Genomic DNA, 144,179 nt, shown 5'->3' with positions numbered 1-144,179 from the left:
AACGTAACACTAGGTGAAAATAATGCATGAAAATGAACGATTAAGAGTTTGTGACAGGAAGTGTCAGTGATTTCAAGGTGTGATAAGGAGGGAGTCATAAGGTATGCTAGGCAATGCTAAGGCATTCTAGAGGCCAGGGAAACATGCCAAGATGTGCTAGGTGCTAAGGTGTGCCAATGCATTCGAGGGAGAGTTATGGAGTGTCAGGGAAAAATAAGGAAGCACTAGTTTTAAATTCATGGAAATGAATGAATAAGAGTGTGTGACAGGGATTGTAAGTGAATTCTAGGTGTGCTAAGGAGGGAGTGACAAGGTATGCTAGGTAGTTCCAAGGAATGCTAGAGTGCCAGGGTGACATGCCAACATGTGCCAAGTCCTAGGGTGTGCCAATGTGTGTCAAGGAGTGCCACAAGAACATAAGGGAGAACTAGTTCAAAATGCATGGAAATTAATGGATAAGAGTGTGTGATAGGGAGTGTCAGCAATTTCAAATTGTGTTAAGGAGGGAGTGACAAGGTTATATGCTAGGAAGTGCCAAGGCATGCTAGAGTGTCAGGGCATGTTAGGGAGTGGTAGGGTTCTATTAGGGAATGAAAAATCATGCCAAGGAATGTAGGGGATGACAATGTGTTCCATGTAGTGCCAATGGATTGTTATATGTGCCAGATGTTATGGAATGTGAAGATGTAAACTATGTTGCTTAGTTGTTTTATGGGCACGGTTGGATGTGAGCCTTGACTTGGTAACTGGTTAAGTGGGATGAGTTAAGATTGGACATGAGAAGCCTAAGATTAGTTATAGGCCATTAGGGGAACAAGGCATAGTCTAGTTGTAGTAAGTGTAACTTGGTAAAGTTTTTGTAGTCGAGGCAAGACTTGGTTGGGTTTCTAAGTCTGAAAGAAAATAAGGGTAGTTATGAGGGCATGATAATTAAGGAGTGCTATGGATTTGCAAGGAATGAAAAGGAATGTTGACATATTCTAGATAGTTTCAATACATGTCAAGGAGTGTTTAGCAGTGTCAGGGAATCACAAGGAAGAACTAGGTCAAAGTGCATGGAAATGAATGAATAAGAGATTATGCCAGGGAGTGTCAATGAATTCTAGGTGTCCCATGGATGAAGTGTGTTAGGAGAATTTCATATTAGGAATTGTAGGAGGAAAGCCTACGATTGTGATAATAGGATGGAAAAATTAGTTTGAGACAAAGGGAGACTTTGGTCTAGGCACAATACTATTTTTTCAATGACTTGGTTGGGTTCCCAAGTCACAAAAAAAGTAAGGCTATCTATGAGGGCATGAAAACTAGGGAGTGCCAAGGTATGCATGGAATTTCAGGAAGTGCTAACACATGTTAGAGAATTCCAAGGAATTTTAGGCATGTCAAGACATGCCAAGTGCTAAGGCATGCCAAGGTGTGCTATGTTCTAGGATGTGGCGCCAACACATGCTAAGGATTTCCAAGGAAACACAACGGAGGACTCATTCAATTACATGTAAATGAAGGAATGTGCGTGTGTGATGGGGATTGTTAACAAGTTATAGGTGTGCTAAGGAGGGAGTGACAATGTATGATAAGCAGTGCCAATAGACGATAGAGTGCTAGGAAATCCTGCTAACATGTGACAAGTGCCATGGTGTGCCAATGTGTTCCATGGAGTGTTAGGGAGTGCTAGGGAAACACAAGGAAGCACTAGGTCATAATGCATGGAAATGAAGGAATAAGAGTGTGTGTCAGGGAGTGTCAGTGAGTTCCAAGTGTGTTAAGGAAGAGTTACAAGGCATGTTTGGCAATGCTAAGGAATGCTAGAGTTCTAGAATGACATGCAACCAAGATGCACCAACGCGTGCCAGGAAGTGTTAGCTAGGAGTGCCAAGGAAACAAAATGGAGAACTATGTCAAAATGAATGGAAATGAATAAATAAGAGTTTTTAATTAGAATTTTCAGTGAGGTCTAGGTGTGCTAAGAACAAAGTGACAAGGTATGCTAGGAAGTGTTAAGGCATGCTAGAGTAGGGCAACATGCCAAGATGTCATAAGTGCTAGGGTGTAACAACAGGTGTCAAGGAGTGATAAGGAGAGCTAGGGAAACACAAGGGAGAACTAGGTAAAAATGCATGGAAATGAATGAATAAGAGTTTTTGACCAAGAGTGTCAACGATCTCTAGGTGTGCTAAGGAGAGAGTGACAAGGTATACTATGTAGTGCCAAGGAATGCTAGAGTGTTAGGGAGGTAGGCCAAGATGTGTCAAGTGCTAGGGTGAGCTAGGGATTGTTAAGGGGTGTCAAGGAAACATAAGGAAGAACCAGGTCAAAAGGCATGGAAATGAACAAATAAGAGTGTGTGAGAGGGAGTTTCAATGAGTTCTAGGTGTGTTGAGGAAGGAGTGACAAGGTTATATGCTAGGTAATGCCAAGCTATGCTAAACTACCAAGGCATGTCAGGAAGTGTCATGGTGTGCTAGGGAGTGTCAAAGAATGCTAAGGAATGTAGGGGATGTTAATGCATGCCACATAGTGCCAAGGCATTCTAAGACATGCCAGGTGTTATGGCATGCCAAGATGTAAATTGTGTTTCTTAATTGTTTTAGACTATGGTTGGATGTGATGAGCCTCGTCTTGGTAACTTTTTAAGTGGGATGAGTTGAAATTGTACATGAGTACCCTAAGATGAGTTACAGGTAGTTCTTAGGTGAACAAGACATATATTTAATTTCTATGACACATGAGAATCTGGGATTGGCCTTAGAATCTTTGATGTGAACACACTCAAGTGCCACAACAAATCTACTATGTAGAATGAAATTTGCCATGAAAGAAAAAGCAATGGATTGAATGCACAGAGTTTAGGGTGTGCCACATCTTCATATGTTAATGCTTATTATTGTGATATAAAATAGCCATTTATATGTCTGGTGTAAGACTCCTCTGGAGATTTCTATCCAAAAACAACATATCTATGGTAAAAGGTGTATTGTCAGAGGTTGCTCCATCAAAAATAGAAACCAAAAGGGGTATCAATACCTTAAAATATTATGAATAGATTTGTCCAGCGAGTTGTCCACATAAATCAAGCCACAATAAATCTCCTGTACAGACAAGAAGACAGACAATTGAACATTTGTTTATATCTAAATTCCCATAAATACAACATTTAAGTAATCTACAGGAAACTAATCCAACCATCCTTTGACATGGCATCCATTGTATGAGATAAATCCTTGACAATCGAAATTCAATAAACTAACAGATGATTATTCACAAACCAGGTGTTTATGATTTCAAGTACCCAACAAATTTACCAACCCCACCAAAACAGAGCATATATTTCAATGATATCAAACCCTAGGTCTTAGTATCAGAGATTTAGGGTTTCCTCATATACATGGTTATCGCATCGCAAGTATGAATTTTGATTTGTTTTTCCAACTAGCCAAAAAACAAAGAAAAGAGGTCAAAGATAAAAGGGCAAGGGAAATATGAAAATCTTTGTATGGTGCATTGATGAAGACATCAAATCATCGGGAGATTTGAAAGGTTCAATCTTTATTACATTTTTTTTGTATCAACTGAAAGAAAAATTTAATAATTTATGTAAAAGTGTGCAAGGACCATATGATCAATCCTCTTACCTCCATTGAGAAGAGTTGCTGAGGTGCATTTCTATGGAATATTTGCAGAGAGCTTGCAATATTGTCGCTCGTATCCTTCAAATACTTCACTCATTCTCCCCACCTATTCATACAGAAAATCCAAAACAAATCATGGATCAATTAGGAAGACCAATCGAACGAATCTGCTGATCTCCCTGGGAATACTCGAGAAATCTCCTTGGAATGTAATATTTTGATGTTCTCTGCTCTGGTGGCCTTCTTTTGTGAAAAAATGTGGGAAAGAAGATGATCAATTGTAATCTTAAAATCTTCTTTTACTTTTTTTTACACTTATTTGTTCTCAAACTCTCCCATGTGCTCTACTCTGTTGGCCTTCTTTTGTGAAAAATGGTGGGAAAGAAGATGATTAATTGTAATCTTAAACTCTTATTTTACTTTTTTTACACTTATTTGTTCTCAAACTCTCCCATCCTGCCTCCAAACATATAGAAACCCAAGTAAAATAACAATCTTATTTTGAACTTTTATTTATATATAGTGGGTGGTATGGTGTCCAACTACATTGAAATAGAATAGAGAATCATTCTTCTTGCCTGGTCGCAATGTCATCCACTAGCTGAGTGTTTAACTTTTCCTTTTGGGATGCTACACATTTATTCAATTATATGGCATTTTTTATATTTAGTAATAGTGCCATTAATTATTTGACTTAAATCTCATTCTCATCCTTAAGCACTTAAATAAATGTAAGATTAATGATAATCTGATAAATGTGGAATCCATTAAAGATAGGTCATAATTTATTTTCTTTATATATCCAATAGCATTATTAATTTATATTATTAATTATAAATTTTATTTAGAGTGGATATATTTATCATATTATTTAAACAATAATATTTTGTGATTTATGGTGTTTTTAAATCATTTTTTTAAAGACGTTTTTCTAGTTCAAAGACATGTAATAAGTTAATCTGAGTGGCTGAGTGTTGTAGATTACAAGTAGGAGGTTGTGGTATTAAGTCCCATGGATGTCATCCTCATTTAGATATTATTTTAAGAATGAGGAAAATTATCTGGGGAATTTTCTATACATTTATATAGAAAAAAAAGATATTATTATAAAGAGAACACTCTATTGATATGAAATTTATATTTTCTTTATTATACTCTTAAAGGATATTATAAAATAATGCATCCAATGTTTTTTGAGAAAAGATGGATCTTTTCTACTTTCACACTTTTCTCTGACAACAAGTAAAGTTTGTGTACTCTCTTTCTTTTTCCTAAGGGTTTTCACTGTCTTGGCTGTCAGACAGTGGGTCCTGTCAACAACTAATTCTATCCTGCCACAGTTTTGAATGGAAATTGATATTGTTGATTATGAGATCAATCATGTCTAGAGGATGCATTCAAATCCCGGGATGAATTTAAAGGTTACACTTCATTGTCTTGATAGATCATATCCAACCAAATCAAGATGTGTTTCCAAAATGGATGGTGTTCCAAGGTAGATATTTAATTTGAGCATGAGTTGTCCAAGGTTGTTTTCCTTTCGAGCAAAGATAGTAGTGCAAAAGAGCTAAGATATCATTCTAGCTTTGAGGTAGTAGTTATCCCTAAGTCTCAACCAAACTCCCTTTCATTTAATCCTTTTAAGCCTCTTTTGGTCCCCCATGGTTCGACAACTTTGCTTGAGTCAAATTTCTATGTTAGAGTGAAACAAGATAAGTTTTCAATGGTCATTAGTAAGGATATCAAGTTTGAGGACATCCCAAACTTGTTAGAAACTACTTTGGTAGGAAGATTTTATGGTAAGACAATGAAAAAGGCATCTTTCATGGCATGGGTTTTGGACAATTGGATGACATCCATGGGTTATATGTCAATTTTCCATGGATTTGTTCACATTTGGATATTATTTCAATTTTGTTTGAGGGGGGACTATAATAAGATTAAGGAGGCAGAATGGGATTGGGGGCCATCGGGCCTAGTCCTGGAAACATGGCTGGTGGATTGTGATCTCGCTCGCAAACATCTCTCGGTGCAACAACTTTGGGCTATATTGTCGAGCCCTCCCCTTGTCTTCTAGACAGAGGAGGCCCTTCACATTATTGGCAAGAATTTTGGTAGATTTATTTCTCTGGACCCTAATTGGTATGTTTCAATTAATATGCATTGGGCCTCGATTCTAGTCAAAGTAGATATCAAAGATATTTTATTCAAGGCCATTGAATTGGTTTACGAGGAAAAAGTCTAGACCCATAACATTGATTATTGGAAAATATCATTTCATTATTTCAATTGTTACAAAATTGGACATGTTCAAACCTAGTGGTTAGAGTTGAAGGCACTTTTCTCCGACAACAAGTAAGGTTTGTGTATTCTCTTTCTTTTTCCCAAGGGTTTTCACTACCTTGGTTGTCGAGAGTGGGTCATGTCAACAATTAATTACGTCCCTCCACAGTTTCTAATGGAAGTTGATATTGTTAATTATGAGCCCAATCATGTCCACATGAGGCATTCAAATCCTAGTATGAATTTACAGGTGATACTTCACTGTCTTAACAAATCATCTCCAACCAAATCATGAGGTGTTTCCAAGATGGATGGTGTTCCAAGGTAGATATTTAATTTGAGCATGAGTTGTCCAAGGTTGTTTTCGTTTTGAGCAAAAATAGTAGTTCAAAAGAGCTAAGCTCTTATTCTATCTTTGAGGTAGTAGCTATCCCTAAGTCTCAGCCAAATTCCCTTTCATTTAAGTTGTTTCAACCTCTTTTGGGACCCCATGGTTCCAGAGCTTTGTCTAAGCCAAAGATCTATGTTAGAGTGAAACAAGATAAGTTTTCAATGGTCATTGGTAAGGATATCAGGTAATGAATAAGCATAAACATTCAAATTTTCCCAGCACTTTCAAGCCTAAGGTTATACTAATGGAAGAATGTTTATCGAAAGGAGGATTATCTTCAGAACCACAAATCTCAAATGCAACAGGTTGAAAATCTCACCTTCTTAACGCACAACAAAAATCACGACAAAATATTAAAAGGGGAAAAGGAAAAGGAAAATGAAAGAGCTTTCAAAGAGGTTGGGATAAAATAGGACTTGCAGGAGGCAAGCCTACGATTGTAATAAGGGGTTGGGAAAAAGTAGTTTCAGATAAAGGGAGACTTTGGGCTATGCACAACACTATTTTTTCAATGACTTGGTTGGGTTCCCAAATCGCAAAAAAAGTAAGGCTATCTATAAGGGCATGATAACTAGGGAGTGCCAAGGTGTGCTAGGGAATGACAAGAAGTGCTAACACATGTGAGACAGTTCCAAGACATGTTAGGCATGCCAATACATGCCAAGATGTGCTAGGTTCTAGGGTGTGGCACCAACGCATGTTAGGGAGTGCTAGGGAAACAAAAGGTAACACTAGTTTCAATTGCATGGAATGAATGAATAAGAGTGGGTGATAGGGAGTATCAGAAAGTTCCAAGTGTGCTAAGGAGGATCAACCCCACCAAATTTAAGCACACTAACCCAAGAATAAACCAAGGATCCAGTGACCCAAATTGCAACCAGATACAAAACTGATTTCAAAATACTCAACCTAGATGATTTCTAAGGAAATACATGTGTCAGATACTGAATTAAGAAAAACCCATTCCAAAAAAAAGAAACAACCTGGTTTAATTCTAAGGAAAATATGAACTGGAGCTACAGATTTGTATTTCTATTGACCCTTGGCATAAACCTTCGCCTAGTACTTGGTCTTACATGTATTTAAGGGATGCAATATGGTAGTGTTGATGAGCCCTGCTATGGATCCTAAAGTTGTGTTTATCAAAGAATCAAAATCAACCCCCATTACATATAAATTCAACTGAAAAATATCTCTAATCTGCTATCTATCTATCTATCTATCTATATCTATATATATATATATATATATATATATATATATATATATATGTTTACTGTGGGGGTACAAAATCAGGTATTCAGAACCCAAAGTGAAAATACATAAAATTGATGATTGATGCTGGAAGTCCAATAATAAGTTGGGTTTCTCGCAACTGAGATTCCAAATCAAAACAAAGAATCTCCCTGAGGGATTAGCACAAAGAAAAATCAGTGTGTTTAACTAATCAAATATATGGGAGTTTGATGCAAGTGATGATGCCTACTCTTGACTTACCAAGCTATCAGTTATGAAAAAGTTCAGGTTGCAACCATTGTTGATGATTTTGACTGTGTGGTACATGGTAGCATTGGATGTTTGGTGTCTCAATTAACCAAGCTGCGAAAAGTTCGATTGGATCCTTGTGCTGGTCTGGATTGAAGTTAGAGTTTTTTTATGAAGCTAATTTTAAAATTGGGCGGGACTGTTTTATGTAACTACATGTAATTGTTCACAACACTATTGAATGAGGTACTGTGCACTAATTGAGTGGACTTTGAATTGGAATTCAACATTTTTATTAGATTTATTTTAGATTTGGATTAATCAAGTATTCAAGAATTTAGATAGATTAAATTTCTTTTTATTTTTAATAAGGAAAAAATTATTGATTTTCATTAATAAAAAGTAGATATATACTTTGGTATTTCATTGTTAATGCTTTTGCATGCCATATATTAGATTTTAAAATAAAATGGTTAAATTTCTAAGTATCTTATTACTCTAAATTATAGTTCTTTTATTTTTGAAAATTATCTACTATATCAATTTTCACAAAAAAAAACTTAAAGTTTTTTATGATGACAAATATAACCTATATGATTCAAACATGACAAAAACATATCATGATCTATGAAAATTTTCATGGACGGATGAAAAATTGCGCAATCCTATCTGGTAGCCTGTTGGGCTCCAGGATTGCGCAATCCTATTTGGTAGCTTGCTGGGCTCCAGGATTGCGCAATCCTTCCAGTCAACACTCCCAACAGGAATTTCACAATTTTCCTAGCAGGGCTGCTCAACCCAGAATTTGCACAAATCTGGGCAGCAGTCAGCTGCTCTGCCCAGAAATTGTGCAAACCTCTTGGGCAGTCAGCCCATATCCTAGCCAAAAATGCACATATTTCCCAAGCAGTTGAACAACTGCATGCATGAGTAGTCTAGTTGACCAGTTCCACCCAGGACCAAGGAAACTTGACTTGCATGCATGACTAACATTGCTCTTCCCAGAATAGAAAGAGGCAACATGCAAAAGGCATCACATGATTCAGGGAGCTATGTTTAGCAGCCAGGGGTTACATGCAAAGTTGTTTTAGAAACTTCCCTCCAAGTGTCACTTTTTCTTAGATTTGTGACATGCACATCATGAAACCAAACTTATTTATTCGACACATCAAAGCTCATTTATTCACATCTATCTTGGAGCTATGACAACCCACATCACATCCAAGACTCTTCGACACATCTGGCTCATCTATTCATGGGTAAGTTGCCTCAACTTGTCTTTTTCAACATTTATGTCGCTTTTTGTGTATTCGCTTGTGTGAGTGTTGTTTGCTTGATTTCTTTGAACGCTTACTATAATCTACATGTATACTAGCTTGTCCTAGATCTATTTCAGTTTTTGTTGCTATCTCACTGTTGTTGCATGCATGAAACTATTTTGCACGAACGTTCACTAAACCAGAGGATCGCCTCACCCACATGCATGTTGATCTATTTGTTGAATCTTTCATTCATGTTTTTCATGCATTGTTAATCACTTTTTCTATCACTTATTGTCGCCATGCATTCACTGCCTTATTTTCTGTCATTTGACCATCGGTGAATCGAGCCAACCTTGGCCTGGACTCTGCCTTCACTGAGGCTACATTGCCCAATCTAGGGAAGGAAGGCTTTTCCTTCCTCTCTAGAAATGTGCATTTCTGGCCAACACTGGCCACCAGGACTATTTTGCGCATTTCTGGAGGACAGTGACTACTAGCCCAGGAAATTGCGCAATGCAGTCCATGGGCCTGCAGCCCTTCCCAAGTGGAATTGCGCATTGCAAAATCCCAGCAGCGAGCATCAAGTCTGAATTGAACATTTTGCAGATCCAACAGCTAGTCCTGCTTCCCAATAGCCTAGACTACCTTTTGTGTAGTTCTTGCACCCAGTCACCCGGCCTCCTAGAATAAATTGTGCAATATTTCTCATCAGTTTCCCAGGTATGTGATGTGTCATTCCTCATAATTTTCTTTGTTTTCGTTGAAATATTTCTTCCCATGCATGTTGCTTGTTTCCATATCTTTCAGGTGTTCATATGTCTCAATGGCTTCCAAGAGAATAGGATCACAAGACATTGATGGAATTGTAGCTAGAGAAGTAGTTGAGCAAGTGTCCTCTAGTCTGCTAATCTATGAAGATACAAATCTATTTCTAGACAAGGACATCAAACTGAAGTGCGAGAGGTCAATTGAACATTCGCGGGAAATTTTGGGGAAGACCTCGAAGACCGTTAGGTGTACGTGAACATTCACAAGTACGTCATGTACTGGATTGTATGCAGATACCTCGCGTTCCCATGTGTGACATGATACACTAGATCATCTCTCCCACTAATCCTGAGACAATGACCTTGAGCAGTGTCAATGGGACGAAGCTTACAACCTTCTGGGCACAAGATTACGATGAGATGTATAAGATGGCAGAGCCCGTGACTATCATGAATCCTCCATTCAGCTTGCCCAACAACAGAGCTAACTCTAGAGACAATACGAAGGATTCGGTAAAGGAGCCAACTCAATTCAGGACGACACCCAGTAATATATACAAGACGAAGATACTAAGGAAGGCGTACCAATAATTGTTCATATTCGCATGTCCACTGTGTGGCCAAGCAAGCACTGAAACCTTTCCACAGAGTTGGGTGATCGCAGTAGACCAACTGACAAGAGAAGGAAAACCATGTAATTGGTTCGGCATACTACCTCATCAGCTGAAGGAGCAAGTCACGAAAGCTCAACAGTCACTTGAAGGTATGCATGCAGAGATTTACATGTCTACCTACATCCTAGTTGCAGTTTGTGCCCGACATGAGTTCTCGGGCTTGGAGTGGGCATGGTCACCGACGGAGACTATTGTGAACACATATTTCAAGTTTTTGTCTGAATGCAGCTTCAGAGGAATAATCACATGGTTGTATGACCATTTTGTCACCCCATTGTACAAGATGATATTTGAACAGGATCCACCCTACATGTCAAAGGAAGAAATTGAGGCATTGTTAGGTATTGCATATTGGTATGCCTCACCATCTGACACTTTCATCCGAATGTTCAATGTGGAGAAGCCTTGGATGTACTTGTCATGTAGGAAGTAGCATATCACATCTCAGCAGGATTGACAACTATATTGTAGCAGAAGAAGAAGGTACCTTGGCCCACTCTTCCTTTGCAGATTGGGTTATATGAGATCAGGAGTTTCAAGCAATCAGATGTCGAAGAAAAACATATGAAGAAGTACCCATTCAACCTCTAAAGGTTCAATCCATATGACCCACATTTCATTGTGAAGGATCACTACATGCGATTTTAGTTGAACTGGATCCATGGGGCATTTCACTGGGCCGTGGAGGACTCTTGGAGGTATTGCTACAATTCCTCCAGACCCAATGAACAGGTCGGATTCACTGTGGAGTGGTTAGCAAAGCAACATGAAGCAGCATCACAGAGAGCACCAATAGTAGCAACAGTAGTAGCAGCAGTAGCAGAGGCAGTAAAGCCAAGAATTCGTGTGTGCGACAAAGGGAAGAGGAATATTGTCGATCACATGGAGGAGGAGCAAAGCTGCAAGTTTTGAGCAGATCCACTTGTAGAAAAAGCTACAAGTTTCAAGTAGATCCACTTATAGAACAAGCAACTATGGCTATTCAGGGAAAGAGGAAGCAACGCGACAAGCGAATCACTCGAAGGCAGAGGGATGAGAAGAGAATGGAAGAAGCAGAGGAGGAGTTGCATGAGTTAAGGGAGCAACTTCGAAAATTACAAGAGATGTGCAAATAGGAGAGAGAAGCATAGTAGCAGCAGATACAACAGGGGGCGCAACATCTACAGACAGAAGAAGAAGCTCTTGTACAAGTACTTGATTCATTTCAACAGCTCGCATCAGGTGAACAGGGTGAACCATCGCAGGAGCGAGACTTCGTTCATGAGATAGAACAAACACTTCAACAGTTGGATGTAGACATGGAGCAGCAGGAGTTAGAACAGGACACCAACCTCATGCCTCACCACAAAGAGCTCGACTCACCCACTTCAATGCATCCAAATGATGAGCAAGTCTTGAATGACCAAGGATGCACTGAGATCCTTCGTGGTCAACTGGAAGGAGAGATGCACAACATCACTTTTGATGAATCTCATCACAGAGTTGTGCAGTCTCAGAGAGTACCAACTCCAGAGGATCAAACATCTCCTGCGAAAGTTGAGGAGCAAGTGAACATGACTAATGTGCATAAGCATCCAGTTGCCTTGGCCGATGCAACTAGAGTGTATGCTGAAGCCACTAGCTCAAGTGTTCACTTTCTAATAGCTAAGAATGAGCACATGGCAAAGGAACTACAAGTGGCCAAGCAAGGAGGAGACTTGGTGACAATGTCCGCCTGAGATGAACTGAAGAAGGCAATATTAGATGAAGTATTATCCCTTGACACAGTTATGCGAGCATTGTACTCCAAGTTTGGCACCGTGCATAAGGCAGTCATCCATCTCAATAGATGGCAACAACGATGTGCTAGAAGAGAACGCTTGACAAACGTGCATGATGTTGTTAATAACACGAAAACATGGATAATGAAGTACAAGGGAGCCCCACTTCACTTGCCAAAGATGATTGTTAAAATTGGAAAATAGGGCCAAACTCCATGTGGGTCAGCTTATTTATGACAACTAATATTTTTATTGGATCCCTCTTGTTGAGAGGTGTAGGATTGATCTAAATATCATCCGATTCCAATAAGTATTTATGGAGATATGAATTTATTTTTATTATGGAATTATTATCAAGTCGACCAGTAGTTTGAGTAGCCTCAGAAGCCCAATAGACGTGTTTATTCATCATCTACATTTCAGTATAAATAGAAGAGGACTTGAAGTCATTTTTCATAGGTATTCTTGAGGTGATCTCCTCTCCATGTCTTGGGTTTTTGGAGGAGGAGAGAACAAAAGAATACACTGGCCCAACGGGAACCCTAGTTGAAAAATGATGCCCTAATCCAATGCAAGTCAAGAAGACATCTATTCGCTGGAAAATTATGAATCTCTATATGTTGTTCAAGGAAACCAGGTACGTTATTCATCTCTATACGCTATTAAGGAAATCTGATATATATATATATATATATATATATATATATATATATATATATATGCTGGTAATGATACACACAGATGCCCAGAAATATATGTATGCACAGGAGTGGAAGCCTAATACGCTGGATGAAGACATCCACACAGTTTATATGCTATCATGAAGATAATATACACATAGGTATGTGTTGAAATTTGGTACCGGAGGACAGGTGGTTCCTTTAGGCTTTGATCTTTGGCCTAGGGAAAAGTGTCCAAAAGAATTTAATTTTTCTCCTAAAGTGACTTTATAATTTTATAAAGTTAAATCTAATTTAAAAGTGACTTTAAGTGATAAAGTTATTAAGTCTAATTTTAAAGTGAATTTTATAAAGTCAATGAAAAATTAGAAAGGAAAAGTGACTTTGGAAATAAATGACTAAGTGGGTCTTTATTAAAGTGGGGTGAATTAAAAAATAGAAAGTGAGATTTAAATGAGCATTTAATCTCAACCATTGATCTAAATCTATTTCAGCCATTGGATTTAGAGATCACCCAAAAGTCACTTGGATCACCCAAAAGTCACTTGGAGTTATATTAAAGAAGGAAAAGGAGGAAAAGGTCATTCATTCTTTCATGAGAAGATTTGGAGAAGGAGAGCAAGAGAGCAAGAGAGATTTCTGAGCAGGAAGGAGAAGGAGACAGCAGCTTGGCACACATTCCAAGGCAGCAGTTGAGCAGATTTGTACAGCTGATTCAGCACATAGTGAAAGGTAGATTTTTGCACAAACATCGAGGAGCAGTTTGCTGATTTTTCTGCACACAAAACGGAGGTCGTACAGCATTTATTGCTGTCCTGTTTGCTGTAATTTCCAGATTGCTGTGAGGCACGGGAAAGGAGATAAGTTGTAAATTTGCTTGCTAATTTTTTGCTGAATAATTCTCACTGTAAAAAGGCAATTTTCAGAAATAAAGAAGAGCTCTCAAACTGGTTTTCCCCAAGAGTTGTAGGGGGTTTTTCCAGGGTCAAGTTGACCAAAAATGTCAGTGTTTTAATGTGTTTTAATGACTGTTTTTAATTGCTGATTTTTAATTCTGCAATTTCCAGCATTCTGAAAAATTTCCAGAATTTGTGTTTTCAGCAATATTTATTTTTTTTAGTCTGTTAAATGTATGGTTATGGGAATGGGCATTTAACTACATGGGAGAAATAAGGAGAAACTAAAAACCGGGGTGGGAAAACAAAATTTTTTACATGGTATCAGAGCTTGAGTGCTGAAGGGCAGTTTGGGACAGCAAAAGGAAAAATTACAGTTGCTGATTTTTCACTCAGAAAATTCCAGCAAGTTGATTTTTTCATAAACAGCAGTTTTATCTTTACTACAGCAGTGCTATTTTTCAGTTTTAGGACAGCAGGATGTCATTGGGATTGAGGGTGGAGGATAGGCTGGATGGGTATATAAATTACAGCGTTTGGAAGGAGAGAATGCAGAGTATCTTTGAGGAGGCAGAAGTCTGGGATATCATGGTGCATACCGCACAGAACCCTGTTGTTGTGCCCACTGATGTTACTCAGTTGGCTGAGTATAAAAAGAAGAACAATAAGGGTAAGAGGCTGATTCTAGACGGAATCAAAGACCATTGCATTCCTCATGTGAGAGGAAAGAGCAATGCCCATGAGATGTGGACAACATTGTCCAATCTTCACCAGAGTACCAATGAGAACCGGAAGATGGTCCTGAAGGAGAAGCTGAAGAACATTAAGATGGGTAATGATAGTGCAGTTGGATATCTCACAAAGATTACCAATGTGAGAGATGAGTTGGCAGCGATTGGAGAGGCCATTCCATCCACTGAGTTGGTGCGTATTGCAGTGAATGGCCTCCCCCGTTCATGGTTGAACTTTGCTGATGGGGTTTGTGCACGTGAGACCCTTCCCACATGGGAGAGGTTTTGGGATGATTGTATTCAGACAGAGATCAGGAAAGGACAGCTTGGGGCAGCCAAGCCAGTTGAGCAGGATGAGGACGTAGCACTGGTGGCAGGAGGCAAGAAAGGCAAAGGGAAGAAGCAGGCTTCCACAAGCAGTGGTGGGGGCAAAGGCAAAGGTAAAGGTAAACAGGGTAACTCACAGAAGGACTATTCCAAGGTGAAGTGTTGGAATTGTCAAAAGATGGGACACTATGCAGTTGTGTGTCCGGAGAAGAAGAAGAAGAAGGGGAAGAACCAGGACGTGGCAGCTTCAGCAGAGATTGAGGACTTTGCTGGTCGTTTTGACCGAGAGTTTGCGTTCACTACGTGTGAGTCCTCTAGTATAGGATCACCTGCCACACAGGTTAAGAGGGAGCATGCTTTTCCCTCGATTAGCGGAGCATTTACAGGTATCTGGTATGTGGACAGTGGGGCTTCACGTCACATGACAGGAGTCCGGGAGTACTTCTCAGAGCTTTCAGAGAGTGGCACTGATATTGAGGTAGTACTCGGTGATGACAGAGTTGTTAGAGCAGTCGGGGTGGGGACAGTGACATTTCAGAGGGAGTCCAAACCTCCCTTGAAGGTGTCAGAGGTTCTTTATGTGCCAGGGATGAGGAAGAACCTCATATCCGTCTCAGCTTTGGAGGACAGATGATATGAGGTACTGTTCAGGGGAGGACAGGTGTTGATGTATCCCAGGGACGCTCCAGCTGATTCAGCTAGAGTGATAGGTGTACGCCATGCAAAGGTGTACAAGTTTGCATTCCAGCCCCTTTTGGCATTGAGCAGTAGTACCGACAGCAGAGCTAGCAGTTCTGAGCTGCGTGAGATTTGGTACCGCAGGATGGGACACATGTATCATGGAGCCTTGAGGACATTGCGGGAAATCACTACAGGTGTGCCAGATTTCAGTACTGATCACTTTGATACTTGTAGAGGTTGTGTGATGGGCAAGTTTGCCAAATCCCCTTTTCCCAGCAGTGACAGCAGAGCGACGGGGATACTTGATTTGATTCATTCCGATGTGAGCGGTCGGATGTCTCATGTTTCCTTGAGTGGATATGAGTACTATGTGTTATTCATTGATGATCACTCCAGGAGGACCTGGATTTATTTCTTGAAGACCAAGAGTGAGGTCTTCAAGTGGTTTCAGGAGTTCAGAGCTCTTGTGGAGACTCAGACAGGTCGAAAGATCAAGTCCCTGAGGTCGGACAATGGAGGAGAGTACACCCTTGGAGAGTTTGTTGACTATTGTGCGGAGGTAGGCATTAGGAGGGAGTTCATTGTTCCTTACAACCCCCAGCAGAACGGGGTTGTGGAGAGGAAGAACAGATCCATCATAGAGGCTGCCAAAGCTATGTTACATGATCAGGGGTTGCCATTGTTCTTGTGGGAAGAGGCCTGCAACACAGCTGTTTACTTGCAGAACAGGAGTCCGCATCGTGCCTTGGGGCACATGACTCCTGAGGAGGCTTTCTCTGGGAAGAAACCTGATCTTGGTCATCTTCATATCTTTGGATGCATTACATACTCCTATATACCCAAGGAGGAGAGGACCAAACTAGAGCCCACCGCAGAGAAGGGTATCTTTGTGGGCTACAGTGAGACCTCAAAGGCCTTTCGGATTTACATTCCTGCACAGAGGAGAGTTGTTGTCAGACGGGATGTGAAGTTCGAGGAGGACAGGGCCTTTAGGAGGTCACGGGAGTTAGAGTATCTGGATCAGCCAGACCCTCAGCAGCAGTTGAGTCAGTCGCAAGGATCCAGTGGGCAGGGATCAGGAGGATCCGGAGGTACATCTATGAGGATGTCAGGACCATCAGTGAGCAGTGGCTCGCCGAGCCAGAGGGGTGGTGCTCCGGGCAGCATGCAGAGCAGTTCACAGAGCAGTTCACTAGGGAGTCCACTGATGGACAGTTCACACGGTACCTCAGCTTCTACAGGTTCAGGTGTAGGCAGGAGGACAGCAGACAGACAGTCAGGAGTTCAGGCTACTGATGATGATGAGGAGGAGGAGTTTCATTCTCCGGTGGGAGAAGTGCGCTCAGGGAAGAGGAAGCCCAAGTGGCTTCAGGACACCTTGAGAGATGCCACATCTGTTGCTGAGCCGAAGAGGCCGGTCAGAGAGAGTAGACCACCTAAGAGGTTCTGTAGCTATATGGCGATGGTTACCAGCATCCTTGACTCTGAGCCTTCTAGCTATGAGGAGGCAGCTAGCCAGCAGGTCTGGAGAGAGGCCATGCAGGAGGAGTATTCTTCTATCATGAAGAATGATGTTTGGGAGGTGGTGCCGAGGCCTGAGGGCAAATCCGTGGTTACTTCCAGATGGCTTTACAAGGTAAAGCATGCTGCAGATGGCAGCATTGAGAAATTCAAAGCGAGGTTTGTGGCTAGAGGGTTCTCCCAGGTAGAGGGAGTTGATTATGAGGAGACCTTCGCTCCCGTGGCTCGATATACTTCGATCCGCTCCATTATATCGATAGCAGCAGAGATGGGTTGGAAGATCCACCAGATGGATGTGAAGACCGCATTTCTCAATGGCTTCATACAGGAGGAGGTGTACATTGAGCAGCCACAGGGCTTTGAGGTGCATGGGAAGGAGTCCCATGTGTGCAGATTGAAGAAGGCCCTTTATGGCCTGAAGCAAGCTCCCAGAGCTTGGTACTCCAGGATAGATGCATACTTGCAGGGGATGGGTTTCACAAAGAGTGAGGCAGATCCGAACCTTTACTTTATTGTGATTGGTGAGGAGCCTCTCATTCTGGTGCTGTATGTGGATGACTTGATCATTACAGGTGCAGAGAGACTCATAGAGCACTGCAAGAGAGATCTTGCGGCGGAGTTTGAGATGAAGGACATCGGCTTGATGCATTACTTTTTGGGTTTGAAGGTGTGGCAGGAGGAGGGGCATTTCTTCCTGGGGCAGGGGAAGTATATTGTGGACATCCTTAGCAGATTCCACATGGAGGATTGTAGACCCATGTCGACACCGATGATCACCAACTGGAAGAAGCTTCATGCTTCGGATTCTGAGTTGGTGGATCCCACATTGTACAGGCAGCTGATTGGTTCCTTGATGTATTTGGTCAACACTAGACCAGATATCTGTTTTGCAGTCAACACGATGAGTCAGTTTATGTGTGAGCCTAGGAAGGTTCACTGGGTGGCTGCAAAACACATTTTGCGGTACTTGCAGGGGACAGTGGATTATGGTCTGGACTACAGGCAGGGAGATGGAGTGAGATTGGCAGGATACACTGATTCTGATTGGGCAGGTTGTGCTTCTGATAGGAAGAGCACTTCAGGGTGTTGTTTTGGGTTGGGTTCAGCAGTAGTGTCATGGTTCAGCCGGAAGCAGCAGTCAGTAGCACTGAGTTCAGCGGAAGCAGAGTATATGGCAGCCAGTCTAGCTAGTTGTGAGGCCATCTGGCTTCACAAGATGTTGTTTGGCTTATTTGGTCAGCCGTTGAGACCTTCAGTGATTTACTGTGATAATCAGAGTTGCATTAAACTCACGGAGAATCCAGTATTTCATGACAGGTCAAAGCATATCGGGATCAGATATCATTTCATCAGAGACTATGTTTAGAAGGGAGCTGTGAAGCTTGAGTATATTTCCACTGATGAACAGGTTGCAGATATTCTTACCAAAGCCTTACCACAGGGCAAGCATGTCTACTTCAGAGACAAGATGGGTGTGGTGAGGAACACCTTCCTCGGTAAGAGGGAGTGTTGAAATTTGGTACCGGAGGACAGGTGGTTCCCTTAGGCTTTGATCTTTGGCCTAGGGAAAAGTGTCCAAAAGAATTTAATTTTTCTCCTAAAGTGACTTTATAATTTTATAAAGTTAAATCTAATTTAAAAGTGACTTTAAGTGATAAAGTTATTAAGTCTAATTTTAAAGTGACTTTTATAAAGTCAATGAAAAATTAGAAAGGAAAAGTGACTTTGGAAATAAATGACTAAGTGGGTCTTTATTAAAGTGGGGTGAATTAAAAAATAGAAAGTGAGATTTAAATGAGCATTTAATCTCAACCATTGATCTAAATCTATTTCAGCCATTGGATTTAGAGATCACCCAAAAGTCACTTGGATCACCCAAAAGTCACTTGGAGTTATATTAAAGGAGGAAAAGGAGGAAAAGGTCATTCATTCTTTCATGAGCAGATTGGGAGAAGGAGAGCAAGAGAGCAAGAGAGATTTCTGAGCAGGAAGGAGAAGGAGACAGCAGCTTGGCACACATTCCAAGGCAGCAGTTGAGCAGATTTGTACAGCTGATTCAACACATAGTGAAAGGCAGATTTTTGCACAAACATCGAGGAGCAGTTTGCTGATTTTTCTGCACACAAAACGGAGGTCGTACAACATTTATTGCTGTCCTGTTTGCTGTAATTTCCAGATTGCTGTGAGGCACGGGAAAGGAGATAAGTTGTAAATTTGCTTGCTGATTTTTTGCTGAATAATTCTCACTGTAAAAAGGCAATTTTCAGAAATAAAGAAGAGCTCTCAAACTGGTTTTCCCCAAGAGTTGTAGGGGGTTTTTCCAGGGTCAAGTTGACCAAAAAAATATAATGTGTTTTAATGGCTGTTTTTAATTGCTGATTTTTAATTCTGCAATTTCCAGCATTCTGAAAAATTTCCAGAATTTGTGTTTTCAGCAATATTTATTTTTTTCAGTCTGTTAAATGTATGGTTATGGGAATGGGCATTTAACTACATGGGAGAAATAAGGAGAAACTGAAAACCGGGGTGGGAAAACAGAAATTTTTACAGTATGGAAACCCTATATGCTGAGCAGGCAATGAAGAAATCCACGATGGATCCATTGTCATAATACGTAGATCATTCAACGTGATGCTTGGAACAACCACAGTCATAAAGTCATAACACGCAGACTGGAACAGCCGCAGTCATAAAGTCATAACATGCAAATCATTCAACGTGATGCCTTAATTTGGATCTGTTGTCATATGGAATCATTACACGCAGTTCATGGACAATCAACATGATGCCTAGAACAGCCGCAGTCATAAAGTCATAACACGCAGTTAATAATGGTTCCATACGTAGTCATGAAGGTACCCTTACACGCAATTCATATACACGTTGTTCAATGTTGTTCATGTTATACACGTTTTTCATATGACACATACATACATTGTTCATGTTATATATTTACATGTTGTTCATATGTCATATATATACGTTGTTCATGTTATGCACAGAGATATTCATACGCAGTCATAACTGCAGTCAAGGTATGGAGCCATTATAAATTCTTGTAGCCACAGTCATGCACTCACAATGACAAGGATCATAAGCAATGATGGTTACAATCTCAATATAATGAGAATGATAAGGATGATCAGTCTCAGATCATGATGGGCATGGGCAAAAAAATGATGATAAGAGCAGATGAGAGCATCTCAATCATAAGGCTGCATGATGATGGAAGATGCAGCATAAAAGGTAGCAAGATGATGAATAATATCATGGACATGGGAAACATGATGATAATCATGATTAGTGCAACATGGTGCAGTATGTAGTGGTGTATCAAGAGAACCAGATGCAGCATAGTGATAGGTGAAGGAGTCACCATGGAGAATCATTTGAACCACAATGTCTTCAACTGATCTAATTGTTATACGAAATGATCTATGCTAGATCTAGATAAGTCAAAGTGTTGGCTTTTGTTGTAAATGTACTATCTCTCTCTCTCTCTCTTTCTCTGTTGAAATTTGAAGAACATAAAAGAAGAATTGATCAAGGGTTTCCCCACATTGTGGGCTTTGTCCTTGGCTAGCACCACATCTTGTGTCCTCTTGTCTTGGATTGTCTTATGCGATTTATATTTATGTTATATTTGCATTTTATCTTAATGTTGATGTGATTGCTAACTGTGAAAATTTAGATAAATTGCTCTAGCATAGAACATACCTAAAATTTAACAATGATGAGGGCCAATGTGGTCGAGTTACAAGCACGTTTCTGGAGTCAGATCCGTAACTATGAGGATCTCCCATAACTCATCACTAGCATACAGGCTTCCCATGCACGAGTATTGAAGACCATGGATGTTGTGGTGTGCACACATGTGATCCCATCACTTAGGACTCTCACCCAGGAAAATACCAAGAAGCAGGGCTGACTAGAGCTTGGCTTGTACTTCGATGAGTTGATGCACATCACCAAGCCTAGACTTTCCTATTAGTGCAAACATCATGCGCAAGTACGTTGCTGGTTTGGCCACATTGAAGACAATGATGTGCATGATTTCAGATGAGTTGGACAGAGGAGCCCAAGCAGTGTACCTAGATGCTATGGAGGCAAGGTTCAGGTTTTAGACAGATGCCACAGCGGAACACACCGAAACTATCAAGGACTACAGATCTTGGGATCAATATGTTACTATTGATCAACATGAGGATGTCGAGCAGTTGGACTTCTATAGTTGTCTAAGTCAGAGTGATGTCTAGTTTGGCTTGCTCAAGCTATTTTTATTCACATGGGTACATGTGCATTGTAATGTTAACTCATGTCAAGTGTAAGTCAAGTGTCAATAGTGGATGTAACAATCATAGAGTAGGTGAAGAGTCATGAGGGTAGTTGAATGCTCATAAAGGGGAATGTCAAGGGTCACCCCGCCCTTTGCTATAAATAGTCCCTCATAACTCATTGTATAGGCTTTTGGTTAGCCAAGTTTCTGATAAGACTATCTTGGAAAGAGCTTGGACAATAATGTAATGCACCTTGGCTTCTCCATTGCACGGAGCTAGTTCATCTCTTTGGAGGAGCAGATAGATGTGGCTATAACATTCCAGCGTTGGGGCTAGTAGGTTTACATGGATGTATTGTATGGTTGGAGCTTACACTTCTTTATATAATAAGAGCCACCACGTTTTCATGCATATGTTGTTATTGTACTTGGACTGTCCCGGTTGCTGTAGTGATGTATGTTGGTTAACTTACGTAGTTGTGTATGAACTACTTTGTATGCAATTATATGAATCTTGTTGCAGATGTGATGTTGGTTTAACCGTCACTTTGGATTGTCGGCTGACCTACTTTCTAGCTTGTAATGCATCTTTGCTTGTGTGTTCCCTTCCTAGCTGAGTACTATTATAGGTTGCCAAGGGGCACACTCATCCCAACTCACCTGTGTTAGAACCTCTCATGCACCTTCCTTGACTCAATACAACGGTCACACACTTGCTACTGACAGAGTTATCTTACTTGCCTCTATGTGAAATTGTGGTCAAGGCTTTGCTTTACGACCCAATGTTAGAACTCCTACACCAAACGATCTGAAGTCTAATTGGGACTTCTTACCAGGGAGATCCTCTTGACATGTTGGCATGTCCAGCACCGTCAACAAATTCCTTTGTCAAAAACTGAGTAGAAAATCCTCCTTGGCACACAGTTGCATCCCTTCTTTGATAATAGATCTGCCACTTGATTCTACTCTCTATAGACATTATTAGAGGCCAGCCTTTGAAAGGTATTCATCAAATATCTTATGCATTGCATCCAAAAATTAAGGGAAGGTGGTCCAAATTTTGTCCTCAATTGTACCCAATCTAAGATCATCTTGGAATCTCCAAACACAGGTAAATCTTCAATTGCAAGCCAATTAGCACATAGAATAGCCCCCAAGAGTATGATTAGCTCAACTCTATTATTTGACCCTGTGCCACTATACCAACTGAAATGGAAGGTGTTTTCTGGCTTCAAAACCAAATGTGTCCCACTTCCACAAACCCTGTTGGTGGATGCTACATAGAAATAAAAAAAAAAAAAAAAAAAATGAAAAAAAAAAAAAAAAAAAATAAAGTATGACCATATCTCCATGAGTTGAAAATGTCTTCTAGGTTGTTCCTCCTTCATTAGCCATATCTCCATAAAACATGCAAATATATTTAAATAGGCGTCTCTAGTATATGGTTTTGTTTGTTCAAAATCTTCTCATTCCTACTTCTCCATATGCCCCACAAAATATAGAAAGGCGAGGAACGATATGTATTGAAACCTTCAAACCATTGAGTGAGACGTCTCTAAATGAAACCATGTTCTAGATTACATGTATTTTAAGTGTTTGAAGAACCCCACTCCATACTGAGATCGCAAAAGGACATGTTAAATATAGATGTTCCATGTCTTCTAAATCTTCTTTGCATAAAGAACATCTTCCAAGATCCTGAAAGCCCCTTTTATGGATATCATCCCAAGCTAAAATATTATTGTGGACCACCAGCCACATAAAACATTTTAATTTGAGAGGTATATCTTGTCTCCATGTGTTATGAAACCAAAAAGCATTATCATTCAAGCCACGTCCATGAGAAATATGTTTATAAAGTTCTTTAACCGAGATCTTCTCATTATACATAACACCTTCCCATTTTAGTTTTTTTTTCTTCTCAGTGAGTTTTAAACCTATTAGACTTAAATGTGTTGTGAAACGTGCCCATTCCATAAATAGATCCTCTAGAAATCCAAGTTCAAATGCATAAATCCAATAACTTGTAACAGAAGAAGATCCTCAATCACAAGAGATTTAGTTCATAAAGTAAAGCCTTTTCTTATGTAAATTCTCAAGGATGTGAATAGAAAGAGTATGTATTCCCTCCACTACTTCGATATCATCTAGTCCTATTGTTATCCTATTCCCCCTTCCAACCTCCCATCTCAAATTTCGTAGTAGCCAATATTTGTTTCTCATCATGCTTCTCCATATAGAAGATGCCACCTTCTTCTTTGGAGCCGCCTCTTTAATCCATTCCATAAGCTGTCTATTTTTTAAATATTTCTCTTTAATAACCTATTACAAAATTCCTTTGCCCTAGAAATTTTTCCATAATTTCTTGACAAATAAAGCCTTACTAAAAAATTATGTGTCCTTTATACCCCACCCTCAATCATTCTCATGTCTCGCAAGCACCTCTAAATTGACCAAAACTATCTTATTTGTAGATTTAGGCCTAGCCCAAAGGCACCTAGCTATAATAGCATCAATTATTTTGGTATAGAGATACCACGAGGGGGAGATACTGAGGTTTGAGCCCTCTAATTTCAATGAAATCCCCTCCTCCCCATTTGTCATGAATTCTTTGAAGATTTCAATTTTTTATGGTTTTTTCAAAGAGTGCAGGAAGTAGGTTACCATGAGCATATCACATGTATATTTTCCCTCACCTTGAAGGAAAACGAGATCATCATTGCAGGGACTGATTTCATGTTTTTAGTGGATTCCATCTCTCAAGCTACAGGCAACCAAACCATCGTGCAAACTGGTTCAAAGGCATGAACCTAGACCTAGAATAGTACAAACCCTACTTGAAATCACGATACAAAGGAGCTCACTCACATGTTTTACCATTCAGATACTTTTTGGAGAGATATGCACCATTGATGAAGGATTTCATGAAGTTCTTCACATGTGAGGGAAGATTTTCTAGGCTATATCAACACCACATAAGATTGCTCATGAACTTTACAGATCCCAAGTCTCTAAATTTGTCTAGCTACTTGTATACGAGCCTAACCAAAATGTCTAAAAGGGGGCAATTGAAAGGAAAGGTGCATTTTCCTAGCTTCTTTCACCATAGCCTGATAAAGGTTATAGTACTACATCAGTTGAAAGAGAAGAACATGACATGGGACAACTTCATTGAGGCAGCCTTGAAAATGCATATAACCACTTCACCAAGCCAGCGCCAAACCATGTCAGTACAACCCATGGAGGTGGGGTCATCAAACAAACATGATGAGCCTATCTATCTAGCCTAAAATCCTTTACATTCCAGTCATCTCTTCACTGTGATTTCATAGAGAGAACCCTCTCTGGTTTGGTAGGGCTAGCTACCAAACTAAAATCTTGGTCTATGGCTACCTTCATTGATCTCCTCATTAGCCTGGGACATTGTGGAGGATAATAGAGGGCATGAAAACTAGGGAGTGCCGAGGTGTTCTAGTGAATGTAAGGTTCCAAAGTCATGGAAACATTTAATGCTAGTTGTGAGGTCATGACTACCAAGGTGTGTTAGGGAATGCTAACATGTGCCAGATAGTACGAAGACATGTCAAACAAGCTAAGATGTGCCAAGTCCTAAGGAATGCCAAGATGTAAACGGGTGTGACAATGCATGCCAGGGGCTATCAAGGAAATAGAAGGGGGGAATAAGTTAAACTACAAAGAAATGAGCACATAATAGGGTCAATAAGTCATCAGTTTACCTTTTCCATGAGGGGCATGCTAGGCACACCAACACTAAGTTCCAATAGGTGCCAAGTGCCAAGTGCCAATGCATTCTAAGTGCCAAATCTTCCTCCATTTCTTCCCATATAGTTTCAAATAACTGATCTCAAATAAATTTAATATTAAACCATGCCAAAGCATACCAAGTCATCTCAATGCATGCCAAACATGTTTATAAGACTTTCCAAGTGCCAATGTGCTTTAGGGAGTGTGATGCATGCTATGAAGTGGCACAACATATCGAAGAGTGTTAAGGCATGCTAGAGAGTTCCAATGCATGATGAGGAGTGCTATGGAGTACTAGGAAACAACAAGGGAGCACTAGGTCAAAATGCATGGAAGTGAATGAATATGAGGGTGTGTCGGGGAGTGTCAATGAGTGCTATCTGTCATGCCAAGGAGGAAGTGACAAGGTATGATAAGCATGGGTAAGGCATGCCAGGGAATATCAGGGAATGTCAAGAAGTGCTAGAATGTGCTAGGTATTTCTTGGGTGTGCTAACATGTGCCAAATAGTGTCGAGGCATGCTAGGTGCTAAGACATGCTAAGATGTGCAGGGAGCCAGGGTATGCCAATACACATCAAGGAGTTTCAAGGCAACAAAAGGAATAACCAAGCTAAAATGTAAGGAAATTAACACATAATAGGGTTAATAAGTTAGGACTTTAACTTTTTCAAAAGGGGCATGCTAATAATATGTTCTGATACATGCCAAGTGCTAATGTTTGTCAATGCAATATTATGCCAAGGTGTTCCAGGGAATGCTAGGGACTACAGGGCATGCCAACACATGATAGGGGAGTGCTATGCTATCCTAGGGCATTCCAACATGTGCTTGGGCATCCTACTCATGGAAATATGTTCTAGGTACAAATATGTTCCAAGTATAAAGATGTTCCAAGACATGCGAGGTGCCAAGGAATGTTAGTTTATTGTTCCAAAGCATGTTAAGGTGTGCCATGAGTGTTGAGGAGTGCTAGGTATCTCTCATTGATAGAATTGACAGAGCTTGATTATGTATTAAATAATATAGTTCCTACACACACTAGTGGAACTTTATTTAAAGGAAATTTGCTTGATAATAAACCTAATAGAGATGAAGCATATGTTGACTCATAGGAAAAATATATTCCTATGTCTTGAGGGAAATGATACACACTAATTACTTCTTAACAAATTGACTGACTATTATAACCACTATGACATTGGACACAAAATGAAAATGACTCCACAAAATGGTCTTAAATCGTTATATTTTGACAAAAAATATAGTAACAGGTACATAGCATCATCAAAAACTCATTGGAATGATCAATGATGATGAACATTTTTTGACTGTCACCAAAAGTAACCAAAAAGAGAAGTGGTGAGGGTCAATAAAATATCATCACTGGAAGTGTCACAAAATAGAGAATTAGTGATGGGCCTTTAACAACCCTCACCAAAATTGTCTCCAAAGAGAGAATTAGTGACGACCCTTTAACGAGCCTCACCAAAAGTGTCATTGAAAATGTCTTTGGTGACAAACCTTAAAGTACCATCACTATATACACTTACAATAACGATTTTTTAAAGGCCGTCACCATATGCGACATTGGTGATGGACCTTACATGTTCATCACAGGGATGAAGTGTCATCAAAAAATCATTGGAATGATCAATGATGACGAACATTTATTGACCGTCACCAATATATTAATTGAAACATAAATAAGATCATGATATCCAAATAGTCACAAGCTAGCATGTTTACATCGAAACTCATAAACAATTATCATTCACTCATATGCAAAGTCAATCTAGATTAGTACAACACCATATCACAAATAGGTCGACTCATACCTAAATGTCGTAATCCTAACCATCTGCATAGGCTAATCCAATTTAGCATGATACATATAATATCAAGATATTAATGTAATAACCCTAATAATCAAGTTACTAGCATATAAAAACAACAGGTCAAGCTATCATGCTCATCAACAACATATAACATAATCAGCAGGTTATCTAATATAAAATAGCAATGCATACAACTACAGGTTACTTTCATTCTTGACTATCTGACACATGTGCATATAACTACACTAACCAACTAACATCCATCATGAATGTAACCATAACATAAAATGACATGTACATAAACCTAATGTATATAACCCTAATACATATAAAAATTATTAACTTACATACCTTCATATCAACATACAATAATTGTATGATGATCTACTCTTACCCCAAAGCCTAATGTTGCAACCTTATTATGATGATCTACATCTCCTGCTCTATCTCAGTCAAAACATTAGCATCATAATGTGCCAATATCACCCTAATGACCTAGATTTCATACCATGACTTCACAAGGCATGTTTGACCTACTATTCATGCATAATTATAACCAAGACCATGCCTAACAACTGCATATAGACGTATCACACATGAGTACAAAAACCATATTCACATCATTCTAGATAGAGCCCAGTCATCAATGCATGACCATATCAACCACACAAACCATGACCTCATGCATGACAACAACCATTACTCCATGGTACACATTTCCACATGCAACCATCAACATGCATAAGAAATTCCTAATAAATTACACATACGCATGAACACATGTAGTCGAGCATAAGCGATCAATTATTGTAACCAACCTACAAGACTGATACATGTAATCAAACATAAAAGAATGTAACCTAACATACAAGGATGTAATCAAGTTGCATATAATTGCATAACCATTCATATACTCATGACGATGCATTCCACAAAATCACATCAAGTTCCTCATGACAACCTTACTACAACCATGATCAACATCATGCAATGCAACATGCACGTGGAATGCAAGTGTAAGAGACACACATGCAAGTGACATGAATGCACGAACAACACTCACTACCCATCCAGTCATAGGGTTGACCATGCTATGATACCACTTTTTAACGCCCTCCTCCCACATCTACCCAAGCAATCATCCAGCCAGGGTAAACATGCAACGAGAGGCCACTAAGATATGATTCGACCTCCTAAGTCACATTAAGGAAGTGTAACGGATGGAAACACACCATATGGACATTCAACATCAGCTTCAGGACCCTCAGGAACTAATCCAACATTTCATACATCTTTCCCTTGGGTCCTACTGAAGTTTTGACCAACTTAAGACTCAGTCACTCTCATGCTATAGGCATGACAACATCCATAAATCTAGAGTCACTCTCACAAGCTCACCTACTAGCATCCAAAGACCCAATTTACCAGTGTTATGCCAGTGTCCCCAGGATTTGAGCAACCTTTTCAGGCCCAGAATTCAAGTCACTACCCAGAATGGAATGATAACTTAGGAGCATGTTGTAGTGGCTACAACATCCTCCAAAATTTTGGCTCGCATGAAAATTTCGAAGCCTAACTTGGATCCTATGATCGATCATCCTTGGTCAATTATTGATAAGCTGAAGATTTCAATGTCCCTTCCTTGATCCTAAGAGTTGTCTGCATTCTCATATTTATGCATCATGTGGCATCATGGAGCATAAGGGTTGTTGTTTTTCATGCAAAGGGAATGTTTTTTTGCTTCAAGGGAAAGAATATGCGCATGAGTGGTGATCATCACATAGACATGTTTCACACTCACTTCATGCACTCTCATCACGAAGGTTGTTGCATCAAGAAAAGTATGTCTTACGAATTTTGGATGGTCTATGTTGTGTCACTAAGTGTCTTTGTGTGATCACAATCAAGTACTATCAATGTTTACATATGTTTAATTGATCTCACACTTAGCCATTTTCCCAAGTAACCTAGCCTCATCTAGCTTCCTGGAATTGTGTGCTTTTCTTATACAACCATGAAGCAACCTCCCTTGCCTATTGAAACCCCACAGTGTGCAGAGACATAAACCTCCTTTTCCTGCTGAAACCCCGCAGCCCACAGAGACCCTAGCCAACACTGTTCTCCAAAAATTTGTAGAACAGTTAGGCAGCCAACACTACTCTTAAAAAATGCGCAGAGTAGTCAAGCTGCATTGCACTCTTAAATTACATATAGGTCTCCTCCTAGGACACCTGTCCTACAACAATGCCCTAAGCCCCCAAACTATGTAGTGTTTTCCAAGTTTTCCTATTAGTATTACAAGAAAAAACGACGCAAATGGCCTACCAGGGCTTCATTCGGGCAGAAGTCACTCTCCACTAAAATTTCACAGATCTACCTCTTAGTGACTACAGGAAAAGGTGACATGATGAGATCACTCCCAAGGAGTTGAGGAGAAGGACAGAGGGACAAAGTAATGGAAAATATTGGGACCGCATGCAAACTCCGCCGGATGCATGATCATATTGAGGGCAAGTATGGTAAGTAAAGAACACCTTTTGAAGTATACCTCTTAGTTGAGTTTGCCATATCATCCTGTCTTCGGTAACATGCATGTGCACAAACACGAAAAGTCATTTTATATGTTTCTTCTACATGTCTTGCTTCTATTTCACTTGTTCGACCAACTATCATCTTCAGCATGTTGATTGTTACGTCATGCTTGCGACCTCGTTCTTGTGATGTTTAAGGTTGTGTTTGAGTTTGTTTCACTAGGTAAACATCTATCACACATACACACAATGTTATAAGTATTGTCGCGCAAGTTTCGTTGCGATCATCTGAATGTCTATCCAAAGTGTCGCACTTGTCGCTTTCACCATTTGACAGTCCCGCAGTCAGAAACATCAAGCACGTTGTCTTGTTGGTTCGAGGTGTCTTGTCATCGATTCATGTCGAGTATGTGTTCACAAGGTCATCTATGCAAAAGTTCACTTGCTCACACACTTAGTCATTTTGTTGAAACTCTGTTGAGTAGACAACCCCCCAATAGCTGGACCTCCACTAAGCTGCATTGTGTTGTCTCAGCCCTCAGTGATCATGTAATCCTACCCAGAATTGCGCAGAGCTTGAGGTTGTCTCCCAGGCAGTCTACACTACAAAATCCTCGAATCGACCTGATTGACTATCACCCAAAACAGTGTAGAATTTTCTCAGCAATTCATCCCAAACTGTGTTTCTCGCCAGCAGATCCATCAAGCCTCCAGCTGGTCAAATGGATATTTTGATAAGGCAGTGACCTCGAGCCCCACTCCTCCAAAACATTACACAAAATCTGTCAAGCATGCCCGCTTCTGCTAACTGATGAAATTACATAGACATGCCGACAAACACCCACTACATGTCACTGCACTACCCTAAAAAATTGTGCAGTTTTCTCAACCATTCACAATGTCAGTTGGCCTGCTTCTCCTCTTGAAAACTACGTAGTTTTCATGATCATTCTCCTAGCTTTCCAGCATCCCACTGAGCCTAGAAACTACACAGGGATGTCCAGCAGGCTAGCCTCCCAGCTCTACGTAGTTTTTTCCAGCAGCACGCTGCCAGCTCCCCAGAGAAATTGCATAGTTTTTGCAAACACCCTCTCATAGCCCACTGCTAGTGATTTGAAAATTACCCTATGAGTGACCTTAGTTGAAGATTTATTAAACAAAAAGGTATTACAAACCCATGTGCTGGTGTGTGTGTGTTCTATGTTCTTGAAGCAACGGATTGATCAGATTGTCAATACACAGAAAATAAATAGAAAGACAGCAGAGAAATACAGTAAGAAACACAAAGACACAAACATTTTTTAATAAGGAGTTGACCCTATTCTCCAGGGCTACATGTTTGGTCTAGCTTCAGTGGTGGCCTTGTTTTATTGTGTCTTTCAGTAGAGAAATTACAATGCAGGGACTCAATATGAGTTCTCTTGAAGTAGATTTTGCTTGGCAGGGTGGTTCTTGGATTCCCCAAGCCACTTGGAGTACACAGACTCTTGTTCTTCCTACCAGCTCCGTGACCCTCGGTCTACAATGGAAAGAGCCAACTGTGATGCTCAATCCGGACAGATTCCTCTATGGGAATGCTTGATTCTTCAAGCTCTCTGGTGCTTGATGCTGCCTGCGGTCAGCTCGGTGCTCTGTCTCCTCTGCTTGGCTTTACTGCTCTCTGTGCTCAGTCCTCCTCTTAGGGTTCACTATTCACTATCTCTCTTGGTCATTTGGACTCTTCGCTCTCTCTTTCTTGATTCCATTTGGCTGTCTCTATTCATGGCTTTAGCCATTCGACCTCCATGCCTATTCGGTTCCTCTCCTTCCTACGTCGATTCTCCTTCCGCCTGTGTGCTGAGAGTTCCCTATTCGGCGTCAGCATGAACGCTCGAGAAGTAGCCACGCGTCTCCATCAGAATGGTGCCAGCCTGTTCGTCGATTCATTTCTTTCTCCACCGTGGCAGTCAGCGGATTCCAAATCCCCTTAAATCACGGTTTGATTCCCTGTCGATTCCGCTTCTGTCTATTGGGCGCAATCTCAGCCTTCTGATCTGGGCTCCTCCATATCCAACGTCATACTCATGCAAACTGCGGTTGACTTGCTTGACCGATAACACGCGATCACGGTGGTTTTTCTCTCACCTCTGCTGCCACGCGTTGATCGCTCAGTGTGATCGCTCCGTTTTCTCCAAAACCTCTTATCGTTCAAGGGCACCCCGATCAAACCGCTGGTTTCCAGGTTGTGGGTCCCACCTTCATACGATGGCGCTTTTTGTTTCTCCTCCCACGGTCCTCTAACTCCCAACATGACCGAGTGTTTAAGGCTCTACCATTTCAGCCCTGTTCGCCCAGCGACACGTGATTAGCACTAGAATTGAAAATCAGCTCCTTTTCCCATTTCGGGGCTCCCAGGGGCTACATCGACCTCCTGCGTAGTCTCCATGGGCCTCGATCAACATGATTTGACCGAGGTCCTCGTCGTTTCATGCCAGCTACCATGGCCACTGGTTCAGGGTGTTTTCGATTACTATTTTGGATTTCATTCGAGGTTTGTTCGACTTGATTTAGTCACAGTTCTTTGACAGTCATTTATGGATCCGATTCGGATCACGACCCCCCTACTGAAAAGCTTTTGGACCACCAAAAGATGGTTTTCTTCAAGCATCGACTAAGTGAGGAAACTGTTGTCTCACTTGTCCAATCTCAATCCACTTTGCACTACTCGGCTTCGAACCTTTAAGCCCAATCATGAGGTATTCCACCTATCCACTATGCATCATCCTTACCTTCCTGTCCAGCACTGTATCTTCCTACAACTCATTAAGATATTCAGGTAGCAGGTCATCAACAGAAGGCAATTGACTCTGCTCTTCAGGGTCCTCAATCATTGAAGGTTCAAACAACCTCAAGCAATCTGTGTCACGACTAAGTAGATGTGCATGTAAGCTGGCAGTTTAAGGTGAAAAGCATTCTCACCAATCTTCTCAAGTATCTTGAAGGGTCCATACCTGATAGGTTTTAGCTTCTTTCCTTCACCTTGCATCCTGTCCTTGCTAATATACAACCAGACTTGGTCTCCAACTTGAAAACTATGCTCCATCTGATGGTTATCATGCCTAGCCTTGTACTTGGCCTGGCTCTTTTCCAGCTATCCCTGTACTGCCTGGTGGATCTCCTAGATCTATTCAATGAACCTAGTTGCTCTATCCACATCATTGTGTCCATCAACCATGGTATCTTTACCAAAGACAAAATCCAAGGGAGACCTTGGTATGAAACCAAAGAAAGTCTCAAAAGGAGATCTCTAGGTAGAAGAGTGTTTGGCTCTATTGTAAGCATGCTGCACATAACACAAGTGTTAATCCCAAAGCTTAGGGTGTTTGTTGCAATATCCTCTCAGTAACTGGATCACTATCCTGTTAACTACTTTTGTCTGGCCATCTGTTTGTGGATGAAAAGCTGGGCTTTTCTTTAATTTGGTGTCCATTAGTTCCCACAGACTGGACCAAAACTCCCCACAAATCGGGTGTCTCAATCAGATATAATAGAAGTGGGTAATCCAAAAGGAACCCATACATGTTCAAATAATAATTTTGCAGTTTGTTCAGCTGTAATCTGTTTACTACAGGGTATCAAAATACACATTTTGCTGAACCTATCCACAACAACATATAGATAATCATAACCTTTCCTAGATTTAGGCAGTCCTCCCACGAAATCCATGGAAATGCTTTCCCAAGGGTGAGAAAGAACTGGCAAGGGAGTGTATAAGAGTAGTTTTCTGTTGCTGGGCTTGCTTTTAACACACATAGCACACCCCTTTTCATATCTAGAAACTGTCTCACTCATTCTTGGCCAATAGTAAAACCTTTGCAGCTATGCAACTGTTTTACTTACCCCAAAGTGACCTGATATCAGAGAAGTGTGTGCTTCCCTAATTATCTTTGCTCTCTCAGTTTGTGGAATGCAGAGTTTCCCACAATGATATAAGAGTCGGTCCTTCACATGATAGTCCAATTCTTCTACTCTTTTGCCTTGACCCAAATTTGCATATACATCTTTAAAGTCCATGTCTTGAGCATACTGTTCTATGTAGCTTTCATGAAGCACAGATTTATGCTTAAGTATGGTAGATGCATTTATAATGGGTCTAGATAACATGTCTGCAACCTTGTTATGTATGCCCTTTTTATATTGATGACTCAATGAAACTGTTGTAGAAAACCCATCCATCTATAACGTCTTGATTGTTGCAACTTAGTTTGGAAGTGTAGATATTGAAGTGGTTGATGATCAGTATGTATTATTGTTTCTTTTCCCATTAAGTAATGTTTCCACTTTTTCACACTCTGAACTAATGCATACAATTCCTTATCATATGTAGGATAGTTGACTACTGCAGGATTAAAATTCTCAGAATGATAACATATGGGTTTACCGTGCTGTGTCAACACTGTTCCCATGGCATAGTCACTGGCATCAGTTTGGATCTCAAATGGTCTTTGTAGATCTGGCAGTGCTAGTACAGGTGTTGTACTAATTTTTTCTTTCAAGGTGTCGAAGGCTTTCTGCTTTTTGCCTCCCCACTGAAACACCTTGTTCAATCCTGTCAAAGCATGTAAGGGAGCTGCAATTGAGGAGAAATTTGAAATGAACTTCCTCCAATACTGTGTTGCTCCTAAGAAGCTTCTCACTTCTGTAGCAGACTTGGGGTTTAGGCCAGTTTATAATGACTGCCACTTTAGAGGGATCTATTTTCAATTCACCTCCCCCTACTATATGACCCGAATAATTTATAGAGCTTTTGCCAAATTCACATTTGGAGAGTTTAACATACAGTTTTTCTCTTTTCAAAACATCTAATGTCTGCTTAACATGCTTTAAATTTTTTTCCCACGTTTTACTAAAAATCAGAATGTCATCCAGATACACAATTACAAAATCATCAAGAAAAGGTCTGAGTACATCATTCACTAATGTCATGAAAGTAGCAAGGGAATTGGTCAAGACAAAAGGAATAACCAACCATTCATACAATCCATACTTTGTTTTGAAAGCAGTCTTCCATGCATCTTGCTCTGCAACTCTAACCTGATGGTATCCACTGTGCAAATCCAGCTTGGTGAAATAAACAACTTCCTTCAATTGATCTAAAAGATCATCTATGCGAGGAAGGGGATAATGATTTTTGATTGTTATCTTATTCAGTGCTCAGTAATCAATGCACATTCTCCACGAGCTATCTTTCTTTCTCACCAAAACGATCGGTGACCCACATGGTGATGTGCTAGGCCTAAGGAACCCTTTCTCGAGCAACTCCTGCACCTGCTTCTTGATTTCAGCATTCTCTAAAGCAGATAACCTGTACATCCCAATGTTAGGCAAAGGAACAACTTGTTGCAAAATAATATCAAGTACTATTCCCTTTTTGGGTGGCAGACCTCGAGGTTCTTGAAACAAGACATCATACTCTAAAACAATCTTTTCTATATCAGCTTGCTGATCAGAATTACAGCCCTCAAATACATTGGTTTTATTAGTTTTCTTTTCTTTTACAACCATTAGTGAAAATTATTTGCATGAATTTATCATTCTTTTCACTTGTCTTGAGTTTATGAGAGTATAATTATTCTTGATCTTATGAGCTCTTACAAAGTATTCGATTCCATATTTAACAAGTAGATACTTGTTCTCAGATATATAGAAAATAGCCTTTCTATCATACAAGTAAGGACTTCTTAAAACAATTCCACATATATCCAAAGGAATTACATCTAACTCAACCTCATCTACAAATGCTGACCCAAAAGAAAACTTGAGTTTGCATTGTCTAGTCACTTGTAGTTGTGCTTTATCATTCAACCATCCTAATGGGTATGGCTTCTTATGAGGTGTAGTTGCTAATCCCAATTTCTTTACAATTGCTTCAAAAATCAGATTTACTTGTGAGCCACTATCAAACAAAGTATCAATCTTTTGATTCTTGGAAACAACTCGAATATGGAAAAGCTCATGCCTTTTTCTCTCATGTTCTTCATCAATGACAGATTGAGCAGAATTACTAGTAGATGCTTCAGAATTCTTACCTTTTATACCTGTGGCTACAATGATTGTTTCATCTCTCGAGTCTGACCCCAAATCTTTCTGAATAGCTGCAGTAGTCTTCTTCTTATTTCCCTCAGACTTCTTAGGTCTCAGCTCTGGATGCAGAATCCAACAGTGCTCAGCATCATGCCCCTCCTTTTTACAGTGAGTGCATGAGGCTTTGCCTTTTTGTGCAGTGTTAGCCTTCCTTGCTTTCCACTTCTGCTTTCTTTTCTCCTTGCTCTTGTTTACAGTGGGTTGGGATGGTCCCCCAACTTCTAGATTTCCATTCTTTCCTCTAGCTTCTAGATGAGTAGCTTGTATAGATACCTCATCTATACTAGTGGGACTAAACATGAGGATGGTATGCCTCATGTAGCTGTGTAGACCACCAATGTACTTCAAAAAAATTTCTGGTGAGTCTAATGAAATACCCAACATCAACGCTCTCTTTCGGAACCCTTGAGTATACCCTTGTACACTTTGCCCTTTCAATTGCTGAAGAGTTTTCCAACTCATCATGGCTTGTTGCATGTATGCCAATGGATAGAACTGCTTTTTGATTGCAGTAACAAATTCAGTCCAGACAAAGATGGTCTTACCATGCTTCCTCATATCAGCTTGGGTTCTGCCTTCCCACCAAACCAAGGAAGTGCCCCCTAGGCGAAGGCTTGCCAGTTGAATCTTGCTATTGTCTGAGTCTATATTTTGTACTCTGCAATACACATCAATTTGTCTAATCCAATTGTCCAACTTTTCAGCATTTATCTCTCCATCATATATAGGCAGATCAAATTTAACATCTAACTTAATCAAAGATGCCTTCTTATTATGCACAGGGCTACTAGGAGGTGTAGGGAAGTTTTCTTCTTTCCCCTTTCTTTTGGAGTGGTTGTTTGGTCAATTTAGAGTGTCCTAAATTGCTATATTAATTGTCAATCTGGGAGTCGTAAACTGTTGAAGTGCGGTGCACTATATGTGCAAGATAACCTATTTCTTACTTTTTGTCGTTTTTTATTTTTATTTTGTTTTTGGGGGTTTTTATCTTAGTTTATATCCTACTGTGAAATGAAAATTCTAAATGGATATGAATATTCAAGGTAATTATGTCCTTTAAAATGATTTCCAAAACTTTAAACTTCAGAAGATCTTAGAACATGCAATGATGAAATTATTTCCTAAAAGAAAATGAAAATGTGCCACTATTCTAATTAAACAAACAGTGAACTATTGATCATGAAACCATTATCCATGCTGCTGTCTAAATACAAAAGAGATGAATTAAGCTACTATACTCAAGGAAATCCAAAAAGTGCAAGTAAAGTAAAGCTAAAATCAAATTACATCAATTCATATTCTGACCCCTCACCATTAGTCTCGCTATGGCCTTCGGAGGTAATCATAAACAACTTGAGCAATCTGATATCTAATTTGCAGAAAATAAAACTAATATCAAATTACACACTCATACTTCAATCCCTCACCATTAGTCTCGCTATGGCTTTCAAAGGTAACTGATAATGACATGAGCAATTTAATATCTAATTTGCAGAAAAATAAACTAATATCAAATTACATGCTCATACTTCAATCCCTCACCATTAGTCTCGCTATGGCTTTCGGAGGTAACTGATAATGACATGAGCAATTTAATATCTAATCTGTAGAAAAATAAACTAATATCAAATTACACACTCATACTTCAATCCCTCACCATTAGTCTCGCTATGGCTTTCGGAGGTAACTGATAATGACATGAGCAATTTAATATCTAATCTAACTAATAAAGCCAATAAACAATCTTGAAATAAACAAAACAGTGCTGGAATTAAAAGCTAAGAAAAATAAATCAACAGAAAGACAAGACTGATTCCATGTCATTAGTCATTGTGGAAACTATATGCAAATGCCCAGGCTGCCTACTGTAATCTGGAACAAATACATTGATTAGCATTAACAACAGTATAAAGCATGTAAAATTACAGACAGAAATAAAATGTTAATACCATAAGAAATGCAATATATACACGTGAATAACTATGGCATAATGAAAGTAAAGAAACACAGTGTGAAACTATACAACAATAAACAAAACCTCGGCATGTGTAGGGGCTCTCTGCACAACCTCGGGCAACAGCTATCAACCACAAATTGTGCTTATAAAAAGAGTCTTATCATATATTCAAAGCACAGTCATAACAACAAAACAGTGTCACGACAACTTTCTTAACAGTAAAATTACATTACAAAGACTAACTATTATGCGTATGGAAACACATTATTTATAACATAAGACTACATAACTAATTTCCTAAAAACTGCGCTGATAGAGGACATGTGAATGACAATGTCCATGGATCTAGCATCATGGCTGCCGTGATGATTAAATCTATTGAGGGTGGTTGTTGGATTTGCCTTATGGAGCAGTCCATAGGTGTTGATATGTCCCCAGAGATCTAGGAACAACCACGCAAGTCTTCACGTGTTAAAAAACGAAGTCCTGTTGCTGTAGGACTCTTATATTTGACCACCACTTGACCACCTTTGACCACGGCCTTCTTTAATGAATTCGATTGAGCCAATAGGGCTCGATCCATGTCCACATCATTTCCAACTTGCCCATGTGGCTTGATTTGCATGAAGACACCTGCAATATAGACTTTAACAAAAAGGCTGCGGAAAGTTGAACTGGCTGCAGAAAGTGACAAGATTCCGCAGCTCATGAGCAAAAATCTAGTTCAAACAGTAGACACAAAACATAGTTAGAAAACCACTTTATGTGCTCTTTTAAACTCAATATGCAATGATGTTGATAGCGTATGAGGTCTAGGTGGATGGAAAATGTTTAAGAAAATGTGTAGGAAAAGTGTGGTTTTGGGGCTCAACATACCCCCACTGTGAAGGTGTTGCATGTCTCCATGCAACCAAAATTTTGATCATCCTCCCTTTAGTCCATGTGCTCTGACACCTCTTCCAGCACATCCAGTCCTCTTCTTCTCTTCCTTGGTACTACTACCATCCTGGGCTTCCTCATCAAGCATCTGAATTTGAGGTTGACAAGTGTTGTATTCAACCTCTTGCATTTCTTCTTCAATTTCCTGTTCTTTTTCTACCACAGTCCCAGATTTAACATAGTGTTGTCATGAATGATCTTGTCCAATCTGCTTTGCTCCTTTAATGCTTCATTTTCATTTTTAATATGTCTGTTTAAAACCTCCAATTCAAAGACTTCTTGTTTCAACGATTGGACTAGAGCTTCTTGTGCTCTCTGAGGCTGAGTGGATGACATGCTTGGACCTGCAGCTGTCTTCTCTAAGGATTCTATATAATCATACATATCCTACTGATTCGGATCTACCTCGGGTGTAGTCTTTCTTGGGCTGGCCCCAAAATCCTGTTGAGAGGGACTGATTTCAAAATTTTGCTGAGAGGGACTCATGTCAACATCTGGCTATGAAATGGAAGTATGGTGTAGACTACGGTCAGGAGAGGTTGCTGGAGGCTTTTCTGGGGTTCCCCCCCCCCTAATCAATAAAGTGGGGCCCTTTGGTTTTTATTGTCTTTAATTTCCCTTTAAGCCTAGAACTTCTTCTTACATGTTGTGGACTAGTATCTTCCTCCATACTCTGCTTTCCTTTTCATTTCTTCTTGGCTACAGCCACTTGTTCTCAAAGATAATCTAATCTTTCATACAGTGTTTGGTGGTCTTCTTTTTGAGAGGGCTTTGAAGTTTGATATACAACTTCTATGTCTTGTTTCCTTTTTGATTTTCCTTGGTTTCTATCCTTAGTTCTTTCCAACCTCTCTTCTTGATTAACTTCTTTGGTTTTGCTAATAGGAGGGTCTTGAATTCTTACACTTGTCTCCTTCCTCCTACTCCTTCTTGCTGTACTGATCTCAGGTACCTCGGGTGGCTCTTGAAAGTAGTTTCTCACCAAAAACCGTTCCCAGGTGTCCCTTTTTTTCTTCAACTGGTCTTCAATTAGAATTCTCACAAGCCCATGATGATACAAATGGGGTTCTATGTCTTCTATATTATTTTGGATTGTTGTGCACATCTTTTTCAGGCTCAACAATAAAAAGTAGGGCAGATTGAAGGTTTGTTTCCTAAAAAGTTCATCAACAACCGGGTATGATACATATACATTGACCCGAAACGGCCTTCACAGGTAATGAACTTTTGAATAATTAACAATAAACTAGCCCACTCCTCTTTTAAAGCATGGACAGGAATTCCTCGTTTGAATATAGTTACATCCATACCTGGATTGCGTAGGATGACTCTCCAAGCCTTCTCATCAAAGCTCTTGTTCTTGAACTAGCGTTCACCCTCCTGCGGAAGTTCTGTAGCGGCTGCTATGGATGCTTCGGTGTTTGTAAACTTGAGGTCCCAATTTCCACCTCTTGGCCGTTAAAAGACCTCGCAAAGGTCTTTGTAATCTCCTTATTATAGCCTTTGAATTTTTGTATAAATCGTAGCCATCTTTCCTTCTTCAGTATGTCTTTCACTTGCGGGTATCCTTCCAAAAACTTGGGCCCTTCCGATTTTGCCCTCAACAACAGACCCATTCTTCCTTTTGTTCTTAAAACTCGTCTGCGTGAGGAGGGTTTAGCGGAAGTGAGACAGCTAGGTTATAGGAGTGAACAGGGTTTATGGAGATAACCAGTGATTGTGAATGGAAAACAGAGGACAGGCGGCGGAAGTGAATTCGTGAAATGGGTTGAAGGCTTATGTGAGTAAGGTGGAAATACAGCCGTGATGTCAATAGAATAGTAGAGAGAGTAAAGTACATCTGGCAGAATTTTAAATTGGGTGGCTGCAGAGTAGACGCAAACACGTTTATGAAACGGCTGCAGATTTTGTGCGGCTGAGACGAGTCGTAGTCAAATCGACCACGTCCTTATGATTACAAGTGGAGTGTTAAAATGCAGCCAACACAAATTAAAGCCGAAGGCTAATCATAAGACCATTTGGAAAATAAATACATGGTTCGTGGAGGAATGTCGTGGAATGGTTATGGAGGCTATCATGCCAATCATTGCATATAGTGGAGCTTATGGTTTAATAACTATGCAAAAATGTGCTTTGATTGCTATTTGAAATAAATTTCTACCCATACCTTGGAATTTTTTTGCCATTTTTTGTTCATTAACCCTTGATCAGCTACTCCTTATTGATGCCTTTAAGTGCCCCCATGTATTCATAATATGTCCTCGGCCATACCTGCATTTGATTTCATGATTATAGAACTAACATCTGACTGTTAGTTTTGAAAAACAGAGTGATAGTTGTGAGAATTGCTCCTGGCTGCGAAAACTGGTTTCAACTGCGGAAACTGACACAACAATCATTTGACTGAATGAAGATGGATAAATGATGACTAAATGAATGGTCATAAAAACTTTTATTGGTGGAATGAAATGAAGTGAATGAAATAGAGTGGAATGAAATGAAGTGGAGTGGAATGAAAATGAAATGGAGTGAAATGAAAATGAAGTGGAGTGGAATGAAAATGGGAAAGATTTTTTTTTTTTTGGAAAATATAGGGCATTAGAGGATTCTGATTTTCGCCCTGTATTTTCTGTATAAGACTGCCAATCTGTGATTGGTTTTCAGGCTTATACAAAATTTATTATTATTAATTTATTATTATTATTATTATTATTATTTTTTCAGAAATAGAAAGGAACAAAGGCTAGGCTGGTGGAGAAGAAGAATTCTTCTTCACCAGCCTTATTGTAGAACTATCTTGAAACATTTTGAAAAATTCCTCTTTTGAGAGTGGCTTATGATAGACCTTTAATTTGTGGCCATTCACAATAAGAGGAGTTTGAAATTCATCAATGGTTTTGATTCTTACTACTCCATTGCTAAAGACTTTGTCAATCTCATATGGCCCAAGCCAATGAGTCTGAAATTTACCTTTGAAGTCTTTAAACTTGGAATAAAATAGCAATGCCCAGTCTCCTTATTGAAACTTTTTCTCTTTGATGTATTTATCATGCCACTTAGCTCTTTGATACTGAACTAGATCAGTTCTTAGGATTTCTTCTTGTATGATCTCATTTAGCTCATTCAACTGCTCCATTCTATGCTTTTGGGCTTCTGATAGATCCATCCCCAACTGAACTGCCATCTTGAAAGTTTTGACTTGAAACTCAATGGGGAGCATGACTTATTTCCCATAAACAAGTTAATAGGGAGAATGTCTTGTTGTATTCCTCCATGTAGTTCTGTAGGCCCATAAGGCTTCAGGAAGCCTTTCTGCCCAATCTCTTCTGTGTAGATGAACAGTTTTGGTGATGATGCCTTCAATAACTTTGTTTGTAGACTCCACTTGGCCATTTGCTTGTGGATGGTAAGGAGTAGATTTTCTGTGCTTGATTTTGTATTCTTCCATCAGCTTCTCCACCAGGTTGGATGTGAATTGAATTCCCTGATCTATCACAATTTCTCTTGGAACACCAAAGTGAGTAAAAATATCCTCATAAAGAAAATTAACAACTGAATTTTCAGTAGCAGAAAATAATGCTTTGGCTTCTACCCATTTAGTGACATAATCAGTACATAACAATATATACTTCTTTTGTTTAGATGGTGGATTAATAGGTCCAATGAAATCTAAAGCCCATTTTTCAAAGGGTTCGATGAGTACCTGTGGTTGCAATGGCATTTCATTTGAAAGGGTCAGTTTCCCTGCTCTTTGGTAGCTGTCACACCTTTTGACATATTGTTTTGCATATTTGAAGAGGGAAGGCCAATGATAACCTAAAGAGAGGATTTTATAGGCTGTCATTTTGTCAGCAAAGTGTCCGCTGCATGGTTCATCATGACATGCCTTGAGGATGTCAGGCATTTCATCTTCCCGAACACATCTTCTGATCACAAGATTTGGCCATGTTTTAAACAATTCGCTAGAAATCCATGAATATTTTGAACTCTCCTGAATAATCTTTCTTCTTTCACTAGGAAATAGATGTGGAGGTAGTTTCCTTGTAACCAAATAGTTAGCAATATCTGCATACCAATGGGTCTTAGTAGTTACTGCAAATAAATATTCATCTGGAAACTTATCCTCTACATGAGAATCTTCTTTAGTATTCTGGATCCTAAACAAGAAATCAGCTACTGTATTTTGTTTCCCTAGTCTATCTAACACAGTAATATTGAATTCTTGTAAAAGTAAGAGCCACCTTGTAACTCTGCCATTAGTAACAGGCTTATTCATTAGATATCTAATTGCAGAATGATCTGTATGAATAAAAGTTTCATAGCCTGTTATATAATGTCTAAACTTATTGATTGCATGAACAACAGCTAAGAACTCTTTTTCAGTTACAGTATAGTTCAACTCAGTGGGAGTAAAATTTTTACTGGTATAGTAAATGGCATAAGGAACTAGATCCTTTTGTCCCAACATAGCTCCTAGAGCTGTATCTAAAGCATCTGTAGAAATACGGAAAGGAAGTTTCCAATTTGGTCCTCTCAAGATAGGCGCTTCAGATATTCTTGTCTCCAAAGTTTCAAATGCTGATTGAAAATCAGGATCCCATTTGAATTCACAGTCTTTTGTAAGTAATTTGAAGAGTGGAAATGCTATTTTGGTGAAGTTCTCTATAAATCTTCTATAGTACCCAGTAAATCCCAGAAAACTTCTAACATCTTTTTGACAATTTGGAATAGGAAACTTGGAGATGACTTCAACTTTTGATCTATCGACTTTAATCCCATCCCCTGAAATGTGATGTCCCAAAACAATACCTTTAGTAAAAATCATAAAGCATTTTTCACGACTTAATGAAAGGTTTGTTTCTTTACATCTTATAAGGACTTTTTCCCAATTCTCTAATGCCTCTTCAAATGAATTACCATAAACTGTAAAATCATCCATATAACCTCTACACAATCATGGATTAGATCAGAAAAGATTCCTAGTACTGCTCTTTGGAATGTTACAGGTGCATTACATAATCCAAAAGGAAGTACTTGATAAGCAAAATTTCCCCATGGACAGGTAAATGTGGTCTTATCTTGATCTTTTAGGTGCTACCTGAATTTGATTATAGCCACTAAAACCATCCAAAAATGAAAAGTACTTTTTGCCTGCTAGTGTATCTAATACTTGATCGATAAAGGGAAAAGGAAAGTGATCCTTCAAAGTTGCTTTGTTCAATTCCCTATAATCAATGCATACTCTTCATTTACCATTCTTTTTAGATGCTATAACCAAAGGAGAAACCCATCGGCTATCTGAAATTGGATAAATGAAGTTTACATTGAGTAGTTTTTGGAGCTCTTATTTCACTATCTCCCTAAGGTTTGGATTCATCCTTCTCTGAGGTTGTCTGATTGGTCTACTGTTTTCCTCAATGTAGATGTGATGAATGCAAGTCTTAGGGTCAATACCTTTTATATCAGTATACTCCCATGCAAACGCAGTAGAATGTCTTTGCAAGATTTTGGTTAGCTCTCCCTATTGTGATTTTTCCAAGTTTTTGTTGATATTCAATGTTTTAACTGGAAAAATACCAATGGTATAACTACCAAACTCTTCCATAGAGTAAAGGGACATTTGTCTTGATGATAGATACTCAATGTCAGAATCTAACTGAAATTGTGTGTGGTCATATTCTGAAGATGTTTCAAAATTTTCTAATGTGTTCAGAATTTGACTATCTTCACTAATTTCAAAAATGGTAAAGACAAGTTGTATAGTATCTTCATCATCTACCCATTCATTATCTCCTACTTCTGTAATTGCTTTTGCTGGAGGATACAAATTGAACTTCTTTGTCGAATTACCATCAGAAATATACATATCTCCATATCTACATCTAATGAAAGCATCAGCTGTGGCTAGCCAAGGTCTTCCTAAGATGAGTGGGTGCCCTCCTAAATTACTCTTGGGAGTCAAAATCATGAGATCTACTGTATATTCCCAAGAATCTAAGGAGACTGAAATATCTTCTAATACACCATCTGGTTTGATTATTGATCTATCTTCGAGTTGCAGTAGGGTAGGTGTAAAAACAAGATTCAGAAGTTTTAGCTGTTCCATAGTCTGTCTTCTCATAATGTTGATAAAAACCCCTAAGTCAATCAAAGTATTTGGAATTTCTACTCCATTTATATGTGCCTTGACAATTGGACTACTGAGATCTACATATTTTTGCATGGTAATTTTTCCCATCATGATATCTGCAATTTTTCCTACCAGGTGAATTCTTCTTGTATCTCTTTGTTTCCTTCCTGGTCTTTCGAGACTCAACTCCTTTATTGTTTTTGCTAGAATAGGAATCTCTCTAATGGCTTGTAGCAAGGGAATCTTGATACAGACATTCTTTAATTCATATACGAAATCATAGTTAGGAAACAAGATTTGTTTTTCCACCCCTTTGTCAATTTGTAATCTTTCAGGGAAAGGAGGCGTGGATGAAGATGCAGGTTGCTCAACTACAGGAGTTGTGGAGGTTGACTCTTTTTATTTTTCTTTTTGAGTGTTTGGTTTTTGAGGAGATGCTTCAGAACCTTTATTGACTTTAATAGAATCTTCTCCAGAAATACTTTGCTTTTGAGCATCTATAGAAGGTTTTTCTAAAACTCTACCAGATCTGAGTTGTACATCATTGAGAGTAAAAATCATATAGGTAGGAAATTGTTGTCCTTCTACTAAGCATTCTGAGGATTTTTATTATTGGGATTTGGAAATCGGTGGGATGGTAGTTGATTTGCCTTTGGTTGGAATTGAAGCAAGAGTTGAGAATTTGGATTTTGTTGAGAAGGTTGTTGTTGTTGTGGAAATGGCAATGAAAGTTATGGATTTTGATTTGGAAGTTGTGGAGCTTGTTGATTTTGAAAAGATGGAGGATATTAATAAAATTGAGCAAATATTCCATAAGGATTTTTCATACCTTGTACCCATGATTGATATGGATTTTGAGGTTGGGACCAAGGTTGTTGCCAAGGATGCCAATTTGGTGGTGGTTGAAAGTTCATAGGGTTGTTAAACCCTTGATTTTGTTGCCCCTGCCAAAGTCTCCTTGAAACAAAACAGAGAGATTCTACTGAATTTGGATCTTCTTGAAAGACAACTTTGAGCCCAAGAATTGAAGGACAATCCTTGGTCTCATGGATTTCTGAGCAAATCATACATGTTTCTACAACTTTTGCATCCAAGGGGCATTCCCTTAGAGCATGTTTCTTCCTATATTTTGGACAAAATATGGCCAAAGCTTCAGCTTCTGCTTTATGCTTGTTTTGTATTTTAAGGGTGTCTAGCTGTTCACTAAGGCTCCCTAAAATATCAGTTTTAAACTCATCAAGCATGTTGCCAATCTCTGCCCTACTTACTGATCCAGTTGCAGATTTTTTTGCTCTAATAAGAGAAGGATCTCTAGGCCCTTTTCCTGTTTTAGATTTTCCCCTCGAGAGATGGACACATAGTTCTGCTATGTCATGAAGTGGAAGTTGAGAGATATCTCCCTTTCCCATCATGTTTAAAATATCTATCCATTCATCTCTAATGGATTTTAATAGAAGTGCTTTCAATGTATCCTCATCTAAGTTACTCATTTTTTCTCTTTTTAAGTTGTATTGAGATCTTTCAAGTAAATCCTCCAAGTTTTCATATTCTTTTTGCACCATTTTGAATACCTCATCCTTATGTTATGGTTGGTGGGCATGCAATAGTCCAGGTATCTATCCAAAAATGTTTTTTTCATATCATTACAAGTCCTAATAGATTGAGTGACTAATCCCATGAACCATTTCAAAGCAGCTCCCTTCAATGTTGAAGGAAACATTTTGAGTTTTTGAGAGTCTTCCATATAGTCATAAGTTTGGCACACGACTTCAAACTCAAATAGAAATGTTTCAAGATCCTCACTTCGCAGCCCATAAAAGTTTGGGAGGACAGATGGTGAGATGTTTTTCATTGTTGTACGAGATTCCTCATCAACTATAGGAAATCCAAACGAGTTATCTCCATCCCTATTTCCCTCATTGTTACCTCTACCTCCTCCATTGTTTCCTCCTCCTCTACCTCTACCTCTACCTCCTCCTCCTAATCTGTTTACTACTTCCTCTGTCATGATAGTTTCCCCAGAGTTTTTAGAGTCCTCTGGTTCTTCTACTAATGGCGAACGAATAGGAATTTCTCCCTCTTCTTCTTCAGGTGATTCTACTTCTTTGATTACAATATGTTCCCCTGTAAAAGTGAAGAAAGGTTCTTTTCCTAAGTCAGATTTGGTGGATAGTGTGGGAGAGTCTCCTAATTCAGCTGTTGCCCCTTGAATTCTAGGAATCCTAAGGCTGGGAGTGTGAGTTGGAGATGATGGAGGTGTATCTTGTCTATGCCTTGAAGTAGATGGAGTTGTAGAAATCAAACTCTTGGACCTAGCTATAAACCTTCCCCTAGAATCTCTTGCTCTATGCATGTCATTTTTTTATTTTTTATCTTCAAGTCGAGCTAATAATTCTCTTTCTGATCTTCCAGATCACACTAGGTGAAAGAAGAGAGCATACTCAAGAAATTATTAAACCAATAACTCTCTTTTCTGATCCTCCAGATCACACTAGGTGCAAGAGGAGAGCATACTTTGAGAAGTTATCAATTTTTCCCTTCTTTAAATTTTTCTTCTTTCTTTTTTTAAGAAATTGGCTACCTAGTTACACTTCCTCGGCAACAACGCCAAAATGTTTGGTCAATTCAGAGTGTCCTAAATTGCTATATTAATTGTCAATTCAGGAGTCGTAAACTGTTGAAGTGTGGCGCACTATATGTGCAAGATAACCTATTTCTTACTTTTTGTCGTTTTTAATTTTTATTTTGTTTTTGGGGGTTTTTATCTTAGTTTATCTCCTACTGTGAAATGGAAATTCTAAATGGATATGAATATTCAAGGCAATTATGTCCTTTAAAATGATTTCCAAAACTTTAAACTTCAGAAGATCTTAGAACATGCAATGATGAAATTAATTCCTAAAAGAAAATGAAAATGTGCCCCTATTCTAATTAAACAAACAGTGAATTATTGATCATGAAACCATTATCCCTGCTGCTGTCTAAATACAAAAGAGATGAATTAAGCTACTGTACTCAAGGAAATCCAAAAAGTGAAAGTAAAGTAAAGCTAAAATCAAATTACATCAATTCATATTCTGACCCCTCACCATTAGTCTTGCTATGGCTTTCGGAGGTAATCATAAACAACTTGAGCAATCTGATATCTAATTTGCAGAAAATAAAACTAATATCAAATTACACACTCATACTTCAATCTCTCATCATTAGTCTCGCTATGGCTTTCGGAGGTAACTAATAATGACATGATGTCAGGCGGAAAGAGTCGATAGTGCGGACACAACCAACCTCCCTAGGAGCCTAAGACTCTCTAGTGACAAACAAGACAAACAAGAGCAATCCTCCTCTAAACATGCATTTACTATACGAGAAATCAAGTGTTTAGATCCTACCTGTAGTCCAACGCTGTTGTAGCAGTCCAACCTCGCTGATCCGGATGAGCTCCTCCTTCACTTCGAAACCTGCATTCACTAACAATAAAACGATTAAATAGCACTTGATAATCTCATAAAATAAAACATATTTAACATATAGACCAAGGAGTACATGAAACAACTCATAAATAACAAGTTATTGAGAAGAATGGACTCATTTGCATTAATAGGAAACAAAAGGAACAATTACAACCTGAGCCTTGGTGTTGTGCAAGTCCCTCCCAGGGTCCATCAAGAGTTCTCCTTTACTTTGACAAAGCTCACCCACTTCCAAATAGAACAATCAAAGATGGTAATCTCTCCTCACAAGCTTCTAAATGGGAGTCCTAATTCCAGCAGCATCTACCCTTAGAAATGTTTAGCTTTCAACCTCTCCTCCTTCTGGCCCAATGCCTGTATTTATAGTGTTCTAGAGGAAGTTATTCAGGTCCACCATCAATGGGATAAGTCCCTCTTTGGATGGGATAGCTCCCTTATTGATGGGATAAGTTCCTCTTTGGTAGGGATACATGAACCATCTGGAGGCGCTTCATACACGTCAAACATACTTCTAGAAGCCTCTAGAAATGACCACAAGTAACTTTTTTGGAGTGAAACTTGCGTCTTTTGACCTTTACAAGGGTACGCACCTGCCCCTTTACATACAGAGCGTACAAGTACGCAGTTTTTGTGAACATTAGGTGCGTATACGCAGGTAAGGTCGAGAGAATCTGCGTACCCAGAGATAAACACATTTACTAAGACTTTCTCTCTTTTTGGAGTTTGACATGGAGAGCAGAGACATAAGACTTGCCCAGGAGGATAGCATGACTGTTGATAGAGCCATACTAACTGTAAATAGCCATGGTGACATTTTTTAGTGTAACAGATTGCCCCCTAAAGTGCGAAGCATGTAGTAGATTAGGGTTTTGTATTATCTAGGAAGGGTGAAGCGCTTTATCATTTCAAGGATTATCTCGTGGAGAGCCTGGTCAGAACCTGCAATTTTCAACACAAAATACATGTATAAGATTATATCATTGCTGAGGTAGGCATTCCCATACTCAGATCAAAACTTTAACTAACAGACTAACTACTCTGATACAGGAATGATCTTGCAGTACATCATAATCATAGACTTTTGTAGACACAGTATGGACGCAGCCATCTGTTTATGATTAGTCTACTATATAATGAATACAAAACTCCTCGCAGCCTGGATGGTGGGAACTAGATCCAGGGTCTTCATTTCTACTTCCCGAATTGGTACGATTCTAGCCATGCGAATAAATGAGTTGATGTCGAGCATGGTAGAAACCACTTGATTACCAGTCAATGATGTAAACTGTTAACAAGTGTGAGAGAGACCACCAGTGATGTCAATGGTTCTCAAAGTACCCAGTACAATCCATGAAATGTGAATGAATGAGTTGATGTCGAACACGTCACGGAATCCTCTGATCGAAAGTTAATGATGTAAACTGTCGTCAAAGGCGAGAAACCTGCCATTGATGCATGCAGACTTCAAGGTACTGACGATTTCTAAGTCATCTTTCCAGATAATGTGCTGATGTCGATAGAAAGCGACCCGTTGCAGGCAAGCCCACAACACGAAATCATTGTTCAAGTTGAAGAAATGTTGCTGTAAGGACTGACTCAGGGATGGTCAAATGGATGACAAGTATTTTGCAGATGAAAGTTTATTTGCAGAGACCTCTTGAACACATAACGACACGACAGATGGCTTGGTGACGATTGACCCAAAGTTAATACCCGGAAACGGTTGAAGACTTTCAAGTGGTTTGATCAACTTTTAAGGCAAAGGATTTCCCAACCCAGGTGAACGGAAAGTGTCGTGTCCAAGAGCGGTGATAAGGTTCTTCTGAGACAAAGGATAACAAATAGGCTCATTCTTCTCTCTTTTCCCCCACCATTTCTGGCAAGTACCTCTTTATTTTTAACAAGCTTGAGGAGGATAACATATGCTTGATTATAAGCTCATCCTTCGGATGAGTCCAACCTAGTTTTGATTCGAACCCTAGGAAGGAGTGGTTCGTTCCTGTTTGTAATTGAACAGGTCCTTTACTGTGAAATTTTAACGAGCCCAGTATAGGAGAAACTCGGCGTTTTTCAATTTTAGAGAGTCTGAAAAACTTAAGAAGACTCCAGGTTGAACTTTTTCGTAAATTTGTGTCCCCCAAGCCCGAAAAAGTATAAAATAATACCTGGGAGAACCGCTTGATCTTGCGACCAAGGAGTACTTTCATGATTAGTGTCTCTGACCTGAAAAGTAAAAAGCGATCAAGGACACGTCGTTTTATTTCCGTATCGAGTTTGAAACGACAAAAACCCGGCAATCTTTTCCTGTTTTTACGGTCAGAAAAGAGCTATAAGGGGACCGTCTTTTAATTCCGTTTTAACGAGTGTAAAAGAAACGCTCGGCAATCTTTTCATATTTTAGGAGTCAGAAAAGAGCTTAAAAGATGACTCTGATGTTTTGGTTCGTGAAAAATGATAATTTACCCTAAAGTCCCTTTGTCCTGCACAAAAACAACACATTACTCATACCTGTTTAAGATGGGCAAAAATATCTTTCATGGTGAAAAATAAACAAACTTAGCATTCATTCATCCAAAAAACCTATAAAAAGACTTTTTACCATGTCATTTTTACCATTTTACTGTTGAGGTTAAGAAAAGGGCTTTTGACAAGAAAACTTCCTGTGGACATTGCGGAGAATCCGACCGTCAGAATCGAGCGCCGTCTCTTTCAGGTATTCCACAACATCCTCCTCTTCAATTTCATCCGTTTAAAATTTATTTTAGGTTTTAGTTTGATTTTTTGGGGGTTTAGGGTTTTAGGATATGTTTCTCGGGGTACGCAGGGGCCCATGGGCGACCTGCGTACCCCGACCTTTTTGTATATAGGAAAAAGGTTGGGGTACGCAGCCCGCCTTCAGACCAGCTGCGTACCGCCGCTCTGTGTTCTGAACGCGGGGTGCGTACCCTGTGAAACACGCATTTTGAAACCCCAAACTCCAAATTCAACCAATCAAATTTCTTCTAATGAATTCTAACTATTGTTTTTTGGTGTGTAGGGCATTCACCATGCTAGATTGGAGAGAAAGAGAACACGAGGACGTTGATTTGGCCGCAATTGGTCATCAACCTTCTATTGATGCGTTAAAAGCATGCGGTTTGTACAAATATTGGGCCATACCTGGCATGAGGGGCCAGGTGCCATTCCTTGAGTGGCTGGTTGAAAGGTGGAACATTCAGGATCAATGCTTCTACATCGGAGAGAACCAGCTCGAGATAGAGCCCTCCGACATATATTTTCTCTCTGGCTTGCCAAATAGGGGCGAGCAACTGACTCTGTCCGGGACTAGGGCGGGTGGCCAATCCCTTGCTAGTCTCCGGCTAGAGTGGTGCAACAATCAAAACCAGGAGAAAGGGATAGAAATCAAGTACATATCCTGCCCGAACTTATGGTGATAGCCTTTACTGTTACCAGACTCTGCGGCGCAGCCGCCTTGCACATTGCCACCGGGTCCCAAATGCGGATGGCGATAGATTGCTACCGAGGCACCATTTTCAACTGGTGCGATGCTGTGTTGGCCAATATGAAGGGCCAACTAACCAGGGCAAAGAACGGACAACTGAAGACCTTTGGATATGGGCCTTTAGTTGTGAGCTTTGCCTTAGAGAGAGTTCCAATGCTGATCCCCCAGCATCTTACTATTCCAGTTGGGGCTCCTCGGGAGCCTAAGTTGACGAGATGGGTTACGGTAATGGCCCGGCATCCTGATGAGGGCGCGACAGTTGTTCGATTTCCTGATGGTTACTTTCACTGGCTAGAGGCCAGGTCTTTGCTATTCAGGATTTTCCCTATGCCGGAATGGATTTTCGGAATGATCCGGACATGGTTCTTCCACAGGGAGAACAGTGGGACGACAGAGGTATTTCATTTTTCACAAGTTTTTAAATTATGTATTTTTTTTGTTTTTATATATCGCCTCAAAAATGACAGCACAAATTTTCAAAATGCAGATGTAGGTCCACGGCGTCCGGCCAACCTCCGGGCTTTTGAGAGGAGAGTACCAGCTGTACCAGCACCAGCCCCACAGGATGCGGCCGCAGAGACCTTAGCCGAGCTGGAACAGGATCTAGAGCGTCTGACGGCGGATATACCAGAGACCACCATAGATGACATTCCCATTCGACTTCAGCGCTATGTGGTCGCAGTCCCAGGACCTTTTAGGAGGTTCCTGTGTAGGGTAGCGCGGGCAGTGGTCTCGTATAGAGAGCACCACCAGTGATTGGCTAGTCACTTTTGTAGACACATATGACATTTTTGGTTTTTTGTACTTATCATTTTTGCCGATCATAAGGTGTTTTTCAACCTATGATCGAAGACGATGTATATTTTTGACACACTCCTATCTATATATATATCATTATTACCGGCTTATCTTGTTTAACATATGTGATGAAATGTTTTTAAATTTACTTGCATGATTATCGCAAATGTCTGTCCAACATTCGAGAAGCAATTGCATCTGCTAATGTATTTAAAGACCTTGGAATATGCTGATATTCAATGTAATCAAATTCACGTTCCAAGAGGCGCACTCTCAAAAACAACCTTAATAACACAGGATTTCTAATGGCATATACTCTATTAAGCTGTAATACAACGAGTTCAGAATCTAACCTCACTATCAAACGTCGAATTCCAAATGAAATAGATTCAGACAATAATTCAACCACTGCACTGTATTCTGCAATGTTGTTCGTCGTTTGACCGAGGCTCACCCCATGCATAGAAACTAACTCGTCAGAGGGCGAATAGATAACCCAAGCTGCGGAAGAGATATTCCGTGTACTACGACAAGCACCATCGGCAAATCCAATGTACGTTTGGAGAGGCGTCGACATCTGCAATATCAAGAGTAAAACCAAGATAAGCCAGAATAACGACGAAAAACACACTTTCTAAGCTAAGCACACTATCTAAACTAACAAACATACTAGCTAGAAAGAAAACCTAACCTAACTAAAAATTCTCCATACCCATCATTTAAGCATAATACCTCTTTAGGTAAAGTCCATTTCTGGGTTTACCAAAGAGTCCCCATCAAAATCTACCAGCTCATAGGCCCCTTTTGCTAGCTTTCGCTTTACAATGTAGGGTCCATGCCACATAGGAACGAATTTTCCAGCACCTAGCTTATCGTTAGCTTGATCATATAATAGCACTAGGTCTCCCTCCGAAAAACTTCGAGGGGTCACATTTCTATCATACTGAGCTTTCATTCGCTTCGCGTGAGTCTCGATTGCCAATGCAGCGTCACGTCGAGTCTCATCTAATTGAGCTAAGTATAATAAACGTTTCTCCTCTTCGGAAGTAGCTGGGAGTAATTCGACAGCCATTTGAAGTGATGGGATTTCGCATTCAATGGGTAACACAGCTTCCAAGCCATAAACTAGCTGGAAAGGAGTGAACCCTGTTGAAGTTTTCACTGAAGTTCGGTATGCCCATAGCGCTGAAAATAACATGTTGTGCCAATTTGACCGATGAATACCAATGATTTGTCGGATCATGATAACCAGAACTTTGTTGATAGACTCAACCAAACCGTTGGCTTGCGGATAATAAGGAGTAGAGCTATCGTGGCGCAAACCAAGCTGGCTTGTAAGCTCAGTCATCATGATGTTTCGAAAATGGCTCCCATGGTCAGTGATGATTGCTTGCGGGACACCAAACCTAGTTATAATGTGATTGAATACGAAAACTGCAGCTGTTTTGCCGCTTGCGTCGAATGTAGGCATCGCCTCGGCCCATTTAGTAAAATAATCAATCGCGAGGATGATATACGCATGCCCCCCGGTCGAGTGAGGGTTACAAGTAATAAAATCGATACCCCATTTGGCGAAAGGACCAACGGCAATTATAGGATGGAGAGGAGCAGGTGGTGCGCGCATCTTGCGATCAAACACTTGACAGTTGTGGCATTTTCGGACCGCAATGATACAATCTTTAAACATGGACAGCCAGAAATAGCCAGCGCGCAACACCTTCTGAGCTGTGGCATACCCAGACATATGACCGCCACATGCTCCAGAGTGACAATCATTCAAAATCCTCTCAGCCTCTTCGTGAGTTAAACAACGTCGAAAAACTAAGTCTGCCCCCCGGCGATAAAGTGTATCTCCAATAATTCTGTATTGCTGGGATTGAAACCGAATTTTTCGACGTTCTGACTTTGAAGCTTCAGGCCGAAAGGTTTGGGTTTGGAGATAGATGATTATATCCCCATGCCACGGATCTAAAGTACTGATAAGAAACAACGAATTCATCCACAATGGACTCTTCTTCCACAGTTTCTGTGTCAGCATGCGGGAAATCACACATCAATTCCGCAAAAACTAAGGATTTCTTAGACTTGGGACTTCTCGAACTCCAAGTCGAACTCTTGCAGGATAACGATCCATTTAGAGTACTTGCCCCCTAGCAGTTGTTTTGTCAAAATATAAATCATAGGGTTGCAATCCGAAATAACTGTAGTTTTACGGAGAAGAATGTAGTGACGAAAACGCTGGACAGCTTGAACGGCTGCCAGGGCCAATTTCTCCACATGCGAATATTTTAGCTCAGTGGGGTTTAACATCCTACTAAGATAATATATCACATGTTCCATTCCGAATTCATCTTCTTGGACTAACACCATTCCAATAGTGGAATGCGAAGCTGCGAGGTATAAGAAGTAGTCCTGGTTGTAGTTGGGAGGATGCAACAACGGTGCATGGGTCAACGCGTGCTTAAGTGCATCAAAAGATTGTTGGGCAATCTCGTCCCAAAAGAATTGAGCGTTCTGTTTCAACAACCGTGTAAAACCTTTAGTGACCTCGGCGTAGTTTGGAATGAATCGGCGTAAAAAGTTTGCTTTCCCTTGCAAACTTTGGAGTTGGCGCAAACTCGAAGGAGGAGGCAATTTGATGATAGCTTCGACCTTCGAGGGATCGACGCGAATGCCGGCTTTTGAAACAACAAATCCCAGCAATCGACCCGTTTCTATACAGAATACACACTTGTGGGGATTCAACCGAATACGATAATGCCTACACCTCATAAAGATTGCTCGTAAGTGGACAAGGTGATCAGCTCGATGTAAAGAATGAGCAGGCAAATCATCGAGGTACGGTTGCACAATGTGCTTGATGTCATGAAATGCGTAAGACATCGCCCGTTGAAAAGTGGCTCCGGCATTCTTAAGCCCAAAAGGTAATTTGCAGTAAGCAAATGTCCCCCATGGACAAATGAATGCCGTTTTTGGTTGATCGGCAGGTAGAATATTGATTTGATTATAGCCCGAAAAACCATCCATAAAGGAAAACATTTCACTTCCGGCACAATCATCAATGATTTGATCGATATAAGGCGTAGGATAGTTGTCTTTTGGACAAGCTCGATTTATATCCCTATAGTCGATACAGATTCTTATTGTTCCTTGTTTCTTGTTAACCGGAACAATATTCGATACCCAATCCGTTAACGGGATTGGATAAATGAAACCTGCTTTCAACAGCTTCTCGACTTCTGCTTTAATCGCAACCGTTGCCGGACGGGTTTAGCGTCCGGGTAGGTCTTTATTTCATGAACAACAATGGCAGGATCGATTCCTGGCATTTCCTCGTAAGACCAGGCAAACACATCGCGGAATTCTTGGAATAGGGCCTTGTAAGTTTGAATTTCATCTTCTGTACATGAGGCACCTATATGAATGTTTTCCTCAATTCCGGGCTTCACTGAAATGTCAATGGGAATAGTGCGAGAAATATTCCCTAAATTCAACTCTGAATCAGAATGTTTCGTTGGATTCTGAGCGTCTTTGACATATTCAGCGGTAAAAATAGATGAAAAATCATTTTCAAAAGCATCATCCTCAGGTAAAAACGAAGATCTATGATGGAGATCTTCCCATGGTAGATCGTCTACACTTAGGATTTCGCGAAGTTGCTCGTCAGATGACACGACTTCGGGAAACGCTATCCGTTCTGAGGTTGATGTGAAAAGTGATTCCTCACTGACCACATTCATTTGGTCGATTTGGGTTGAACGCGAGTCGGTAAAAGACATGACGGCTTCATAAGCAATTTCATATGGACTCAAAGGCATAGCATCACCGAATGAGTCTATCTCAGATTCAGATGGGACAATCCAAGGATCGTCGTAAATAATGGTGTCTGATGTAATCATATGAATTGATGCAAATGAAGGGTCTGCGTTGATTGGAGGGAAAGGAAAAGTTCCCAGTAAACCGGAATCTTTAACTAAACCTACGCCAACGTCCCTATAAGGGATTGTCGTCTTACCGACATGCTGGATACTCTCTGAAGAGGCTGGGTCGGATGAAAAGTATGTCAGCTGATCAATTGTCACGATCTTACCGTTATGTGGAAACTTTATTACTCTGAAGACCGATGAAACGACCGCTGTCATAGCATATGACCAACTTCGACCCAAAAGAAGGTTGTAGTCTAGAGGGGCATCAACCACCTCCACATCCAGACTAACGGTTTTACCTTCTACCCCTATAGGCAATTCCTGTAGAATACCAAACGGACGGAACCCACGGCCATCAAAGGCCTTAAGGATGGTCGGGGATTGGTTCAGCGAAGGAGAACCAAGCGATCTCCAACACTGAATCGACATAATACACGTGAAGCTCCCTCATCAATACAGTCCGATGAATAGGCCTGTTTTTGACTATCACTGGAATCTGGAAAGCCATTTGATGGGGAAGGCGCGGTGTACTATTTTCTAGATCGAAGATTATCAGATTCGGGTCCTGAACATCAACAGCTCCGATAGCCGACAAAAGTAATTTTCGTTGTGCTGGGCATGATTGCAGCACTTCTAAAGCCGACATTGCTGAGGGTGAAACAGCTAAGTCCTCAACAATGTTGTAATTCTGGGCCGCTCTCGCATGTGGATTGAAAGCAGACCTTCGAAGTAACCCTTGGCGGGCGGTTTGATTACTAAGTCCGGGTTAGGTTTTTCGATCTGTAGTGGATCGGAACCAGGAGCTGAGGTTGATGGATTAGAATGAGAAGATTCTGCTTCCTTACCATCAACAGGATTCTTACTACCATAATCTTGCGACCGAGTCGCAATCCTCACATGAGACATCATCAAAATGGGTTCTTCACTGGCAGTCGAGGAAGAACCTATCATCTTACTCTCCTGCTTTGGAAATGGATCTTTCAACACAGCAGGAGTGGGAGAACCTTTGACTATTTTCACAACCTCGGCCCGATGAGGGCAATCTCTTGTAAAATGATCCTCTTCACAAATAAGACAAGGATATCGAGGTTTGCGCTTTTCGTCATTGGTTTCCGACTTTTCTGTTTTCTCCTTCGGAGCCTTGTCTGCTTTAGCCTTCTTCTTTCCTTTCTTCTTTCCACCGTTTTTTGATTTGGCCGTAGATGACTCTACAGCGTGAATATCGGCGGAAAGTTCAGGAGAAGACTCTCCTGTCGGGGAATCAGGCAAGGTGATTATAGGAGTAGTAGTAGAATTCTTGGAAGATTTCTTCTTGCTCTTTGTGTTCACCGTACCAATCATACCATCAGCGGCATGAGATCCCGAAGGAGCAGCAGCGATTTGATTCGATTTTGGAAGATCTGGGATCTTCTCGTGTAACGTACCTGACTGAGTATAAACTAAGTCAAGGTACTGCGCCTGAGCAATGACTTGCTCCTCAGTAACTACTCCGGCCTTAGCTACATCTTCAGTAATCTTCGGTAATAATGATTTAACAAACCATTCAGCTAAGATTTGGTCCGGAATAAAAACTTTCACTAACCTTCTTCGACGTCTCCACTCATGAATGTGATCAGAAATATACGTGGACGTCGATTGTTTTAGTGAAGTTAATAACTCCGTGCCGTTATCGTATCTGACCGGCAACTGAAAGTGAGTTAAGAACGAGGTAGCTAACTGGCTAAAATTGTAAAAAGAGGCCCGTGGTAACTCAATGTACCACTTGGCCGCGAGACCAATGAGTGTACGCTGGAAAAGACGTAAGCGGATCGAATCATCCGAGATAGAATTTGAAGCACACCAGAGGTGGTAAGTCATCACATGATTGGACGGATCCTCTCCAGACTTACCTTCGAACTTGGGTATATCACTGGGCAACTTATTTGGCATTGGCGGCCAGAACGGAAGATATTGAATTGGATCGTTCGTTAGGCGCGTCAAGTCTGGTAAATCCAAAGTTGCGATAAACGGTAATTGCCGGTTAGGATCTCTAAAACTCTGGGTCACAAGACCAGTCCCAGGAGGAGGATATCCAGGATAACTAGGAACAGGAATCGCATTAGGGATATTATATCCTCCTGGAAAACCAGGATTAACCGGACCGTACTGGGGTTGTTGAGGTTGTTGATAAGTGTACCCAGGATACGGTTGATACTGGTAAACCGGCTGCTGGACAGCTTGCCCATATTGGTACTGTCCCTGGTACGGTTGATGAACAAATTGAGGTTGAGTAGTGACAACCGTACTTATACCAGGCTGACCTACAGGCATCTGGACCGTGGTTTGAATCGTAGATCCAGATACGGGTAAAGATGTCTGAGGAGTAGTTACAGAGACAGTAGAAACAGGAGCTGTCGATACTCCAGAAGTAAGTGCGGCAGATGTTGCGGTAGTTGCAGCAGCCGTTTGAGATGGAGTACTAGGTGCAATTGGCGGCTGAGTAACTACCGAAGTTACAGAAGTTTGAACATTTGACTGGACAGGTTGCGGTTGCTGGGGTGGACCAGAAACTACGGGTTGTCCAGCTTGAGGTACCAACTGTATACTTGGCTGCAACACCTGTTGACCTTGTGATGGATCCCACACTATCATTCCAGGGTATTGACCCGTAACAGGTTGAGGATACTGAGATCCATAACCGGATTGAGGATAGGATTGATAACTGAAAGGTACAGTTCCCATACCTTGAACATATGACTGACCTTGAGGTGGTTGATAACCTTGACTCGAGTATTGACCTTGAGGTTGATAACCTTGGGGTAAATACTGATACTGGGGGTTGACCTTGACCTTGAGGTTGATCCTTGAGGTTGATACCCTTGAGGTAAATATTGATACTGAGGTTGACCCTGGGGTACATATTGAGGCTGGGGTTGACCTTGAGGCATGTATTGCACCATAGGTACATACTGACCTTGAGGTTGCCCCCAGACACAATTTGTGTACCTTGAGGTTGCCCCCAGGCGTTAATTGAGGCTGCCCCCCAGGCGGTAATTGACCACCTTGAGGTTGAGAAACGGGAACTGAAACTGACATCATGAATCATGTCCCTACACCCAACGGTTTATTACCATTGTTTCCAGCTAATAACCCATGATCAACGGGTTGAGGAGATGCCCCGCAAAGATACCAGAAAGTGACTGATACCCGGTGGGAACAGAAGGACCGCCGTAAGAAAGATTCAGGAGATTGAGTGAACACGGACGACTGACCAGACATATTTACAGGAGTATAAATACCTCCAGGTGGAAAAGGAGTACGAGGTGTAGAAAAACCTACCCCTGAGTTGTCTAAATAATTGGTTAACGAAAGGTACCAAGTAGTACTTCTAGGAGGACTGTAAAAGATAGATTCACGCTCCCTTAGATCAATAGTAGGTTGATCTTCAAGGTTAGAGACGCCTATTTCTTCCTCTGGAGCAAGTTCTTCAATAGCAATCAAACCAGTAGGAAGATTTTCGGTGATAACTCGTTCTACTCTTGGTGAATCTGGAACACTAGAAGTTGGAGTAACAGGTTCAGATATTTCAGGTTCTTCGCCTATATCACTAGTAGATGAAAAACTACCAGCAAGCTCAGAAACTGTAACAGCTTCGGGATTATAACCTGTCTCTAGACTTTGGTAATCTGGATGGACTACCAAGGAAGACTCTCCTTCAGGTGAACCTACTCTACTGCCACTAGGAGGAGTTACAAGGACCTTCAATCCTTCGTACTGACCCGGGACGTCTTCAGGAGGTCCACCCCGTGATCTACGGAGTTTCCTCAACAAATCAGTTCCGGTAACAATCTCAGGTGACTTGCCCCGAAGTCTACGGGACTGTCTCGGTAATTCCGCCACAGCTAAAAACTTTTAACTACTACACACGAAAACAAAGTAAAATCTCAAATCAAACCACCTAAAGTCTCTAAAGAACCAAACAAATTTGAATCATACGCCTAAAGAATCTAGGGCGTCAAACCAAGCACAAACAGTAGCCTTCCAGACCGAAAACGCTAGTTGGAGATGAAACCCAACATCGCCGGATTCAGTACAGAAGTGGCGGGTGGAACAGTTACCCCGCAACCTGCTTAATGAATAGACCGGCACAAGTTCCTCCACTTTAACCGTCTCGAGTGAAGTGAACCCCCGGAAAATCCAAGTGAGTCTAGCGACGTCTGCTCCAGGTACAGTGGGATCTTCCCTCCACCGTCACCTCGGTAGAATCCTAAAGATAGTGGTCACTAAGGTTACCAAATGCACCTGGGGGAACAGTCTACACTCCGACAGCACGCAAGGGCAGAGTATCAAGCTCAATCCCCTTATCGGTTCCTTGACAATAATCCAAGGTTTACCGACAAGTGACCCCTGGCTCCTCGACAATGGTTAATCCGAGGTTTACCGTTTGTAATACGTGCGTGTCTGGCGTCGTTCCCAACGAGGGAGGATTGATCCCCTCACTGGTTCGGACACGAGCTCGTGCTTCTCCTTTAAGAGGAGCTTTCCCAGAGTACAAATGAGACAATTGGATTTATTCTATCACAAGATAAGCTACTTGTTTGGTTTTGTTGTCTTGGAGAGTTAATTACTCTCCTACTCCAAGACACTAGCCTGATCTAAATTGGTGTTTCAGAGCCTAGTAAATAAAAGTTACTAGTTGATTTTACTTTAAGCGTTAATTTTATGGTTTTTCTTAAAGACAAAAGGTAGCGGAAATGAAACCAATGGTGTGTAGACTCGACTCAAACCACTACAAAGATGCACCTAAGATGATTTACGCTACTTTTCTCTTTCAATGAAACTCCTAACTAAGAGAGTTGGAAAATGCAAATTTTATAGAAAACAACTTTCTTAGTAAAGACAATCAAAGAAACAATTCTCTTTATCTTTCCAAGCATACAAACATGACCACTCCTTACGTGCACGAAAAATTCTTTTTCTTTCAAAATACTCCAAAGCTACTTGAAACAAAACTTTTCAAAGGAGATGTTTTTGTATTTTTTCTTATTTAATAAAGCATATAAATCTATTTTAACGAAAATCAATCTCAAAATCTATAAAATCTATGAAAAATTGACTCACAAGCAAATCAAAAAGAAATTTACTCTAAAGCAAACCTAACGAGGCAAAAGCCTACAAGGATGATTCTAGGTTGTTTTACTTGACCACAATCAAGCCAAGGACCAGCTAATGCAGAATCAAAAAACCAGTCAAAACAAAACTCAAATCTTTTTGTTCTTTTTGTAAAATGGAATTCAATACTCAATCAACAAGCACTTCGAAATTCGCCAAAGAGACAACTCAAAGGTAAGTTGCTCTCACAGGTAGACTTTATGACAGGTCCGACTCCTAAGAAGGCTGACAAAACCAGAGAGATCTAAGGCTTGACAACTTCTACCGCCAAAGTCACTACAGGACCTACTCAAAAATCAAACCCTAGGGCTTAAACTTCTATGAAATCCACTAAAACACTCAATGCTATCGAAACAAGTTCAGGTGAAGATCTTTGACAGGAGACTAATGGATCTGGGCAGTAGTAAAAACTAAGAAAAAGCAAAATCTAAGAGGAAAAATGTAAAAAATGGAAATTTCTTAATTTTTAGCAGGGTACGCAGGCAACCTGTTAAGACAGGTGCGGGCCCGCTCTGTGCACACAGCAACAGTGCGTACAGGTACGCACTGTGCAATACTCAGAGGGTGCGTACTACTGGAAAAACCAAGAAAAACTAAATTCAATCTAACCCTAAGCTAACCCACCCAAATACAAAGTCACAGAGCCAAAAACCAGAAAATAAATGACTTTTCTCAGATCAAAGTTGCATACAAAGGAAAAAACTTTCACATCAATGGAGTCCCCAGTGGAGTCGCCATTTTGTCAGGCGGAAAGAGTCGATAGTGCGGACACAACCAACCTCCCTAGGAGCCTAAGACTCTCTAGTGACAAACAAGACAAACAAGAGCAATCCTTCTCTAAACATGCATTTACTATACGAGAAATCAAGTGTTTAGATCCTACCTGTAGTCCAACGCTGTTGTAGCAGTCCAGCCTCGCTGATCCGGATGAGCTCCTCCTTCACTTCGAAACCTGCATTCACTAACAATCAAACGATTAAATAGCACTTGATAATCTCATAAAATAAAACATATTTAACATATAGACCAAGGAGTACATGAAACAACTCATAAATAACAAGTTATTGAGAAGAATGGACTCATTTGCATTAATAGGAAACAAAAGGAACAATTACAACCTGAGCCTTGGTGTTGTGCAAGTCCCTCCCAGGGTCCATCAAGAGTTCTCCTTTACTTTGACAAAGCTCACCCACTTCCAAATAGAACAAGCAAAGATGGTAATCTCTCCTCACAAGCTTCTAAATGGGAGTCCTAATTCCAGCAGCATCTACCCTTAGAAATGTTTAGCTTTCAACCTCTCCTCCTTCTGGCCCAATGCCTGTATTTATAGTGTCAAGAGGAAGTTATTCAGGTCCACCATCAATGGGATAAGTCCCTCTTTGGATGGGATAGCTCCCTTATTGATGGGATAAGTTCCTCTTTGGTAGGGATACATGAACCATCTGGAGGCGCTTCATACACGTCAAACATACTTCTAGAAGCCTCTAGAAATGACCACAAGTAACTTTTTTGGAGTGAAACTTGCGCCTTTTGACCTTTACAGGGGTACGCACCTGCCCCTTTACATACAGAGCGTACAAGTACGCAGTTTTTGTGAACATTAGGTGCGTATACGCAGGTAAGGTCGAGAGAATCTGCGTACCCAGAGATAAACACATTTACAAAGACTTTCTCTCTTTTTGGAGTTTGACATGGAGAGCAGAGGCATAAGACTTGCCCAGGAGGATAGCATGACTGTTGATAGAGCCATACTAACTGTAAATAGCCATGGTGACATTTTTTAGTGTAACACATGAGCAATTTAATATCTAATTTGCAGAAAAAGAACTAATATCAAATACACACTCATACTTCAATCCTCAACATTTAGTCTCGCTATGGCTTTCAGAGTAATTGATAATGGATGAGCAATTTAATATCTAATAATTTACAGAAAAATAAAACTAGTATCAAATTACAAACTATACTTTAATCCTTGACCATTAGTCTCGCTATGGCTTTCGGAGGTAACTGATAATGACATGAGCAATTTAATATTAAATAACTAATAAATCCAATAAATAATCTTGAAATAAAACCAAAAAGTGATGTAATTAAAAGCTAAGAAAAATAAATCAGCAGAAATACAAGAGGATTCATGTCATTAGTCATTATGGAAACTATATGCAAATGCCTGGGCTGCCTACTGTAATCTGGAACAAATACACTGATCAACGTTAACAGCAGTATAAAGCATGTAAACTTACGGATAGAAATAAAACGTTAATACCATAAGAAATGCAATATATACACGTGAATAACTATGGCATAGTGAACATAAGGAAACACAGCATGAAACTATACAGCAATAAACAAAACCTCGGCATGTGCAGGGGCCCTCTGCACAACCTTGGGCAACAGCTATCAACTACGAATTGTGCTTATAAACATAGTCTTCTCATATATTCAAAATGCAATCATAACAATGAAACAATGTCACGACAACTTTCTTAACAACAAAATTACATTACCAAGACTAACTATTATGCGTATGGAAATGCATTATTTATAACAGAAGACTACATAACTAATTTCCTAAAAACTGCGCTGATAGAGGACACGTGAATGACAATGTCCATGGATCTAGCATCATGGCTGCCGTGATGATTAAATCTATTGAGGGTGGTTGTTGGATTTGCCTTATGGAGTAGTCCACAGGTGTTGATATGTCCCCAGAGATCTAGGAACGGCCACGCAAGTCTTCACGTGTTGAAAAACAGAGTCCTGTTGCTGTAGGACTCTTATATTTGACCACCGCTTGACCACATTTGACCATGACCTTCTTTGATGAGTTCGAATGAGCCAATAGGACTCGGTCCATGTCCACGTAATTTCCAACTTACCCATGTGGTTCGATTTGCCTGAAGACACCTGCAATATAGACTTTAACAAAAAGGCTGCGGAAAGTGACAAGGTTCTGCAGCTCATGAGAAAAAATCTAGTTCAAACAGCAGACACAAAACATATTTAGAAAACCACTTTATGTGCTCTTTTAAACTCAATATGCAATGATGTTGATAGCTTATGAGGTCTAGGTGGATGGAAAAAGTTTAAGAAAATGTGTAGGAAAAGTGTGGTTTTGGGGCTCAACAGTGGTCATGGGAATGAGATTCATCTTCTTCTCTATCTTGCTTAGAGCCTGATGAATCTTCACCCTTATGCTTTCTAAAGTCCCTATACATTTCTTCTACCATGGACTTTATAGCTAGGAAACTTTCTATGAATTAAGAGTCTGGCCCTATAGAACCTTCTTCTGACATTGTTTTCTGAGAATAGACTCTCCCAATTTCAGGATTAGTTTCCACCAACTCTCCTTCTCCTAATTTGAGCTTTGATCTAGTGAGCATTCACAACTAAACCAACACAAGCTTGTCCAACCTTACAGCCTAGAGCTCTGATACCACTTGATTTGAAAATTACCCTATGAGTGACCTTAGTTGAAGATTTATTAAACAAAAAGGTATTACAGACCCATGTGCTGGTGTGTGTGTGTTCTGTGTTATTGAAGCAATGGATCGATCAGATTGATAATACACAGAAAATAAATAGAAAGACAACAGAGAAATACAGTGAGCAACACAAAGACACAAACAATTTTTAATAAGGAGTTCACCCTATTCTCCAGGGCTACGTCTCCGGTCCAGCTTCAGTGGTGGCCTTGTTTTATTGTGTCTTTCAGCAGAGAAATTACAATGCAGGGACTCAATATGAGTTCTCCTGAAGCAGATTTTGCTTGGCAGGGTGGTTCTTGGATTCCCTAAGCCACTTGGAGTACACAAACTCTTGTTCTTCCTACCAGCTCTGTTGGAAATAATACTGAGAGGTGGGGGGGGCGGTGAATCAGTATTATCAAATCAATATAACTTTTTCATTTCCATATTAAGATTCATCTACGCTACTTCAGTTAAGAAAAATTGCGTTTATACGCAACTATGTGTAATGCAACAAGTGTATATCCAATAGACTTATGATTCAGTTAGTTGATCCTTAATGAGTGTATTTGAACATTATTAACCATATGAACAGTAAATAGGAGCAGTAAAATAGAACAAATCATCACACACAAGAAGCACACATGAACACCATGATGTAAGGTGGAAATGCAATGTGGGTGAAAACCACCTGCTGCAAGTAGTCTCAATCTTTGTTTTAATAAAAAACTTCTTTTTACAATGATTATGTACTGGTGCAGTCTTATACCAGTACACAGGCTTCTACCTGCAGAAGGCTACAACCTTCTCTTGTTCTCTAGCTTCTCTTGGAAGGGAGCTACCACCCCCTTAGCTCATGCATTAGCAGATCCTTTTACTAGTACGTAGGTGCCAACCTACTGAATGCTCCAACCTTCACTTGTTTTCCAGCTGCTATTGCAAGGGAGCTACCACCGCCTTATCTCTTGAACTAGCTGATGTACTAGTACGTAGGTGCCAACCTACAGAAGGCTACAACCTTCTCTTTCTTCCTCCAGGTACAACGTTTCATAAATTTTCAGACTCGATACTCCTGAAGCACAACACCATAATCTGAAGGTCACGTTTCATCTAATTTTCATACTGGACCCATCAATATCATTGAAGCACACAATCAATCAACACTAGAATCATCAATCTTTGAATCACCCAATATTGAATCACTGAAACCCTGTCAACAAAATGCAGTCACCAGAACATAGAGCAGAACACTAAACTCTGCAACAATATTCAGAACCAACTGTATCATAAAAAATCATGCATCAGAGTGCATACGATACTTGGAAGTGCCGAGCCAGTGTGTATACGCAACTTCACTAAGGCAAACCAACGTATATGTCATTAATTACTTACTTATAACTTCGCTCCACTTCCTGACTTCAGACATACCCAGATCATTACATATACAAAGATAATATGTATTTTAGCAACCAGATCTAGTTCATAAGATCACATAAAGATAAGTCATTCTGATCCTGATCCATTATAGATCTCATCCATCAATACTGAAGCTAAACATAATCAACCAATCTGAATATGCAGAATACTGACACCAGTAAACAGTCATCAAAACTCATTAACAACAAGAAACACCTGTAACTTCAAACATCATATCTCATATGGTATACGCTACTTAGATGTATCTAAACTGCATATGTACGCGCTTTTATCATAGTCAACCAGTGTATACATCTATAAATATTCATTCATGGTTTGCAGCTATTCCAAACTTGAGTTATACCCAGATCATAACATTTACAAAACATTACATGCGTCAGTATACAGATCTAGACTAAACAAGATCAAACTGTATACAGATGATTCATTCCAAGCCATTAGACCCCGATCTATCCTTAGATCTTGTTCTCCATCAACCGTTGAGATTCCTCCTTAGCTTAGATCAAGCAATGCATCATGAACCCATAACCTGCATACTGGATCTCATCCTTCATCAGATATTCAGGACTTTCTCAATACCTTTGCCTAAGGATCTTCTTCTCCTTTTATACTCTTAGGCCTTACTCAATACCATGGTCCAAAACCATTGAGAACCAATACTAGGGACCCAATACCTCGGTTCAACACTTCAGACGCAATACCAAGGACCAAAACCATAGGTCTAAATACCACGGACCCAAAAATAAGCTTTCCCACATGTATGCGCTTTTCTATGCATGAAAGTGTGTGCATACGCATACATGACTTTTGATCAGCAATCCCATGTGTATACGCATCTTTGTATATAGTGAACCTGCATGTATACCCTACTTTGTATATAGCGAACTTGCATATATACGAGACTTGGTACATAGTGAACCTGCGTATATACTCTTCTTTCTTCATTCTTTGTAGTTTGATCATCAACTCTTTGCTACTAACCTGTGGCACTATGATCTGTCATCTGTGTGAGTTTCCATAAAGGACAACACTTGTATCATAATGCCAACAATCTCCCCCTTTGGACTTGATGGCAAAGCTAACTTGTCGTACTTAGAACTGTCATCTGATTCCTTTGAGCTGTCCTGCATCCCATGTATTCTGTCACATTTGATATCTCTTCTGTAGATTCATCTAGTTATATATAAGTGAGTTGTTCTTCTACGAGTGGGTTGCCATCAAGTACAACACGTGCATCATAATACCAACAATCTCCCCCTTTTGACTTGATGGCAATAACCCAAATCACTCTCCCCCTTTGACATCAAGGGCAAAGGGCAAACCAAGATATTCTCTTTCCTTGACAAACATTCGGCTATCCATACTCCCCCTAAGTACCTGCAAAAATTTAGGAATGAGCTCCCCCTTTGTATATGCAAAGGTGTACCAATCTGTCCATGCTCCCTCTAAGTACATGCTAAAATCTCTGCTCTGCTGAAGTGTGTTGTTCATGCTCCCCCTGACTGTAAGCAAGGTCTGCAAAAATATGTTCTACAAGAAGAACTTGACTCTATCATAAATGACCTTCCTATCACCAAGGGCTCATACATACATCCATGTCCCAACCCAGTGGGGATATACCAATATTGAATCATCCACCCAACCAAGTGGGGATATGCCAGATACCAAATGTTTGTACATGACTGAAGTATTATATCCTTCCCATGCATAGCGGGGGTACAAATTACATCATATGACCAAAAGGGATTCATCAAATGACTACAATAGATAGAGACAAAATATTACATCATGAGTCTTGATATGAACTTTACATGACATTTATAACAAAGACCAAACATCTAAATAAGATCATGATAGTCATCAGCAACTATCATACACAATGTATGATCTGCTCCATAATCATCTGACAACAACATCTAGACCAGGAACCTGTATATGTTATGTCTGCATCAACTCATCCTTTTGAGTAGAATTCTGCATATGACATACAGAATCATTCACATTATATCATATGTGAAAAACACCATAGCCATCTCATCAACATCAAGATCTGCATGATCCAAGTATCATCACTTGGGAACATCTGCATCAATCAACATATGTAAGTATCAACCTATCATCATATAGGTAAGAACTTATCATCAGCATGTCTCCAACAATGCAACTTCGAGTAATCATTCATATATCCAACATTATGTATCTTGAGCTCAAGATCATTTGTCAAGACTTCTTGATATCATCAACAGCAGCAATCCTCATCCACATGAGCGCCAAGAACTATAGGAATCTTGCATCATAACTGTATTATATGATCTTTATGCATATGATGACAACAACATATGAGTGACTCATCATCAAGTAATGAAGATGTGAATTCAAGCTTTGTACTTCTCCTTATCCTTATGAAGATCACCATGTAAGCACCATATATGCATCATCAGAGAATCAACCACAAATCTGATTTGAACATCAACTATTTAACCCCAAGAAGATTTTGTCATTGACAACTCATAACCATATGATAGCAAGATATATCATTTAGCCATATAAGCATCATCACCAAGGACTACTAACCATAATGCCAACAATGCATTATTAAAGGCATATGCTCCCCCTGAACCTGTGCCATCTTGCATATATCAAGGCATCATCATCATTAATTTAGGATCAAAACACTTTTAAACATTTGACAAGTATCAATACATTTCCACACATCATCAGCAAATTATAACCATTATCAAACATAGCAAATAATGGACTGAATAATATCAGACCATTTTTCCTGAGTCTATCCCACTACTTTTATTCAAACTAACATATACGCGACGGTGCAGTGTCTAACTCGTGTATATACGCAACTTTTATTCATGAAACTTGCGTATGAGATTTAGAACATTGAAGTTTCACACTTTTAGTTCCCTCTGAGTCTGTTATGTCTGTACATTTTGTTGTGCCACATTTTCCTGACTGTACTTCCTTCTTCTTCCATATCTTCAAGTGTGATGATGTTTTCTCCTTTCGGTATGATGCCCGTACTTTGTTCTTGCATTCCTTAGCTATATGTCCAAGCTTGTTACATGCATAACATCTCATATGTTTCATATTCCTTATGTAGAAATCAACAGTTTTGTGACCAAACATATTGCAAGAAAAACAATATCCTTTAAAGTACCTGGAACATGATGATCTCTCTATGTGATGGTCTTGAACCATTCTACTTTTGCATTGGGCTGCAACATGTCCAAGATTATGACATACATAACATTCAACATTATTCATCGAAGGAGTAAAAGATTTTCTTTGAAGATTTTCTTTCCTTGGTTGTTGATGGGATTGACCTCTCATCTCCTTGTTGAGTATTTCAGATTGTGCATTAGAGTTCCTTGTCTTATTTTGTGAACTAGATTCACTTTCAATGGATTCATGAAAACCAAGACCAGTTTTGATAGCAAGAGACCTTTGACTACTAAGAATATCATCCAAGATCTTAGTACTATCTTGAAATCGTAAGAGCTTATCCTTTTCTTCTAATTTATCATTTAGAATATTTATCTCAACCTGATGTTGCTCTTCCTTTTCAAGATATTGCTTCTTCATGATTCCTTCAGCTTTTCTTCCTTCTTCCACCTGATGTCTTAATTGAAGAACTTTGTTTTCTTGTTTTTCAAGAGCTTGGAGTAGTTCTTTATTCTGCTTATTTGATTCTTCAAGATCTTCTTTTAGCGAGAGGATCTTAGCTTCAAGACTTTCATAGTAACTGGATCTATCTCCGAGTTTCTTGATTATTGTGCTCCTTTCATTCACTTCGTTTCTTAATGATGTCAATTCATCTTGCAACTTTTGACATTGATCTTCCTTTTCCTTGAATAGCTTCCTTACCTTATTTTCTTCCTCTAGTTGAGCTTTTAGTTTGGTAGCTTCTTCTTTGAAGGAACATTCCATTTTGTTCAATAGATCTTGTTGATCTCTAATTTTGTCCGTAAGTCTTCTAAATTATGCCTCTATTTGATATATTTCTTTCTCACCCATAAGAGAAAATTCAGTTGTTTCGCTATCACTTTCATCATCTTCAAATGGATGGAGAAATGTATCACCAGAGGGTAACCAATTCATACCTGATAGTTCTTTTGCTTGTTCATCTTCATTCTGAAGTGATTCTGAATCTAAAGTGCTTCTTCCACATATTCCCCAATCGATTCTCCCACTGTCACAGCTCTTCTGTGATGTCTTCTTCTTCTTAGGCACTTTCTTCTTAAACTTCTTTCCCATTGATCTACGAATCTCCTTCAAGCGATCAAGCTTCTACCAAAGGACCTACTCTGATACCAATTGTTGGAAATAATACTGAGAGGGGGTAGGGGGGGGTGAATCAGTATTATCAAATCAATATAACTTTTTCATTTCCATATTAAGATTCATATACGCTACTTCAGTTAAGGCAAACTGCATGCATACGCAACTATGTGTAATGCAACAAGCGTATATCCAGTAGACTTATGATTCAGTTAGTTGATCCTTAATGAGTGTATCAGAACATTATTAACCATATGAACAGTAAACAGGAGTAGTAAAATAGAATAGATCATCACACACAAGAAGCACACATGAACACCATGATGTAAGGTGGAAACCCAATGTGGGTGAAAACCACCTGTTGCAAGTTGTCTCAATCTTCTTTTTAATAAGAAATTTCTTTTTACAATGATTTTCTATTGGTGCAGTCTTATACCAATACACAGGCTTCTACCTGTAGAAGGCTACAACCTTCTCTCATTCTCCAGCTTCTCCTGGAAGGGAGCTACCACCCCCTTAGCTCTTGTACTAGCCGATCCTTTTACTAGTACGTCGGTGCCGGCCTACTGAATGATCCAACCTTCACTCGTTTTCCAGTTGCTACTGGAAGGGAGCTACCACCCCCTTAGCTCTTGTACTAGATGATGTACTAATACGTAGGTGCCGACCTACAGAAGGCTACAACCTTCTCTTTCTTCCTCTAGGTACCACGTTTCATAAATTTTCACATTGGATACTCCTGAAGCACAACACCATAATTTGAAGGCCACGTTTCATCTAATTTTCATACTGGACCCATCAATATCATTGAAGCACACAATCAATCAACACTAGCATCATCAACCTTTGAATCACCCAATACTGAATCACTGAAACCCTGTCAACAAAATGTAGTCACCAGAACGCAGAGCAGAACACTGAACTCTACAACAATATTCAGAACCAACTGTATCATCAAAAATCATGCATCAGAGTGCATATGCTACTTGGAAGTGCTGAACCAGCATGTATATGCAACTTCACCAAGGTGAACCAACGTATATGTCATTAATTACTTACTTATAACTTCGCTCCACTTCCTAACTTCAGACATACCCAGATCATTACATATACAAAGATAATATGTATGTTAGCAACCAGATCTAGTTCATTAGATCACATAAAGATAAGTCATTCTGATCTTGATCCATTATAGATCTCATCCATCAATACTAAAGCTAAACATAATCAACCAATCTGAATATGCAGAATACTAACACCAGTAAACAGTCGTCAAAACTCATCAACAACCAGAAACACTTGTAACTTCAAACATCATAGATCATATGGTACATGCTACTTAGATGTATCTAACCTATGTATGTACGCGCTTTTATCATAGTTAACTAGCGTATACATCTATAAATATTCATTCATGATTTGCAGCTATTCCAAACTTGAGTTATACCCAGATCATAACATTTACAGAACATTACATGCGTCAGTATATAAATCTAGACTAAACAATATCAAACCTTATAGAGATGATTCATTCCAAGCCATTAGATCCTGATCTATCCTTAGATCTTGTTCTCCATCAACCATTGAGATTCCTCCTTAGCTTAGATCAAGCAATGCATCATGAACCCATAACCTGCATACTAGATCTCATCCTTCATCAAATATTCAAGACTTCCTCAATACCTTTGCCTAAGGATCTTCTTCTCCTTTTATAGTCTTAGGCCTTACTCAAGACCATGGTCCAAAACCATTGAGAACCAATACTAGGGACCCAATACCCAGGTTCAACACTTCAGACGCAATACCAAGGAACAAAACCATAGGTCTAAATACCACGGACCCAAAAATAAGCTTTCCCACATGTACACGCTTTTCTGTGCATGAAAGTGTGTGCTTACGCATACGCGACTTTTGATCAACAATCCCGCATGTATACGCATCTTTGTATATAGTGAACCTACGTGTATAACCTGCATGTATACCCTACTTGGTATATAGCGAACCTGCGTATATACGCGACTTGGTACACAGTGAACCTGCGTATATACTCTTCTTTCTTCATTCTTTGTAGTCTAATCATTAACTCTTTGCTACTAACCTGCGGCACCCTATGATCTGTCATTTGTGTGAGTTTCCATCAAGGACAACACTTGTATCATAATGCCAACAATCTCCCCCTTTGGACTTGATGGCAAAGCTAACTTGTCGTACTGAGAATTGTCATCTGATTCCTTTGAGTTGTCCTGCATCCCATGTATTTTGTCACATCTGATATCTCTTCTGTAGATTCATATAGTTATATATAAGTGAGTTGTTCTTCTACGAGTGGGTTTCCATGAAGTACAACACATGCATCATAATGCTAACAAGCTCTGTGACCCTCAGTCTACAGTGGAAAGAGCCAACTATGATGCTCAATCCATATAGATTCCTCTATGGGAAGGCTTGATTCTTCAAGCTCTCTGATGCTCGATGCTGCTTGTAGCCAGCTCGACCCTCTCTCTCCTCTGCTTGGCTTTACTGCTCTTTGTGCTCAGTCCTCCTCTCAGGGTTCACTGTTCACTGTCTCTCTTGGTTGCTTGGACTCTTCGCTCTCTCTTTCTTGATTCCATTCGGTTGTCTCTATTCATGGCTTTAGCCATTTGACCTCCATGCCTGTTCGGTTCCTCTCCTTCCTGCATCGATTCTCCTTCCACCTATGTGCTGGGAGTTCCCTATTCGGCGTCAGCATGAATGCTCAAGAAGTAGCCACGTGTCTCCATCGGAACGACACCAGCTTGTTCGTCGATTCGTTTCTTTCTCCACCGTGGCAGTCAACGGATTCCAAATCCCCTTAAATCACGGCTCAATTCCCTGTCGATTCCACTTTTGTCTATAAGGCGCAATCTCAGCCATCTGATCTGGGCTCCTCTAGATCCAACGTCATACGCACACCGAGCGCGGTTGACTTGCTTGACCGATAACGCACGATCACGGTAGTTTTTCTCTCACCTCCGCTACCACGCGTCGATCGCTGAGTGTGATCGCTCTGTTTTCTCCAAAACCACTTACCGTTCAAGGGTGCCCCGATCAAACCACCGGTTTCTAGGTTGTGGGTCCCACCTTCGTACGATGGCGCTTTTCGTTTCTCCACCCACGGTCCTCTGGCTCCAACGTGACCGAGTGCTTAAGGCTCTACCATTTTAGCCTTGTTTGCCCAGCGATGCGCGATTAGCGCTAGCATTGAAAATCAACTCCTTTTCCCATTCTGGGGCTCCCAGGGGCTACATCGACCTCCTGCGTAGTCTCCATGGGCCTCCAGTGTGCTTTGACCGAGGTCCTCGTCGTTCCGCGTCGACTGCCATGGCCACTGGTTCAGGGTATTTTCGATTGCTGTTTTGGATTTCATTCGAGATTTGTTCGACTTGATTTAGTCATGGTTCTTTGACAGTCATTTATGGATCCAATTCGGATCAACTAGCTCCCTAGAGAAATTACGCAGTTTTCACTACCAGTCTCCCCTTTCTGCCTACACTGTCTGCCTGAAAAAATTGCGCAGATTTTCCCTCTAGTTGAGCCATATGTTGCAAATAGTCACTACCGATCTAGATTTCCCATCTCAGCCTCCTAGTGTCCTTTGTGCAATTTTCATGGATAGTGCCTGGATCCTGCATCCCTGCCTGAAATGTGCTTTGCGGTGTTTCAGAGCCTTGTCCTCTCTCCTGGCCACCTACATTTGAAAGCGAAAAACAACACATCATGGTAGACTAGGAGATATCTGGATTTGATGTCGTCTCATCATCAGTGATTGTAGATACAGGTACATGAATGAGACATGGCGAGACAACGAAAGGGATGAACAAGGAGTGCATGCTAGGAGACTTTTCGTGAATGGGCGAACACACGAAGCGTACCAAGTAGCAAGTGAAGGAGACACATGCACATGCATGAACCATCAAGCACACACCAAGACCATCAAAGACTTCGCACACCTTGCCAGGCGGAGGTAAAGCTATGATACACCAAGAGCACACTCATCACTTAGGAGCACTATAGCTCAACATGGATGTTGAGCACTAGAGAATGTATGTTATTATCATTTATTTTGTCATATTTTCTTTAAAACTCATAACCTCTTTACATCATGAACTAGGTAGATAATAAGAAATTATGATAAAATCTAGAGGATTTGTATGTAACGTGAAATAACTAATAATTACCCTTTTCTTATGCAGGAAAAGGAGAAAATGAAAGATTGTCATCCCAAAGGAAAAGATAGGACAAAGTTAACTGTTGTCCCTTTGACAGGGAACTGCATGCAAACAAGGCGATCCAAATTGGAGCGTATCAGCCACGGAAGGGAAAAGGAGATACCAAATTGGCGCAAGAGAACAAGAGGATAACTGAGAATTAACAGTTTGGCAAATCCCTCAGGATCCTTTGATCCTAAGGGATCGCTATCTTAATGATTTTTTGTATCGTTGATATCTCCGCTTGGCTGCTATAAGAAGGGGCAGCACTGCTAGCCCGGGGGACAAACTGTTATTGTTTTTATGAAATTCTCCTTTGTATTTGAAACTTTGATCATCGACTCTCGTTGAAGAGTGTTAGGGTCCCACCCTAACCCCCTTATTTATGTCATGGGATCACGTCATAGTCAAGAGTCAATAAAGCCCATATTAATATTTGTAAGCGGTTAACCCGCAATTAATTACGGGACCACAGTTAGTTGCAAATGGGCGGTAGTATTAGTTAGATGGTAATTGGGCGGTAGTATTAGATAGATGGTATTAATAAAACCCACGATATTGGCTCGTGGTATTGCATGTATGAGTCATATATAAAGGATAGAGACTCCCTGCGAGGAGCATTGTGTCTTGTTTTGTAATCGAGCTCTGCTCTATTGGAGGTTGCCCCCTCGAAGAGGCCTGTGAACATTTCTCTCTGAATAATAAAATAATTGCTATTCTGTGCTCTCGGTATAATTTTCGCATATTCTGTGTTCTCGGTATCTTTTCTTTATAAATTCTATGTTTGGGTATCGCTTTGCAGGTTAAGAGCATAACAAGTGGTATCAGAGCACTTTCCAGGGCTCGGTGGGATCTCCAAATTTTAGCAAAATTTTTTTTAAGCTAGAGACGTGTTCCGGCGTCTTTAAACCACGGGATCTGTCGTTAAGCGCATAAACCTGCGGATTTGGGGAGGCATGCACGCAGGAAATACAAGAGGTGGTCACGTCTGTTGGACTCCCTTGTAACCCCTGTGGGTACCCCTTCGAGTAGTAGCGCATTAGACAGAACCGCGCACGGACTGTCTTCCACGTACCCTCTGGGTATATAGGAAGCCCCCTAGCTCCCTTGAAACCTCGCCATAGATCAACCTTCGGCCGTCTTGTGGCTACAATACACCGAGAACAGCACTCGGAGAGATTACTCGCCCGTACGATAGGGTAGTCGGGTTGTACGGCTAAGGGTACGGTCGATCCTCCTTAGTTAGAGCCCTGAAACATTGGGCCGAGTACTACTGTCAGACCCTTATGTATATTTCGATCTGTAGCACCTGACACTCCCCAAGACCATAGTTCCCTTTCTATCGGGGGATCACACATCATCTATTCCAGATCAGCAGCAGCGGTTGTTCCACCATTCAGATCTCTCAGATCCACCAGATCGGATATTTCAGATCAGCAGCAGCAGTTGTTCCACCCTTCAGATCTCTCAGATTCACCAGATCGGAGTAGTTGGGAAGGGTTCCTGTACCTGGATATAATTTTCGCAGGACTTTTGGCGGCATTGACATTTTGAGTATTTGGCGACTACAGTATTGATCAGGAAAGAGTAAAACTCCATTAGGAGTTTTCTAAAAAAAAAAAAAAAAGTCTGAGATCTTCCGGGATGCTTATTGGTGACCTAGCCCATCAGTATCAGGACGACGAGCTGAGCAAGGTGGTACCATTCAATTTCTTAGTAAAAAATTTTAGGCGGTCCCAAATTTTCATCAGGTTGGTGTATGGTAGAAACTCGCGCTCAAGCGATGGCCAATGAACGGATCGACAAAATTGAAAACCATATGGAGACCCTCCAAACGGCTATGTCCAAGATCGAACATGAGCTTCAAGGAATGAGTAGCTTCATACAACTTCAGCTTAAAGGAATGAGTAACCAGATACAGCAGGCATTCCCAGAAGGCAAGGAGCCAGCCCACGAGGAGGGGTATAATGGCCATAACTACCATGAGGGTGAGTCTAGCCACTCTCCTCACAATTGGCACTCCCGTCCACCACCCAGTCAGCGTCCTCCCAAGTTGGATATGCAGAAATTTGATGGTTCTCACACGTCAACATGGCTAGCACAAATGGAGCAGTATTTCCAATTGAATCATATCACAGATGAGGGAACTAAGCTTATGGTGGGCACCATGTACTTGGACAATGAAAGATGGCAATGGAAGGAATGGCATCAATGCTGCAATGGACATTTTCAGAATTGGGCCCAATTTGCCAAAACTCTCCGCAGTCGCTTTGAACAGGAAGACTCTTTTTTGGGGCGTCTCACTAAGCTTCGACAGACGGGTACCGTGGAGGAATATATGACTGCTTTTGAAGCTTTAGCCTTCCGCACTAAGGGTCTCACAGATGAGTTCTACATGGAATGCTTTATCAGCGGTCTTAAAGAAGCCATCAAAGCTCAGGTTCTACTCCACCACCCCCCACATGGACCGAGGCTTGCCAGGTAGCCCGTAAGGTGGAACGTGCATTAACAGCCCAATCCAGCCGCCCCAACTTCCCCGCTAAAGGTCGTCCCTCATAGGCTCCCAATATGACCCAGACACCTAAGATTCAAAAGGTGTCACCAACAGAAATGGCCGAAAGAAGGAAGCAAGGACTATGTTACTACTGTGATGAAAAATATTCCCCGGGTCATAAATGCAAAGAGCACAAGTTTTTTCAAATAGATGCCACTGACTACAGCTCCACCGAGGAAGATCCACCACTTGAGGAACCAGAGGCGACCGAAGAAGATAACCAACAGGAGATGGTATCTAATGAACCAATGATTTCGCTACATGCATTGGCAGGAATTTCTTCCCCTCAAACTCTCAAAATCAGGGGTTTCTTAAACATCGCCCAGTAGTAGTCTTGATTGATAGTGGAAGTACCCATAATTTCATACACCAAAAGATCGCTGAAGCCGCACATTGTTTTGTCCGGGCAGTTTCTAACTTCCAAGTCCAGATTGCAGATGGGGGCACAATGAAATGTGAAGGTCGCTGTGAAAATGTCAAAATTCAAATGGGGGATTATCATTTGAAAACCCACATGTTTGCAATACACATGGGGGGTTGCGACATTGTCCTCGGTGCGGAATGGCTCCACACTCTTGGGCCAATCACAATGGATTTCCAGGAGTTATATATGAGTTTTAAGCAGAACGACTTCACACATACCCTCCGTGGACTACAGGCGGGAGCCCCCTCTATCATAAGCTCGCATAGGATGGAAAAATTGTTAAAAAAGGGCCATCATGGAGTGGTAGCTCAATTTAATGCCATCCAGGTAGTAGACACCATGTCTTCGCCAATTCATCCAGAGATGCAACAGATTTTGAATAAACATCGGATGGTCTTTGACAAACCTCATGAACTTCCACCCTCGCGAGGGGAACATGATCATAGCATCACATTGGTTCCAGGGGCCCAACCCCCAAATGTGAGGCCATACAGACATCCGTTCACCCAAAAGAATGAAATAGAAAAAATCATCAAGGAATTGTTGGAAGCAGGTGTCATTCGTCCGAGCATTAGTCCTTATTCATCTCCAGTCATCATGGTCCTCAAGAAAGATGGGGAGTGGCGGATGTGTCCAGACTTCAGGGCCCTCAATAAGTTAACAGTCAAAGATAATTTTCCCATCCCAGTGGTTGACGATTTGCTGGACGAACTCAATGGGGCTCAATTCTTCACTAAATTGGATCTTTGCTCAGGCTACCACCAAATTCGCATGAAGGAAGTCGACATTCCCAAGACAGCTTTCAGAACTCATGAAGGCCATTATGAGTTCTTGGTCATGCCATTTGGTCTCTGTAATGCCCCCTCTACTTTTCAGAGCCTTATGAATCACCTCCTCAAACCATATCTCAGAAAATTTGTCCTGGTTTTCTTCGATGACATACTCATCTATAGTGGCACTTGGGCAGCACATCTTCAGCATGTAGATATCCTCTTGCAACTGCTCCGCACGCATAAACTATTTGTCAAAATGTCTAAATGTGCGTTTGGCATGGAAGAAGTTGAGTATTTAGGCCACATTGTGGGGCGTGAAGGTGTCAAGGTGGATCCCAAAAAGATCCAGGCAATGCAAGAATGGCCTCAACCTAAGACCTTGAAAAGCTTGAGAGGATTTTTGGGTCTCACAGGCTATTATCGTAAATTTGTCCGCAACTATGGCCGCATAGCGAAGCCCCTGACGCAACTTCTAAAGAAAAATTCCTTCTTTTGGAACGAAGAAGCACAACAGGCATTTATCGCTCTCAAAACCGCCATGTGTTCCACTCCGGTCTTAGCACCACCGGACTTCACCAAAACATTTGTCATTGAATCTGATGCTTCGGGAACAGGTATTGGAGCAGTCTTAATGCAGGAAGGGCGACCATTGGCCTTCACCAGCCAACAACTAAGTGGGAAGAACTTGGGCCAATCTACCTATGAGAAGGAAATGATGGCCATCTTACATGCAGTTGAGACCTGGCGACCCTACTTGTTGGGGCGACGTTTCCAAATCCGCACAGATCATCACAATCTTAAATATTTTTTGGAGCAACGCCTATCGTCCCCCCAACAAAATAAATGGTTAGCCAAAATGCTGGGATATGATTATGAGATCATTTACAAGAAAGGGAAAGACAACAGGGTAGGAGATGCATTGTCGCGCCAATTTGAGGAGGAAAGTACTCTGCTCGCAATATCCCTCCCCATTCCAGATTGGATTGAAGAGGCTCGCAGGGAATGGTTTTCACATCCCGGGCTCTCCCAACTCATTTCTCAATTACAGGCAGATCCTAATTCCAGAAAGGGCTACTCGTGGCAGAATGATATTCTTCGCTACAAGGACAGAGTCATCATATCACCAACATCCACCCTCAAAAATCGCATTTTGGCAGAATTGCATTCATCTCCCATTGCAGGACATTCGGGCTTCCAGAAGACATACGCTCGCACCAAAAGATCATTTTTTTGGACCGGCATGAAGCAGGACATCCTTACTTTTGTAGCAGAATGTGACGTCTGTCAACGCCACAAAGGGGAAACCGTCAACACACCAGGCACATTACAACCATTGCCCATTCCGGAGTCAATTTGGATGGAGGTCTCCATGGATTTCATTACAGGTCTTCCAAAGTCCGGGAACAAATCAGTCATCATGGTGGTTGTGGACCGACTGTCGAAGTATGCTCATTTATGCGCCCTACCCCAACCATTCACACCCACTTTGGTTGCTCAAACTTTCATGGATCAAATCTTCAAATTGCATGGCATGCCCACTTCTATTGTGTCCGACCGCGACCCAATCTTCACCAGTAATTTTTGGCAGGAGCTCTTCAGAATACAAGGCACTCAACTCAAACTCAGTACTTCATATCATCCGCAAACAGATGGTCAAACCGAAGTCGTCAACAAATGTCTAGAAACCTACCTTAGGTGTTTCACTTCAGAAAAACAACACCTTTGGGTACAATGGTTACCTCTGGCGGAATGGTGGTATAACACCAACTATCATGCCACCACCAAAATGACTCCCTATGAAGCAGTCTATGGACAACTTCCGCCGTCCCCTACTTATTATCTCACGGGATGCTCCAAACTACAAGTCGTGGATCAACTCCTACAACACCGTGCAACCATGCTTGCCCACCTGCGCGAGAATCTTCATCAAGCTCAGAACCGTATGAAGCAACAGGCTGACCAAGAGCGCCAATTTCAAGAAGGGGATCAGGTCTTTTTGAAGCTGCAACCATATAAGCAAACATCACTCAAAGACAAGGGCTGTCAAAAGCTCTCTCCAAAATTCTACGGACCATATCAACTACTTCAGCGCATTGGAGAAGTGGCTTACAAGTTGGCTTTGCCACCTACAGCAAAAATCCACCCAGTTTTCCATGTATCGTGCCTCAAGAAAGTGATTGGGAACAATTGCCGAGTTCAAACCAGTCTACCTGAGTTGGATGAAGAAGGATCAATCTGGCTTCAACCTGAACAGGTTCTAGACACTCGAGACAAGCACCTGCGCGGCCGCATGATTAAGGAGGTCCTCGTCAAATGGAAAGATACCTCGCCGGAAGATGCAACTTGGGAACCAGCCGCTATTCTTCAGCAGTTTCCGCAGCTTCAGCCTTGAGGACAAGGCTAGTCTTAAGGGGGAGGGCATGTTAGGGTCCCACCCTAACCCCCTTATTTATGTCATGGGATCACGTCATAGTCAAGAGTCAATAAAGCCCATATTAATATTTGTAAGTGGTTAACCCGCAATTAATTACGGGACCACAGTTAGTTGCAAATGGGCGGTAGTATTAGTTAGATGGTAATTGGGCGGCAGTATTAGATAGATGGTATTAATAAAACCCACGATATTGGCTCGTGGTATTGCATGTATGAGTCATATATAAAGGATAGAGACTCCCTGCGAGGAGCATTGTGTCTTGTTTTGTAATCGAGCTTTGCTCTATTGGAGGTTGCCCCCTCGAAGAGGCCTGTGAACATTTCTCTCTGAATAATAAAATCATTGCTATTCTGTGCTCTGGGTATAATTTTCGCATATTCTGTGTTCTCGGTATCTTTTCTTCGCAAATTCTATGTTTGGGTATCGCTTTGCAGGTTAAGAGCATAACAAAGAGTGATTCACTGTAACTCTGTTTTGATGCTTTAATATAAATCTGGTTGCTATTCCATCTTTGATTTTGGAGTAATCTCAAGCAGTGTGTCCCTAGAGGCTAAGGGCCTGGCCCTGGTGGAACACTTGCTCCTGTACCATTATTTCCAATTCATGAGTGGTTTGATTTTCTTTATTAGCTTTGTTCAGTAATCTGATGTGTCTTGTTGTTTTACATAATGGTTCTGCTATATTTTGTTTATGCTCAACTAAGTAATGTTGTTCTCTGTAACAGGAATGATGTGTTATTCATTTTGAATTTATATCGCATTGTTGTTCCTTTAACCATTGATATAGCATTGACGTTCCATACAGATTGCTATTGTTGTTCGATTACAGGGTAACCATGTTGTACATTCATAAATCGGTATTAATGTATTTATCTATGGTTTACACTTAAGCGCGATTGTTGTTCAATTGGGATTGTTGTTCCATTGCGAATCACAATTGCTACTCTTTGTAACTGTGATTTACACTTGTTGTATCGATGCCAGATTATTGTTCCTTTCAATATTAAGCGTGTCGTGTGTGATATTAGACTTGGTTTGTTGTACATTTATATTTGATTCAAGTTGTTATTCTATATTTCATTTCCGTTTGCTGTCTGATTTATCTTTAGAGTAAGGATTGTTACTTAATTCCTGTAGGATATAATTACTGTTGCATTCATTTCCGTAGATTAAGGTTTTGTTCAATCCTGTTCATAAGAATAGTTGTTGTTCCATTTCTTGTCATTTGAATTATCATTGCTTTGGTGTGTAAAACGATCTGAGACTGTAGTGAACATTGACATATGTTGTCTAGTTCCCAGATTGATGATCTTTTCCTTTATTGTCTTTTAATTACATCAGTTTACAAAGGGAAGAGTTACCATTAATGTACCCTTGACTGATAAATTACTATAGCTTTCTGAGTGCATGATTTGAGTTTTGAGTTTCTTTTCTGTAAGTAGATCTTATTTCAAGCATCTGTTTACTCTTGTATTAAGAGCACTATACTACTAGTATTACTCTGACAAATGACCACCTCAAACTGAGTACACTCTTTGAGATGACAAATCATTCCTAGATTGACAAGTTAATGTAGGGTAAATAGAGGTGAAAAAGACCCTTTTACTGCTTGACATTTTGGCGCTGTTGCCGGGGAAGAATGTAACCATTTGTTTCTTTTCCAGAGTGATGTAAGAACCTGCTAGGAGAGAACTAGGTCTTAAAAACGAAAGGTAAGAACCTGCGTACAGAGCATGTAATAGCTCTGCTCCCTTGCTCGCTTTTCTGCAGATTTGTTGTTGTTTTTTGGGTAGAAATTAGCATTTGATTTGTGTGCATGACTAAGCAGAAAAAGGCTAAAAAGAATCCTAAACCACTACCCAAGTCTGATAAAGCTAAGGGGCTGGTGACCCTTGGCCGATCGACCTTTATAGATGAAATCCTTAAGAAAGTAGAATCTCAGCCTTCATTGGGACTTAGAAAAGTTCCTTCTAGACAACCTACTAGTTCCCTTCAAGCCATAGGATCACCATCCATAGCCTTTGCTGAGGTGCATAGTCAAACCGAAGAGCAAGATTTTCAAGAAATTGAGAATTCTAGCCCAAAATCATTGCAAGAAGGGAACCTTAGCAAATTCTATGAAGGGAGAGGAGAAACAGGGGAAACTGAAGAACCAAGATCTCCTCTTGGGATAATTCGGCCATTAAGTAGCCCAGATAAGGGAAGTGCTACAAAAATCATTTATAACAAAGTTGAAGAACCTCAAAACCAGAATCCCCCCAGACATTAGGCATTCTCATCATCCCAGATAAAGGAAGTGTTGTTAGGGCCATTCCTGTTGAAGCCATTCCCCCTCATCAACCTAGAAATACCCTCCTAGATATCCCAGAAGGTTTTTGGAATATATTTGACCAAATGGCCCAGAACTAGCCAAACACCCAAACCTTTACGCTGCAATATCCCATTGTGGATACTGCAGCTAATGCACCTATGAAAGCAATTCCTCTCCAGCGTATCCCTACACTCCATGGCCTTACATCAGAAGATCCGAATGCATTCTTATTTGAATTTGATGTGTTGTGTAGAGGATATGACTATACCACCGATCCCCAGAAACTAAATTGTTTCCCTCTACATTAAAAGGTGCTGCTTTAAGATGGTTTATGGGATTGGGGGGTGGTGTTATAAATAACTAGGATCAAATGAAGGATGCTTTTCTAAAGAAATATCAGGACTATTGCAGGTCTAGAGAATTAAAAGATGAAATATTTCAAATGGTAGCTATACCGAATGAAACATTAGAAGAGTATGTTGAATGTTTCTAGTATAATCTTCAAAGATCTCCTTATGCATCATTACCCTTACCTACTAATGTATTAAAACAACATTAATTAGAGGAATGAAGGAACAATGGATTGAAACACTAAATATTATGGGAAAAGGAGATATTTATCAGGAAAATTTTGCTGACATTATTGATTTATGTATCAGGAGCTCGAGAGGCAGCACAAGACTAAAACTAGCGGAATATGACAGGTTTACAAGAGGCAACAAGATCTCTGCAGAAGGAGTAACTCGTGTAGAAATTGGAAATTTATTAGAAAATTTTAAAACTAACATATTTGGGACTCTAACAACACAACTTGATATTATGCAGGCCAAATAGAAGCAAGCAGAGGCAAAACAAAATTTGGTAATCTTCTGTCCCAGATGCAGAAAGAAACACAACCACAAGGAGTGTCCATTAGATGTAGTTCAAGTCTGCACCATTTGTACGAAAGACCACTCTACAGAGAGTTGTCCCTCACTTCCTGGATTGAAAGCAGTATACAAGGAAGTGGAAGAAGAGCCATAACTGGTGTCCTACTCAATTAGCGCCGTCAATGGCAGCCATGACAATCAGGTATGTTCCCAGATCCAGCTTCTTCTTTTTAGCCTCTGCAATATCATGCTCAACAATAGAATACAATGTGGAAAAATCAACATCCCTTCTCAAATTGGTCACAACAACCATTTCCTTCATCATCACCATGGCCAAACCAAGCAAGTCAACCCAATTGGCCAAATTTTCCCTATACCCCACCATATTGGAAAAACAATGTATATCCAGTATAATGGTCCCCTCCTACTTCATAGAGTCAAGCCTGGCAGAAAAACTGGAAAATATCGATGAATCAGCCAGTAGGAACCATTCCGCTCTCTCAACCTACACTACCAACATTACAACAAAATCCCCAGTCTAACTTAAGACTGCAACTCCTAGCCCAGCCCAACCCTAATCCAGATAATAGACCGATTCAATCTATCCAAATAATTGAAACACTAGAACCAGAAATTGATCTAAAAGAGTGTAATGATCTTCAATTAAGATCTAGGTGCATTATAGAAACAAAGGGAGATAAAACCGCTCAAGTTGAAAATCAGTTACCTATAGAACAACCACCACAAGAAGAGGATGTGATCAGACAACAAACTCATGATCAAGCAACCACATCTTCTCCCCCATTCCCAGAACGATTAATTATACCTCAACCTACACAACATCCTGATTTTGTCATTCTGGGAGAACTGAAAAATATGTACATAAAAATCACACTCCTCCAAGCCATCCAAGACATCCCAATATATGCAAATACCATCAAAGAGCTATGTATAAAAAAACCAAGGAGGAGAATAACAAATAACCCAATAGTCCAAGTAGTTGGCACCTTATCTAATCTATTATTAGGGAAAGAAACACCCGTTAAATATGAAGACCCAGGAAATCCAATAGTAACAGTACAAATCAATGGACAAACCTTCTCAAATGCCTTAGTCGATCTAGGAGCTACAATCAATATCTTAACAACCACCACTTGTCAAAAACTGGGCATTACATCAGTAGAACCGACTTCCACTTTATTAAAACTTGCTGACAGATCTGTGGTTAGGCCAGAAGGCACACTGCATGATGTCATGGTATTCGTTGATTCCTGGGAGTATCCTGCCAATTTTTTGATAATAAACCCCAAAAACCAACTTAATGGACATCCATTGATTTTAGGCAGACCTTGGTTTGCAACTTCTGACGCTTATAGTGGTTGCCGACAAGGCAGTATGACTATAACCAGGGGGGCTAATATCAAGACTCTAGCCTTATATCCTCCAGCCCAGCCAAGTGTCACAATAATAAGAACTGACAAACATCTTGTATCATACCTCACTGAAAATATTAGATCCCCATTAACCATAGAAGATGCCCTCGATTTCAAAGATCAGCCGGAGGATGATGTCATTAACAATTTTATTAGCCAAGATGAATCTAGATCGCACATACAATGTCACATGATAGAAGCAGCATTTGATAATGATTTAGAAGAATATCCTCTTAAAGATACTCATGATCAAAAAATACCTACTACCTCTATCTCAAATATCAAAACTGTAGAAATTGAGCCAGGAAATACTTTAAACATTAATGGCAACCTGACTCCCGAACAAGAAGAGAAGATGATCCAACTATTGAGAAAATACAAAGAAGCATTGCATGGGATTACCCTGACATGAAAGGAATCGATCCCTAGTTATGTACACACCACATTTACATAGAGAAGGATGCAAGACCTGTTCGCCAACCACAAAGGAGACTTAACCCTCATCTAAAAGATATTGTAAAAGCTGAACTTCAAAAACTTTTAGATGTGAACTTCATCTACCCTATCTCCAATAGCAAATGGGTCTCTCTACTTGTTGTGGTCCCAAAGAAGAATGGAAAATGGAGGATTTGTGTAGATTACATAGAGCTAAATAAAGCAACACAAAAAGACCACTTTCCCCTTCCATTCATTGACCAGGTATTAGACACTTTAGCAGGAAAGAAATTATTTTCTTTCTTAGATGGCTTCAGTGGATACAATCAGATTCAAATTGCCCCTGAAAACCAAGACAAAACTACTTTTACTTGTCCTTGAGGAACATTTTCCTACAGAGTTTTACCTTTTGGCCTATGCAATTCCCCTGCCACATTTCAAAGGGATATCCTCAGCATCTTTTCAGATTTAATAAATGAAGGGCTCAAAGTATACATGGATGATTTTACACCATATGGAGATGATTTCGACCCAGCATTGGACACATTGGAAAAAGTGCTATAGCGGTGCATTGCCACCAGGCTCCGTTTGAGCCATGAAAAATGCTATATGATGATGATTGAAGGACTTATTTTAGTCCATTATATCTCAGCATCTGGAATACAGGTAGATCCAGCCAAAATTCAAATAATTTTTCTAATTCCCACTCCTACCACTCAGATAGAGGTACGCAGCTTTCTTGGATTTTCTGGTTATTATAGAAGATTTATAGAACATTTTTCTTATATTGCTGCACCTTTATATGCACTAACAGACAATGTTGACTTTGTTTGGACAGATAAATGCGATCGTGCTTTTGAGGATCTGAAAAATCTTGTGTCAACAACCCAGTACTCAGAGGTCCAAATTGGGACCTGCCATTTCAAATTTCATCAGATGCTTCAGACACAGCTATTGGAGCAGTTCTTGGGCAGGAAGAAGATAAAAAACCATATGCAATTTATTATATTAGAAAGAATTTATCTCCTGCTGAATTGAACTATACTGTTACTGAAAAGGAATTTTTAGCTGTAATACATGTTATCAATCAATTTATGCATTATATCACTGGATATCCTATTATCTTATATACAGATCACTTTGCCATGAAATATTTAGAAAATAAACCGATCACAAATGGTAGAGTAACTAGATGGCTGATCTTATTGCAGGAATTCGGTATCACAATAAAGGACCGACCTGGAAAACAAAATCCTGTAGCTGAATTTCTCTCACGAATGCCAAAACCAGTGGACACAGCAGTAGTTGAAGATCAATTTCCAGATGAACATTTGTTCGTTGTCACTGTTAAAACACCCTTGTATGCTGATGTTGCAAATTCTTTAGCAGTAGGAAAATTACCGAAACATCTGACCCCCAATGAAAGAAAGCAGATTGTCCAGCGTAGTACTCAATTTTCTTGGATTGGAGGCTACATGTTCCATACAAGGGTAGATATGCACATCAGGAGATGCGTCCGTGAAGATGAAATTTTTGACATTTTGAAAGCTTGTCATGACGGACCGTGTGGCGGACATTTTGCGGATCGGAGAATTGGTCACAAGGTGCTGCAAACAAGGTATTATTGGCCCACGATCTTCAAATATGCAAAGAAGTTCGTTCAATCTTGTGACAGCTGCCAAAGAGCAGGTCGCCCTAGACAGTATGATGAAATGCCCCTGAACCCATAACTAGTCATTGAACCATTCGAACGATGGGCCCTCGATTTTGTTGGTCCAATTAACCCATCATCGAACCAGAAAACATATATTTTGGTAGCAACAGAATATGTCACCAAATGGGTTGAAGCAGAGGCATTGTCGAGAGCTACAAAGGATTTCGTCATACAGTTCCTGTTCCACATACTCGTGTGATATGGCCTCCCAAGAGATATAATTACAGATGGAGGACCACAGTTTGTTGGTAACAAAATTGCTGCAACATTAAAAAATTATCATATCCAGCATAAAATTACTACTCCATACCACCCACAGGCAAATGGTCAAGTAGAAAGCACCAATAAAATAATAGAAGCGATACTGACAAAACTATTGCGTCACACAAACGCGATTGGGCTACAAGATTTTCGGAAGCCTTGTGGGCTTATAGAACAACATGGAGAAGCACTACCAGTTATTCGCCATACCAGCTAGTATTTGGAAAGGAACCCATATTTCCAATAGAATTTGAAATACAGACACTGCGAAGAGCACAAGAAGTCCGTCTAGATTTAAACGAGGCACATATTAATAGATTACAGTAGATCAATGAGCTAGATGAGATCAGGCTCTCTACCCTTCAACATACTACGTTGATCCAACAATAGCGAGCTAAATGGCACGATGCTCTCATTAAAAAGAAAGTCTTCCACGAAGGAGATTGGGCACTCCTATATGATTCTAGGTTTCAGGATTTTTCGGGGAAACTTCAGACTCGCTGGCTGGGGCCATATGAAATCCAGAAGGTACATGATAATGGCACCATTAATCTAACCACCATTCATGGATTCGGACATACCTTTAAGGCAAATGGCCACCAAGTTCTATTATACCGCAAACTACTTACTCGGGAATCCTTCTACCAGCAACTCCTCAAAGACTCTGACATGCAGATTCTGGTGGATGAAGATAAATCTTCTTCACCTGTGGTTCATTAAGTGATTTGATTGTTGTTACATTCTGTACATAATTCTTTTGTTTTGTTAGCGCAAATTAGTTTCTGTACATATTTTTGTATTTGCATTTTGCTGTTCCTTTTAGGAAGAAACAACATTCTCACCAATTTGTTTTTCCTTTTTCAAGGAACAACACCTCTACATTTTGCTATTCCTTTTCGAAGGAACAACAGTTCCATCATTTTTGTTGTTCCTTTTTAAAGGAACAACACTTTTGCATTCTGCTGTTCCTTTCAGGAGGAACAACATTTTCGCCATTTTGCTATTCCTTTTTGGAAGGAATAGCACTTGCATTGTTTGTTGTTCCTTTTTTTGAAGGAACAACAATTTCATTTTTGTTGTTCCTTTTCTGAAGGAACAACACTTTTGATTTTTGCTGTTCATTTTTCCGAAGGAACTGTTAGCGTTTGAAATCTCACCTCAGGCTGAGAAGGCAAATCTCAAAGCTACATCAAACCATTTCACCTCGTAGCTAGCCCTACGGGGTATGAGAAGGCTCTCTCCGGTCTATCTCGGCAAATTTTCAATGGGATGAGATGACCAATCAAATGTAACACTGATATTAGGCTAGTAAACTGATTAAAAGGTTGATTTAAAGTTTTTTGGGTTTTTGGTGGCACTTGGAGGGAGTGCAATTCAGGGTGCGGGGATTGAGCTCAAGTTTTGCAGGTGGGTCTTTGGGGCGAGGTAGGAGTTTGTGCTGATGCCTTTAGCTGAGATGGATTATCAAGGAAGAAAAAAGAGAAGCTAAAGAGGGCAAACAATGACTTTGAATCCTCTCTAGACAGTGGAAAACATAAACATTAAACAAATTTGAAAGCTGAGCATGGCAAGCATGAATTCAAACTTTATCACTTCATTTGTTTAATAAGTTGCAGTAAAGAAAGAGATGGAACACATAAACACACTTACAATTACAATAAGAGAACACACCATCAACACAAGAGTCCACAAGAATCCCAATGATGTCTGCAAAACCCTGATCTTCCTTAGCCACAAATTGCAGAGATACAAGTGAATAATACAATGATAGTTCCTCCCTCAAGAGTCCAACCATGAAAATGAGCATGAAAGTACATAATATAGATGATCTAACCTCTTCCCTACCTCTAGGGGTCGAGCTCACCATCCTAGGAGCTGTTTGAACAACTCCTAAACTAAGCACTACAAAATAGGCAGTCAAAACCACTTGCCTCTAAAAACTTAGAAACCAGTTCATACAGTCAATTTTACTCTTTTACATGAGGAAAACTTCTAGAAGAGTAAAACAATAGTAAAAGTATCTAAAAAGTGCCACAAGTACAATCAAAAGGGCCACCATCGACCTCAGCAAGTCAAACTGGAGCTTAACTGTAAATTCTGGGCTGAACTGGTCAAATCTGGCAAAAATTTCCCAAGGGGTCGTGCACATCCAGCTGAAGGGGTCGCGCACTTTGAAGCCCTGTTTGGAGGCCTTTCCGGTGTCAGAATGAGGTGAAGGATAGCTTGTTGGAAAGGTCTCTGAGTCTAATTTCCAACCCAACCGGAATTTTTGGATTTGGAGGTCATTTGCCTAGTCAAAGGTCAATTCTCCCAAGACTACTTCTGCAGCTCAAAAAAGGGGCAGAAAGTCAAAATTTGGCTGTATTTTGACCTTTTGGAGACCCAAAACACCATGAAAACTCAAGCTAATCCATAGGAATGTGTAAATTTGCATGAAAAATCCATCAATGCTGAGTTTTCGCAAAACGGAGCTACGAGGACAAAGGGTCTCACCGGGGGTGAGACCCCTTGAGAAGCCAAAACCTGTAAATTTCCCAAAAATGCCAAAAATGAGCCAAAACTTCCAAATTTTTTTGTGTTTGGTGCTGTGATGAGGCTAATGAGTTTCATGATGGGTGAGAGAAGCCTCAGCCAAGATGCGGAGTGGGTTGGCCTTCTTCTTCCTCCCAAGAGCCTCGGTCAACCTTCTTTGGACTATTTTCAACTTTGCTTTACTAACATGCATCCTAGCCCAATAGTGGTTTTTCATGTTCCTCAGCAGCCTCTTGTCTTGGTTGGCCTTCGCCAACAGCCTCTCCAAATGTGCATTGACCCGGATGAGCATGGATTCTCTCTCAGCAGGCAATAGGTCACCGGGCCTCCTACGATTTAGGACTTGATCATTTCGAATCCTCCAAATCTCATCAAGGGCCTTCTCCTCCTCCAGCTGAGTGTTCCGCTGCTCTAAATATGTGATGGTCCACTGAGCACCCTCAAGTCTCCGCTGCAAAGTCTCATTCTCGGCCCTGAGCTGCTGAATGATTTCCTTTGCCTCCTGGCTAGAGGAACTGACCTCAAGATCGATCACTGGATCCTCATGAACCAGTGGCTCTTTGCCCCTCTGCTGTATCTGTGCTGATGAAGATAACAAGGCCCCTTCCACCTGATGTGGAGAAAGCACTTGCTGCTCTGAAGATGAAGGCGAGACCCCTTCCACCTGCTGTGGAGATAGTACTCGCCTAGCTGCTGCAAATAAGGCCCTTGGGCCTTTCTGGTAAGTGACCATGGGAGTGGAGCTGACATGTCGAGTGATGGGAGCATCAGGCTGCTGAGATGATCCTCCCTCCTCATGAATAACCTCCTGATGTGGCTGAGGTGGCACTATAAAAAACTCACGGGAGATGAACTCCTCCCACGAGATGCCCTGCTGTGTCAACTGATGCAAAACAATGAGCTGAATCAAACCATAGTGACAAAGACTCCTGTACTGCTGGGTCGGGGTCTTCCTCTGCAACATGGGTACCATCCTCTGAATGTTCTGAAATAGGAAGGTCGGGAGGTTCATCATCCTCACCCGGGTGAAATGCATCAATAGGCGAACGTGATATGAATACACCCGTGAAAATCTACCCTCACAGGTGAAATACTGCATGATAAGTCTCATGAGAGGGGCATACTCACTCCGAAGAAATCTGAATGGGAAAATGCCCGCCAACTGTTCCACATATGATGACCGGATATAGGGCTCAAAGTGAACAAAATCAAGAAGTCTGCGCTTCGACCACACCTCACCCACATTCGGTATACCTATAGCCTCTGAGATCACCTCGGGTGTCAATATGAAATTCACCCCTGCAAGAGTGACATGTCCATCATGGAGGTGTAGGACAAACAAACGGGCTAACTCTCTATGGTGCTGAATCTGTGAAAGCCTCTCACAAAACTGATAGCATGACATGTACCGGAAACAATTCAGTGCCAATGGACAAGCCTGCAATGCTGCAAAGAAATAGGCTCCTCCCTCTTATGATGACCTCCCTTACCCCCTCTCCGAGGCCTCCTCTGTTCCTCACTCTCTGCTGATGATGAATGGTCAACACCTTGCTCATAAGTCTCGGTATCTGACATGGTTTTGGAGCAAGGTGGGCAAACTGAAGGACAAATTGAACTGCTGCCTCTGCCTGCAAAAATACTGAACTCTATGCTGTTTCAAGGGGAGAAACATGAGGGGAATGTTAGGGGAGGGAATTTCTAAACAAGGAATGGAAATATATGATAATAACAGGGAATTTTCAAGGGAAACTTTACACATTATCATGCATATAGGAACAGTTTAACATCGGGAAATCATGTGCATAAAACATGGGAAATCATTTGCAAAAACATCTCATATGGGGAAAAACATGTATAATAATGAACATGTAAGGGGATACAGATATCAATAGGGGCATAAGGACACCATACACCAAATTCACTTAGGAGTTCATGTGTGTTATAAGGCAGATTCTGCTCTTTTTGTTCTTTAAGGGTTACATGCACATTAAGGAGTACATACTCATCATTTTCACATCAAGGGAAAGTATTTCATGTACAAGGGGATGTCAAGGATATATAGGGGTTTGTACATGCTTTAAAATACACAGCACATTAAATTTACATGACTCTCTTTTGTCTTTACAATGTATCTTTCTTTTTGTTTTAGTTTTGCATGTGTATGGTAGAGGAATTTACGGTTTGAGTGCTTGTGAGAGGGTAGGGTTTAGAACTTAGGGATGGGGGTAGGGCAACATTTATGTGCAAATGACATAGGACAGAGATGCAAGCATGATTATTATGAAAGAAGGGAAAAAAGGAAGGGATCAATGGGACAATAAACACTTGAAAACAGTCATAAACCCTAGCATTTCACAAACATTAGCAACAGCCATATTAATCCATTCACTTGCAAATTTAAATGATAAAACCACGACACACATCATTATTTTCACCATCCATATCATTATTCATGAATTGAGTGCCTACCTCGACCGATTTAGCAAGTTCGAAGAGGAATGAGAGAATTTGTTTGCAGTTTGGTGACAAACAGCTGAAGGGGTAGCGCACAGCCCTGGTGGGGTCGCGCACAGCTCAAGGGGTTGCGCCCATTGTAATTTTGCACTGCCGAAAGCTGCTGGAGGGGTCGCGCACCGCCCAAGAGGTCGCGCACGAGCTTGGAAGGGTTGCGCACCTGGAAACTGCCCAAAACACTGTATCTTCGCCTTCTTCGACTTGCACTCTCTCACAATCACTCTTAGAAGCTCGAAATGCACAATGAAAGTTAAAGGAGGGAGAATTACCTTTTATAATCTCACTTTTGAAAAAATTTCATCCAAAACCCACTTTATAAAGTCTATTTTGTCACTTTTTAAAAACACTGATTTTCTTGGTTTCCTTTATCCTGAAGTTGACTTTTGAGTGCTTTCACCTGATTCTTTTTGCAGGGAGATCATCTGAAGAACTGTGGCAAGGGGACCAGGGTTCTTGCTGCCTTTCTGAAGATTTCTTGGACACTTAATATTTTTACAAAAATTATCATGACCTTGGCTTTAAAAACAGGGTTTTTAAATCCAAGGTTAAAAATGAGCTATACATGATGAAAATCTGAAAGGAACATGTTTACCATCTTCCCCTTGGCTTGCTGGTCACTCAAGGACTCTCAGAAACATGACCTTGCTAACCTTGCTAAGACAACTGACCAAAACCCTAGACCTAAAATTTTGACATTAAGACCAAACAAGAGAATTTTGACAAACTCAATGACCTGATATGACCTGATCCAGCAAAGCCAAAAGGGATATGAATAGAGCAGCTCCTCCATCAGGGTTATGGCATGCCTAATGGGATGCAAATTTTTACACTGATGGGACACCTACTAATGCAAATGCAAAGAGCTTTGATCACTGATGGAGGGCTTTCAAGACCGACACTAACATTGGCTCCAATGGGGATGGTAGCTCCTTGGAGGTACCAAGAACCTCAGACCTCTGGGAGAGCAGATCAGTGCTTTATCATTGGGCAATGGAGTCAACTTATTTCTCCTGTGGCCAACTTGAAAACAACTTGATTTAACTTGGACAATTGACTGAAATGCAAGACTTTATTTGGACACTAACTCACTGACTCTATGCAGAAAATGAACTGACATGAGACTACTTGTAAAACTCACACCAACTAATCACCATTTTCAGAATTATAGCCTTCACCGCGAGCCCCAGACTGAAGATGGAAATCAGCTTCACACTTGCTGCAAAAAGAATATGACATGGTATTTACAATGAGAGTGATTAGAGCAGAAAATGCTCAAGCATGATACCTTTTGAGCAGTCGGCCATTCACCGACCCTCCAAGACAATCCTCTCCGTTCATTTCTTTGAGAAGGAAAGCATTTGGACCACGGTATGCTGCAATTTTATAAGGACCCTTCCATAAGTTGTCGAACTTGCCATGATTCCCCTTATCCTCATTTCGGGCATCCCACCGTAAGACAACATCATCAATCTGAAACTCATCCGCTTTGGCCTTTTTGTCATATATTCTCTTTATGCGCTCCTGCAACTTAAGGGAATTCTGATGAACCTCTTCTCGTGTCTGCTGCAAATGAATCATTTGACTGATCCGTCATTGCATAGGATCCTCTTCACCACTAGCTTCTTGAAACAACTTGGCTACCGGGACACTAAGTGAAGTAGGAAACACTGCATCTACTCCGTAAACAATTTCAAAAGGTGACATACCAATTGACTTCTTTTGACTTACCCGATCAGCCCACAGTGCATTTATTAACTTCTTATGCCAGCTCTTCTTGTTTATTTCCAGCAATTTCTTGATAATATTCACAAGGGATTTGTTTGAAGATTCTGCCAGCCCATTACCTTGCGGATGATAAGCGGTTGAATGTCCCAAATTGATGTTATATTTAAAACAAAAATCGACCAACTTTTTTGATTTGAATGCAGTCGCATTGTCAGTAATCAACTTTTGAGGATAGCCAAAACGTGACAAGATATTATTTTCAAGAAAGGAAATAATTACCAAATCTGTGGCCTGCCGGGTGGGAATGGCTTCAATCCATTTTGTGAAGTAATCTGTAGCTGTCAAGATCCATCGATGCTGCCCGGAAGATGCTGGGTGGATTTCGCCAATAAAATCCAAGCCCCACTGCTGAAATGGAGCACTGATTTCCACCGGTTTGAGAGGCAAGGGCTGTAATTTCTATTTTCCTTGAAAAATTTGACATTCATGACAGCTCTTTACTGCTTTATACACATCAGAAAATAGAGAAGGCCAATAGAAACCAGCTCTCAAGATCTTATTAGCCGTGGTCTTCCAAAATAGGTGACCCCCACAGTCACCCTTATGGAAATCATTTACTGTTGTTTTAGCTTCCTCTTCGACCAAACAGTTCAGCAAGATGCCACCGGGATCCTTCCAATAAAGTGCAGATTTGATGATGCAAAATTTGGCAGCCTTGAGCTTCAATGTTCTAGCTTTGTTTTTAGGCATGCCAGGAGGTGCAGATAAGTTTTGAAGCACATAAACTATATCAGCATACCAAGGAGAAGACACAAAGATATCGGACACCTGTAGAACTGAATTCTCTTCATCTTCATCCGACAAGGCAGCAATTAAATTTATATCAAGGACATGAAGGTTTGCCTCAGCCATCAACTTAGCTAGACCTTGGCCTTTAATTAGCTTAGTAGGCTTAATTTCAACATCATATTCTAAAAGTGCAGCAATCCACTTACCCCTTCTTCCTTCCGGTTCCGTTTGCACCAGAACATCCTTCACAGCTGCATTGGGAACATATGCTAAGACATGAGAATTCAATATGTAAACTCGGAAATCTTTCAATGCTTTAATCAGGGCCAATGCTTGTTTCTCAATGATATTATAATTCAGCGCTCCATCTCTTATGATACGGCTGAAAAAGGCTATGGGTCTCTCAACTCCATCTCTTTTCTGCATCAGTACTGTTGCCAATGTATGCTCAGAGGCAAATGAAAACAAAATAAAATCCTGTGTATAATCCGGGCTAATCAATGTTGGAGCTGAAGATAAGATTACCTTTATCAAATTAAACGATTTCACCGCCCCTTCGGTCCATCTTATTTCGCTGTCCTTTTTTAGCATATTTGTTATTTCTCTAAGATGCTCAGCAAGATTGGGAATGAAACGACGCAGAAAATTCAACTTACCATTGAAGGACTGAATTTCTTTCTTGCTACGGGGCTGTTCCAATTGCTGAATTGCTTTTACTCGTGCAGGGTCTATACGAATGCCATCTTTAGAAATAATATGGCCCAGCAGCTTGCCTTCACTCATAGCAAAAAGACTCTTCTTCGGATTCAATGAGATGCCATATTTTCTGCACTTTTCAAACACCTTAGTCAAATGAAACAAATGCTCTTCATCTGATTTCGAAAACACGGTCAAATCATCAAGATAAACCACTAAGAAGACATCCTTCTCGTTTGCAAAGGCCATGTCCATTGCCCGATGAAATGTAGCACCCGCGTTTTTCAAACCAAACGGCATCTTGGCATAGTGAAATGTACCCCATGGAGTAGTAAATGCTGTCTTATCACGGTCATCTTCGTGCACCAAAATCTGATTATACCCGGAGTAACCATCAAGCAATGACATTCTGGATGCCCCCACAACCCGCTGCAATATGTGATCCATCTTGGGCAGCGGATAATTGTCCTTTAATGACACTTTATTCAGATTTCTAAAGTCTATACACAAGCGAATCTCACCGGTTTTCTTCCTCACGGGCACCAAGTTTGAGATCCAATCGGAAAAACGGATTGGCACTATGATCCCAGACTTATACAACCTGTTGACCTCCTTCTCAATCAATGGCAGCAATTTAGGATTAATTCTTCTCAACTTTTGCCGGAAAGGCTTTTGATTTGGCTTTATGGGAATGGTATGTTGAATAATGCTTGTGTCATAAGTTTTCAAATCTGAATAATCCCATGCAAAAACATTAGAATACAGAGACAATAATCTGATATACTCTTTCTTTACCTTAGGCGACAACACTTTTGAAAGCTTCACCATCTTTGGATTTGTAGCTGTCCCAAGGTTCACATCTCCAACTCCTTCGTCCGTTGGCCTCAAAGTTGGCTTGCGGGCGACATCATCCTGATCAAACAATTCCTCTAAAGGAATCAATCCTTTTGGAATGTGGTTGTCTTTGAGCTACAATACATCCATCTGATTCACTCCTTCAGCTTCCGTATCTATTGAGATGTCTTCAAACTTACCCTTAACTTGCAGAAAATCTTCAATTTCTTCGTCATCTTGGAACACTTGCCAACACCTTTGATTATCTGGAACTGTAGGACGATGTTTCACATATATCTTGAACTTATTGCTGGAATTCATGGGTATTTTCAGATTACTTGCCGCCTTAGCCAATGCATCCGCAACACCATTTTGAATCCGGGGCACACATGTCAAGGTATGTTCAGAAAATCTTTTCAGGATATCTAAAACAGCATTTCTATAAGCTCTCATGCGAGGATGTTTGGCCTGAAATTCACCTTTCACTTGCTTGATAACTAGTTCGGAGTCGCCATATACTGCTATTTTCTTTGCCTTTAACTTCAGAATGATTTTCAAACCAGCAATAAGAGCTTCATATTCTGCTTCATTATTCGAGCAATCAAATGCTAATTTATAAGAACATACCCGTACCTTGCTTGGAACTTGATCTTGGGCTGAGAATGGGCTTCGGATCCATACACCTATGCCAGCACCATCGCTGCCCACTGCACCATCAAAATCCATTGTCCAAAGACCCTCTTCATCATCTTCTAGGTGCTGAAAATCTGATTTTGTTTCATATTCTGTTTACTGCCCATTTTTCTGCCCATTTATTTCTGCAATTGGCCTTATGGCAGCAGACCTTTCTTCCCTTTCCTTTCTCAAAACTTCTCTGAACTTTTCTGAAATGTCTGGTATGTCTTCTACTTGAACTAACTGACTATCTATCTCATTGAAATTTTCCGCAAACAAAACAAAAGATTCTAAATCTGTTTGTACATGATTTACAGGATGATTCACGGGCTTTTCCTTACTAGTGATCATGTATTTCATCTTCTGTTCCCGATATAACTTCCTCATTTGACCGAAAACTGGAATTGAAGCATATGAAAAATCAAGCTGAATCGTACCTTTAAGTTTGGCTCCCCATGACCTTGACAACAACATGCCAAATCGTGGAGGAATGTCCGCCACCACCACATCCATCAAAACATTCTTTGCTGGAATTTGATCTAGACTCACCACTAAGTCTTTGATCAAACCAATGCATCTTACCCGGCTGGAATCAAACGAATACAAATCGTGGTACTTCCTTGTGATGTCAAGCCCTAGCTTTTCCATAATTGTTTTCAGCATCAAATTATGTGAAGCTCCCGAGTCAAACATAGCATTGTGCAACACAAACTCATGCAACCGCAAACTAATATAAAATGGAGGAATGTCACTCTCAGGAGACTCACCATTCAAAGCTGGCCCAAAGATTAATTCCAGCTGATCATCTTGTACATTCACCATGTCTAGCATTGGGTCAAAATTCAGCAGCTTGGAAATTTGGCCTCGGTAAGTAGCATTATTCATAACCTCCGTTAAAGGAATAGGTATCTTCACTTTTGCAATTTCATTCTCCAAACTGAAAACGGGAAACTTCTCACCTTCCTTTGCCGGATTATCTCTTTTCTCAGCTTTATCCTTTGGTGCATTTGATGGCTGATCCAATTTAGTTGTTGATGATGATGGGGTAGTTGAGGGACCAACTATGTCTTTACCTCTTGAAGAAACTGAATCATTTTTTGCTGCAATGTCTTTCTTCTTTTGTACAGGATTTATAGGAATAGTTCGACTTCTCAATTGCCTTTGCTGTCCTTGCTGAGCTGATAATGCATTCAAGTACCCTCTTTGATATTCTTCAGATTCTTCCTCAAGTATCATATCAAATGACAAAATATAATGCTCATCTTGTGGAAAGACAGAATTACTTACCAACTCATCTTCTTCCGTGATATATGTAGGCATATCATCTGGGGTAAAGAAATGATTTTCCTCGCCAACATTATCACCCTCATCTTCAGATTCTTGACTAACAAAATTCTGCTGAAAAGGCGGTTTCATTTGCTGCTGAACTGCTGTTTCTTGCGCCTTTGTTTCACGCTGCTTGATCCTATATTGTTGCTGCTGACCTCTGAAATTTGGGTTACGAATCTGAGGTTCTGGCTTGTCAATTGTGACCCTTTCAAGTAACCTCTTCACCTGTTCAACTGACTGAAGAACCTGATTTGATGTGGATGCTTCCTCCTTGATTGTAACTCGCTTTTCTGCCTTCATCCTTGCTCTCTTGTCATTCAAATTTGCCTCAACACTGACTGCAATTTTCTGCATATCCTCCAAGGTGGGGGGATCTCGGTCTCTCAGTGAATAAGCCATCTCCGGATCAAAACCATCCGGAAATTTGAGAAGTGCTGATTTTCTAGATGGCCTCAAATCATCGGGAATAGCATTATACACTGAATTGAATCTGATTATATAATCTTGAACTGACTCACCCGGATTACGCTTGAGGTTGTTGTATTCGGCATTGATTTGAAGCGGATCCTTTCTGATTTCCCACCGATCCAAGAATTGATTCTGAAGTGCTTCCAAGGTAGTGATGCTGTTAGCTGCCAACCCTCTGAACCATTTTCTTACTTCTCCGGCAAATGTTTGCACGAACAACCGCATGGTAACATCTTCTTCATCTAACTCATATAGATCAAAGAAAGTGGACATTTTATCGATATGTTGCTGTGCTGTAATACTTTGTGGAGTGCCATCAAACATGGGGATTTTACTTTGGTAATCAGCAGGCATATCATGAAGATTAGCAGGCAATGCAAGTGGGGCAAACCGGGCTGCCATTTTTCTAGGTAAAGTAGGTCTTGGAGTAGCAGGCGGGGTAGGAGTAGCAGTATGAGGAGTGAGAGGAGGAGAAGCAGTATGTGAAGCCGAAGGCGAAACAACTGTAGACGGAGGATGAGTAACTATGGGAGAGATAACAATGAAAGGAGGATTTGTCTGTTCATGCGCCGTGATAGAAGATCCAATATGACCAGAGATATTTTCAAGGAAATCAGCAAGAGTAGTAGCTTGTACACGTGACTGAAGATTTCTCAAAATAAAGTTTTCAACTAATTTGTTATGCCTCTCAAATTCAATAGCAGTTGCAAAATCAGGATTAGGAACTAGAGTTGCAAGTGCACTTTCAGATTTTGTTTTGAACAGAGACAACTCAAAGCTTTCGTCAAAAACTAAATCTTCAAGATACTCAAAAATAGCTGGGCATGAATGAGATCTGAAAAGGGGTTTAGGAGCTGTAGCCAGCTTGTTTTCTCAGAATGACTAGGAAAGAAAAAGTGTTTCAGCCTGTGAAAACTCTCAACCTATCATCCACGGCTCAGAGTTAACAAATACATGGGAATAAGATGTCAAAGCAGCGCTATATTCACAAGCTCACGGAGATTGACTGAAGCAGCGTTTATCTACTTGCACTGATGTAAAACAAGAGCGTTTTCGAAGGCTACCTGGCGTAACTTCAGGCTCCGTCTAAGACCTATGAAATAACACGTCAATGAACAAAAGATCATTTTGTTCTTCCCCAGTGCGGTCGCCAGTATGTTAGCGTTTGAAATCTCACCTCAGGCTGAGAAGGCAAATCTCAAAAATACATCAAACCATTTCACCTCGTAGATAGCCCTACGGGGTATGAGAAGGCTCTCTCCAGTCTATCTCGGCAAATTTTCAATGGGATGAGATGACCAATCAAAGGTAACACTGATATTAGGCTAGTAAACTGATTAAAAGGTTGATTTAAAGTTTTTTGGGTTTTTGGTGGCAATTGGAGGGAGTGCAATTCAGGGTGCGGGGATTGAGCTCAGGTTTTGCAGGTGGGTCTTTGGGGCGAGGTAGGAGTTTGTGCTGATGCCTTTAGCTGAGATGGATGATCAAGGAAGAAAAAAGAGAAGCTAAAGAGGGCAAACAATGACTTTGAATCCTCTCTAGACAGTGGAAAACATAAACATTAAACAAATTTGAAAGCTGAGCATGGCAAGCATGAATTCAAACTTTATCACTTCATTTGTTTAATAAGCTGCAGTAAAGAAAGAGATGGAACACATAAACACACTTAAAATTACAATAAGAGAACACACCATCAACACAAGAGTCCACAAGAATCCCAATGATGTCTGCAAAACCCTGATCTTCCTTAGCCACAAATTGCAGAGATACAAGTGAATAATACAATGATAGTTCCTCCCTCAAGAGTCCAACCATGAAAATGAGCATGAAAGTACATAATATAGATGATCTAACCTCTTCCCCACCTCTAGGGGTCGAGCTCACCATCCTAGGCGCTGTTTGAACAACTCCTAAACTAAGCACTACAAAATAGGCAGTCAAAACCACTTGCCTCTAAAAACTTGGAAACCAGTTCATACAGTCAATTTTACTCTTTTACATGAGGAAAACTTCTAGAAGAGTAAAACAATAGTAAAAGTATCTAAAAAGTGCCACAAGTACAATCAAAAGGACCACCATCGACCTCAGCAAGTCAAACTGGAGCTGAACTGTAAATTCTGGGCTGAACTGGTCAAATCTGGCAAAAATTTCCCAAGGGGTCGCGCACATCCAGCTGAAGGGGTCGCGCACTTTGAAGCCCTGTTTGGAGGCCTTTCCGGTGTCAGAATGAGGTGCAAGATAGCTCTTTGGAAAGGCCTCTGAGTCTACTTTCTAACCCAACCAGAATTTTTGGATTTGGAGGTCATTTGCCTAGTCAACAGTCAATTCTCCCAAGACTACTTCTGCATCTCAAAAAAGGGGCAGAAAGTCAAAATTTGGCTGTATTTTGACCTTTTGGAGACCCAAAACACCATGAAAACTCAAGCTAATCCATAGGCATGTGTAACTTTGCATGAAAAATCCATCAATGCTGAGTTTTCGCAAAACGGAGCTACGAGGACAAAGGGTCTCACCGGGGGTGAGACCCCTTGAGAAGCCAAAACCTGTAAATTTCCCAAAAATGCCAAAAATGAGCCAAAACTTCCAAATTTTTTTGTGTTTGGTGCTGTGATGAGGCTAATGAGTGTCATGATGGGTGAGAGAAGCCTCAGCCAAGATCCGGAGTGGGTTGGCCTTCTTCTTCCTCCCAAGAGCCTCGGTCAACCTTCTTTGGACTATTTTCAACTTTGCTTTACTAACATGCATCCTAGCCCAATAGTGGTTTTTCATGTTCCTCAGCAGCCTCTTGTCTTGGTTTGCCTTCGCCAACAGCCTCTCCAAATGTGCATTGACCCGGATGAGCATGGATTCTCTCTCAACAGGCAATAGGTCACCGGGCCTCCTACGGTTTAGGACTCGATCATTTCGAATCCTCCAAATCTCATCAAGGGCCTTCTCCTCCTCCAGCTGAGTGTTCCGCTGCTCTAAATATGTGATGGTCCACTGAGCACCCTCAAGTCTCCGCTGCAAAGTCTCATTCTCGGCCCTGAGCTGCTGAATGATTTCCTTTGCCTCCTGGCTAGAGGAACTGACCTCAAGATCGATCACTGGATCCTCATGAACCAGTGGCTCTTTGCCCCTCTGCTGTATCTGTAATGATGAAGATAACAAGGCCCCTTCCACCTGATGTGGAGAAAGCACTTGCTGCTCTGAAGATGAAGGCGAGACCCCTTCCACCTGCTGTGGAGATAGTACTCGCCTAGCTGCTGCAAATAAGGCCCTTGGGCCTTTCTGGTAAGTGACCATGGGAGTGGAGCTGACATGTCGAGTGATGGGAGCATCAGGCTGCTGAGATGATCCTCCCTCCTCATGAATAACCTCCTGACGTGGCTGAGGTGGCACTATAAAAAACTCACGGGAGATGAACTCCTCCCACGAGATGCCCTGCTGTGTCAACTGATGCAAAACAATGAGCTGAATCAAACCATAGTGACAAAGACTCCTGTACTGCTGGGTCGGGGTCTTCCTCTGCAACATGGGTACCATCCTCTGAATGTTCTGAAATAGGAAGGTCGGGAGGTTCATCATCCTCACCCGGGTGAAATGCATCAATAGGCGAACGTGATATGAATACACCCGTGAAAATCTGCCCTCACAGGTGAAATACTGCATGATAAGTCTCATGAGAGGGGCATACTCACTCCGAAGAAATCTGAATGGGAAAATGCCCGCCAACTGTTCCACATATGATGACCAGATATAGGGCTCAAAGTGAACAAAATCAAGAAGTCTGCGCTTCGACCACACCTCACCCACATTCGGTATACCTGTAGCCTCTGAGATCACCTCGGGTGTCAATATGAAATTCACCCCTGCAAGAGTGACATGTCCATCATGGAGGTGTAGGACAAACAAACGGGCTAACTCTCTATGGTGCTGAATCTGTGAAAGCCTCTCACAAAACTGATAGCATGACATGTACCGGAAACAATTCAGTGCCGATGGACAAGCCTGCAATGCTGCCAAATAAATAGGCTCCTCCCTCTTATGATGACCTCCCTTACCCCCTCTCCGAGGCCTCCTCTGTTCCTCACTCTCTGCTGATGATGAATGGTCAACACCTTGCTCATAAGTCTCGGTATCTGACATGGTTTTGGAGCAAGGTGGGCAAACTGAAGGACAAATTGAACTGCTGCCTCTGCCTGCAAAAATACTGAACTCTATGCTGTTTCAAGGGAGAAACATGAGGGGAATGTTAGGGGAGGGAATTTCTAAACAAGGAATGGAAATATATGATAATAACAGGGAATTTTCAAGGGAAACTTTACACATTATCATGCATATAGGAACAGTTTAACATCGGGAAATCATGTGCATAAAACATGGGAAATCATTTGCAAAAACATCTCATATGGGGAAAAACATGTATAATAATGAACATGTAAGGGGATACAGATATCAATAGGGGCATAAGGACACCATACACCAAATTCACTTAGGAGTTCATGTGTGTTATAAGGCAGATTCTGCTCTTTTTGTTCTTTAAGGGTTACATGCACATTAAGGAGTACATACTCATCATTTTCACATCAAGGGAAAGTATTTCATGTACAAGGGGATGTCAAGGATATATAGGGGTTTGTACATGCTTTAAAATACACAGCACATTAAATTTACATGACTCTCTTTTGTCTTTACAATGTATCTTTCTTTTTGTTTTAGTTTTGCATGTGTATGGTAGAGGAATTTAGGGTTTGAGTGCTTGTGAGAGGGGTATGGTTTATAACTTAGGGATGGGGGTAGGGCAACATTTATGTGCAAATGACATAGGACAGAGATGCAAGCATGATTATTATGAAAGAAGGGAAAAAAGGAAGGGATCAATGGGACAATAAACACTTGAAAACAGTCATAAACCCTAGCATTTCACAAACATTAACAACAGCCATATTAATCCATTCACTTGCAAATTTAAATGATAAAACCATGACACACATCATTATTTTCACCATCCATATCATTATTCATGAATTGAGTGCCTACCTCGACCGATTTAGCAAGTTCGAAGAGGAATGAGAGAATTTGTTTGCAGTTTGGTGACAAACAGCTGAAGGGGTAGCGCACAGCCCTGGAGGGGTCGTGCACAGCTCAAGGGGTCGCGCCCATTGTAATTTTGCACTGCCAGAAGCTGCTGGAGGGGTCGCGCACCGCCCAAGAGGTCGCGCACGAGCTTGGAAGGGTCGCGCACCTGGAAACTGCCCAAAACACTGTATTTTCGCCTTCTTCGACTTGCACTCTCTCACAATCACTCTTAGAAGCTCGAAATGCACAACGAAAGTTAAAGGAGGGAGAATTACCTTTTATAATCTCACTTTTGAAAAAATTTCATCCAAAACCCACTTTATAAAGTCTATTTTGTCACTTTTTAAAAACACTGATTTTCTTGGTTTCCTTTATCCTGAAGTTGACTTTTGAGTGCTTTCACCTGATTCTTTTTGCAGGGAGATCATCTGAAGAACTGTGGCAAGGGGACCAGGGTTGTTGCTGCCTTTCTGAAGATTTCTTGGACACTTAATATTTTTACAAAAATTATCATGACCTTGGCTTTAAAAACAGGGTTTTTAAATCCAAGGTTAAAAATGAGCTATACATGATGAAAATCTGAAAGGAACATGTTTACCATCTTCCCCTTGGCTTGCTGGTCACTCAAGGACTCTCAGAAACACGACCTTGCTAACCTTGCTAAGACAACTGACCAAAACCCTAGACCTAAAATTTTGACATTAAGACCAAACAAGAGCATTTTGACAAACTGAATGACCTAATATGACCTGATCCAGCAAAGCCAAAAGGGATATGAATAGAGCAGCTCCTCCATCAGGGTTATGGCATGCCTAACGGGATGCAAATTTTTACACTGATGGGACACCTACTAATGCAAATGCAAAGAGCTTTGATCACTGATGGAGGGCTTTCAAGACTGACACTAACAGGAACAACACTTTCGTTTTTGCTGTTCCTTTTCCAAAGGAACAACACTTTTGTTTTTTTTTGTTCCTTTTTCCGAAGGAACAACACTTTCGTTTTTTTTGTTCCTTTTTCGAAGGAATGGAACTTTTCTTTTCTGCTGTTCCTTTTTCCGAAGGAACAACACTTTTTTTTTTGCTGTTCATTTTTCGAAGGAATGGCACTTTTATTTTCTGTTGTTCCTTTTTCCGAAGGAACAACACTTCCATTTTTGTTGTTCCTTTTTCAAAGGAACAACACTTTTCTTTTCTGTTGTTCCTTTTTCAAAAGGAACACCGCTTTCGTTCTTTGTTGTTCCTTTTCTGAAGGAACAACACTTTCGTTTTTGTTGTTCATTTTCCGAAGGAACAACACTTTTGTTTTCTATTGTTCCTTTTTTCGAAGGAACGACACTTTTGTTTTTGCTGTTCCTTTTTCTGAAGGAGCAACACTTGCATTTTTTGTTGTTCCTTTTCCGAAGGAACAACACTTGCATTTTCTGCTATTTCTTTTTGAAGGAACAACACCTTCGTTTTGTTGTTGTTCCTTTTTGAAAGGACGGCATTTTCGCATTCCTTTTACTTGCACTTGTTTTCTTTTCCGTTCCAAGTAAAGGACAGCTATTGTTCCTCTCAATGTACAAAATTTTTGAGTATTTTTCTTCCTTTTGCTTGTGATTTTGTGCACAGTACCTTCTTTATTTTTTAGACCATTTTTAAAGCACAACTATACACCTATGCAATGAATACAAAACTAGAGGATACTAAAATCAGAAAATTACATAAAATCACTATTTTTACAAGAAATTGCTTTGAATTGATAGGAGAAAAGAGGAAAGGACACAACTATTGATCACTTTGTTGTCATTATTCTACTAATATTGATATGATTGGTTATCTTTATCATGATGGTTCTTTCTAAATTTACATAATCCTCTTTGATCATTATTAAGGAATAAGAACAAAGGGTATATTTTTCTATTGAGATGTTAAGACTTCTTCCACCATTCGTACTCTTAAGGAGTGTTGAACCACCCTTTGTGTATAAAAAGGAAAGTACTTTATAAAAGTGAAAAATAGATAAAAATGTTTATATGATTTGCTAATATGGTTTGTCAAATGAAGGATAGGGGGTCTCATCAAGAGCCAGCCTACCATGATCATAAGGAAGAAATTGAAGTGGCATTCCCATTATGGCCACCACACCAGGGGTATGATCCAAGAGGCATATCAATAAAAATAAAGAGTCCTTGGAACAGGAGGTCTCATCCCGAGCCAGCCTGTCCACCTTTCACTCCTTCCTGGTGAATGGAATTATGATTTATTTGGTTACCAAGCCTGCATAATGGCCTCCATTTAAACATTCTATAACACTTTCCTAAGAATACACAAAGGATCATGGTTCCATGGGTGAAATAAACAACTCTGTCAAGGTTATGGACACCTGTGGGCAATAGAGCTCCGTTGATGGTATTGAAGTCATATTCCTTATACACCAATAGCAATTATCAAAACCATTCTCCGTCTTATACCGTTGTAATCGGTCAAATGAGATTATGTATATAATTTTCCGGAACCTTTAATACATGAAAATCTATTACAATCAATTATGACGGAAAAAGTTGATAATAACCGCAGCAGACTTTTTGTTCACATCAGCTGTCCTATCCTCCCAATCTCGCATCATATAATGGCATTCTCTCATTTCTTTAGCAATTCTATTATACACCTCGATTTTGGCAATCTGCTCGTTTTGTAAACATGGCATCTCAGTATATGTTGTTCCTTTATGACTCTGTACCATGGCAGTTCAGCACACCGCTCCCTCATTTGACAGTCGAGGACAGCCTATCACATTGCAGGGGGGAACAGGTGACCTGTTACACAAAAATATCGTCACCATGATTATTTGAAGTCAGTATGGGTCTATCATCACTTGTACTGTCCTCCTAAGCAAGTCTCAGACCTCATCTCTTCAAGTCAAGCTTTGAAAATGAGAGAAAGACATTGAAAATCAATAAAACTCTGGTTCCACACTTTCTCTCACTGTTACCTGCGGTCCCGCACCTTATGTTTACAAAAACTGCAGACCTGCCCGCTCTGTCCCTAAAGGTGTGGGTGTGGACCCCTGTGAAAGTCAAAAAGGCGCAAGTTTATTCTAAAAAACTCACTTTGGGTTAATTCTAGATGATTCTAGAAGGAATTTTGATGTGGATTTGCCGCTCTTAGGTGGTTCATGCATCCCAAAAGAGAAGGAGCTAATCCCTTGATGAGAGGAGCTATCCCTTTGAAGGAGGGCCTAGTAACTTCCCTCCATTGCACTATAAATTTAGGCATTGGGCTGGTTGCTAGGGAGGTTAGAAGCTGAACATTTTTGAGGGTAAATGCTGGTGAAATTAATACTTCCTAGTTGAGCTTGAGAGGAGAGATCACATACCTTTTTGGCTTCATTGGAAAGAGAGTGAAACTTGTCAAAGTAGAGGAGACTTCTTGCTGGACCCTGGGAGCAGCTTGTATAGTGTCAAGGCACAGGTTGTAAAGTTCTTCTTCTTTTGAATTAATACAATCAAACTCATTTTTCTCAACAAGTATCTCATGTTATTTGTTTCATGAAATCCTTGACTTTGATGTTAAATATGTTTTATGATATTGGATTTTCAGGTGCTATTTAATTTGTTTGCTTGTTTGTGTTTGCAGATTCGCAACAAAGGAGCTCATTTGGATCGAAGGAGCGAAGGCTTCCACAAACTCGCGTTGGACCTAAGGTAAGCCCTAAAACACTTGTTTTCCTTTGTTTATAAAAGCGTATTTAGAGAAAGATAGTGTCTGGTTGGTTTGCTTGTCATTAGGTCTTCTTTAGATTCTAGGAAGGTCTATCTTGTCCACAAGATCGACTTATTCCGTGTGACAAAATGGCGACTCCACTGGGGACTTTATTTTTTCCTTGTTTTTACTTTGACCTGAGAAACTGTGTTTTTGTTTATGTTTTTGGCTTGTTGTGTGTGGAATTGTGTAGAGTTTGTATATCCAGGGTTATTTTTCGTTTTTCATAGCTTTGGGAGAGGACCGCACCCTAGCCTTTTAACACAGTGTGTACTTATCGGCACTTTTGCTTTTAGCACAGAGCGGGACCGCACCTGTGTTAACTGTGGGCCTGTGGACCCTGTCAAAATTTTGAAAAACCTAATATTTCCTCTGTTAGTCAGCTTAGTTTTTGTTTAGAAGTTATTATTTACTGCCCAGACCTGCATATAACCTGTCAGAAGCTTTCCTTAGGTTGATTTCATTAGTGTTAGGGTTTTAGGTGAAATTCCTAGGAGTTTTGCTTGTTGGGCTTGTTTTTCATTTTGGTCTTGTAGTAGCTCTGAGCTTAGAAGCTGTAGGGACCTCAGATCACCTTGGTGTCTACCAGCCTTCTTATGAGTCTGACCATTTATGAAATCTCCCTTTGTTGAGGAATCCGCTTTGTGTTTTCTCTTTACAAAACTTCGAAAAGCTTGTTTTTAAAAGTTTGGATTTTCATTTTTAAAAAAGAAAACAAAATTGGTTGTTCTTGACTGATTTGTGATTCTGCATAAATTGGTCCTTAGCTTACATCTAGCTAAGTAAAACATCCTTAAAAAATACATTTTGTAGGCTTTGACTTCAAATAGGTTTTTATAATTTATAGATCTCAAAGTTAGTCATTTCCATAGTTTTGAATGTTTTATAAAAATAAAAAAATAAAAATCTCTTTTGGAAAAAGTTTTTTTTTTGTAGTGGTTGAGTGCTTTTAAACGAAAAAGGGAAATTTTTGTGAAATAACTAGTTGTCTCGTTTTGAGTGCATTGGAAAGGACAAAAGCTCTTCTTTTAATTTGTTTGTTAAAAAAGATTTGTGTTTACAAAGTATTTTCATTCTCAAACTCTTTCTTAGCTAGAAGTTCATCGAAGAGAAAAGGTTGTTTAAATCATCTTAGGTGCATTTTTAGTGATTTTGAGTCAAGTCTTCACACCACGAGTTTCATCTCCGCACCTTTTGACTTAAACAAAAACCAATAAAAAATAACGCTTAAAGTAAAATTCATCTAGCAACATTTTTATTTCTAGGGCTCTGATACACCAACTTAGCTTAGGCTAGTGTCTTGGAGTAGGAGAGTAATTAACTCTCCAAGACAGTAAAAACAAACAAGTAGTTGTATCTTGTGGTAGGGAAGAAATCCAATTGTTGCATTTATGCTCTGGGAAAGCTCCTCTTAAAGGAGAAGCACGAGATCGTGTCTGAACCAGTGTGGGAATCAATCCTTCCTCATTGGGAATGACGCCAGATATTCACGTATTAAAAACGGTAAACCTTGGATTAACCATTGTCGAGGAGCTTGGGGTCACTTGTTGGTAAACCTTGGATCATGTCAAGGAGCCTTCAAGGGGATTGAGCTTGCTACTCTGCCCTTGCATGCGTATCGGATCGTAGACTGTTCGCCTAGGTATATTTGTTTCAGTTGGTAACCTTAGTGGCCATATTCTTTAGGATTCTTCCTGAGGTGACAGTGGTGGGAAGATCCCACTGTACTTGGAGCAGACATCGGCTAGACTCACTTGGATTTTCTGGGGGGTTCTCTTCACTCGAGACGGTTAGGTGGAGGAACTTGTGCCAATATATTCATTAAGTAGGTTGTCGGGGTAACTGTTCCAACCACCATTTCTGTATTGAACTCTGCGACGTTGGATTTCATCACCAACTAATGTTTTCAGTACGGAAAGTTATTGTTTGTGTGTGTTTGATCTCCTAGATTTTTTAGGCGTGTGATTCAAATTTGTTTGGTTCTTTAGAGGCTTTAGGTGGTTTTCATTGAGATTTTACCTTGTTTGCGTGTGAAGTAGTTAAAAGTTTTTAACCGTGGCTGAATTACCAAGGAATTCCAGTAGACTTCGGGGCCAACCTCCTGAGTTTTCACTGAGCCAGCTTGAAGGCTTGAAAGTCCTCGTAACTCCTAGAGACAGTAGAGTTGGGTCACCTGAAGAAGGAGAGTCTTCTTTGGTGGTACATCCTGATTTTCAAGCGTTAGTAGCAGATTATAATCCGCAGTTAGTGTTTGTTTCCGAAGTTACTGGTAGCTTTTCATCTACTAGTGATATAGGTGAGGAACCTGAAATATCCAAGCCTGAAAGTGAATTTGCTGCTACTCCGACATCGGGGCTCCAGCTTCTAGTGGTCCTGGTTCACCTAGGGTAGAAAGAGTAATCACCCAAGATCTTCCTTCTGGACTTATAGCTATTGAAGACTTGCTACCCTGGAAGAAGAAGTAGGCATCCCTATCCCTGAAAATCAACCTGTTATTGAGCTAAGGGAGCGTGAATCAATTTTTTACAGTCCACCTAGGAGCAGTACTTGGTATCTTTCTTTGACTAATTTCTTAGAAAACCCAGGGTTAAGTTTTTCACCACCTCGTGTTCCTTATCACCCAACACCTAGAGGTTATTATCCTCCGTTAAATATGTCAAGACAGTTGTCCATGTTTACTCAATCGCCTGAATCCTTTTTGTACGGCGGTCCTTCTGTTCCCTCTGGGTATCAGTCACTTTCTGGTACTTTTTCGGGAGCATCTCCTCAACCCATTGAACAAGGGTTATTAACTGGAAGCAATGGTACTAAGCCATTGAGCGTAGAAGATATTCTCATGATGTCAGGTTCTATTCCCAATCCTCAACCTCAAGGTGGCCAGTTACCGCCTGGGGGGCAACCTCAAGGTACCCAATTTGCGTCAGGGGGCAACCTCAAGGACAGTACATACCTACGGGACAGTACGTTCCTCAAGGTCAACCCCAGACTCAATAAGTACCCCAAGGTCAACCCCAGTATCAATTTATACCTCAAGGTCAACCCCAGTATCAGTACGTGCCTCAAGGGTATCAACCCCAAGGTCAGTACTCGAACCAAGGTTTCCAACCACCCTCTGGTCAATCATATGTTCAAGGAAAGGGAAATGTACCTTTAAATTATCAATCCTACCCTCAACCCGGTTATGGTCCTCAATATTCTCAACCTGTTATGGGTCCGTACCCCGGAATGAATATAGTGTGGGATCCATCGCAAACTCAACAGGTGTTGCAGCCAAATGTACAATTGTCATCTCAAACTTGACAACCCTTAGTTTCTGGTACACCCCAGCAACCAGTCCAGTCTAACATTCAAACTTCTGTACCTTCTGTAGTTTTAGGGACCCTAATCGTCAGTTATCGTTTATCGCAACTTTGGACTTGCCTGACTTGTTACGGCTAACGAACGATCCCATTAATTATCTTTTGTTTTGGCCGCCCATGCCGAATAAGTTGCCTAGTTACATTCCTATGTTCGAAGGTAAATCGGGAAAGGACCCGTCGAACCATGTGATGACTTATCACCTCTGGTGTGCATCTAATTCCATCTCAGATGATTCAATCCGTCTAAGACTTTTCCAACGCACTCTAATTGGTCTCGCGGCCAAGTGGTACATTGAGTTACTGCGAGGCACTTTTTATAATTTTAGTCAGTTAGCTACCTCGTTTTTAACTCATTTTCAGTTGCCAGTCAGATATGACAATGGCACGGAATTGTTAACTTCGTTAAAACAATAAAAGTCCATTTACATTTTAGATCATATTCATGAGTGGAGACGTCGATGGCGTTTAGTGAAGGTTTTTATTCCGGATTAGATCTTGGCTGAGTGGTTTGTAAAATCTTTGTTGCCAAAGATCACTGAAGATGTGGCTAAAGCCAAAGTTGTTACTGAGGAGCAAGTAATTGCTCAAGCACAGTACCTTGACTTGGTCTATACTCAGTTAGCTACGTTACACGAGAAAATCCCCGATCTTCCCAAGCAAAATCAAATCGCTACAGCTCCTTCGGGATCTCATGCCGCCGATGGTATGATTGGTGCGGTTAACACTAAAAGTAAGAAGAAGTCTTCCAAGAATTCTTCTCCTATCATAACCTTGCCTGATTCCCCGACAGGAGATTCTTCTGCGGAGATTTCCACCGATATTCACGTTGTAGAGTCATCTGCAACCAAATCAAAATCCGGTGGGAAGAAGAAAGGAATGAAGAAGAACAAAACGGATAAAAATTCAAAGGAGAAACCTGAAAAATCAGAATCCAATGATGAAAAATGCAAACCTCGTTATCCTTGTCTCATTTGTGATGATGAACATTTTACAAGAGACTGCCCTCATCGTGCAGAGGTTGCGAAGTTTGTCAAAGGTTCCCAAACGCCTGCTGTTTTGAAGGATCCTTTTCCAGCTCAAGACAGTAAGATGATAGGTTCTTCCTCGAGTGCCAATGAAGAACCCATACTGATGATGTCCCATGTTAGGATTGCGACTCGATCACAAGATTATGGTAGTAAAAGTCCTGTTGATGGTAAAGAAGCAGAATCTTCTCATTCTAATCCATCAACCTCAGCTCCCAGTTCCGATCCACTACAGATAGAGAAACCTAATCCAGACTTGGTAATCAAACTGCCCGCCAATGGTATACTTTGAAAGTCAGCTTTCAATCCACATGCGAGAGCGGCTCAGAACTATAACATTGTTGAGGGTTTAGCTGTTTCACCCTCAGCAATGTCGGCTTTGGAGGTGTTGCAATCATGTCCAGCACAGCGTAAATTACTTTTGTCGGCTATAGGAGCCGTTGACGTTCAAGACTCAAATCTAATAATTTTCAATCGTTTGCCTCATCAAATGGATTTCCAGATCCCAGTGATAGTAAAAAACAAGCCTATTCATCGGACTGTGATTGATGAGGGAGCCTCAACGTGTATTATGTCGATACAGTGTTGGAGATCGCTTGGTTCTCCTTCGCTAAATCAATCCCCGACGATTCTAAAGGCCTTTGATGGCCGTGGGTTTCATCCTTTTGGCATTCTACAGGATTTGCCTATAGGGGTTGAAGGAAAAACCGTTAATCTAGATGTGGAGGTGGTTGATGACCCTCTAGATTACAACCTTCTCTTGGGTCGAAGTTGGTCTTATGCTATGACAGCGGTCATTTCATTGGTCATTCGGGTTATAAAGTTTCCTCATAATGGAAAGATCGTAACAATAGACTAGCTGGCTTACTTTTCATCCGACCCAGCCTCTTCTGAAAGTATTCAACATGTCTGTAAAACGACTATCCCGTATAAGGATGTTGGAGTAGGACTAGTTAAAGATGCCGGTTTACTGGGAAATTTTCCTTTTCCTCTGATCAACGCATCGTCTTCATTTGCAACCATTCATATGATTACGTCAGACACCATTGTTTATGATGATCCTTGGATCATTCCTTCTGAATCTGAGATAGACTTATTTGGTGATGTCATGCCTTTGAGTCCATATGAAATTGCGTATGAGGCCGTGCAATCGTTTACCAACCCTTTTTCAACCGAAATTGACCTAATGAATGTGGTCCGTGAAGAATCACTTTTCACATCAAGCTCGGATTCGATCACGTGTTCTGAACTTGTTCACTCTGATGAGAAAATTCGTGAAATCCTATGTGTAGATGATTTACCATGGGAAGATCTCCATCACAGATCTTCGTTTTTACCCGAGAATGATCGTTTTGAAAATGATTTTTCATCAATTTTTACGACTGAATATGTCAAGGAACCTCAGGATCCAATGAAACATCCTAATTCCGAGTTAAATTTGGGGAACATCTCTCGAACTATTCCTATTGACATTTCAGTTAAGCCTGGAATTGTTGAGAACATTCATATAGGTGCCTCATGTACAGATGACAAAATTCAAATATATAAGGCCCTATTTCAAGAATTTCGCGATGTGTTTGCCTGGTCCTATGAGGAAATGCTAGGAATTGATCCCGCGATTGTTGTTCATGAGATCAAGACTTACCCGGACGCTAAACCCATCCGGTAACATTTGCGTCAGATTCACCCAAGAAAAGCTGCTGTAATTAAAGCAGAAGTTGAAAAATTACTCAAAGTAGGTTTCATTTATCTGATCCCGTTAACGGATTGGGTATCGAATATTGTTCCGGTTAACAAAAAGCAGGGAACAATAAGAATATGTATCGATTATAGGGACATCAATTGAGCCTGTCCAAATGACAATTACCCAACTCCCTATATCGATCAAATCATTGATGATTGTGCCGGCAGCGAAATATTCTCCTTCATGGATGGTTTTTCCGGATACAATCAAATCAATATTCTACCTGCCGATCAACAAAAAACGACTTTCATTTGTCCATGGGGGACATTTTCTTATTGCAAGTTACCTTTTGGGATCAAGAATGTCGGAGCAACTTTTCAAAGGGCCATGTCTTATGTGTTTCATGACATCAAGCACATTGTGCAACCCTATCTCGATGACTTGCCTGCTCATTCATTACATCGAGCAGATCACCTCGTCCATTTACGAGCAATCTTTATGAGGTGTAGGCATTATCGGATTCGGTTGAATCCACACAAATGTGTCTTCTGTATAGAAATGGGTCGATTACTGGGGCTTGTAGTTTCGAAAGCCGGCATTCGCGTCGATCCCTCGAAGGTCGAAGCTATTGTCAAATTGCCTCCTCCTTCGAGTCTTCGCCAACTCCAAAGTTTGCAAGGGAAAGCAAATTTTTTACGACGATTCATTCCTAACTACGCCGAGGTTACAAAGGGTTTTACCCGGTTGTTGAAACAGAATACTCCATTCTATTGGGATGAGATATCTCATAAATATTTTGATGCACTCAAACACGCGTTGACCCATGCACCGTTATTGCATCCTCCCAACTACAACCAGGATTATTTCTTGTATCTCGCCGCCTCTCATTCCACCATAGGAATGGTCTTAGTTCAGGAAGATGAATTCAAAACTGAACATGTGATATATTACCTTAGTTGAACTTTAAATCCAACTGAGTTAAAATACTCACATGTGGAGAAATTGGCATTGGCAGCTGTTCAAGCTGTCCAACGTTTTCGTCACTACATTTTACTACGTAAAAATACAATGATTTCGGATTGCAAACCTATGATCTACATTTTGACCAAGAAATTGCTAGGGGGCAAGTACTCTAAATGGATTGCCATCCTACAGGAGTTCGACTTGGAATTTGAGAAATCTAAGTCTAAGAAATATTCAGTTTTTGTGGAATTAATGTGTGATTTCCCGCGTGCTGACACGGAAACTGTGGCAGAGGAGCCGATTGCGAACGAATCCTTGTTTCTAATCAGCACTTTAGATCCATGGTATGGGGATATCATCGTTTATCTCCAGACCCAATCCTTTCGGCCAGAAGTTTCAAGGTTAGAACGTCGGAAAATACGATTTCAGTCCCAACAATTCAGGATTATTGGAGATACTCTTTATCGCCGTGGGGCGGACTCTGTTTTTCGACGTTGCTTAACTCACGAAGAGACTGAAAGGGTTCTAAATGACTGTCATTCTAGAGCGTGTGGCGGTCATATGTCTGGGTATGCCACAACCCAAAAGACATTGCGCGCTAGCTACTTCTAGCCGTCTTTGTTTAAAGATTGTATTACTGCGGTCCGAAAATGCCACAACTGCCAAATTTTTGATCGAAAGATGTGTGCTCCACCTGCTCCTCTCCACCCTATAATTGCCGTTGGTCCTTTCTCCAAATGGGGTATCGATTTTATTACATGTAACCCTCACTCAGCCGGGGGGCATGCGTATATCATCCTTGCGGTAGATTATTTTACCAAGTGGGCCAAGGCGATGCCTACATTTGAGGCAGACGGCAAGACAACTACAATTTTCGTGTTCAATCATATAATTGCTAGGTTTGGTGTCCCACAAGTGATAATCAATGATCATGGGCGTCATTTTCGAAACTTTATGATGACCGAACTTACAGGCCAGCTTGGTTTGCATCACGATAGTTCAACCCCTTATTATCCACAAGCTAATGGTTTGGTTGAATCCATCAACAAAGTTTTAGTCATCATGATCCAACGAATCATTGGGATTCATTGGTCAAATTGGCATAACATGCTATTTTCAGCACTTTGGGCGTATCGAACTTCAGTAAAAACATCAACAGGGTTCACTCCTTTTCAACTAGTCTATGGTCTGGAAGTTATGTTACCCATTGAATGTGAAATCCCGTCACTGCTAATGGCCATCGAGTTACCTCCAGCCACTTCCGAAGAGGAAAAGCGTTTGTTATACTTGGCGCAATTAGATGAGAATCGATGTGAGGCTGCATTGGCGATCGAAACTCACGCAAAACGTATGAAAGCTCAGTATGATCGAAATGTGACCCCTCGAAATTTTTCGGAAGGAGATCTAGTCTTAGTTTACGATCAAGCTAATGATAAATTAGGCGCTGGAAAATTCGTTCCTATGTGGCATGGTCCCTATATTGTCAAGCGAAAGCTAGCAAAAGGGGCCTATGAATTGGTGGACTTTGACAGGGACTCTTTAGGTAAACCCAGAAATGGTCTTTACCTGAAGAGGTATTATGCTTAAAAGATGGGTATGGAGATTTTTTAGTTAGGATAGCTTTTCTTTCTAGCTAGTGTGTTTTAGTTTAAAAAGTGTGCTTAGCTTAGAGAGTGTTGTTTTGTCATTATTCCTGCTTATCTTGGTTTTACTCTTGATATTGCAGATGTCGATGCCTCTCCAAACATACATTGGTTTCGCTGATGGTGCTTGTCGTAATACACAGAACATTTCTTCTGCAGCTTGGGTTATCTATTCGCCCTCTGACGAATTAGTATCTATGCATGGGGTAAGCCTTAGTCAAACAACGAACAACATTGCCGAGTATAGTGCAGTGATTGAGTTATTATCTAAATCTATGTCATTTGGGATTCGGAGTTTGATAGTGAGGTTAGATTCTGAACTCGTTGTATTACAGCTTAATAGAGTGTATGCCATTAGAAATCCAGTTGTTGTGGGGAAAAGTATCCGACTCGGATGACCCTATCCCTACTCTAAAGGTGACAGTCTTTAGCAACAACTGAAAGTAAAGCTTTGATATTTTCCTTTATGAAAGTACAGAGAGAAGGAAGAAAAGATTAACCAACCTGGTGTCTTTCGCTTTTGTCGATCCTTATCCTCTCTCTTTGTCTCTTGTTCCCAGCTCCTTGCTCCCTTTGCCGGTCCAGCTACACACAGATCCTGCACAACAGAGAGAAGAAAACTACAAGATACATGCACTCATAACTGATGCATGGATTAGAGTGAATCAAATATACAAGTAAATACAATACATCAATGCAATACAAGTATATAGGAGAACATTCAAAGCTTTATTGATAAAAGTAACAGGGTTCTGAGAAGGTTACAACCATCAATGGCTCCAATCCAGCAGCACCTCCCCAGCAGCAAGAAGTCTCCTCTTCACCTCTAGAAAAACAATCACCCAATAGCTCTAACTGTAAACCAACAGCACCTCCTTGCTTTACACAAAATTCCAGCCTCCTTAGACCTCATAGAAGAGCTCTATATATAGGAGAGAAGAAGAGAGGATGAGTCAGCTTGAGGCTGGCATAGAGCTGACTAGTGTCCTCTCCCTCTTCAGTTAATCTTCAGTTCTTGAGTCCACTTGGAGATCCTTGCTTACACATGGTGATCAAGTACCTCTTACTCATCACAGGGCGAATCTCATGAACCAAGTGTCAGTTTGGAAGCTTCCTGGGCAGTTGACACCTTGCAGAATGACTGTGCCACTTGGCCAATCTCGCCCAGCGCAGGTAGCCTTCATTAGATTTGACTTCCAGTGCAGGTACAAGGAGGAGCAGTTGCATTCCAGCGCAGATGCTCAGTGGAGCAACTGACATGATCCAAAATTAGCCTGTTTTGAAGTGTTTTCAGGTGGAGAACTGATTGGAAGTGCTGTTGTTTGATGACCTTGTTCTTTTAGGGGTAAGAACAACATGTTTAGGGACTGAGGATCCCTGTAATTATTGACATTTCATGCTCCATGTCGCGAGGCACAAAAATGTCTATAACACCAGTGTTATTAAGATTATTTTTGAGAGTGCGTCTCTTGGAACGTGAATTTGATTATATTGAATATCAGCATATTCCAAGATCTTTAAATACATTAGCAGATGCAATTGCTTCTCGAATGTTAAGTAGACATTTGCAATAATCATACATGTAAATTTAAAACCATTTCATAACATGATTTACAAGATAAGCCGGTAATAGTGATATATATATATATATATATATATATATATATATATAGGAGTGTGTCAAAAAATACATCATCCTCGATCATAGGTTGAAAAACACCTTATGATCGGCAAAAATGATAAGTACAAAAAAAAAAAATGTCATATGTGCCCACAATAGGCGATCATCCTATCACTGGTGATGATCTCAATAAGAAACCACTGCACAGGCCACCTTGCAAAGGAATCTCCTAAAAGGTCCTGGGAACCCAATCACATAGTGCTGAAGTCGACGAGGAATGTCATCTATAGTGGTCTCTGGAATATCTCATGTCAAGCGCTCGAGATGACCCTCCAACTCGGCCAAAACCTCTGTTGATTCATCCTGTGGGGCTGGCGTGACTGCAACTGGTTGTTTCCTCTCGTAAGGCCAGAGAGCGGCTAGTCGCTGTGGACCCACATCTGCATTTGAAACTTTTTCTATCAGTTTTGGGACGATGGAAAAATAATAAAAAATAAAATAAAATAAGGAAAATGTTGAAAAGGATTTTACCTGTGTCATCCCACTACTCTCCTGGTGGAAGATCCATGTCTGGGTCACCACGAAAATCTACTCCAGCGTAAGGGAAGTCCTGAATAGAAAAGACCTGGTTTTCCAACCATTGGAAATACTCAGGTTTGAATCGAGCAACCTCTGTCCTCTCGTCCGGATGACGGGCCATAACTGCGACCCATCGCATCAGTTTGGGCTCTCGAGGAAGCCCAGCTCCAACAGTAAGGTGCTGCAGGATCAACATGGGAACCCTCTCCAGACCAAAACTCACAACCAAATCCCCTAAAGTATGAGGCCGTTTATCGGGTGAAATGCTTTATCTAGAGGGTCCGAAGTTCATTCCAGTGCTGAGGAGGCGCCCTGTAATACAATACAATACAATACATTATTTTTCATTCTATTTTCATGATCTAGCTGAGGCGGGCATTCCCATGCTCAGCTTTTATAAATACATTTTGGTACATATGACAGACGATCGTCTAAAGGTAGACTGATAATTTTCTGCTGAAATTATCATCCTTTGAATAGGATGATCATCTGCTGCAATGATGTACATGGCAAATGCTTTTATATTTCCTGAATATATATTGCAGCCCGGATGGATGAAACTAGATCCGGGGTCTTCAAACTCATTCGATCTTCACTCTAAGTACAAGTCAATCCATGTGAGAATTTCGCTGAAGTCGAACATGGAAAGACATCGCTTGATTACCGGTCAATAATGAAAACCGTTAACAAGCGCGAGAGGAATCACCAATAATGACGATGATCCTCAAGGTACTGCAGTACAATTCACGTGGCGTGAATAAAGGACTTGGCGTCGAACGCCACGCAAAATCTTCTGGTCGAAGGTCATTGATGTATACCTGTCGCCGGAAGTGAGAAACTTGCCATTGAGGCGTGCAAGCTTCAAAGTACTGATGGGGGTTGTTCCTAGATCAACTTCTTGGATAATGAGCTGAAGTCGACAAGAAGCGATCCGTCAAAGGAGGGCCTTAATGAATCCCACATCAATGACACGGAACGGAGCTAATGATTTTAGTGGAGTTGAAAACAAACTGTGATATATAATTCAGGGTGGCGATCATGAATGGATGAAGGATAATGTATGGCAGTGGATGGGACACGGTTGACACTTTCAGAATGACCCCTCTTGAACATATAACGACACTGATGCGATGGATCGGTAGCATTACCCCAAATGTGGATGGTTTGGTGAAGACCATGGTGATGAGACCGGTGAATGAAACAACCCAACCCGATGTGGTACGGAGGAAAAGTGTCATGTTCAAGAGTGACTTGCTACCATTAAACTTTGATGTTCTCCCAATTTTTCCCCAGTCATTTCTGACCAGTACCTCTTTATTTTTGTCAAGCTTGAGGAGGATAACATATGCTTGTTCTATAACCTGCCCTTCGGGCAAGCCCATCGCTATGATTTAACGAGCCTAGCGATAGGGAAACTCGTTCTCGTCTAAAGACAAGTTTGTCGCTATTAATCATTTTAACGAGTCTAACGACAAAGAAAACTCGGTCCCTTTCATCTTTAGAGAGTCTGAAAAGGTACAGAAAGTTAACTCCATAATTCCTTTTTCGTCAGCTAATCCCTTAAGTCCGAAAAAGTATAAAACAATACAGAAGGGATGGCTGTTCGGTACTTTTAACGAGCCGAACAAGACAAGCGCTCGATCCTTTTGTGCAATAATCCCTCCGGTCCAAAAAGATTAAAATTTAGAGGAGGGATAGCGTTCCGGTCATTTAACGAGCTGGAAGGCCAAAACTCGGCAAACTTTTCATATTTTACGAGTCAGTGAAAAGAGCTCAAAGAAGACTCGTCTTTTGAGGAACGAGTGATAAACAGGGATAGCAGCAGATTCCAGGTACAGGTTGGAATTTTCCAATCACGGCAGTGTCACGAGGATGGCTAGGTGAAATCACTCTTCGCAGCTGTTTCTCAAAAGAGGTAAACACACAAATGGAAGTGAATGATCGGCCAAATGAACAGTGGAGGTGATGGATGAAAACACGATCAAGGTTCTTATGGCTGATGAATTTACAATCTCAAAAGGTTATTTACCGGGATAGGTTCATTTTTTCCATGAGCTTGAACTCTGGGGGAAACTTTTGCTCACACTTTTCTATTTTTTAACGAGCATAAATTCAGTCATAAAACTGCTCGAATTTTGCGTTTATTTTTTAACGAGCATGAACTATATGCTAAAACTTCTCGATATACCAGTCATAATAAGAACGCCTCCTATGAGATAACTATTTTTTAAGGAGCTTTATCTCACAAAGCTATGCTCCAATTTTGGCAAATTTTACTTTTGCCCCACAGGCTTTCTTCATGCAAGGTCGGAAACGGCTAATCCTACGAGTTTAAAGGGTTAGACCTACAGGTTTAAAGGGAGGACCTAAAAATTTAAAAAAATAAATAGTCGTCCCTTGCTTGCACTCCAAAAGTTTGCATGCCCCCAGGGATAGGGTAGAATTTCGGGGCTGCCCCTTTATCAATGAGGTTTGCCTCTTTCTTATTATCCGAAGAGGGTTCTATTTGCTGCCGCAAATCAATCTCTTTCTTCGGCGGTGTCTATCATTGGGTTGTCCAAAGATGGTTACCCTCTGTCACAACAATATAGTCCCCTACTTTGTAGGCTGCCCCTGCTTATCCTTCAAAACATATGTTTTAATGGGCGAGGCTTGAATTCAAAGATGTTTACTACTTGTTGCAATAAGGGAATTCCTACTTGGGCATTGCCCACTTTTTTAGACAAAGGTGAATGACTCTTTTGCCAAACACATAATTTTAACAAAAGAATACTATTCCAGAACAACCCCACTTCCTTCCACGGACGGGGTACGGACTAGTCATATTCTTCTGCGGAAATTCTTCCTTATACCCAGGGTTTCTTCTGCCCGAAGCAGACCAGGGTGCATGCCCCCTGGGTCATAGTCTTTCTTTCCGAATCACTCGCATTCATCGGGAAGGAGGACTGGGGGTGGAGGCGAATCTTGAGTGAACAGACCATTTAGGAATGGTATTTGACTATTTGCGATGCGAGATCTCGGAAACGAAAGTTGGTCTACGAGCTTGACCACCCTTCCTTCGTGTGGAAAACACATTACTCTAAAGAGTGAGGAGACTATCGCTCCCATGCAATAAATATAGTCGCGTCCAAGGAGTAGGTTATAATCCAAGGGTCCTTGGACGACCATCACGTTCAAATTAACGGTCTTCCCTTTCAATGTAACAGGCACATTGGGGAGGATTCCTAATGGTCGACTGGTTCCTTTATCAAAACCTGAGAGATTTCTTAACTCAGGTAAAAGCGCCGGGGAACCCAGTGCTTTCCAAGCAACAGAGGAAAGGATACTCACAGACGCCCCTTCATCAATGATAGTACCAGCCATGATCATTCTATAGATCTGGACAATGATTCTGAATGGTGTACTGGCTGGTAACCGGGGTCTGCCTAGTTGATTCCAATCAAAGGATACAACCAGGTTGCTTGGTGGTGGGACTGAATATACGGCCGGATATGACTCTGATGATGTTCCTTCCTGCGATAAAGGAATGGGCGCATTGCCCTGACGCTCATCGGAGTCGGTGCTGATGAAAAGAACCTGGATGGTGTCATCCTTATTCTCTTCAGTGAGGGTGTCGCATGAAGATGACTCTTCGGCGATGGTGTCATTTGAAGACGGGTCTTCAATGACGGAGTCATTGGACGATCGAACCTCTGAAGGAAGAACCGGGCCAACTGCCATTTCGACCTTTAGACTTTCGTCTGGTCTGGATTCAGTAGGTTCATTCTCAATGACCAACACTTCAGTTGACCACTTGAGCGGGTCAACTGGATTTTCAACTATCGAGGGATTAGGCGCGAGTTTTCGGTATCCAGGAGGAAGTTGCAACGGTGAAACCGGGCGATCTTCCAAAACTCTCTTTGCCTCATCTAAGAATGGACATTTGTGGATGGCATGATTGCCTTCACACAATAGACAGGGTGATCTTGGTCCCCTTCTTCGTCCATCACTCTCATTAGTCGACGGATTGCAATCAACATGACAACCAGAGGTTGATGCTACCGGATTGTGCAACCTTGGGGACCAGTCCCTTAGTATCCGGGGAATACAAGGACAATCACGATGGAAGTGGATCCCTTTGCAAATGACACATGGCGATTTAGGCCCGGTCGGTGCAATGTGTGGGTTTTTGTCAGCTTTCTTCTGCTTGCCCCCAGTCGCCTTCGCCAGAGGCTCCTTCTACTTCTTTTCTCTCTTCTTCTTTTCCTTCTTCTCCTTGGGAGGCTGACTTTTGCCAGCTCTACCTTGCGAAGATGAAGGATCAGAGGAAGTATCATAAGAAGTGGAAGGCTGGTGGGTAGTTCTAGATTGTTCTGACTGTTGATTCGACTGCTCAGGATTAGTGGCGATCTGGACTACATTAGTTGAAAAGAGCCATACAGGGAGGCCGATTGTCAATCCTGGAAGTGACAATGTAGCCATATGAGGCGCACCAACATCTCCCCAAGAGGAGAAGGGATTTGGACTTCCGCCAAGGTTACTTCCTTGGTTGGTGGGCTCCATACTTTTCAACTGAAAGATCAACGTGGGAATAACAGGTGATTATGTTCCGCTTAAAATAAATTTTATTAACGACGCTTTTAGACACAAACTTGCTTTTTCATGTTTTAAGAGTCGAGAAAAAGCTAAAGATGACTCTAGTCGCCTTCGATGTATTAACGAGCCCGAAGTGACAAATGCTCGGTTGGACTTTTTCAGTTATAGAGTTTGAAAAAGGCCAAAAGAAACTGCTCTGGAGATCTAGGCAGAGGGTGTGCCAAACCTTTCGCGAAACCACAGAATACGTTTTACGGTACGGGTGGTCGATCTTCGTGAATGCTGTGTTCACTGCATCGCGATCAGTAGGGCGGCCGACACGGTTTCCTAAGGATAAAGGATAAAAGCCTATAGGGGTCTCCCAATATACGCGACGGTACGCGGGAGCACAAGTCCGTGTTAGTGCCACCGACTCTCAGGAGGAATCACCCACCTTCGTAGAGATCGACAGTCACTATGTTTAACGATGCCGGAACACGTCTCTACCTAGACCTCTAGATGTTTGCGTTATGTTACAAAGCGTTGTTATGTAAAGTGGGTTTATTTTAATGTTGATCTTGCTTAACAGTTTCTCTTTCAGGGTCGCCACGAGATGTATATATACAACTTCCTATATGCAATCTAAGATGAGAAGCAAATCTTTTCAATCTTTCAACTTTGAAAACCTTAATCTACTGAGGGAAAAGAAAGACACAACTTTTTCCACAGATCATAGAACACACACTAAAATGCACATTTTCCTAAATCGTCAAGCACACAGTCAAATGCAAAATGCACAATGCATGTATTTCTTTTCGTTATCCTTAATGTTGATGTAAGACAGAAAGGAAACTGTTGTATAATTTTGAATCTAATTTCAAGTAGAAATAAACAAGCTTGTCCAATAATCAAAAAGACACCTTATGATCGACTTGTTTAAACACAGGAAATGTATAGATTCAAACCATAAAATAAAAAAACAAACAAACTCAAACAGCCATGAACAGTAATAAAACTAGCTCTTAAGATCACAAAGACACTTTTACAGTTCAGGATCTAAGAGGCCACAGCTATACTGGTTCGCTCTTCACAATGGGAAACTGTAACTGAAACAAGAAATACTGAAAGAACATTCACAGTTTCATCACACAACTGAGGCGGAATAATGTCAAGGAGAATGGTTTACAGCAAGTACAATGACCAGCAAGCAATCAGCAAAAAATTCAGTGAAAACAGGGCTCAGACACTAAGGGAAACCTCAGCAAGACACTGGCTAACTGGACCAGCGCAGGCTCTGGTCTGTCAGTTTGATTCTCAGCGCAGTTCCCGAAGGGAGTACCTGCGCTGGAATGCAGACTGCCTGACAGCCTGCACTGAGACACGAGAGTTGCGTTTACAAGGAATTCCGGGTCATAAAAAGCTCAAAAATGCACTGTTTTTGCTGAAATAAAAAGCTATAGGTCAAGTACAGGCTAAGGGATGATCAAGAGGATGAAAAGCTATCACAAAGAGTAAAGAGTCTTTTGTAGATCAGCTCTTCAAATCATGAATCTGCTCAATAAATGAGCAAGAGTAGCAGCCCCTCTACTTCGCTTTTGATATAGTCAAAAGCTTTTCGATTTGGTACTCTTTGGTTCAGGAAATGAATAGCAAAGATACTACAAACACCAACAAGATACTAGGCTCCCCAGTGGAGTCGCCAGTTTGTTGTGGGGAAAAGTATCCGACTCGGATGACCCTATCCCTACTCTAAAGGTGACAGTCTTTAGCAACAACTGAAAGTAAAGCTTTGATATTTTCCTTTATGAAAGTACAGAGAGAAGGAAGAAAAGATTAACCAACCTGGTGTCTTTCGCTTTTGTCGATCCTTATCCTCTCTCTTTGTCTCTTGTTCCCAGCTCCTTGCTCCCTTTGCCGGTCCAGCTACACACAGATCCTGCACAACAGAGAGAAGAAAACTACAAGATACATGTACTCATAACTGATGCATGGATTAGAGTGAATCAAATATACAAGTAAATACAATACATCAATGCAATACAAGTATATAGGAGAACATTCAAAGCTTTATTGATAAAAGTAACAGGGTTCTGAGAAGGTTACAACCATCAATGGCTCCAATCCAGCAGCACCTCCCCAGCAGCAAGAAGTCTTCTCTTCACCTCTAGAAAAACAATCACCCAATAGCTCTAACTGTAAACCAACAACACCTCCTTGCTTTACACAAAATTCCAGCCTCCTTAGACCTCATAGAAGAGCTCTATATATAGGAGAGAAGAAGAGAGGATGAGTCAGCTTGAGGCTGGCATAGAGCTGACTAGTGTCCTCTCCCTCTTCAGTTAATCTTCAGTTCTTGAGTCCACTTGGAGATCCTTGCTTACACATGGTGATCAAGTACCTCTTACTCATCACAGGGCGAATCTCATGAACCAAGTGTCAGTTTGGAAGCTTCCTGGGCAGTTGACACCTTGCAGAATGACTGTGCCACTTGGCCAATCTCGCCCAGCGCAGGTAGCCTTCATTAGATTTGACTTCCAGCGCAGGTACAAGGAGGAGCAGTTGCATTCCAGCGCAGATGCTCAGTGGAGCAGCTGACATGATCCAAAATTAGCATGTTTTGAAGTGTTTTCAGGTGGAGAACTGATTGGAAGTGTTGTTGTTTGATGACCTTGTTCTTTTAGGGGTAAGAACAACATGTTTAGGGACTGAGGATCCCTGTAATTATTGACATTTCATGCTCCATGTCGCGAGGCACAAAAATGTCTATAACACCAGTGTTATTAAGATTATTTTTGAGAGTGCGTCTCTTGGAACGTGAATTTGATTATATTGAATATCAGCATATTCCAAGATCTTTAAATACATTAGCAGATGCAATTGCTTCTCGAATGTTAAGTAGACATTTGCAATAATCATACATGTAAATTTAAAACCATTTCATAACATGATTTACAAGATAAGCCGGTAATAGTGATATATATATATATATATATATATAGGAGTGTGTCAAAAAATACATCATCCTCGATCATAGGTTGAAAAACACCTTATGATCGGCAAAAATGATAAGTACAAAAAACAAAAATGTCATATGTGCCCACAATAGGCGATCATCCTATCACTGGTGATGATCTCAATAAGAAACCACTGCACAGGCCACCTTGCAAAGGAATCTCCTAAAAGGTCCTGGGAACCCAATCACATAGTGCTGAAGTCGACGAGGAATGTCATCTATAGTGGTCTCTGGAATATCTCATGTCAAGCGCTCGAGATGACCCTCCAACTCGACCAAAACCTCTGTTGATTCATCCTGTGGGGCTGGCGTGACTGCAACTGGTTGTTTCCTCTCATAAGGCCAGAGAGCGGCTAGTCGCTGTGGACCCACATCTGCATTTGAAACTTTTTCTATCAGTTTTGGGACGATGGAAAAATAATAAAAAATAAAATAAAATAAGGAAAATGTTGAAAATGATTTTACCTGTGTCATCCCACTGCTCTCCTGGTGGAAGATCCATGTCTGGGTCACCACGAAAATCTACCCCAGCGTAAGGGAAGTCCTGAATAGAAAAGACCTGGTTTTCCAACCATTGGAAATACTCAGGTTTGAATCGAGCAACCTCTGTCCTCTCGTCCGGATGACGGGCCATAACTGCGACCCATCGCATCAGTTTGGGCTCTCGAGGAAGCCCAGCTCCAACAGTAAGGTGCTGCAGGATCAACATGGGAACCCTCTCCAGACCAAAACTCACAACCAAATCCCCATAACCAAAGTTCTTTAGTTGTCCGTTCTTGGCCCTGGTCAGTTGGCCTTTCACATTGGCCAACACAGCATCGCACCAGTTGAAGATGGTGGCTCGAAAGCAGTCAACTGCCATACGCATATGGGATCCGGTGGCAATATGTAATGCAGCACTCCCGCAAATTCTGGTGACAGTAAACGTGATCACCATGAGTTCAGGACAGGATATGGTTTTTATGTCTATCCCTTTGTCTCTAGCCTGGCTGTTGCAGAACTCTAGCCGGAGGCTATAAACAGACTGGCCACCTGGCCTAGCCCCGAATAGAGTCAAGTCTTCGCCTCTCTTAGGCAAACCAGTCAAGAAATATATGTCCGCCGGCTCGATTTCGAGCTGGTGGCAACCAATGAAGAAGCACTAGTCATGTATGCTCCATTTGTCAACCAGCCACTGTAAGAAATCCACCTGAGCCCTCATGCCAGGAATGGCCTAGAATTTGTACAGGCTGCACGCCTTCAAAGCATCAAGCGAAGGTTGATGATTCCATGCGGCAGCATCCACTTCCTCATGCTCTCGTTCACGCCAATCTAGCATGATGTACTCTCTGCATCAAGTAAAAAGATAAATTAGAATGCTAGAAATTGTTTTGTTTGGGCCAATTTTGAGAAATTTTGGGTTAAAAACCCTTGCGGCGGGGACCGCACCCTCCTGGTTAGACACAGTGCGTGGGAATGCACCTTGTCTACGTGGAAGGTGCGGACCCCTGAATTTTTCCCAATGGAGAAAAATTCGGGGTCCGCAGGTCAGCAGTGGTACACCTGCGGGCCCCCGCGCGTGGGTTTTAAGCCTAAAAACCCTCCAAAAAATAAAATGAAAAGCTAAAACAAGAAATGAAACGGTTAAAAATGAAGAGTAGGATGATGTGGATTACCTAGAGAAGACGGCGTTCAATTCCGATGGTTTGATTTTCCGCAATCTTCACAGGAAGTTTTCTGAACAAAAGCACTATTTTCTCACCCAAAACTCAAACGGTAAAAATGAATTGACAAAGACCCTTTTTATAATTTTTTTGAGTAAATAAATTGCAAATTTGTTTATGTTTCACTTTGGAAAGGTATTTTTGCAACATTTTTATCCATTTAAAACAGGTATGAGTAATGTTTGCGTTTTTGTTCAGGATAATGGATTATTCAGGCGAAATCTATCATTTTCGACGAAAAAACATTTAGAGTCACTTTTAAGCTCTTTTCTGACTCCTAAAACATGAAAAGATTGCCGAGTTTTTCTTTTAAACTCGTTAAAATGGAATTAAAAGACGGTCCACTTATAGCTCTTTTCTGACCATAAAAACATGAAAAGATTGCCACATTTTTGTCGTTTCAAATTCGATATTGGTTATAAAACGATGTGTCGTTGATCGCTTTTTTACTTTTTCGGATCAGGGACACTAATTACGAAAAATACTCCTTGGTCGTAAAAGATCAAGTGGTTCTCTCAAGTATTATTTTATACTTTTTTGGGCTTGGGAGACACAAATTTACGAAAAAGGTAAACCTTGGAGTCTTCTTAAGTTTTTTCAGACTCTCTAAAATTGAAAAACGCCGAGTTTCTCCTATACTGGACTCGTTAAAATTTCACAGTAAAGGACCTGTTCAATTACAAACAAGAACGAACCACTCCTTCTTAGGGTTCGAATTTAAACTAAGTTGGACTCATCCGAAGGGTGAGCTTATAATCAAGAAAATGTTATCCTCCTCAAGCTTGTCAAAAATAAAGAGGTACTTGCCAGAAATGGTGGGGGAAAAGAGAGAAAAATGAGCCTGTTTTTCATACTTTGTAACCACTCTTGAACACGACACTTTTATTCACCTGGGTTGGGAAATCCTTTGCCTAATAGTTGATCAAACCACATTGAAAGTCTTCAGTCGGCTTCTGGGTATTAACTTTGGGTCAATTGTCACCAAGCCATCTGTCGTGTCGTTATGTGTTCAAGAGGTCACTGCCAATAAGCCATTCATCTGCAGAATATTTGTCATCCATCTTGACCATCCCTGAATCAGTCCTTGCAACTAAATTTCTTCAACTTGATCTATGATTTTGTGTTGTGGGCTTGCCTACGACAGATCACTTTCTATTGACTTCAGCTCATTATCTAGAAAGATGATCTAGAAATCGTCAGTACCTTGGATCTGCATGCCTCAATGGCAGGTTTCTCGCCTTTGACGACAGGTTGCATCATTGACCTTCGATCAAAGGATTCCGTGACATGTTCGAAATCAACACATTTATTCACATCTCATGGATTGTACTGGGTACTTTGAGAGCCATTGACATCACTGGTGGTTTCTCTCACACTTGTTAACAATTTACATCATTGACTGGTAATCAAGTGGTTTCTACCATGTTCGACATCAACACATTCATTCGCATGGATAGAATCGTACTGTTTCGGGAAGTAGAAATGAAGACCTTGGATCTAGTTTCCACAATCCAGGCTGCGAGGAATTTTGTATTCATTATATAATGGACTATTCATAAACAGATGGTTGCATCCATACTGTGTCCACATGAGTCTATACTTGTGATGTTTTACAAGATCATTCCTGTATCAGAGCAGTAGTTAGTTTTTTAAGTCAGTTTTGATCTGAGTATGGGAATGCCTACCTCAGCGATGATATGATCTCATATATATATCTTTCATTGAATATTTTTACAGGTTCCAACCAGGCTCTCTACAAGATGATCCTCGAAATGATAAATTACTTCACTTTTCCTAAATGATAAATGAAATCCTCATCTACTACAGACTTCGCACTTTAGGGGGCAATCTGTTACACAAAAATATCATCACCATGATTATTTGCAGTCAGTATGGGTCTATCATCACTTGTACTGTCCTCCTAAGCAAGTCTCAGACCTCAGCTCTTCAAGTCAAGCTTTGAAAATGAGAGAAAGACATTTAAAATCAACAAAACTCTGGTTCCGCACTGAGAGGAGTTATCCCTTTGAAGGAGGGCTTGATCCCTTTGAAGGAGGACCTAGTAACTTCCCTCCATTGCACTATAAATTCAGGCATTAGGCTGGTTGCTAGGGAGGTTAGAAGCTGAACATTTTTTAGGGTAAATGCTGGTGAAATTAATACTTCCTAGTTGAGCTTGAGAGGAGAGATCACATACCTTTTTGGCTTCATTGGGAAGAGAGTGAAACTTGTCAAAGTAGAGGAGACTTCTTGCTGGACCCTGGGAGGAGCTTGTACAACGTCAAGGCACAGGTTGTAAAGTTCTTCTTCTTTTGAATTAATACAATCAAACTCATTTTTCTCAACAAGTATATCATGTTATTTGTTTCATGAACTCCTTGAATTTCATGTTAAATATGTTTTATGATATTGGCTTTTTAGGTGCTATTTAATTTGTTTGCTTGTTTGTGTTTGCAGATTCGCAACAAAGGAGCTCATTTGGATCGAAGGAGCGAAGGATTCCACAAACTCACGTTGGACCTAAGGTAGGCCCTAAAACACTTGTTTGCCTTTGTTTATAAAAGCGTATTTAGAGAAAGATAGTGTCTGGTTGGTTTGCTTGTCATTAGGTCTTCTTTAGATTCTAGGAAGGTCTATCTTGTCCGCAAGATCGACTTATTCGATTTATTAACCAATTCTATTATACACCTCGATTTTGGCAATCTGCACATTTTGTAAACATGGCATCTCAGTATATGTTGTTCCTTTATGACTCTGTACCATGGCCGTTCAGCACACCGCTCCCTTATTTGACGGCCGAGGACAGCCTATCACATTGCAGGGGGGAGCAGGTGACCTAATAATTTTCTGGCATATGTGTCAGACTATTATTTAGAGAATTCTCACTCGGGAATAGCAAGGCTTAACGGTATATTGTTTTCGAATTTGCATGGCTTGTTGTTCCAAAGCTATTTCCATATTATGCTCTACAACAATTAGTAGTAATTCGGAATTTGAACAAGCTTGTTGTTTCGTCATTTTCTCTGTGTTTCCTAATAGCTTGAACAGCCTGTTGTTCCATGCATGGGAGGAAGATCAATTTGGAGAGAACAACAGGTATTGACAGTCTCTGATGCTTCACGAGAAATCCTAACAAGGGCAAGATGAATAGTTTATCTCAATCATTTACAACAATCCAATGAGACCATAGCAATTGAATTCTTGCAAAACTTGCAAGAACATCAGTCCACAGTAAGAGGGAGACAGATAGCAGTCACCAATGACATAATTGCAAAGGTCTCGAGATTGCCAGCCACTGGACCTGTGTGGACTCTGAAGAAGGAGAGACTGTGAAACGTCATAAAAATCTTCCAAGATGAAGGCCAGAACCTAACTGTAAGAGGAAAGGGAGTTCTACCAGCAGCGTTGGGAGAGTCGTGGGCAGAGTTGGAAAGAATCATCCAGAGTTACATCACCTGTGAAGGTAGGAAAGACGTGGTACGACCACACCATCTTAAAATTTTAGTCGTATTAAAACATAAATGCACTGTGAATTTTCCTACGTTTTTAAATTCTTTATTACACGATGTTTATCGAAGCATGAAGAAATCTCGCCACGTAGAATTGGTAGTAAGTCACCATGGGTTGATACGACTGATAGTTAGCTACAGTCTTGCTCAACAACAGAGCAGTTGGGAGGAACTGATCTTCACAATAGACGGGGGACTGGCTTTGCCAGCCCCAAAACAAAAACATGTTACCAGTACATCAAATAGACCACTGAAATGAAGGAAATCCATTAGATTGGCATGGATTAGAGGGAGGTTGGAAAATTCCCAAGGGAATACCAGTCAACCGATGGAGATAGATGATTCAGGGAATGAGCAACCCCCGCAACTGGAAGGAGAGGGGAATGAAAAAGAGTTGGAGGAAAACAAGGAAGGAGAAACAGAGGAAGAGACCGAGCAGTCTGGACAAGTGGAGGAAGAAACAGAGCAACATGAAGGTAGCCCATTGAAAAATCCATTGCAAGAGGATGAATTGGCGCAAATTTTGGCCAATATGGGCGAATATGCTCAATCTCTCAGTCCACTAAACCTCCACATCAAAGAAGAATCAAAGGAGCATTATGCTCATGAAAAAAATGCATTCGAAGAATTGTGCGACGAGGAAGAAGAAGAAGAGAATCACTCTACCCATGATGAAAGTATATCTGGAGAGAAAAGTGATGAAGATAATGAAGAGGAACAATCTGTTCCTAGTCAAACTACACCAGAATAATTTCATGAAGGAGAAGGGGTGGAAGAAGAAGTTACCCAGGAAATAATAGAACAAGCTAGGGTTTCTACTCCTGAACAACCCGATCAGAACAATGAGGAAGCACACCAAGAAGAAAACTAGGAAATTGGTCAAGGCAAAAGTCCAGGCCCGAGTAAACAAACAGCTGTTCCTTCCAAGAAAACAGAAGAAATTAAAAGATTACAAAAAGAACAACAAAGACTACTTAACGTGATAGCACGACTTTGACAACAAATCAGGGTTTTGAAAATGGGGAAGAAAGCAAAAAGGACCTCAGTGGTAAAGCATGCAACCATTCTGGCGAAACCCCTCAAGAAAAATATTAGGAGGACTCAAGTCCGGCTTGCCATTCAAAACCAAAAGGAACAGCATTCGGCTGTCACCCATGTCGAAGTACAAACAAATAATATATCGGCCTGTGACAAAGAAGTTCAGACAGAGGCACAGTCCTCTGAGGAAATTCGAACCATGAACACGGGATGATGCAATAAGAAGATTCAAGTAAACCGGAGCTTACAACTACTATGTGGGATAGTGATCTGAGGATAGTAACTCTGCGAAAGAATTTGGTGCAAGCCCAAAAAACAGTAGAGAAACTTACAGAACAAACTGTCTCTCAAGAAAAGTATGAAAAATTACAATAGCAGCTGAGGAACATCAACTTATCCGAAAGCCAGGCCTTTGAAGGATGGTGAAAGGAAGAAGAAAGGGTCAAAAAGGTAACTCATAGACTAGATGTAGTCATCAAACAAATGGATATCTTATGCTCTTAGTATACTGACATTCTAGCGTGTAGAGCACCTGCTAGGAACTATGCCTTGTTTTTAATGGAATGATATTTGCAATTGAAAATTAAAGTTTTCAAAGCAGGAGCCCCTATAGAAATAAACACTATTGATGATTTCATAAATTGTTGTAAGCACTATGGGGTGAAGGTTCAGAGATTATTATGTGAATTCTATCTGCACAACCTTGTGTTAAATCAAGAAACATAGCAGAATCTTAGCCCTTTCATTGGGAATATCCAATTGCAGGCATTCATTTATTTTGGTGTTAATCAAATAAAATGGCTTAAAGCCTACAATGCCTTTCAAAGACAAGAAAATGGATTAGAATTATGGGTGCGAGCTGAGCCTAGAGACCCATTACAGTTGTGGAATAAACATAGGAACCTAATGAGGACTCCGGGCATGATTGAGGCATTAGGACCTATTCATACAGTAATCAATCGGCAAGGGATAGAATATTTCATTACCATCAAGGACCTTGCCATTGCAGCTACCAAATTCCGATATCAGACTTCTAATCCGAACATCCAACTCAAGGAACCGTTTAACTATGAGAACTTTAAGCTAGCTGTTGATCGCTTAGGTCTCTATGGTGACCTTATTTTGAGAGAAGACCCATTTGGTTAGGCTGTAGGTTCTGCAGTCCCATTATTTGGCACCCTGCACCAGGATACCAAGCCTTGTATGAAATTCCTGAGGGTTAGACAGGACATCTTTTTGAACACCTAGCTAGGCATCATGGCTATAGACCACCTCATGAGATCCCATCTCCAGCCTACTCCCTCACTGCCTTTCATGTCAACTACAATGTTTTCATGAGGGCATGAAAAAAGGGTAAGTAGGGGGGTGTGTTGAGCACTGGAGAAGGTATGTTATTATCAATTATTTTGTCATTTTTTCTTTAAAACTCATAATCTCTTTACATCATGAACTAGGTAGATAATAAGAAATTATGATAAAATATAGAGGATTTGTATGTAACGTGAAATAACTAATAATTACCCTTTTCTTATGCAAGAAAAGGAGAAAACGGAAGGTTGTCGTCCCAAAGAAAAAGACAGGACAAAGTTAACTATTGTCCCTTTGACAGGGAACCGCATGCAAACAAGGTGATCCAAATTGGAGCGTATCAGCCAGGGAAGGGAAAAGGAGATACCGAATCGGCGCAAGAGAACAAGAGGATAGCTAAGAATTAACAGTTTGGTGAATCCCTCAGGATCCTTTGATCCTAAGGGATCGCTATCTTAACGATTTTTTGTATCGTTTATATCTCCACTCGGCTGCTATAAGAAGGGGCAACACTGCTAGCTCGGGGGATGAATTGTTGTTGTTTTTATGAAATTATCCTTTGTATTTGAAACTTTGATCATTGACTCTCGTTGAAGAGCGATTCACTGTAACTCTGTTTTGATGCTTTAATATAAATCTGGTTGTCGTTCCATCTTTGATTCTAGAGTAATCTCAAGCAGTGTGTACCTGGAGGCTAAAGGCCGGCCCTGGTGGAACACTTTCTCTTGTACCATTATTTCCAATTCGTGTGTGGTTTGATTTTCTTTATTAGCTCTGTTCAGTAATCTGATTTGTCTTGCTATTGTACATAACGGTTCTGCTATATTTTGTTTATGCTCGACTAAGTAGTGTTTTTCTCTGTAACAGAAATGTTTTGTTGTTCATTCTGACTTTATATCGCATTGTTGTTCCTTTAACCATTGATATAGCATTGCTGCTCCTTACAGATTTCCATTGTTGTTCGATTACAGAGTAACCGTGTTGTACATTCATAAATCAGTATCATTGTATTTATATATGGTTTACACTTAAGCGCGATTGTTGTTCAATTGGGATTGTTGTTCCATTGCGAATCGCAATTGATACTCTTTATAACTGTGATTTACACTTGTTGTATCGAAGCTAGATTACTGTTCCTTTCAATATTAAGCGTGCCGTATGTGATATTAAACTTAGTTTGTTGTACATTTATATTTGAATCAAGTTGTTATTCTATATTTCATTTAAGTTTGCTGCCCGATTTATCTTTAGAGTAAGGATTGTTACTTAATCCTGTAGGATATAATTACTGTGGCATTCATTTCTGTAGATTAAGGTTTTGCTGTTCAATCTTGTTCATAAGAATAGTTGTTGTTCCATTTCTTGTCATTTGAATTATCATTGCTTTGGTGTGCAGAATGATCTGAGACTGTAGTGGACATTGAAATATCTTGTCTAGTTCCCAGATTGATGATCTTTTCCTTTATTGTCTTTTAATTACATCAGTTTACAGAGGGGAGAGTTACCATTATTGTACCCTTGACTGATAAATTTCTATAGCTTTCTGAGTGCATGATTTGAGTTTTGAGTTTCTTTTCTGTAAGTATATCTTATTTCAAGCATCTGTTTACTCTTGTATTTAGAGCACTATACTACTAGCATTACTCTGAAAAATGACCGCCTCAAACTGAGTACACTCTTTGAGATAACAAATTGTTCCTGGATTGACAAGTTAATGTAGGGTAAATAGAGGTAAAAAAGACCCTTTTTACTACTTGACAATGGACACCACCAACAATGTGAACATACCATCTCTGTCGTTACGAGTCATGTCATGAATCATCTCAGCCACATCACTACTATGGGCCATATTGTTGTAAATCAATGTAATGTAACGTGGAAGTCCAAGAGACCCACATGTAAAGTTGAAGAGTCATGTAAGTCAAATAGTCATGAGGGAAGTTGAATAGTCACAAGGGTCAATTTCACCCTTGGCTATATTCACCCCTCATTTGTACATGCAACAAAATTTTCACCTTGGCTCCTCCCACATGTCCTTGAGTGTATGTAATCTTTTCTTTGAGGAGCGAGCAGTGGCTCCAACTCCCTGCTATCAGGGTTAGTGATGTAATGGTGTATGGATGTGTCTTGGAACTTTCGCTTAATTTGGAAGCCTATTAACAGGCCATCGCATTTTCACACATGTATTGTATTCATTTGAAAGACTATTCTTTGGATGCTAGTAATTAATTTTTCTTTAACATGTGTTAAGAGAGTTGAACTATTTTGATGTTTTTAATACATATGTTATTGGAAATGTGTTGTATCATTTGTTAACATTGTCTCGCCCATGTGGTCTATCCTATTAGGAACTCAACAGATTCATTCTTATTAACTTGTTATAATGCTCATCACATTCGTGTGGACTATTCCACTGGGTGTTGTACGTGTTACTTGTTCACCTTATTTTTGTGATTTTCATGTCTGTGTGGACTACTCCACTAGAAGATTAGCATGTATTATTGTTGTGTTTGTCTCTAAAATATTTGTGACTATTCCCTTTTGATCTAAGGCTCACTTCAACCCTCTCCTCTTGCAGTGAAAGAACTTTGACACAAGAAGCACTAAGCACTCACCAGGCACACGAACCTCATTGTTTGAAGACAAAGTAAACCACTCTCACGTGTTGACAAGCAAGAACTAAGGAAAATTGTTAAGATAACAGAAATCGAGCGATCATACCAGATGGGACTCATACACCAAATGGTGTGAGGTCTAATTGGGACTTCATATTGAGGAGATCTCTTGAATGTTGGTGGGTCCAGCACCATCAACATTTCTGGCGCTAGAAGTAGGGCCAAATGACAAGATGAGTCCTCAAAATATGTTTTGAATATATGGATACTTATGATGACTAAACATAGAATTTCTCTTCCAGAGTGTATGTCTTATGGAAATGACTTTGAGATCTCCGAAGAGCTCTGGAATAACTTGTCACATAAAACAGACGATGGTGGAGGCCAAGTAGCCTTGGTTAGACACATAGTGGGAATTTTAGGCTCCTGTGAAATGCATGAAATATTTGAATATTACATTACTTGTGCATTGTTCACATACATGCTTCGAGGGCACCCGCTGCATTGGTATGCCACACTACCTGAAAAATCCATTCACTCATCCATCATCTGATCATAGAGATAGACCGTGCTTTCAATCATTTTTACCGTAAAGCACTCAATAAAGAAATTCTGAAATTACGGAAATCACCTGTTGAATCTATTGAACAATTTTACATGTTCTTTCATAATCTTTCATATCTATTTCCTGAAGATGAAATTGATTGGGAATTCCTCAATGGAAGATTTAACCATCTTCTTTACATCTTCAAAAATCTGAAACTCTTAGAATCATTCGAAACCCTCCCAACATACTTCGGTGATGGATTTGTGCAATCACAAGAGAACACAGTTGTTGTCACAAGCGATTTTCCTCCTTCCCTTCATAAAAAGGCTCCACCCCCATAAATTGGTGTGGAAAGACATACACACACATTTATTGAAATGTCACATCCTCCTACCCCACCTGCTCTTGATATCTACAAAAATTTGGCTTGCAATCCTACTGGTTGTCATGTGGACTTGTTACCTCAACCTTTGTCCCCACATTCTGCTGATCCTCCGGATTGTATTGTCTTATGTTCTTTCATTCCAAACTCCACACTTGTTTTGAATGAGGATCAAATTATCGAAGGAGTTGGTATTGTGCAGCCAACCTGCACTATCATGCATGATGAGTGTGTGTGAGAAACTAAAGAAGAACCAGTGGTGAAGCATGAATCCCATCCATCCTTACCTCATCCGCTCTATCCTGACATCCCTTGTGATTCTGCCACTGTTGATTTCCCCTGTGAAAAATCATTTACAGATTCTTTTAATTCTGATCATTCACAGGACACGCCGGATGTCAATTTGTCATTACATTACAAAGAGGACACGTCTTCCTCTATAAATACATCCCATTTGTCATCCATAATTTCTGAAAATATAGAGGGTGAACATCCTTACTTCTCATCTACCCCTCTGCATGATTCATCAAATCATAAACATACCGATGAACATCTCAAATTTTCTGATCATGGTTGTGGTGATATTTGTACTTCTTCATTTGATCACAATGTTGATTCACTTGTTGTTAATATTTTTAATCCACTCGTCTCTAATGATCCACCTATTGACAGAGTGGAAACCCCACAGGCTGTCGAGGCACTTCATCCTAGGTTGTTGGTTATGTCAGGCCCTCGTTGTCCTGAGGTTAGTTCCACTTTTAATAAATAAATTTTTGAAACACCCAAGGCTCCTCATCACTCTCTACTTCGCATTGAAGATCAACCAAATACCCAGATTTCGCTTCCTCCACTCAAATCACATGATCCCATCGCTCAAGCCTTGGAGGAATCTTACACAATGAGCACACTTGCAAAGCATAAGTTGTTGGTCTTTCTCATGTTCACTCGTATGTCACAGTCCAAAGACTGTTTATTTTTACTGTATGCACGCAGTGCATCGCAACTCCATGGTACATCTACAAAATGTTTGTTTAGTGCATTCGCCCCTTTCTATTATGTGGATGTTTTAGAACTCGGAGTGTGTTGGTCTTCATTGATCTATCTTTCTTGTTCACTGGTTTACATGCATATCTTTATTGTTAACCATTCCTTCACCAACATGGGTTAGTCAATGCATTGATGGCTGCATTGGAAATATCACTTCACGTGGGTAGGCCCATGCACTATTTAGCATAGGAGTAGGAGTAGTCTTTTCTTCTTGCTTTGATTTGCTTTTTGGTTTGCATGTTTATTTGCTTTCTTACTTAGTTTGGTTTGCTTGCTTACTTTCTTTTCTTACTTGCTTTTCTCTTGCTTTACTTCTACTTTTTTAGTTTTCTTTCTTTGCTTGCTTGTACCTATAGGTTAGCCTCTCATGAAATCGTGTTTGGCCCTCGAGACAAGATGGGTAAATATAAGAGGACTTGTATAGCTATCAACATCTGGTTATATGTTGTCCTCTCCCTTTATGAAGAACTTGTTGTCTTCAGTTGATGATGGCTTGATGGAAAATACATTATGTTCAGAGGGAGTCTTGGTGAAAACACAACGCTTGCACTGTTAAACTAGTATCGCCTACTCTAATTGCTCTTTTGGGTTAACCATTGTTAGCTCAGTCAAGTAGAGTATGGTGAGGGGAAAAACCTTAACAAGTATGTTAGAGGTATATATAACATACATATATGAAGGAACAACCTCTCCTGCTCTCAATAAGTCAGGATCCCTCTTCCGCCTATGAAATAAATATGTGCCTACGCACAGTTTTCAAAAACAAAATTTAAAAAAAAAAAAAAAAAATTAAAAGTTTAAAAAATTAAAAATAAAAATAAAAATGAAAAGGTGAAATAAGAGAAAGGATTCTTACACAGAGAGGTGATTCAAGTAACTCCGTCAGGATATTGTCCATGCTCGCTGGCAGCGGAGTGATGCTTGTGTTCCTACGTGACTCTCTCAGGGTACTTCCAGGCCTGCTGGCAATGGAGCAACACCAGAGATGAAACTTAATCTCTAACAGTCATATTACTTATGCACTAATATACCCCTCATCCACAATTGAAACAACTGAGTTGAATTGTCTTGGAATGTGTGTCGACCAATAAAAATCATGGTAGGCACTACATCATTCACACAAGCCAGTGTGGAAACCATGGTGATCAAAGAATCGAACAATAATTTCGGAAGGGTTAGACTCGCTTTTCATGAAACAAGGTCCATACAGAGAGCTAGAGTTCTACCAATTTGTCACCAAGTGTTGTAGCGGCTACAACACCCTCCAAAATTTTGGCTCACATGCAAATTTTGGAGCCTACCTTGGATCCTGTGATCGATCATCCTTGGTCACTTATTAGTAAGCTGATGATTTAAAGCTCCCTTTGTTGATCCTAAGAGTTGTTCGGGTTCTCATCTTTATGTAGCATGTGTCATCATTGGGCATAGGGTTGTTTTTTGTCATGCAAAGGGAATGTTGTTTTTCTTCAAGGGAAAGAATGTGCACATGAGTGGTTTTCATCACATAGACATGTTTCACACTCACTTCATGCAATCTCGTCATGAAGGTTGTTGCATCAAGAAAAGTATGTTTTATGCATTATGTATGGTTGACGTTGTGTCACTAAGTTTCTGTGTGCAATCAAAATCAAGTACTATCAATGTTTACATATGTTTCACTAATCTCATAGTTAGCCATTTTCCCAAGTAACCTAGCCTCATCCAGCTTCCTGGAATTGTGAACTTTGGTCCTACAACCATCAAGCAACCTCCCTTGCCTACTCAAAACCCGTTGTGTGTAGAGAGACAAACCTCCCTTGCCTTCTGAAACCTTGCAACTCACAGAGACACCAATGTCCCTTGCTTTTTGAAACCCCGCAGCCCGTAGAGACCCTAGCCAGCACTGCTCTCCAAAAATGTGCAGAATAGTTAGGTGGCCATCACTATTATCCATAAATGCATAGAGTATTCCAGTGGCATTGCACTTAGAAATTTCACAGAGGTTTCCTCCCAAGACCCCTATCCCACATGTAGAAACTACGTAGATGGGCCTCTCAGGGTTTCATTCCGACAACAGTCATTGTCTACTAAAATTGCATAGATCTACCTCTTAGTGACTATAGGAAAAGATGGCATGCTAAGATCACTGCCAAGGAGTTGAGGAGAAGGACCGAGGAACAAAGTAATGGAAAATATTAGGACCACATGCAAACTCTATCAGATGCATGATCATCTTAAGGGTAAGTATGGTAAGTAAAGAACACTTTTTGAAGTACACCTCTTAGTTGAGTTTGCAGGACTTCTTTTCATTTTTTATCATCCTGTCCTCACTAACATGCATGTGCACAAACACGAAAAGTCATTTTATATGTTTCTTCTACATGTCTTGCTTCCATTTCACTTATTCAATCAACTTTCGTCTTCAACATGTTGATTGTTATGTCATGCTTGCGACCTTGTTCTGGTAATGTTGAAGGTTGTGTTTGAGTTGTGTTCACTATGTAAACATCTATCGCACTCACACACGATGTTGTAAGTACTATCGTGCAAGTATCGCCGCAATCATCTGAATGTCTATCCAAAGTTTCGCACTTGTCACTTTCACCATTTCAGAGTCCAACAGTCAGTCACATTGAGCACATTGTCTTGTTGGTTCGAGGTGTCTTGTTTTCGAGTCGTGTCGAGTGTGTGTTCGCAAGGTTATTTATGCACAAGTTCACTCACTCACACACTTAGTCATTTTGCTGAATCTCTATCGACCGGACCACCTCCCAACGGCCAGACCTCCATTGAGCTACACTGTGCAGTCTCAACCCTCAGTGATCATGTACTCCTACCCAGAATTGTGGAGAGCTTGAGGTTTTCTCCCAAGCAGTCTTCACTATGTAATCCTAGAATCAACTCGATTGACTATCAACCATAACAACGCAGAAGTTGCTCAGTAAGTCATCCCAAATTGTGCAACCCGCAAGCAGATCCATCAAGCCTCCAGTTGGTCAACTAGAGAGCTTGACCGGGCAGTGACCCTAGGCCCAACTCCTCCAAAAATTTGCGCAGAAGATGCCAAGCATGCCCACTTCTGCTGACTGATGAAACTGTGCATACATGTGGGATAGACAACTATTGCATGTCATTGCACTGCCCTAAAAATTTGTGTAATTTTCTCATCCAGTTACCCTATCATTCACCATGTTTCTCCTCTCTTAAAAACTGTGTAGGTTTCATGAGCAGTCTCACAGCCGCGCAACATCCTGCTCAGCCCAGAAACTATGCAGGGATGTCTAACAGGCTAGACTCCCAACTCTTCGTATTTTTTTCCAGCAACCTCTTGCAGCTAGCTACCAGCTCCCCGAAGAAATTCTGCAGTTTTTGTCAGCAGCCTTCGCAGCCCGCTGCCAGCTCCTCGGAGAAATTGCACAGTTTTCACTCCCAGTCTCTCCTTGCTGCCTGTGTTGTCTCCCTAAAATCATTGCTTTGATCTTCCTCCTAACTGAGCCAGATCCTGCAGACGACTGCCAATCCCAATTTCCCATCTCCGCCTCCCAATGACCTCTACGTAATTTTCATGGACAGTGCCCTGAGCCACATCCCGACTTGAATTGTGCTCTGTGTAGTTTTAGTGCCTTGTCCTCTCTCACTGTCACTTGCACCCGAAAGAAAAAAATAATGCATCAAGGTAGAGTAGGATATTTTTGTATTTGATGTTTTCTCATTATGAGTGATTGCAGATACAGGTACATGAATGAGACATGGCGAGACGACGAATGGGATGAACAAGGAGCGCATGCTAGGAGACTTGTTCGTGAATGGACGAACACACAAGGCATACCAAGTAGCAAGTGAAGGAGATACATGCGCATGCATGAACCATCAAGAAAACACCAAGACCATCAAAGACTTCACACACCTTGCCATGCGGAGGTGATATGATACACTAAGAGCACACTCATCACTCAGCAGCACTACAGCTCGACATGGACACCACCAGCAGCATGAACATACCAGCTCTATCATTTCGAGTCATGTCATGCGTCATCTTAGGTACATCACTATTGCGGGCCATATTTTTGTAAATCAATGTAATGTAACATGGAATTACAAGAGACCCACATGTAAAATTGAAGAGTCATGTAAGTCAAATAGTCATGAGGGAAGTTGACAGTCACAAGGGTCAGTTTCACCCTTGGCTATATATACCCCTCATTTGTACATACAATGGACTTTTCACCTTGGCTCCTCCCACATAGCCTTGAGAGTCTATAATATTTTCTTTGAGGAGTGAGCAGTGGCTCCAACGCCCCACTATCGAGGTTAGTGATGTAATGGTGTATGGATGTGTCTTGGAACTTTCGCTTAATTCAGAAGCCTGTTAACAGGCCAACACGTTTTCACACATGTATTGTATTTGTTTGTAAGACTATTATTTGGATGCTTGTAATGCATGTTGCTTTAACCTGTATTAATACAGTTGAACTATTTCAGCTGTTTTAGTACATATGCTATTGGAAATGTGTTGTATCAGTTGTTAACATTGTCTCACCCTTGTGGGATATCCTGCTAGACACTCGACAGATTCATTATTGTAAACTTGTTATAATGCCTGTCAGACTCGTGTGGACTATTCTGTTGGGTGTTGTAAGTGCTATCTGTTCACCTTATGTTTGTGACTACTGCATCTGTGTGGACTACTCCTCCAGAAGCTACACATGTCCTATTGTGTTGTGTGTCTCCAACAGAGTTGGGACTATTCCCTTTTGACCTAAGACTCACTTCCACCCTCTCCCCTTGCAGCGAAAGAATATTTACATAAGTGGAACTAAGCACTCACTAGGCATGCAAACCTTGTTGGTTGAAGACAAATTAAACCACTCTAACATGCTGAAAATCTTTAAGATAATGGCAACCAGGCCATCATATCCGATGGGACTCCTACACAAAACATTGTGAGTTCTAGTTGGGACTTCATAATGGGGATATCCCCTGAATTTTGGTGGGTCCAGCACCATCAATAGAGTAGTAAAATAACATGGAAACAATGATGCAAAAGCAATAAGTTAAGCAAGACCTTAAACAGACCCCTACTAGCCCTGATAAGAATTTCTTCAAACAT

This window comes from Pinus tabuliformis, chromosome 8 (assembly GCF_031772625.1).
Source record: "Pinus tabuliformis cultivar Carrire ecotype Pingquan chromosome 8, CPIR1, whole genome shotgun sequence".
NCBI classification, from domain to species: Eukaryota; Viridiplantae; Streptophyta; class Pinopsida; order Pinales; family Pinaceae; genus Pinus; species Pinus tabuliformis.
Note: the sequence above shows the minus strand (reverse complement) of the source record.